This window comes from Aristolochia californica, unplaced genomic scaffold (genome assembly GCF_029961685.1).
Source record: "Aristolochia californica isolate CCGP_79_NKW_82.1479 unplaced genomic scaffold, dmAriCali1.0.hap1 SCAF_2, whole genome shotgun sequence".
NCBI lineage: Eukaryota > Viridiplantae > Streptophyta > Magnoliopsida > Piperales > Aristolochiaceae > Aristolochia > Aristolochia californica.
The window spans coordinates 1,077,529-1,202,164 of record NW_027181881.1 but is presented as its reverse complement, the minus strand read 5'-3'; the positions used below and the strand labels follow the sequence as shown (position 1 = coordinate 1,202,164).

At 38.5% G+C, this 124,636-nt stretch overlaps 14 protein-coding genes and 1 pseudogene across 19 annotated transcripts; 7 read left to right on the top strand and 8 right to left on the bottom strand.

The window, feature by feature from the left end:
* Nucleotides 1-24,751: 24,751 nt before the first annotated feature.
* LOC137957219 (homeobox-leucine zipper protein HOX11-like) lies at nucleotides 24,752-27,198 on the top strand. The gene is made up of 4 exons (XM_068804965.1): nucleotides 24,752-25,395; nucleotides 25,866-26,188; nucleotides 26,305-26,384; nucleotides 26,607-27,198. Exons 1-4 carry the CDS (start codon nucleotides 25,107-25,109, stop codon nucleotides 26,911-26,913), a joined length of 999 nt encoding a protein of 332 aa, XP_068661066.1. The 5' UTR covers nucleotides 24,752-25,106; the 3' UTR covers nucleotides 26,914-27,198.
* Nucleotides 27,199-29,853: 2,655 nt separating this feature from the next.
* Nucleotides 29,854-30,435, top strand: LOC137956480 (uncharacterized). Its single transcript, XM_068804001.1, has one exon. It carries the CDS (start codon nucleotides 29,854-29,856, stop codon nucleotides 30,433-30,435), a length of 582 nt encoding a protein of 193 aa, XP_068660102.1.
* Nucleotides 30,436-34,375: 3,940 nt separating this feature from the next.
* Nucleotides 34,376-38,300, bottom strand: LOC137957218 (protein trichome birefringence-like). Of its 2 annotated transcripts, XR_011113321.1 has the most exons (6): nucleotides 37,123-38,300; nucleotides 36,797-36,989; nucleotides 36,452-36,645; nucleotides 36,137-36,295; nucleotides 34,913-35,486; nucleotides 34,376-34,804 (listed from the first exon to the last, which is right to left on the bottom strand). XR_011113321.1 is itself a non-coding variant. In XM_068804964.1 (5 exons), exons 1-5 carry the CDS (start codon nucleotides 38,142-38,144, stop codon nucleotides 35,159-35,161), a joined length of 1,896 nt encoding a protein of 631 aa, XP_068661065.1. In that variant the 5' UTR covers nucleotides 38,145-38,300; the 3' UTR covers nucleotides 34,376-35,158. The 2 variants fall into 2 exon arrangements, 1 of the variants encoding a protein (XP_068661065.1); XM_068804964.1 differs by having other exon boundaries at nucleotides 34,376-35,486.
* A 3,209-nt stretch (nucleotides 38,301-41,509) lies between these two features.
* LOC137957220 (uncharacterized) lies at nucleotides 41,510-47,829 on the bottom strand. 2 transcript variants are annotated; one of them, XR_011113322.1, is made up of 8 exons: nucleotides 47,193-47,829; nucleotides 47,060-47,106; nucleotides 46,923-46,968; nucleotides 45,941-46,024; nucleotides 45,197-45,313; nucleotides 44,138-44,217; nucleotides 41,777-42,073; nucleotides 41,510-41,696 (listed from the first exon to the last, which is right to left on the bottom strand). XR_011113322.1 is itself a non-coding variant. In XM_068804966.1 (7 exons), the coding sequence occupies exons 1-7, from the start codon at nucleotides 47,652-47,654 to the stop codon at nucleotides 41,917-41,919; spliced, it is 993 nt and encodes a 330-aa protein (XP_068661067.1). In that variant the 5' UTR covers nucleotides 47,655-47,829; the 3' UTR covers nucleotides 41,510-41,916. The 2 variants fall into 2 exon arrangements, 1 of the variants encoding a protein (XP_068661067.1); XM_068804966.1 differs by having other exon boundaries at nucleotides 41,510-42,073.
* A 986-nt stretch (nucleotides 47,830-48,815) lies between these two features.
* Nucleotides 48,816-53,203, bottom strand: LOC137955873 (formate--tetrahydrofolate ligase). The gene is made up of 5 exons (XM_068803058.1): nucleotides 52,847-53,203; nucleotides 52,318-52,467; nucleotides 50,199-51,374; nucleotides 49,952-50,098; nucleotides 48,816-49,148 (listed from the first exon to the last, which is right to left on the bottom strand). Exons 1-5 carry the CDS (start codon nucleotides 53,006-53,008, stop codon nucleotides 48,873-48,875), a joined length of 1,911 nt encoding a protein of 636 aa, XP_068659159.1. The 5' UTR covers nucleotides 53,009-53,203; the 3' UTR covers nucleotides 48,816-48,872.
* Nucleotides 53,204-53,422: 219 nt separating this feature from the next.
* Nucleotides 53,423-54,953, top strand: LOC137956919 (thioredoxin-like 3-1, chloroplastic). The gene is made up of 5 exons (XM_068804587.1): nucleotides 53,423-53,945; nucleotides 54,166-54,240; nucleotides 54,446-54,512; nucleotides 54,630-54,647; nucleotides 54,750-54,953. Exons 1-5 carry the CDS (start codon nucleotides 53,653-53,655, stop codon nucleotides 54,846-54,848), a joined length of 552 nt encoding a protein of 183 aa, XP_068660688.1. The 5' UTR covers nucleotides 53,423-53,652; the 3' UTR covers nucleotides 54,849-54,953.
* A 2,652-nt stretch (nucleotides 54,954-57,605) lies between these two features.
* Nucleotides 57,606-62,393, bottom strand: LOC137956282 (E3 ubiquitin-protein ligase RING1-like). The gene is made up of 2 exons (XM_068803706.1): nucleotides 61,210-62,393; nucleotides 57,606-57,903 (listed from the first exon to the last, which is right to left on the bottom strand). The coding sequence occupies exon 1, from the start codon at nucleotides 62,248-62,250 to the stop codon at nucleotides 61,264-61,266; it is 987 nt and encodes a 328-aa protein (XP_068659807.1). The 5' UTR covers nucleotides 62,251-62,393; the 3' UTR covers nucleotides 57,606-57,903; nucleotides 61,210-61,263.
* An 853-nt stretch (nucleotides 62,394-63,246) lies between these two features.
* On the bottom strand, nucleotides 63,247-66,651 carry LOC137956501 (uncharacterized). The gene is made up of 3 exons (XM_068804025.1): nucleotides 65,603-66,651; nucleotides 64,579-64,658; nucleotides 63,247-63,757 (listed from the first exon to the last, which is right to left on the bottom strand). The coding sequence occupies exons 1-3, from the start codon at nucleotides 66,467-66,469 to the stop codon at nucleotides 63,664-63,666; spliced, it is 1,041 nt and encodes a 346-aa protein (XP_068660126.1). The 5' UTR covers nucleotides 66,470-66,651; the 3' UTR covers nucleotides 63,247-63,663.
* A 1,099-nt stretch (nucleotides 66,652-67,750) lies between these two features.
* On the bottom strand, nucleotides 67,751-70,657 carry LOC137956755 (mediator of RNA polymerase II transcription subunit 10b-like). Of its 2 annotated transcripts, XR_011113265.1 has the most exons (6): nucleotides 70,433-70,657; nucleotides 70,225-70,305; nucleotides 70,040-70,142; nucleotides 69,735-69,824; nucleotides 68,349-68,641; nucleotides 67,755-68,216 (listed from the first exon to the last, which is right to left on the bottom strand). XR_011113265.1 is itself a non-coding variant. In XM_068804362.1 (5 exons), exons 1-5 carry the CDS (start codon nucleotides 70,630-70,632, stop codon nucleotides 68,570-68,572), a joined length of 546 nt encoding a protein of 181 aa, XP_068660463.1. In that variant the 5' UTR covers nucleotides 70,633-70,657; the 3' UTR covers nucleotides 67,751-68,569. The 2 variants fall into 2 exon arrangements, 1 of the variants encoding a protein (XP_068660463.1); XM_068804362.1 differs by having other exon boundaries at nucleotides 67,751-68,641.
* Nucleotides 70,658-70,959: 302 nt separating this feature from the next.
* On the top strand, nucleotides 70,960-75,845 carry LOC137956448 (DNA-3-methyladenine glycosylase-like; annotated as a pseudogene).
* A 3,136-nt stretch (nucleotides 75,846-78,981) lies between these two features.
* On the top strand, nucleotides 78,982-83,503 carry LOC137955961 (E3 ubiquitin-protein ligase SINAT2-like). The gene is made up of 4 exons (XM_068803203.1): nucleotides 78,982-79,239; nucleotides 80,558-80,875; nucleotides 81,577-81,963; nucleotides 82,784-83,503. The coding sequence occupies exons 2-4, from the start codon at nucleotides 80,657-80,659 to the stop codon at nucleotides 83,102-83,104; spliced, it is 927 nt and encodes a 308-aa protein (XP_068659304.1). The 5' UTR covers nucleotides 78,982-79,239; nucleotides 80,558-80,656; the 3' UTR covers nucleotides 83,105-83,503.
* A 1,655-nt stretch (nucleotides 83,504-85,158) lies between these two features.
* Nucleotides 85,159-86,824, top strand: LOC137956437 (xanthotoxin 5-hydroxylase CYP82C4-like). The gene is made up of 2 exons (XM_068803935.1): nucleotides 85,159-86,124; nucleotides 86,201-86,824. Exons 1-2 carry the CDS (start codon nucleotides 85,159-85,161, stop codon nucleotides 86,822-86,824), a joined length of 1,590 nt encoding a protein of 529 aa, XP_068660036.1.
* Nucleotides 86,825-89,253: 2,429 nt separating this feature from the next.
* LOC137956109 (metal tolerance protein 4) lies at nucleotides 89,254-97,499 on the top strand. The gene is made up of 7 exons (XM_068803450.1): nucleotides 89,254-89,450; nucleotides 94,620-94,792; nucleotides 94,884-95,082; nucleotides 95,932-96,110; nucleotides 96,192-96,342; nucleotides 96,767-96,900; nucleotides 97,124-97,499. Exons 1-7 carry the CDS (start codon nucleotides 89,273-89,275, stop codon nucleotides 97,301-97,303), a joined length of 1,194 nt encoding a protein of 397 aa, XP_068659551.1. The 5' UTR covers nucleotides 89,254-89,272; the 3' UTR covers nucleotides 97,304-97,499.
* A 1,890-nt stretch (nucleotides 97,500-99,389) lies between these two features.
* LOC137955754 (protein PHOTOSYSTEM I ASSEMBLY 2, chloroplastic-like) lies at nucleotides 99,390-106,655 on the bottom strand. 2 transcript variants are annotated; one of them, XM_068802866.1, is made up of 6 exons: nucleotides 106,439-106,655; nucleotides 105,826-105,905; nucleotides 104,152-104,323; nucleotides 103,926-104,018; nucleotides 102,830-102,965; nucleotides 99,390-99,690 (listed from the first exon to the last, which is right to left on the bottom strand). In XM_068802866.1, the coding sequence occupies exons 1-5, from the start codon at nucleotides 106,509-106,511 to the stop codon at nucleotides 102,835-102,837; spliced, it is 549 nt and encodes a 182-aa protein (XP_068658967.1). In that variant the 5' UTR covers nucleotides 106,512-106,655; the 3' UTR covers nucleotides 99,390-99,690; nucleotides 102,830-102,834. The 2 variants fall into 2 exon arrangements, with proteins under 2 accessions (XP_068658967.1, XP_068658965.1); XM_068802864.1 differs by lacking the exons at nucleotides 102,830-102,965; nucleotides 103,926-104,018; nucleotides 104,152-104,323; nucleotides 105,826-105,905; nucleotides 106,439-106,655 and adding an exon at nucleotides 100,769-101,478.
* Nucleotides 106,656-107,124: 469 nt separating this feature from the next.
* Nucleotides 107,125-120,407, bottom strand: LOC137955457 (casein kinase 1-like protein HD16). 2 transcript variants are annotated; one of them, XM_068802404.1, is made up of 17 exons: nucleotides 120,219-120,407; nucleotides 119,542-120,099; nucleotides 116,944-117,072; nucleotides 116,771-116,844; nucleotides 116,600-116,669; nucleotides 116,362-116,417; nucleotides 114,113-114,184; nucleotides 113,829-113,923; nucleotides 113,621-113,687; nucleotides 113,392-113,521; nucleotides 112,488-112,706; nucleotides 112,276-112,418; nucleotides 110,210-110,384; nucleotides 110,025-110,115; nucleotides 108,601-108,758; nucleotides 107,897-108,085; nucleotides 107,125-107,495 (listed from the first exon to the last, which is right to left on the bottom strand). In XM_068802404.1, the coding sequence occupies exons 2-17, from the start codon at nucleotides 119,977-119,979 to the stop codon at nucleotides 107,436-107,438; spliced, it is 2,166 nt and encodes a 721-aa protein (XP_068658505.1). In that variant the 5' UTR covers nucleotides 119,980-120,099; nucleotides 120,219-120,407; the 3' UTR covers nucleotides 107,125-107,435. The 2 variants fall into 2 exon arrangements, with proteins under 2 accessions (XP_068658505.1, XP_068658504.1); XM_068802403.1 differs by having other exon boundaries at nucleotides 120,235-120,407.
* Nucleotides 120,408-124,636: the final 4,229 nt, after the last annotated feature.

Here is a 124,636-nt window from a genome sequence, read left to right as displayed (position 1 = left end):
TAAAATTCAATAATAAAAATAAGTTATTTTATAAACATAATTATCTACAATAGTAATATTTTTATAATTAGATTTTATTTTTTAAAATTACATAATATCCAACATAAAAAATTATTTGTTTTTAGCAAACTTATATTGAACTCATAATATTTATGAATTTTCAATAAATTTAAATTTCACCAAGAAGAGGTTTATAATATTTTTTGAACTTTCTAAATCTTTGGTAGGCAAATTTTAATGTTCATGGCTAGCAAGGTTCAAAATTTGCCAACTATAACTGCCTATAGTTTGTGAAATAAATACCACTGACCAACTTGCATTAGTTTTTTCGCCCGGCCATGTAATTTTCACTCATTCCCTTTGTTTCCTCATACCCCTTCCTTCTCTCTTTTCTTTTCCTCCTTCTGTCCATTGCCACCGTCTGAAATCCACTCGAGGATTTTCAGTAGCTCACTAGACACACCAACCTAGACTTGGAGGGTTTTACAAAACAATTTACCTACACAAGATCTTATGGCTCACTCAGTCCCAAAGACAATTTTCCAACTTCTACTTATCAGGCCAATAGCTTTTCTCAAACAACTTAAGGTGAAGAAAGTACCTATTTATGATTTGACCAATTACAAAGGTTACTTGCTTACAATATAAACCGATATAAATTACCTTTTAAGAGATACATTTTAACAATCAAAGCACAAATCAATAGGTACACCAATCCTAAGTACCTAACCCATGTATCCAACAACTTAAAATAGTCATTGATGACTTGATTTAGAAATCTAATAAACTCAAAATAATATTCAATGGCTTAATTTGAAAAAGTAGGCTTAATGTAAACCTGGAAATTGTCTTCAAATTGTGGAATGTACAAACAACAACTCAATGTAATGATTGATTTCAAAGTATAGCCCATGTTTCTCCCCTGTGTTGGCTAAAATTGAACTTCGAGGTAGTCCTATTGGGAACTCTGGCCTAACCGGTATTTGAGGCATTCTTCAAGGTAATAGATCTGGACCAAATATAGTTGAAATAACTCAAAGTAAAAGAATGTAAACATTCAAATCTGAAACTTTATCCCAAAAGTTCAATACTTAAGAAAAACCATTTCAAATGCCCCAATAAAACAACATACTAGCAAGCATGCATTGATATGATTTGAAAATAGAAGATGTTACAACACTAATTTCAAATGGTTGTCAATCACACAATCACTCACAATGCCATGATTGATCCTAATATGACCTTAAAGTTACTTTCCATACATTCAAAAATTTGAAATCTAATTTTTCAATGAAGATTTAAATGAACAAGCACAAAAAACTTTCCTTAATGAAGAGAAATGTTAAATTTAGTTTCTTTCAAGCTTTGGAGGAAGCAATAAATTCTCACATTGTGTATGAGGGTTTAGGAGGCTTGGTTTTTACTATGGGGATGGAGAGTTCGTTTGGGACGGGTTTGAGTCAAATAAGATGATTCCCAATGTTAACAAACTAGCCATTATGAATGGATAATTCTATTTTTTGTATTTAGCAAAATTAGGAGAAAACTAAATCCAAAAATTATAAACAATAAATAAACCTATTTGTGCTTTAATTGGAGACCTACAACTTCTTCATCTTAGTCTAACATTCTAAAATTTTGAAGGTCTGCAACATAGGTTTGCTTTAGGTTAAAACTCCTCATGCTTCTGCACCCTAAAGGGGTCAACTCCTTTTTTCTATTCAAAAGCTTTATGTTATGTGGATTCTAAGCCTTCTATTTTTTTTATTTTTATGTTTCTTACATTGGGAGGATTCAGCCCATTTTGCTCAAATAGGTTAGAATCCTCCGTTGGTTCCAACTCCTCTTGTTCAAATGAATTCAAATCCTACCATGGGTACGAATCCTCCCAATTGGGTTCTACACCACCTGTTGGGTTCTATTCTTCTTCTTTTGAAACTTCATGTGTCTCTGTATGTGACTCCTTTACTCTCTTTGTCATGATAAAGGCTCACATCCTTCTATAGGAGTCAACTCCTTTTGCTCATTTTTCACTATATGCTTAACTCTTTTAGTCTTTTCATTTTAGGGTTTCATCTTTTTTACTAATGTACTTGACTTCTATGCATGTGCTTGACACCTTTGACCTTTGACGCTTCAATTCTTCAATTCTTAAGCTAAAGTGGCTTACTTCTTCCTATGTAGTTATCTTATTCTTCTAGTTTTACTCTTCTTATCTTTTCTGAGTTGGTTGTTTGATAAAAAAGTTCTTTCTTTCTCTAGTTTGATCAAACATTACTGCTGGATTGATTGGATGGTGGTCTTTTGGCATGGGCTACTTGTTTCCCTTTTGTATCGATTCTGGTCAGCCGAACAAATATGATGCCAAAAAAATTTCTTTAAGAACTTTTTGTCAGCACAACACATTATTAGTAACTCGAATGTTTGTTATTATTATAACTATCTTAATGGAATTCTTGAGACCAACATCTCCTAGATCTATCAATAAACTTTCAAAATTCAATATTTCTCTTTCCAAGATCTCCTCTTTTTTATTTGTAGGCACTTTTATTTTATCTCCCTTTTTCTTCTTACTTGCTTCCTCTTTTTTCTTGTGTTGATCCTTTATCTTTCTCTTCTTTTTCTTGCAAGTTTTCTTTTTCAGTCTCTTCTTACTTAGTCTCCTTATTTTTACGCTCACCTTCCTGAGGTGCTGAGTGATCCTCAATGTCAAGGAGAGAAGTGCCTCCTCTGGCTGCTAGGCCACTACTTTGCCCACTTCATCAAATATAGGCTGTCATCATCACCACTACCTTTGGAATTATCACTTTCAATGAGCTTCAATCTTCTCAAAGTCTTCCTCTTCCTTCTCACTTGCTTCCACTTCTCCTTGTTAATCGTGTGGTTGTGGGAGTAGTGACTCAGTTTCCACATTTTCTTTTCTAAGATATAACACCAATCAAAGGTGCAAAATTGTCCTATTTCCATAGCTTGTAATTAGGAGACAAACCCATACTTCTTCACCTATGACCGTTGATCACTATGGTCCCAATTACAAGCTTGGTCTCTTTCTCAATTTCATTTGTCTACGTTGAATCTGTTCTTTAGTAGGAAACGAGTGATAATAATCCATGAGAAAGCTTCAAGACTTTCTCTTATCGGTTGTGAAGAATGGCGTCCATTAGAAACATCCCAACATCAAACTTAATATTTTTCTTGAGCATGTAGAGTAGTACTTTGCAACTTCCTAGTACATGCTTGGAAGTTTTACAACCAATTGAGTATTGGGTGATTGATAACAATAACCAATCAAATTCATTTAACTTGGTTACTCCAAAATTACTTCTTCTCACCATAGAGCTCCATGTTTAGATATTCCTAATCCATAGAAAGGGAACTGTATGTTCACCACAAGCTTGAGCTTTTGGTTGACCGGTTAACACATTGATCCTTACACCAACTTAATATAAGAACTCAACTTTGTTACTTGATAGAATTTTCTTTCGTCTCCATTTGAGAGCCCTAAAACACATATGATCTAACTTACATGCTTCACTAGCAAACTTTGAAAGCATCGTCATTGTTGTACCGATTTCTCCCATTTAGTCAGATGTGGGAAATGTAATAGTAAAAACGTTACAAATAGAAATGTAGTAGGAAACAACTTATGTAGAGCCACCTCCATTAGCAAAAGCAATATCACCTTATATAATGTGGATTTTTGACACTCATGATCAATATGTGAACAAGTTGATCTATATACTTCCATTCAACCTATAAGTGAACTAGTCACTTTGTTATATGATAATATTGTACAATCTAATCTAATTCACCTCCCTATAATAACAATGAGACTTTTTCAAAGTCAGGTCTAGAAATCAATGCATGAACGTTACATTTTAACAAAAGTACATACCGTAATGTCCAAATAAGACAAATGATGCACGAGTATCCTTATACAAGTGTCTTGAAACAAAAATTGATTCAGACTTTAAGACATGTGTATTAAAAACTTCGTAAATATCACCACTCTTGACGGATTCTTCGATCCTGCTAGTATAAAGTATATGAGGGGTTAAGATTTTCTAAAAGATATTTAGAGCTATATGACTAGAAAATGAGAGCCCTGTTTCCAAATACCAAATGCTACATATGACTAGAAAATTAAGCTCAAAATTGTTTCCATTTTCCACCTTTTAACATAAATCTCTATTATATAGCTAAAGAGGAATACTTGAGATTAACCTCGAGTCCGAGGGGCAGCTTTCATTTGGTTAAACCCGCAACGGTTTCAGCTTCCTGCCCCTCCCATGGGAGTTTCTTTCTCTCTCTTGCTTTTCTGTCTTTCCGAACACTGACATGCACCAGATTACTCCTACTCACACGCGTCCTCCTCTCTTCCCCTACAAAAACCTGAGAGGGGAGGCTTATCTCGTCACTGCGCTTCCACTCTCAGGACCTCTCTGCTGGGTGGGCTGTAGAAGAAGTAGGGTTTCAGAAACCTCGTTTTCGTCACTGCTGTTTGGGTCATCTGCTACCGTCATGGGAAGCCGCAGAGACCAAGGCAGGAGCAACGTCCAGACTAATCTCACTTCAACTCTTCGTGCTGTACAAGAGAGCGGCGGGCTCCTGCCCCATACAAGCAGGACAGCTCTGCTTCAGACCCATAACCCCATTCCCTCTCCTGCAGGACATCCCCCGGCCGGACAGACGGAAGAAAGCAACGACCATGAGAATGGCGGAAGAGGAAATGGATTCTTCGACTGCAACATCTGCTTCGAGGTTGCGGTTGATCCAGTTCTCACCCCTTGCGGCCACTTGTTCTGCTGGCCGTGCATTTACCAGTGGATGAACGGAGGAGCGTTTCATCAACGCAATTGCCCGGTCTGCATGGGCAACATAGAGTCCGACAACGTGACTCCGATCTATGGCCGGGGGCCCGAGAACCGCAGGGCTCCTGAGAGAGAACCCCCTCGCATGATGATTCCCCCGCGTCCCCCGGCCCAGCGAGTCAATACCACAGAGGTCAGACGGCCACCTCTAACCCCCCGTGCCTCATTACGACAACGTCCATTCACTCGGCCAACTAGAGGAGCGGGAGCAAGAACGGGAATGGGAACGGGAGCAGGGGCTTCTTTTGGCCCGCCAATGGTAGACTTCTTAGGCGTCACCGCCATTCCTTTCTCTTCCAACCAAGGGATAATACCCCTGGAAGAACCGTCTTACTTTCACCAGCCACTTTACACAGGGATCTACTACGCCCCGATCATCCCATCCCTGCCTCAGAGTCACCATTCCTTCACCCGTGGTGGACGAATCTCCAACGCCGCCCTGAATCGCCGCCCTCCGGCTGCGCGGATAATGCAGCGCGCTCTGCACAACGTAAATCAGTTTGTGGAATCGGTGCAGAGAGAGTCATCCCGGTTATTGCTGGGAGTGCATGACGGCTTACAGGAGGGTCTGGCTGAGATGATGAATAACATGGAAGATAACGAACCTCCGCGGAGTGTCAACACAGGAACCGAGGAAGGGGGATCCGGTCAGACGAGCATTCCAGATATTGTGCAGCCTGAACCGAGCCCTCTTCCCTCATCATCCACGCCTGGAACTCATCGTGGAAGCACCAGTCCGGTGCGTTCAGTTGGGGAGCCGAGTCTTCCACCCGAGAAGAGGAGTCGGTACTGACAGAGTTGCAGCGCCATTAAGCTTAGCAGTGGTCGTGTCCTTTTTATGCGTCGTTGCAGGAATAAGCGATTAGGATCTACATCTTTATTTTGAGGAAGAAGACGATGATATCCAGCCTAGCTATTTTAAGGAATTAATACTGGAATGGTTCCTTCAATTTGTGACAAGAACATACATGTTTAGCCTCAAACAATTTTGAATCAGGACTTGCTGAACTAGTGACCGAACTTGAAGCTTGTTGGAAAGAATTTGATTGGAATAGAAGAGTCGAGTCACTCTCTATAGCTCAGCTCACCTAGTCCAAAATCATTGATTCCAGGGTCGAGTCAGCTTGATGAGTTAGAAAATAATGGTCTCTAAAACCAATTGAGTGAGCTGACATGGCTATTCATATGAGTCACACTAGCTCATCTTCTTCACTTTGACATGCAATGAGTCAAAGCCACAAATTGAGAAGTCATTTTCTAGTGGTCTCCATGAGGCAATAGGCAAATAGGACATTATTTTACTCTCCAATAATAGCTTCAATTTTGAGAAAAAAATAATATTTAAAAATTGAAGGTCTCAAAATATTTTAGTACAAGCGTAAAATCTTAAAATTTAAAACCATTTCTCAATGGATTTTGATGAAATTAAAGACAAAATGTTTGAAATTAATTGATTTATCTCATTAAAAAGAGAAAATTTTGATCGATAAATGCTGAATAGAACAAGCTAAATATAACAAAAAAATGGTGAAAATATGATTCAACTAAATATCAGAGCTTTTGCTTTGATACCATGTAAAAATTATGATTCAAATCTTATTAATGTTTCCAACCATGAAATGTTCAACATATTTATGTTCATTGACACTAATATCTATATATATTTTTATAAATATTCATAAATTTGTCCATATCATATAGTAAACTCCAATTTCACTCTCCTCCCTATAATAACAACGAGACTCATTCAACGTTAGCTCTATGAATCAATGCACGATGTTATCTTTTAACAAAACCATATAGCATAAAGTCCAAATAAGACAAATAACGCATGCCTATTCTCATACATGTGTCTTGAAACAAAAATTGAGTCAGAGTTTAAGACACGTCTATAACACACTTTTTTGTGAATATCACCCTCTTGGCGTATTCTTTGACGCATTCCTTTTGTGTGGAGTATATGAGGGTCTAAGATTTCCTAAAAGAAAAAAATGTGCCTATGTGTCCAAACCCCTTTGTTTGGTCATTTGGCTGGGTCCATTTATCTTCGATGCATGTATCCTTTTCAAGGAACCAATCACATGGGTTCGGTTTAGAGTCTTATTCTTTTTCCATTTGAATAAATTTGTTCCCAAGTACAGGAGGTCGATGAACACTATTATGAAGCCAAAAGGAAAAAGAAAAACTTTCATTGGACATATCTCCCTCCAAAAAAGTCATCATATGTAACATTTTCTTTTAGTACAACAGTGGAAACCCCATAATTATCCTGTAAATTTATTAGTTGGTGAGTACCCAAGGACTCTCGTCAATTATAGCTCTAATCCAATTTTTTTGAATAGCAAACGTTGAACATGATTGGAAACAAAAGATCCAAAGATGCACAAAAATAGAAATAATTATCTAGCAAAGAATCTTGTAAAAGTGTAAAGAAAAATCTATATTTAGAGGCGTATAGCTATATCTTATTTCCACTTATCATCTTTAATCAAATCACTATATTGTGCTAAGTATTACTACTATTTAGTTTGATTCAATCTTCCACAGGGGAAACTAATCTCTTGATAATCTTCACTATAAGCATAGAATCAAACTCTAGATTGTAGTCTTATAGAGTTTGTTTTATCCAAAGAATTTAACCGCAACATAGAGCAACCGACCTATATTCAATCTCAACATTTGAGAGTGCTACACAATTTTGCTTCTTTGAAAACTGAGACACTAGGCACCTCTGCAAGAAATGACGTGTGTCAGAGGTGCTCTTTCTATCATCAAGATTACCTGGAAAATCAGAATTTGAATAGTGAGAAAAATCATCAATTTTGGGATTAAAAATGTCATAAAATATCTAAAGATCCTCTTGACAAGTACTACATGAGACTCCTCTTTACAACAAACACTCCCAACCTAAAATTTTATAGCCATATCTTAGTTTCTAGGTTTATCTAAATCTCCAACTTACTAAAAGAGTAATTATTGATTGCCTTAAGTGGTGTGCAGGCTTCTACTTCTTTCATAATTTGTTTGGTGCACAAGGCTGACACATGGAACAACATACCAATCTAACTTACACTCCTACATAATAACATGTACTATTTTGGTTCCTATCTAGTTTCAATACCACTTCTATCTCATGAATGCCAAGTTTCATATGTCCATGGATAACAAAATTTTCTTTGATACCAATAAAGCTACTAGTAACTTTGCTTTACAAAATTCCATTATCCAACCTCACTAAATACCTTTGATACTTGATAGTCTAGGTATTGAGGCTCAAGATTCCATCAAGGACCCAAATTTTTAGGATAACAAACCTAGATACTTAACCTTGGTCTATGAGTAAAATCTTTGAAGAATAAAAAAATATTTGAGCTATTTTTATATAAAGAGGTTGACTCCATAACGGAGGAGTCGAGCACACCAATATATGAGCATAAAGAAAGAAAGGACCCAAATCTCACTCACAATAAGTTTTGAATTTAAATAAGGAGTCAACCTCTTTACTAACGATACAAAAGGACTCAAACACACCGACAAGTACAAAGAAAGAAAGGAGTTGAATCCCACTTACAGTAAGGCTTTGAATTTAAATAAAGCACCAACCCCTTTATTGAAGCTATAGGTGTCAACCTCGTAACAAATGAATCAGCCCTATCATATGAAAACATGAAGTCAAACCCTACTAACAGAAAAAGGAGTCGAGTACATAATGAAGGAGTAAACCCATTAGACAAGAATAAAAGAAAGAAAAGGCAAATCTGGCAAATAATAAGTTTTAGATTAAAATGAGGAGTCAATCCCTTTAGTACAGAGCACAAAGTAAAAGTTGACTCCATTTGAAGAGAAAACAATAAAATGAAATCAAATTTAACTAACAATAATTTTTGGGTGAAGATGAAGAGTAGATCCCTTTAGGGAGCAAAAGCAAGTGGAGTTGAGTCCAAAGAAGGATTAGGCTACATAAAAAGTTGTTGGGAGTAAAAAAGATTCGACCCTAGGCAAAAGAGTTGACCCAAAGCAGTAGAAATTCAACTTTTTAGAATACCAGAGGTAGATCCAAAGGCTATAGATCTTCAAATTCTGTAAGTGACCTACCAACATGTTCAATAATAAAAAATAAGATTTTTTTTTTAAATTTGGAGCTTATTTTTACCTATTATTACAAATTGTCAAACTATCTTATCCATTCATAACAATGAGTTTTAAAATGTTTGGAAGAGTACTAAATATATTGAACTCGTCCCAATCTCCTACTATCCTTGCCTATTGTAATTTCAAAGCTCTCAAGTCCTCACAAAGTGATTTGCAAGTGCTAGTGCAATTAAGAGCTCAAAATGAAGTACTTTTGACAATTTTTGTCATTCAAAGCTAAGTATTTTTGTGCATTGATTTTAATATTATTTTAGAATACTTGGTTTGGCTAGTAAATAAGGAGAAATTTTATAGAGATAACATAGATTTGTAATTATGCAAGCTAGTGTATGTCCTCTTATGTCATTTTCCTTTTGAAGCATGTAGCCCTAAGGACATTGTAGAAGCACCTTCCTACAACTATAAATACAACCTCAAGGCATGGAGTAGAGCATTCAAGGCTCTTCCTCTTGGCTCAAATTCGTCCATACAATTCTCTTTCTTCTCTTCTTCCTTCTCTCCATTGGTTTCTCCTCTCCTCTCTCTCAAGAGTAGAATTCCACTCTTCTCTCCTTCCCTTAAGATCTCTTGTGTTTATATCTTCTCCCTAGAAATCAACACTCTTAATTAGGTCTAGGTGTCTATACTAAGAAGATGTTGACCATAAGTTCCAAAGTGTTTGAGTAGGAGTTGTAATTGAACCTCTTGAGTCTCTTTGATGTAGATGTAATTTGGCTCATAATAATGAAGATTTTAATTCCAAGGCAAAGGTTCCCTTGGAGTGGAGTAGCAATCTAAATTATTGATTATAAACCACTATAAGGTTGAATGCTTGTTTGTTCTATTTTTGTTCCTTCGAGTGTAATCAAAATTAAAATAGTCATAAAATTTTGGTAAACTCATCGAAATTTGATAAACCTACTCAATCATTCCCCCTTCCCCCAGTCTCCTCTAACTTTATCCTTATAGGACCTTTCAGATAACATTATCTTTTATTTTCATTAGAGAGTCAAACAATACATATGGTCTTACTTAAATGCAACTCTAACAAACTCGAAAAACATTATATTTATGTACAAATTTCTCCCGTTTATCAAATACAAAAAATGTGGTATCAAAATCATTATATAGAGAAAAATTAAAATAAAAAATTAATGTAGAGCACCTCCACTAGCAAAAGCAATATCACATTGTATAACGTAGATTCCCAACATTCATGATCAACATATGAATAAGTTCATCTATATACTTTTACTCAAACTATTAGTGAACTTTCTCTTCAAATAATTTTGCTTTAAATATGATTAATGCCTCCAACCATGAAATTTTCTAGTTATGCTCATAGGAACTAACATTTTTTTATTTAATAAAATGCTCATAAGTTTATGCTTGCAATATTCTACAATCCAATCTCATTCACCTTCTTATAGTGACAATGATACTCATTCAAAAGTTGGCTCTACAAATCAATGCATGAATATTACCTTTTAACAATGTACATACCATAAAGTCTAGATAAGATTGATGACCCATGACTATTTCAACATACATGTGTCTTGAAACAAAAATTGATTCAAACTTTCGGACACGTCTCCAACGGACTTTGAAAATATCACCCCTCTTGGCGGATTCTTTGATGCATTTGGGTAGTATTAAGTATATGAGGAGTTACGATTTTCTAAACCACCAAAAGAAGACATACTTTGGTATCCAAGCACTTTGGTTGGTCCTTTGACCACGACCATATATCTCTTATGCATGTATCCTATTCAAGGGACCAATCACAAGGTTTCGACTTAGTGGCACAGTCTATTTTCTTTTTGAGTAAATTTGTTCTTAAATACAGGAGATAGACACTCGTATGCTAAAGCCCCATTGACAAATTTTTATTGGACGCGTCTCCCTCCATAAAAACCGTCGTATGTAACGCTCTCTTTTGGTACAAAAGTGGAAACCACTTAATTATCCTACACACTTATTAGCTAGTGAGTACCCTGGGTACTTATTGTGTTAATCAAATTTTCGATTATTGAACTATATGGCATGTAAATAAAGCTCTAATAAACCACAAAAAATTAGAAATAAGTAAGTATCTACTAAAGAACAATCCTCTACTTAGAGGAGTAGAGCTACATCTGCCTCCATTTCCATGTGTTTAACTACATCTCCACACTACTAAACGGAGTACTAATTGACCTTGGGTTCGAGGGGTGGCTTACGTTTGGTAACAACTGCAACGGTTTCAGCTTCGTGTCCCTCTCCTGTGGGTTTCTCTCTGTTGCTTTTCTGTCTTTCCAGATACGGCCAAGCACCAGAATACGAATTATTACACGCGTCCCCCTCTCTTCCCCTATAAAAGCCGCACAGGGAAGGCTAAGCTCTTCACTATGCTTCCTTCTGCCCTTCACAGGACTCTCTTGCTCCTGGGTCTGCTGAGGAACTAGGGTTTTACGAACCTCATTTCGTCAGTGCTCTTTGGGTCTTCTTCTTCCGCCATGGGAAGCCGCAGAGACCAGCGCAAAAGCAATGCCCAGCCTAACCTCGCTTCAACACTTCGCGCAGCGCAAGAGACCGGCAGGCTCCGACCCCATAATCGAAGCAGGACAGCCCTCCTCCAGACCCATGACCCTATTTCATTTCCTGATGGAAATCCCCCAGCAGGAAATGCCCCGGCGGGACCGACGGAAGAGCAGAGGGAAAATGAAAATGGTGGAATTGGATCTGGCTTCTTCGACTGCAACATCTGCTTTGAGGTACCGGCTGATCCCGTTCTCACCCCTTGCGGCCACTTGTTTTGCTGGCCCTGCATTTACCAGTGGCTGAGCGGAGGAGGGTTTCATCCACGAAAGTGCCCGGTCTGCATGGGCAATGTGGTGTCCGACAACGTGACTCCTATCTATGGCCGGGGCTCTGAGAACCCCAGGGCTCCTGAGAGAAACCCCACCCGCATGATGATCCCGCCGCGTCCCTCGGCCCAGAGAGTCACCATCGAAAGACGGCCAACTCGAAGGATGCCCATCCCTGGTGCCTCGGTAAGACAACGTCCATTCCCTCAGTCAAGTAGCGGAGCCGGAGCAGAAACTTCTCTTGGCCCTCCAGTGGTCGACTTCGTCGGCGTCACCGCCGGTCCCTTCCCTTTAAACGCAGGGATGCCCCTGCAAGGTCCGATTTACTTGCACCAGCCACTTGACGCAGCCATCTACTTCACCCCGATCACCCCATTCTGGCCGCAGCATTACGTTTCCCTCACCCCTGGTGGAGGAATCTTCAACACCGCCCGGAATCCTCTCCCTCCGACTGCATGGATACTGCAGCACGCCCAGGGAGACGGAACTCAGTTTGTGGAATCGGGGCTGGGAGTGCATGACGGTTTACAAGAGGGTCTGGCTGAGATGACGACGAACATGCAAGACAACCAATCTCCGCCCGCTGTCAACGCGGGAACAGAGGAAGGGGGTTCCGGTCCGATGAGCATTCAACTTACTGTGCAGCCAGAACTGGGCTCTCTTGCCTCATCATCTATGCCTGGAACTCATCGTGGAAACACCACTCCACCGCGTTCAGTTGGGGAACCGAGTCTCCTCCCACCCGAGAAGAGGAGACGATTCTGAGATGGTTGCTATGCCTTTTATGTGTCTTTACAGGAATAAGCGCAATGGATCTGTAGATCTTGAGGAAGAAGTCGATGATATCCACCCAAGCTATGTGTAGTCACCATGATTTTGTCTGAAGCTAAAACATGAGAAATACAGGGTCGAGGAAGAATCAGAAGGTGACCAAAGGAGTTTTGTCTGAATGGTACGAATATAATACTTGGAGTGCTTATAGGAGTCTTTAGGTCATATATAGCATTTGGATGTACAGTTTTCATACATGCCAAATTTTATAAATCATGAGTTTGCTTGATCAATGTCTTCAATTAGCCAGTGTTAACAGATAAAAATCATTTTGGAACCTTAACCAAGTATTTTTATAGGGGAAAAAACACAGGAAGGGTTCTTTAGGCCAATCTGTGACAGGAAGATACAAGTTTAGCCTCTTTCCTCAAGTGGGTTTTCCTCGAATGTTTATGTTGACAAAGAGATATGGAAACTGAACTATCTTAAACTGCTATAAAATGGCATGTACAATTTTGGTTCCCTTCTAATTTCAATCTCACCAATATTAGATTCATACCTTCTTGAACACCTCTTCCATCTTACTAATGGCAAACTTCTTACATCCCTGTATAACAAAAAAATTCATAACACCGATAAAGCTACCCATTACCTTAAATTTATGACATTTTAAAATCACAATCTCATTAAATGCCTTTGATACTTGATAGCATTGTTTCTCATCTCCTTTGGAGAGTCTGGAAACACATATATGATCGAACTTAAATGCATCTCTTGCAAACTCTGAAAACATCATGACTACCCACCAGTTTCTCCCATTAAGTCAAATATCGAAAATATGATAGCAAAACCTTTATGAAGAGAAATGTTATAAACAGAGACCTATGTAGAGCCACCTTCAATGGCAAAAGCGATATCACCTCTTGCAGAATGTGGATTCTCAACATTGTCATCAATGTATGAATGAGTTGCTTTAAAAAAATTCACTCAGCCTACTAGTGAATCATTATTATACATATCATTGATGCTTCCAACTGTTAAAGAATAGTCTCACATGGGTTAATGAGTACAAAGATCTTACGTTTATTATTTGGGAAAAAGACTTCTTAACATGGTTAATAATTTTAAGATAGGTCTTGGACCCAACTTCACATGGTATCAGAGCAGGTACTCATACGAGGGCCTCCACCCAAACTGTCCATGTGTAGGAACTACAAAAAAGGGCCTCCAAATTCGGGGAGTATTAAACAACAGTCACAATTGGATTAATGAGTACAGAGATCTTGGGTTTATTACCTGGGAATGAGATTTCCTAACTTGGCTTGTCATTTTCGAATGGGCCTAAGACCTAACTTCAAACTGACCATGAAATTTTTTAGATACTTATGTTCATAGGCAATAATATTTTTATTTAATCAAAATTTTATAAACTTGTTCATATGATATTTTATAATCCAATCTCATTCATTTGCCTATAATAACAATGAGAGTCATTCAAGGCTTGCTCTAAACATATTAGCATGAATGTTATCTTAACTAACATACATACCATAAAGCCCATTGAAGACAAGTGATGCATTACTATCCTCATACAAATGTTTTGAAAGAAAAATGTGTTGGTTTCAAGATCCCTTATTGAAATAGTTTTAATGATAATAAACACTAAAGTTATTAATGATATGTATTGTAGATTTTGTGACTCATGTTAGAAAACATATACATCATTCGAACAACCTAGAAGCACCGTCTAACTGAACAAGAGAGAGAAGAGGCTCTGCTAAAGACTACTCGCACAAAATTCAAAATGGCCAAAATGAGGGTAAATGAGTAAAAATAATAAATGAAGTCTACTACATGGCAAGAAGTCGACCATATTAGCTGGAGAAATAAAGAATTGAGGCATAAAGTAAACAGGATTGACCACAAATCAAATGCGTTGACTACTTGAGGAAATAGCAAGTAAAAGAAGTCAACCACAAAGTAAAGGAATTGACCACAAACTTATTCCTCCCCGCCCAATCCCACCTAGGATTGTTGTTCATTGGACCTTACAAAATTGATTAAGACTTTAAGACACATCTTTAACAAACTATGTAAATATAATCCCTCCTAACAGATTCTTCGATGCATCCCTCTAGTATAAAGTATATGAGGGGTTAGGATTTTCTAAAATAGAAAAAAAGGCATACCTCTTATCCAAGCCCTTTAATTGATCCTTTGACCATTTATCTCTAATGCATGTATCCTATTCAAGGGACCAATCACATCAGCTTAGTTCAAAGAAATATTTTTTTCCATTTGAGAGAATTTGTTCTCAAATATGAGAGATGGATGCTCAGATGCAAAAGCCCCATAGACAAGTTTTTTATTGGACACATCTCCCTCCATAAAAACCATCCTACTTTAGGGTTCAGGGTTTAGGAAACCACTTAATTATCCAAGAAACTTCTTAGCAGGTGAATAACAGGGGATTGTTGTTGGTTATAGCATTAATCCCATTGTTGCATATCTAAAGCTATGACTAGAAAATAAAGCTCCAATAGAGCTAGCAAATAAAAATCTAATAGAAATAAATAAGTATCTATGAAAAAAAACCTATTAAAGTACAGTCCTATACTTAGTGTGTGTTTGGAACACAGAAAGAGAAAAGAAAAGAAAGAGAAAGAGAAAGGAAATGAAAAGAAATGAGATTTATTTTCTCTTGTTTGAATGCCCATGGAAAATGAAATAGAAATATAGTTTCTCTTGTTTGGATACACGTGAAAAATGAAAATGAAAAGAAAATTAGTAATATTTTAAAAATTTTGATAATTAAAATTTTCTCTACCCCTTTCTATTTCTTTTTTTTTTTCTTGGAATTTTATTATTTTATGATAAAAAATATTATAACTAAGAGAGAAACTAATTTTCTTTTATCTCCATGATTCTTGGCTGCCAAACAGCAGCAAAAAATCACTTTCTTTCTCCTTTTTTTAGGAGACCCTAATGGTGTACAGCAACATCCTGTGTTCTATTTTCTGTGTTTAACTACGTCTCTATACTGCTAAAAGGATTAGTCCTGGTAAACCTCGAGTTCGAGGGGGTGACTCTCGTTTTGATAAAAGCCACAACAGTTTCAGCTTCGTGTCCCTCTCATGCGAGCTTCTCTCTCTTGCTTTTCTGTCTTTCAAATACGGCCATGCACCAGATTACCGGTTATCAAACGCGTCCCCGTCTCCTTGATGACAAAACCAGAGAGGAAAGCCTAATCTCTTCACTGCGCTTCCACTCTCTAGAGGACGCCTCTGCTGCTTGGTCTGCAGAAGAACTAGGGTTTCACAAACCCTCGTTCTCTATGCTCCTCTTTAGGTCATCTTCTTCCGCCATCACCAGCGCAGAAGCAACGTCTAGCCTGACCTCAATTCAACTCTTCGCGCTGCGCAAGAGACAGCGCATGGACAGCCCTGCTTCAAACACATGATCCCATTCCCCGGTGGGAAATACCCCGGGGAGACAGACGGAAGACAAGAACGACAATGAGAATGGCGGAACTGGATCTGGCTTCTTCGTCTGCAACATCAGCTTCGAAGTGGCGGCTGGTGCCGTGCGGCCACTTGTTCTGCTGGTCGTGCATTTTACCAGTGGCTGAACGGAGGGTTTCATCCACGTACTGCCCGGTCTGTATGCACAACGTAGAGTCCGACAATGTGACTCCAATCTATGGTCGGGGCCCCGAGAAACCCAGGGCTCCTGAGAGAGAACCCCCTCGCGTGATGATTCGCCGCGTCCATAGGCCGAGCGAGTCCCAACCACCGAGATCAAACGGCCACCTCGAAGGATGTGCACCTCCGGTGCCTCTAATACAGTGGCCATTCTTTCAGACATATAGCGGAACGGGAGCCGGAGCCTCACTTGACCCACCAGTGGTGGATTTCATCGGCGCCAACGAAGGGATACCCCTGGAGGACTCACAAACGCCGCCCGGAACCCCCGCCCTGCGGCTGCATGGATAGTGCAGCGCGCTCAGAGAGACGCAACTTGGTGGAATCGGTGCAGAGAGGCGTCCCTATTGGTGCAACGAGTGCAAACAGGCTTACAGGAGGGACTCGCTGAGATGATGACCAACATGGAAGATAACCAACGTCCAAGCAGTGTCAACGCAGGAACAGAGGAGGGGGATTCGGGTCCGGTGAGCATTCAACTTATTCCTTCCACCCCGCGAGAAGAGGAGACGTTTCTGAGACAGTTGCTCAGTCAGTGTCGATGTCGGTTATGAGATTGTGAGTGTTAGCTGGTTCTCTGCTCGTGGTCTTCATCAGTGTCTTGAACTTGTCAGCCTTAATATATTTTAGAATTCATGACACGAATCTTGGAATCCTCCATTATTTACGAGACTCTTCTAAATGGTGAAGGGTGAGGGGCACTTACATTAGAGAAACTGATAAGCTCGATGGAAGTTTGGTTTATAAATAAAAGTTCGGTTTCCAATCTCGTTCACTTGTTAAACCTTTAGTTTACACCATCACAGAGAGTGATCAGAGAGCGGAAGAGCTAGACGCAGAGAACTCCGCTGAAGTTTACGAAATTTGATCAAATGGATAGAGGTAAGATTTTTGGACTTCCGTTTAATTCTTATTGAATGAATTTCATACTGTTGTTTAAAAATTCATGATAGACTAACACTTACAACACACGATCTAGCAAAGTATTGTATCAACTTATGCGATTCTCAGTAACCAATAAGAGGGTGTCATTTCTCTTCTTTTTTTCAAAAAAAAAAAAAAAAAAAAACTCTTTGAATTAAAACTTAGGTTTTGCTCTAAAGATTTTAAATTTCAAAAAACAATTTATCACATTCTTCCATGTTAGCTCCTTACTCTTGCATGTACACCGCCTTCCATCTCTAGCCAGGTGTATTAAAACAAAGAATTAGTTGGATTCTAAGACGCGTATTGTACATATTGACTTTGCAAATACGTATAGTTAGAACGTTTTGTACTAGTTAATATATTAATAGAACTATTGAAGCGAAATTTCTATATCCATTCTCACCAATTGTCTCCCAAGTAGTTACATGACTCTATGCATGAATTCTTTTTTTTTCCAAATTAACTTTTAGTACATGTATGTTACGAACTTTGTAAAAATATCGTCATAAATTTTTATACAAGTAAATATATTTATATAGTTGATGGAGTGAAATTTCAAAATCCCTTCTCTCGTATTACCTTTCAAGTGTGCCACGTTATCTTGTTTATGAACAATGTGTCTCTTAATCCTAGTCAGTATCTTCAAACAAAAGACATAATTATCTAACAAATCCAAAATCTATTTATTCATTAATCTATGTGGGACTATTCTTGAGCATTCACGACTATTGCCTTTTGTCTCTAGTCAAGTGTCTCAAAACAAAAGGTGTAGTTGAATTTTTAATTGCTTCTCACTCCAACTTTGTACATTATTATAAAGGTTTAATATTAATTAGTATATTCATAAACTTATTCATAGAAAATCATGCATTTTAAATAGTCAAGGGGTTCAAACATGATTAAGTGATTTCATTAATATCACTTATATTCTCTCTTCTTCATGGTATCAGAACCTTAATATTTTAAAATTGCTCATATTATTAATTTTGTGTGCCAATTTATGCATAAGTCTACTACCATTGCTCATTTTTTACTTTCTAAACACATCTGTCCATAGCAAATATGAGCAATACATTTGGACCTTTGTTATTTTTCTCGGTGTTTCCTTTAATTGGTTGTGAACTTACTCATAGAAGTAATATGAGATTTTTATTTATTTTTAGTAAATTTTGTTGGTTAAAAGACTAAGAAATAGCAAACCGCCTCTCTCTATACTACTCTTTACGTTGGCTATAAACATTGCAACAATTATCTGTGACTTATGGTCTAGGTTTAAGGGTTTAGGTCTTAATTCACAATTTGAATTCGCAAAATAGGAAAACTGGACTATGTCCATCTTGGTTCCAAAACTTTTTTCAAAAGCTCCCATCATCCAATTTGTTGATGATACTATTTTCTTTGCATAGGTGAATTTTATTATCGATTAATGAACTTGTATCTAGTCAAAATCCTCTCTTTATGGCATTAATTTGGTTCATGAAGAGGTCATAACCATAGCAAATGTCCTGGGTTGCAATCTAGGTACATGCTTCATTGGTAGACGAGGTGAAGCTCTAGGCATGGAAGACTAAGTTCTCTCACTAGCTAGAAGGTGACACTCATCAAATTAACACTTGTCCAGCTCCCAAAATCACTATATGCAATTAATTCCTTGTTGGGTATTTGCATCAAAACACACATTGAGGGTATTGAGAGAAGAGAAGAAAAAAAATCAAGACGAGATAAAAAGAAATTTTTATTTTTAATCTAGATTTTTATCATTATTTTGTTCATGTCGATTACCTCGTATAAGAAAAATATTTATGGAAAACATATATCGACGAGGAGAAGCACATAGAAACCTCGTCTCAACCGGCTTCGAAAATAATCCTTTATCGATACTATTCGAGTTTTCTACAAGTTATTCAAATAATTATAAATTATATAAAAAAAAGTACAACCCATAATAAAACATAAGTTTTCTCACACTAACATGAATTTGATTTTACTTCTCGGAGAGAAAAGATTTATCTTCAAACTTGTGAAAGCATTAACAAGACCAACCCATACCCTAGGGCAAAAGCAAGTTAGATAGGGGAGATTAAAGGGGCCATTCAAAGGGCCTATACCCTAAGGCAAGTCTTTCTCACAATGTGAAAGCGTTTCAGATAGGGGAGCTCTGTTGGATCATTGAAGGGTTAGCAGTGCCTTTCAATGGGACGGGTCCTATAACATTCAGTTTGTAGGACCCATTTCTTGTTTTCTTTGTTTTTAAAGAAGAAAAAAGAAATGACTCTCGATTGAGTTGGGTTTTTCATTTTCCCACTTTGCACAAGCCTTTGACTGTCGATTGAGTTGAGTGTTGTTGGATACCCAGAAATCAATGCGCCTTCATTACATGGGAAGGTCGCACAGAAGAAGGAGAAAAAAAAAGGCTAAAAAGAGCCAAAGAAAGAGACTCCATGGCCGGGTACATAGAACATGGCATCAGGACCTAGGATTCCTCTGCCCCCTCCACGACAAAGAAGAAACAAGAAAGACTGACTTTGAGCAAACCCAGAAGGAATGATAGTTATCAAAGCGGCATGATGCCTCCATTGATTAATCCCAGAAAAAAAGCAGAAAAACAGGGCGTAGCAGGTAAGCTGGTTGACCTTCGCCTCCATGGCTTTTCACCCCCAATTGCCTTCGCTTTTGCTTGTCTTTTCTTCTCTCTCTCTCTCTCTCTCTCTGTTTGATAGAGACGGAGGCATGAGGCTTTCGATTTCCTATATCGAGTGTTTCTTTCCCATGAAGCATTGCCCTTGTCAAGGCCATATCCGAAAACATGTCTGGTCCTTTTCCTCAACGAGACTCATCATGTCAAAGCTTTCCTTTAGATTGGCTGCTTTTTCACCCCCTTCTTCGTCTTTTCTTTCGAGACCAACTCCAAGTGCTCTTGGATTAGTCCACTCTCACCACCAATCAAAATCTACACAAAAAGTAAACTTGATAGTGCTAGTTTATGGCAACCATGGTTCAATGAATCGGACTTGGACCCTGACTCAAATATGTCACATGAAGTTGTGGTCAATTCACTTTTAAGTGGGGTTAGATTCACCCTAAATCGAAACGAATAAGGAAGGACAACATCTTGAACAAACCCATTTTATTCGTGAATCTAATCGAGTCACAAGTTGACCTAACGAACTCGAAGACCAAATTATGTTAAAAATAGTCTCACATGGATATAGAAAGATAATGTGTTTATTACTTAGAAGAGACACCCTAAATTGGACTAATTACTTCAAGATGAATCTAAACTCAATTATAACCAGCCCGAATTAGGGGTCTGACCAATTGTTACATGATGGGGTAATATGATTTCTTTATGGTGAGTAACTTTTACCATTTTAAATAAAAAAAACTAGGTTGAATCAATTTTTTTGTGATAAATAGGTATTTCATTTTGTACCATATTTGGTTCTATTTTTTATTTGTGCTTTATTGTTCTATGATTTTATCATAATTTTTAATTTTTAATTAGAAGTGACTAGACCACATGAGTGACCAAACCACTTCAAACCGAAAATGAGCAAACCAGCGGTCCAATGGTTGGCCCTCTTCTTGCCGTGTGAGGCAATAAATTCATTAGTCACATATATGCAAAAGATATTAATGTATTGCTTGTGTGACAAAATCATGAAGCGAAGTAGTTGGTCAACGTGGTCTCTACCCTGTCTGGTTTTAGTGACATCATTGTTTGGCCTTTTTTTACTGGAAAATAATAATAATAATAATAATAAACCCTTTTTAATCACCACATCTTAGGAACTAAACCCTTCCTTAATCACTAAAGCTTAGGAAAAAAACCCACAAATCACTCACCGATACCATGTTCCATCATTACAATTATCATTAACAAATAGAGACAATATCATCCCTCATCATCCTTCCCCTCGAGACCCTGTCCTTCAAAAGAACCGCACCGTCGTCGTCCCAAGCATCTCATCATCCATCCACATCGCCGTAGGTCTCTCTCCCCATTCGAAAAATAAACACAAACAGAAAAAAAAACGAAGACGGATTGATTGCCAGGGAGCAGAGCTCAGCGGAGGCAGGCAATAGGTATCCCCCCTTTTACGTTTTTTCCAGACGTGATTCCATTATTCTTCTTTTATCCCCTTCGATACGATCATGACTGTCTCGATCTCCCAGCGAGGCCGACGGTCAGGTGCTGTCGAGCTTTTCCGCTCTCCCCTGCACGCATAGGAACAAATGCTGCTTTGCGCAATGCGGATGCCCACCACTTCGTACTGCTGCAGTGCTGCTCCCTCGCCCTCCCTCCCTACGCGCCTACCCTCGCACTGTTACTATACGAGTCTACAGATGTGAGATCAGAGGCCTGCTGATCGATGATGGTTATATCTGACAAAGGCAGCTCGCGAGTCTTTCTGTCTCAGTTTACGCCAGGCTTTTGAATCCCACTCGCGTTGTTTTGGGCCTTTTTCTTTTCTTTTCTGTCCTCTGCGGCCATGCTTGCTATCCTTGGACATGATTGCTCGAGGAAAGGATTATGATTGACCACACGAGACACAGCGTATTTGTGAAGCGAAGTCCTGATTCTCTCTTCCGTGTTTTTTTTTTTTCATAATAAAATTTCCATTTTTATTAAAACTAATTCCTGTTAAATTATTTCTATTAATAATTCAAATAATTGATATAAAATTAAATTAAAAATTGTCTCATTTCCATCCGGTCAACACCCAATAGCTTCCACAATTTTTTATATTTTTTATATTATATTTAAAAGAAATTAGCTCTCATTTCACTGGCGTCTTATTTAGTATCCGTCAGACCGTTCTCTGTCCCTGCGATTCGAACCAGAAGCTAAGAGGCCACAGGGGAAGAAGAATCACGGGTACGGGGCTCTATGTGACTATGCATTTGATGCGTATCTCCTCCAAGATCCGGCGAGACCGCCTGAAAGTGAGAAGACAACCCGCGAGTTCTCCCTAGGCCCCCCACCTGCGTTTCGAAGTTGAAAACCCACCGTTGGATGATCAGTCGTTTTCGCTGACGTAGATGAGGAGCAAAACGGTAAAACGAGGGAACAAGAGTCGACTCGTGATGATTACCAGATTCATTCCTCCTTGGATATCCTCATCATTATCATCGTCTCTCATCTATAGAAAAATAATTCACGAGAAAACAAGTATAATCATCGACCTGAATGTAGTGTCTTCGTCAACTCATCCCTCTTTTCGTTTATTAATCAAATCAAATCATGGAAGGATATTTATGTAAGCTGGGAGGGAGAGAGATGGATATTATAATAATTGGTGGGGAAGGAGAGCGGTTACAGCAGAGACATTTTGATTAGAGAAATGGATTGTTTTTTAAGGTGTGTTGTGGGTATATGATGAGGCATGACACCCAGTCCAATCATATTGTCTGCCTTTATCCCCTCCCTTCGCTGCATGCGGAGGGTGGAGACTCCCGAGATGATCCTTATCCGCCTGCCTCCCTTCCTTTCTCCTGATTCCGCTTTAATTTAATACTTACCAGCTTAATCAACTCGTTCATCTGACTAGTTTAAAAATTTTCCCTTCGAACCAGTTGCTCTGCAGTTGACTTACTGTGTCTCTGCTCTGCAACGTCTCCGTGATTTTATGCTGAGGGAAGACGGCAACAGTGAAGGAGAACTGAGTAGGTTAGGGGTGGTAGGTTAGGGGGGGGGGGATGGAACAGTGGGGACGACGAGCGAGGATGACGCGAGGAAACGTCATCACGATTGACAGTAGTGCACGGGTTCACCTCTATGGCTATCTATAGTTGTCTACTATCTAGTCTCCTCTAAAGCTCGTCCTACCAGGATTGATTACGACCGTACATAGATCCTCTGATACCCAAAATCTCCCTCTGAACGACTCTGCGCTCAGCCGTCGATTTCGTCCTCTCTCTCCAGAATCGCAGGGAATTTCATATTCTTTTCTCCCTTTTTCTCAGGCGACCAAAAAAGGTGTAATCTTTGTATTTCTGCGGTACAAAGAACGCGGCTTGATCTGAATGAAATAATAAATAAAGGCGTAGAGAAGTAGATGAGATAACTTGTAGGGAGACTGCGAGAGAAAGAGAACCTTTGGATGGGCTGGGTTCCCTGTACGGCTGTTTCTGAGTTGAAAAAGGAGCAGATGACGATGAGAGAGATGGCGATGGAAAGAGAGAGAAAGAGAGAGAAAGAGAGAGAAAATGATGAGAGAAGGAGATGAAAGGAGAAGCGCCTAGGCGAGGGGAGAGAAGAACGGAAGCAAAGAGACCGTTCAATCAACCCATCATAATTGCGGGTAGGGCCCGTCGCGCCATCCCTTCGTTCAACTCCGCTTGCCGTACTAATGATTGCTTCTGCAGAGTTGTCTCCTTTCTGCAGGGCACTACTCCCCCTACCGCCGTAACCGTCATCATTGCCCTGCCTCCTCTCTTCTCTCTCCTTTCCGATCACAGTCTCCCCCGTCACGTGATGCCCCACTCACCACGCCTGCCTCTTCTCCCCGGGTCCCACCACCTCCTTCTTCACCCAATTCCCACGTCGCCTTCCCCGCTTCCTGCCTCAACACGGCTTATATTGGAGGTGCCCACGTGTCACATCCTGCGTACTTTCTCTATTAATCTTCTTTCTAAAATAAAATACCTAAACTACCCTAATGAATATTTTGTTTATTGGATATTTATTATTTTCATCTTTTTTTTAAAAAATAAAGATAATAATAAAATTATTATTAAGGATATAGTAATTTTTATATGAAAAAAAAAGTTCGCTTTTCTCCAACTTTTAAGGGTAAAGTGGGAATATAAATTTAAGTTTGAATCTTGAAAGCGTTTGAAAGAGAAAACCGAAACACCATGGAAAAGGAGGAAAAACAGAGATTAAAAAAAAAAAAGGTGGCTACGTGAAGAGGCTTGAGAGAGGAAGGGGAGAGGTAGTTGGGTTAGGGGGTGGGGGGACCCACCGGCAGGGGGCATCCCAGAATTCATGCTTCTCTCATGTCTCCTCCAAAACTTCCACCTATCATTAAACTCTGCATGACTTCAATTATTGCAATGATCCCAAAAGCATGACATTTGTGACCTAACCGCTAAGCGGCCCCATCGCGCATGCCGCACCGAGTCTGGGACCCGACAACTCGGGCAACCGACTCGGGGCCATTAAAACCAGTCAACCTAGGGCTTGACGTAGGAACACGGCGGCTCGGACTCGGAGTCAGACTTAAAGATTACCCCGAATCTGAAGAATCGGGAACGGGCGTGACGTGTCTTGTGTTGGGTGAGGTTGCAATAATTAACAGGCTCTCCCTATAGTAAATGTTTTGATTGAAAGTCTTATCTGATAATGCCGCTGTTCGGTCAGCTCAATCCTGGGTGCTTTCTGGCTTTTCGCGATCGCCCCTTGCGATTACGAATCCTGGTTGGGTTTCTCTGACGAATTTTAAAAATAGGTTTTTGGTTACCATCTTGGTGAAAGATTTCGCAGATGTTGTAGGTTTTTTAAAGGAGTCGAGGCCGTGTCTGGATTTCCTCGGCATGTATTTGCCCTTTTCCTTCTTTTGCTGCCATCATTTAACGCAGAGAGGACCATGCCGCGAGGGGGGACGAGGAGGCAATAAAACCCAGCCAATGCTTTTTTCCAGTTTTCTTTTCTTTTCGTTTTTTCCTTTCACTTCTTTATTTCACGTGTGTTTGTCAACCTGATATTGTCGGTCAAAGGGGGGAGGAGAGAGATGAAGAAGGGGCGTTTTGATCCGATGGGTCTATAAAAAGGCCGCTGCTTTTAGTATTTCTAATCCTCACTGTCATCGGTGTGGTCTCGGACTTTATTTTTTATTTTTGGTACTTTGGATGCGATGGAGCTGGGTTTGAGTCTGGGTGAGGCTCCGAAGGCGTTTGCTTTCATGGACAGGAGCGGGACTGGGAGCAAGGGATTAGGGTTTTGTATGGGTTTGGGGGTTGGGTTGGGGAGGAGGGAGGAGGATGCTGAGAGAGGATTTGGCGAGGAGAGGGACTGCGGAGATGATGGAAATAGAGAGGGGAGGGGTTCGGTGGAAAGGCCTGTGCAGTTGGAGCTTCTCCCTCTTGCTCCTGTCCCTCGTCAGCCTCCTCCGCAAATGGGGCTTGCATGGCATGGCGATAATGGTAAGATGCTGGGTTTTTTTTTTTTTTTTTTTTTACTTTTTTCCCCTTTATCAAAGCTTGAGCAAGGCTGGGTTTTGGGTTTTTTTCTTTTTAACAAAAAATAAAAACCTTTAAAGTTTATTAGATCTATTTATTCTGCATATCCCACCTCTGTTGATTCATTTTGATGATTTAATTGTTTCTGAAATTTATTTCATCTTCCTCAGAGTCTTCAAAGGACATTAGGTTTCTTTTTTAGTTATTTTTACGATTTATTTTGTTTCCCTTTTCTTTTTCCTGAGAAGATTTCGTACTTGTTCTACTCGAGAACTTTTAAGAGTTTCGCTTTGATCTTTTGGTTCCAATACTTACAGATCTCTGACTCCTTCCGTTTGTCTCCTTACATGCTAGAGCTTTGTAAGAACGGTATGTTCGTTCTGTTCCGCGTGACATATTTCTTGATGGATTGTATTTCTGATCAAAATTTTCAGGAAATTCAGAAGCTTCAACCACCAGAGGTTTCGATGTGAATCAACTGCCTCTAGGCGAAGAAATCGATGATGGGGCGGCGATATCGTCTCCCAATAGCACGGTTTCCTCGTTCCAAATGGATTTCTCCTTCTACAAAAGAGGAGGCGCTACGAATCGGAAAGATTCGGACCCGAGTGCGGCAAACGAAGCTGAGATGGAGAGAGCTTCGTCGAGAGCAAGCGACGAGGAAGAAAATGGTCTTACCAGAAAAAAACTTAGGCTTTCCAAAGAACAGTCGGCTTTTCTCGAAGAAAGCTTCAAAGAACATAACACCCTCAACCCGGTAAGGCTCAAAAAAAAAAATTATATAAACTCTCTCCCTACAGTCGATAAAAAAGAAAGACAAAAATAGCGGTTGAGTTCCTATCTCTAATACTGTTTCTTCCCTTCAAATTTCAGAAACAGAAGCTTGCGCTGGCCAAACAGCTGAATCTTCGGCCAAGACAAGTGGAAGTCTGGTTCCAAAACCGAAGAGCAAGGTTGGTTTCTTCATCTTCTTTATCTACTACTGTCCGTTTTCTTACTGGAATAATAAATACCGGGGAACATTTTCGAGGATTTCAAGTATTATTTCAACATAATAAATCGTAACAAGCATCATAAACTCGGCTTCTTTAATGTAAAAAACGTCTTCTTGTTGAAGTTCTGTTATTTGATCGGACTCGTACGGTTTCACTGATGTCAAACGAAAACCTCCACAGAACTAAGTTGAAGCAGACGGAGGTGGACTGCGAGTACCTCAAAAGATGCTGCGAGACGTTAACAGAGGAAAACCGAAGACTGCAAAAGGAGTTGCAGGAGCTACGCGCTTTGAAAACAGCCCACCCATTCTACATGCAGCTGCCGGCGACAACTCTCACCATGTGCCCTTCCTGCGAGCGAGTCGCCACCACAACCGCCACCGGTGCGGCCGACTCCGCCACCAAAACCGCCGGCTTCGCCCCGACCGGTTTACCGAAAAACCGGTTTTACCCGTTCCCCCAGCCGCACCAGTCCACCGCCTCCTGAGCAGGATCATCCATTGGCTGCCGTTGTAAATATGTCGATTTTGGAGGGCTTAGCCTTCATTTTAGGCGTTTCTTCTACAGAAGAGATATATGGTGCTTCGTTTTTTGGATTTTGGTTTTGGACGACAAAGGGCAGGGCAGGGTTATCGGGTTTCGGATCCTTGATTCTCGGACCCTTTATTTTTTTTGGTTTTTGAATTTATTTATTTAGTGAAAAATTATAGATTGGAAAATACAAGGTAAAAAACTACCAAAATCGCCCCAACTCGTATTTGTATTTGTATCAACTCAGAAGGAAATAGAGATATTTATTTCTCTCTTCAAGTCTTGCGTCGCCTTGTGCCGACACGATCTAACGAGTTAAGACGCTGGACCCACATAAATGAAAATCAACGGCAGGACAAAGGCTTCGTGAAGTCGAAAGTGAACGTGTCCTTCTAGAAAACAGGTAGATTGCGGAAGAGGGTTGGTGCAGGTGATGATTGATTAGATAGTGCCACGGTGGACTAAAGGATCTACGTTAATTAAAAAATATTTAACAAGAAAAGGGCACGAGTTTGGAATTTTATTTTAAAGCAAGGGTAATGTTTGGATAGTGACATGCGGAGAATGAAATGAAGGCGGCCAGCCACCAATGGAACAATTAAAGAAGCCTACCTGCTTTCCAATTATCTTAACCCACGTGCCCAATCATTCTCTTTTTTACCCTCGGATTGGAATAAGTTATTTTATTTATAAGATAATAGTATACATAATATTTCAGGTAAGGTATTAATTTGAAATTACTGTAGGACGCTCAACCCTACAAATGAAGGGCGAGTTGTTGCCAACTGGTAAAAGTCAAACGATTTGGAGAGTGAGGTAAGAGATGATTGTTTGATACTTGGAAGAGAGAGTGGCGTTGATGCGCACATAATTGTGACAAATGTGACAAAAGGGGTAGCTACCTACTTTTATGTTAGGACCCAGAAAGAATGTCAATAAAGCCTCTCCGGATTCCTATCATTCTCCGGTTGGGCCCCAGTGACCTCCTTCTCCAAACCAACGGCGGCGATCTCATCTCCTGACGTGGCGGTGTTGTCAGGATCCACTCACCGGATTCCAGTCTCCACACGCAACGTCGAATCATTGGCTGTGTGGATGGAAAGGGGGGGCTTTTTGACTTTGAGATTAGGTTTAATTCGATTGAATTAGATTTGTTTGGCTTGACATCACTTACCCTATCCCTTCTCACCTTCATTGCCTAACATCCCCACTAATTATCTTTTTAATTATTGTCCACATTATTTTAATCAGAGGTGTTGCCATTTATTAAAATTGAGCTGGATTTTCTCTTAAAAAAAATTGATATGTATTGGTTGATACATGACATGCCACCTCGTAATTCTCTCTCGCTCTCTCTCTCTTTCCCTTGGCTTTGAAAATCTTAGGGGTTTATTGGGTTTGGGTCGGGTTTGAGCATTTGAGGTTAGGTGATGTACCCTAGGTAGTGGCTGCAACAACTAATGGTCGGGTTTTGAATTGGGACGGATCACCAAAAAGTGTTAATATTGATTAGTCTAATTCGATACTTTAAAACAGTGATTAATTAATTTTGGGTTAATTTAGAGCTTATGATTAATACCTATTCTTATTTTGACTTAACCAAAACGGACCATGTTTGTTGTTGGTCACCTACTAATAGTTTATGTTGTTTGTGGTTTAAGCCTTGTGGGTTAAGAATTTGGACTAATGGTTTTTGTTTAGTGTGTGTTGATATATATATTTGTCGATTCTTTTGTGTTTGGTAACCGCCCATTTATTTTAATCTAATATATTAATTAATATTTAAAGGGTTTTTGTTATTAAGCAAAGTTTAATTTCCAAACAAATAAAACGGGGAGAAATGTAGCCAGAGGAGCTGGGTCCCCAATTGTTGCATAACCCAAACCAACTAGCTGGCCCATAACGGCGTCCCAGCCCAGCGTGTGGCCCATGGTCTGTGGGCAATAGAAAAGTTCTCAATCGAGAATCACAGAGATAAAAATTAAACAGGCCTTTCATATTTTTCGTACGTGCTTGAACAGAAGGGGATTTTCACTGCTGATAATGAAAGCAAAGCGGAAAATTGGGCCCGGAGGCCCATGTTGGAGGACTATTTAGACGCCACATGACTGCAATCGACAGGCTTTCTGCCGTCGACCTTAAACAATGACGACAGATTGATTTGCCATCCCTTTCAACAATTGTGCTGCTGCTCGTGCAAAACATTAGAATCGCAGCAACAACGCGTGACATTTATCGCTCCTAGGCTGTGGCCTTCAATTCCTTCCCACCGCAATCGTAAGAAAATCACGAGAATCACGATTATAGATCAGAGCAGGCGCTCTGCCCTGTCTCTGCGGTTCTTGCTCCCTCGTCCGGCCAGGAGGTTGAGCGAATCTAGCTTTTTCTTCTCTCAGAAATTTTGCAAAGTTATTCGTCACCATTTTGCCGAACTTCGCTACTGTTCGCTGCTCACTATTTTCCACTGCCGTGCCGCCATTCATCACCCCACTATTTGTCGTCGCTTGCTGTTGCCAAGCTTCTTCAACCGTTTTTTTTCTCTTTCGCTCTGCTCGGAAGCGAGGCAAGAAGGAGATTTACAGCACCAACCATAGCTGCTGCTGCTTTGAATTAAATTAGTGCCTTTTTCCGGACTGAGCTGAGCCGAGACGAGACGAACTGAGTCGAGCCGAGCCGAGACCAATTGATTCGAGCTACACTAGTTTTTCTGTCGACTCAACTCGGACCCTAGTTTTCTATGTAAATTATTCTTTGCCCTCCCTTTATCACTGTTTCCCATCATCATGGTGAATGATCAAACTTTAAATGGAGGCAAGCTTGATGCTATCAATCCATATTTTATTCACCATTTAGATCATCCAGGAATGGGGATAAGTATTCGACATGGTGTAGAGCCATGACGATTTCTTTGAATGCGAAATCTAAGTTAGGGTTCATAGATGGAACCACCATAATGTCGTCTGCCACAAACAAACCAGATGACAATGCTTCATGGAGAAAATGTAATGATATGATCCTCTCTGGGATTCTCAATTCACCAACACCTGATATTGCAAAAAATGTTAATTTTTTGATTACCACCCAGGAGGTATGGGAAGACTTCAAAGATCATTTTTCTCAAAGCAATGCCCCTCGTATTTTTCAGATTGAGAGGGACATTGCATGTCTTGCTCAAGATCAGATGACTGTCACGGCTTATTACACAAAGTATAAAAGATTATGGGATGAACTAGGATCCTATAATGACACTGTTTACTCTTGTGGGACAGACCATAAGAGACACAGACTGATGCAACTTCTCATAGGTCTCAATGAATCCTACAATGCAGTCCGAGGGAAAATTCTATTGATGAGTCCACTTTTTGACGTTGTCAAAGCTTACTCTTCCATTGTACAAGAAGAGAAGCAGCAAAATCTTGGGCCTGTACGTGAGATGACGGAGAACTCAGTCATGGTCGTTCAACGAACAAATCAGTAGCTTTGGTTGTTCGACGTAGACAAGGTTCATCTTCTAATCCTAATCGAAAACCTTTGCATTGCTCTTATTGTGACTGTGACCATCATGTCCGAGAAACATGTTGGAAGCTAAATGGGTACCCACTACACCACCATAAACATGCTTCAAAAATGCCTATTCAAGGAAGTACTCCATAGTACTCCATTCAAACGTAACAATAATCATCAGTTTTCTGTCAACAATGTTAAGGAGGGTTCAATATTGCAAGAAGTACCATTAGTGATGAATAATTTCTCTGATTTTAAAATTCAGCAAATCTTATCTATTATACAAAGAAAAGGGAACACAATCCGCCAATCCTAAAGCTAATATTGCAACCGCTTCCTCAGGTTTGTTACAAACATTATTGCGATTCCATTGATTGATTATCGACAGTGGTACAATATACCACATTTTGTTATCTCCAACTTTGCTCGTCAACAGCAAGAAGAACACTCTTTTGACACCAGTTGTTATGCCAAGTGTAGAACAGGCTCCGATTACTTCCATTGAGAATTTACCTTTGACTTCTGCTGTTACTTTTAAAAATGTATTTGGTGTGCCATCCTTTAAGGTGGATTTAATGTTGGTGAGTCGAGTTACCAAAGATTTCAATTGTTCAGTAAACTTTTTTCCTCATTGGTGTATTTTGCAAGATTTAATGACGAGAACAATGATTGGTTTGGGTGAAAAACGAGACGGACTTTATCATTTGGTTGTGATAGCATCAGAGAAGCCAAAACTTCTACCTCCAGCTGTAGCAACCACTTCCTGTCGTTCACCAGGTCATCGGGTCACCTCCTTGTCACATCGCTGATTGTGGCATTTATCTTCCTCTATATTAGATTTTATGGCAAAATATTTATTAGATTTATCTTTCTAGTCTAACAATGCTTGTGATGTTTGTGCTTTTGCAAAACAAAGTAGACTTATTTTTTTTTGTTAGTTCAATTTTGTCTGTAAGACCTTTTGAATTAATTCATTGTGACATTTGGGGCCCCTATAAAACTACCTCTCTTTCTGGTACGAAATATTTGTTGACTATTGTGGACGATTATTGTAGATTCACATGGGTATTTTTTATGCATCTCAAAACTGAAATGCAACATTTTCTTATCAATTTTTTCTCTTTTGTCAAAACACAACTTCATGTTTCTATAGCCAACATTGGGGTTGATAATTGTGGAGAATCCTTTTTCATTTGAAAATTTTCTAAAAAAAAATGGACCACTTATCTACATTTTCGTGTCTATACTCCCCAACAAAATGGGGTTATAGAGCGCAAACACCGTCATATTCTTGAGTACTTTCAAACTTTTTGTTTTCAAGTTCACATTCCTTTACATTTTTGGGGAGAATATGTTTCAACAAATTTTCATATAATTAATCGTTTGCCCACACTACTTTTTTTTTACGGCTTTATGGCAAGCTTACTTCTTGTTCCCATCTTCGACTTTTTGGGTGTCTTGCATATGCTATTGATGTGCACGTCCCCCATAAATTCAAGTATTTTTCTTGGTCATCCAATTGGTTAGAAAACTTATATGATTTTACCACTCATCAAATATTTACTAGCCATGATATTGCTTTTTATAAAACTATTTTTCCTTATTAGTCTATTCCATCCACTCCATCAAATTTAGCTCTAATGATTCCTCTTTTTGTACCTGATCCTTACCAACAACCATTACCACTGACTCCAATTCCTCCTCCACTATCATCTGTTACTCCTTCTTCCAAACCTATTTTGTGTCGTTCCCAACGTCCTCATAAGCCTCCCTTGGCTTTACGTGACTATGTCTACAACCAAGTGACGTCTCTCGACTATTTGTCGCCTTTGTCATCAAGTCCACAAAAAGGTACGCGTTATCCTCTAAGCAATTTTGTCTCTTATCATCGTTACTCACCACAACATTACTCTAATACTACTATTGTTAGTCAAGATATTGAACCTACATCTTATACGGGAGTAGTTTCTCATTCTTATTGGCAAGAAGCAATACAATTTGAATTGGCTACTTTAGAAGCCAACCACACTTGGTCCATCACTTCTCTTCCTCCTCGTAAGAAATCCATTAGTTGTCGTTAGGTTTATAAAATCAAACGGCATTCGGATGGTACTATTGAGCGTTTCAAAGCTCGTTTGGTTGTGAAAAGTTACACACAACTGGAAGGTATAAATTACCATGACACTTTTTTCTCCCATTGCTAAAATGGTTACTATTTGTTGTTTATTGGCTTTAATAGTCGCCCAGAATTGCTTTCTTCACCAACTTGATATCAACAATGTTTTTCTTCATGGTGATCTCCATGAAGAAATTTATGTCTCCACCTCTTGGTCTTCAACAACGAAGGGAGAATCTTGTGTGTTGCCTTCACAAGTCGTTATATGGCTTAAAACAAGCTTCCCGACAATGGTTTGTCAATTCTCTGCAGCTATTAAAGTTGTTGGATTTGTTCAATCCAAAACAGATTACTCGTTATTCACATATCGAAAAGGAATTTTTTTTACAACTCTTTTGATATATGTTGATGACATTCTTATTACGAATAATGATGTCAATGACATATTAGCTCTCAAGAAATTTCTACATAGCCATTTTCGGATTAATGATTTGGGTGATTTGAAGTATTTTCTGGGCATCGAAGTTTCTCTGACAAAGAAAAGTATTTCCATCTCGGAACAAAAATATACTTCAAAATTTTTAAAATATGGTGGATTCTTGGGTATTAAACCTATGAACTTTTCAATGGAGCAAAACATAAAGCTTTCAGATTTAGGAGAATTGTTTAACGATCCATCTTAGTATAGGCGACTTGTTGGATGCCTAATTTATTTGACTATCACCCAATCGGATGTTACCTATTCAGTTCATGTGTTAAGCAGATTCATGCATGCACCACGCAAACCACACATGGAAGTTGTGGAAGTTGTCTTATGAGTGTTGCGTTATTTAAAAAACAATCCAGGACAAGATTTGTTTTTCCTTTTTCAAAACGATTTATCCTTGTGATCATTTTCTGATTCGGATTAGGCTGATTGTCCAATATCTTGTAGATCCACTATGGGTTATTGTGTTTTTTTAGGATCTTCTCTTATTTCCTAGCAGACAAAGAGGTAGAAAACCGTATTTCTCTCCTCAGCAAAAACCAAATATAGATCCATGAAAGGTACATGTTGCAAATCATCCGAGGGCTACAGTCATTGTTGACAGAGTTGCGGATGTGTTTTGCCAAGCCATTGGAAAGGTAAGTCTTCTCAACTATGATACACAAGTCGGGAGTAGTTGATATTCATTCTCAAACTTGAGGGAGAGTGTTGAAAAAATCACAGTTAAAATCAACGATAAGCTCAACCGTTGTAAATAGATTATATAAAATTGCGAGAATAGTGATTGTAGATTGTAAAACCCTTTATAAATTACGTCTTCATGAAATAGAAATTAAAACACGAAAAAATACGCTTCCTTGTTTTATAGACGATGGGTACCTTCTTGTTTGTTCCTCGTCACGTCACAAGCGGCCGGAGAGTAATTGATGCCGTTCCAAATCTGTGTCGCCTCTGTAAGCCATTTTTTTAGAATCGGTGCCATGGGTTTGTCAGAGATGAGACGGAGACAAGAAGGTGACCACTAGCAGCTAGTAGAAAGAATCAATTTCTATTTCTTTTTGCTCTTGATTTCGCAACAGTATGTAGATGAACTGATCACTCGAGAGAAAAACTTTTCTGCTACGAACAAAGAGATGAAGAATAACAACGGAACAGGCTGGTAGAATCGAGTTTTGACTTTCAAGAAACATCTGGGTGAAGACCCTGACCCCTATCGACCAAAGGACGATCTCCTGGGACTTTTGATTCTTCCTAAGCTACCAACTAAAGTGCAGATCATAACCAGCGAAGCAGAGAAACATCTCGCCCCACTTTGAGAATCAAACGCAGCTTTAACATGAAATGACCATCATGGGATTCAACATAAGCTACTGGATTCCAAAATTATCTTATAAAGAACCAACTCACCAACATCATCCTCTTTTCCTTCTGTGGATTCCACGAAAATCGCTCAATTGCAACCAGAAGGGCCGAATCTGGTTACAGACTTGGGGAGACCCATCCCTAATCATCACGAATCCAAGAAATTTGATAAAACACTTAGAACAGAAAGACACGATGCATCTGCTATTGCTATTTCATTTCCCTGATCACCATTGATGCCCACTTTATTTCCTGCAACCATACTGGGATTATCAATAAACAAGTTGACTGCTCATAGTTTCAACAAGCTTCAAAACAGCCACTTCTTGCACTGCAAAAGGCCCCATCACGGATTTTCCACAAGTTCATAATCAGTCACTGGACAGTGGAGGAGAAAGTCACAGATCAGAAGTGAGAAAGAGAATAGAAGAAGAACGTATCTCTTATTTAAAATGAACAAATACAAAAAAATTAAGAGAACTTTACAGGCTTCAAGCCTTCGGCCCCAAAAGAATCTGCAGGTCTTCTTCATCAGTGGAGGACCAACACCATCTTCCCCTCTCCCACTTCCTCTTTTTCTAGTATTTTGACATCTCGGTACATGTACGTGTTCTTTAGAGTTCTTTTTACCTCTCCAATAACCAAAAAGAACATATAATACAAATGGCCATTTGATCAAACATAACAACTTGATTTTCCAGCTTTTTTTTTTTCAATTACTTCCGTCTCACGCTAATGTAATTTGGTAAGAAGCAGTGCATAAAGAAGTTCATTCCATGAATCAGGCACACCAGGTAAACACCAATGGCTACAGTCTTGGAACCTCAATGGTGACCTTCTTTCTTCATCTGTAAGATATCGCTTTCGGTATATAGATGGGTGTGCATCCTTCCTATAATCTGTCATTTTTGTAATATTCAAGTATGATATGTCCGTCTTCATTTCACTAATTACTGTCTCTAAGATCCTCATCTTCTTAGGATACTTTGCCAGGTATGTCTCATTATATATTGGCTCTGTTTCTGCATCACATGCCCCTCCAGAGTTCCATCTTCCACCACTACAAACAGAAAATTTGAAGTCAAATCTAGCATTCTATTTAGTGAAACGACAAAGGAAAAGATGAGTCTGTGACTTTGCCACACTCATCCTTCCATAGGATGAACCAATTGAAGTCTACAAACAGAAAATTTGAAGTCAAACTTAGCATTCTATTTAGTGAAACGACAAAGGAAAAGATGAGTCTGTGACTTTTCCACACTCATCCTTCAATAGGATGAACCAACTGAAGTTCTCCTTTTTATTTTTTGCAAACAATGAACCAACTGAAGTTAATCCTGCATAATTCATGTTTCTCTACTAGCTTACTGCAGTTCCAGAAACTATTTATAATGTTGATCAACTTCTTTACTTTGGAGGGAAGAGAGAGAGGAAGAGAGAGAGAGAGAGCTCATTGAGTTGATAAAATAAACATAAAAAGTTTTCAGGAATCTAATTCTGTACGAGTGGAGAAGACTTTTAAGCATTTTACTTCCTGCAGCTTCCAAGTCGATGACTAATAAAGAAGAGAATAAAAAGGACAGCTACACTGTCCTTCTTCGTTGGGTTCTCACATTGATTTAGAAGTTTGAGGAACAAGGAGGTCGATTTTATTTATTTTTTACTTCGTGGACAAAACAAACTTAATTTTTGGTTATTACTCTAAATTACCTGAAATGAGAAGCCGAGTAACCTCTGAAGAAAACAAGAGTCCTCTTAGGATCCACATTAGTGTCAACCCACTTTGCCCAGGTAACCAAAGCTTTGTGAAATGCTTCAACAACATTTAACTGACCATAGACATGGTTACCTTCTTGATAGTAGTCCTTCCTGCAAGGAATCACATTCATATTAATATTCCAAACCAAAAAATGAGAGAAGGGAATTCTTTCTGGAAGAAATTGGACTCTTATTAACATCTGAATTCAAAACATAACAAGATGAAATGCAAGAAAAATACAGGTAGTAAATTAGATGAGAAATTACCCTAGGGAAGTTTTCTCGTGCGTCCACCAATGGCCAGTGTTGAAGACAATGACATCTGCCTTTTTATACCTATCTGACTTCCTCTCGATTAGGTCGAGCCTCAGAGTCTCCTTCTTTGTTCCGTTTGATTCTGGCATTTCCCATTCTTGAACAAGAAATGGTGATCGAAAGAACTCCACCGAACAATTGTAATCCTATTTACAAGATATCAAATCGAGAAATTAAAAACGAAACGTTCACAAGGCATGATTTCATTATTTCAATTACGGAACTTCCAATTTTCAATCCTAGTAAATTCTGAAAATTACAATGGAGAATAGCAAGAAAAGTTAACAGCTTAATTACTTGAAATAGGAAGGAGTAAGACCCTTCTGTGCGAAATTCGCGTCTTCCAGACGCCTCAAAAACGTTCCTTTTATCTTTCACGGAGTTCCTGAGAATACAGATCAGCGATTCCCACATGTTCCTGTTAAGGGAATCGCCAACAAAAACCAGGCGTCGACCCCTCAATCTCTCTAGCATATCCGTGGCGTTCAATCTATAAAAAGAAAGAAGAAAACTATCAAAAATGAAAAGAAAAAGAGTAATTTCATCAAATGGAGAAAATAATACGATGAAAATTTGCAAAAATACAATAATACAAAAATTCTTTGTAGTTCGTATATACATACCGAGGAATTTTGCAGCCATTTGGCTGCCACCGAAGCTTCTGGTAATCTTTATCCGGTCTCCCATTGGAAAAACAGTCGAAAGGTTCGTCGATGTGAGGACAAGAACCCTCCTTGTAGAGTGGATAAGAGTCATCTTTCACCCACTTACCATTAAATATATCACATTTTCTCAAAGAATCCAAAGAGATTTCCTCTTTTGAACTTGAAGCAACGGGGGAGGCCCCAGCACCAGGCTTTTTCTTCTCTGCTGGAGGCTCGCTCTCTTGCTTAGTTTCGTTCTTCCTACTGCTAGGGTCTTTCTTTATTTGATCATCTGAAACGGGCTTAGTCGCATTTGAGGGAGTATCAGAACCTGTCTTAGTCTCGTTCCCTTCACTGCGTGGAACTTTCTTAATCTGAACATTCGAAATCGGTTTAGTACCGTTTAACCGATTCCCAGTAACCAGTATAGTCCCGTTGTTCTGAATCCCCGGACGTTTCTCGACCTGATTACCAGAAACCTGCGAACTCGTACTGTTTTTCGGTTTCTCCGAAACCCCGGAGGTCGTATTCCGGCTAGCCGACGACGCAGTGAAATTCGAAACCCTCGCCTCATTTACACCACCTCTCGTCGGCGGCTCCGTCTGATTCTTCCCCACCGGAACTTCACCACCAGCGGGCGACGTCAGAGATTTCCCACCCACCGATCCAGATCCATTAATCTTCACATCAACGATCAAAGATTCAGAAGGGGAAGGAGACGGAGAAACAACTGGCGAATCCTGGAAAATGTAAGAGAATATAGAGGGGAATTGAGATCTATAACCAGATGCAGTCGCAGTAGAGGAAGTGAAGAACCTATCGAACCAGGGCGACGACGTCGCAGACGGATTGAAGGCCAAGAAAGCCGTACAAGCGACGAAGGCGAACAGAAAACAGTACGCAAAGATCTTGGTCCGTCTGGGTCGGAGAGGGTTGAACAGACTGTGCACATCCGCAAAGAAACTCCCTCCCTTGGACGGCTGCTTAGCCGCATCCGTCATCGCGGAGGTCTGCTCGCCGGCCTCCGAGACGCCCCGCCGAGAGAACCAGATCAGCAGATGATCGGAGCCGCAAGAGATGCCGCTGGGAGAGATGAGATTACAGCTTCCAAGTGGCACAGTTCAGAAGAGCCGAGTGCGATTTATTAGTTGCCTCCAGTGAGAGAGGAGACAAAAAAGCGACGTGTCCAGTGAGACGGACGGAGTCTCCACTTATTCAATTTTTTTCATATTCGGGTCTTTATTAATATTATTATTATTTAACTATTTAATAAATACGGTCCTTTAATAAATATTTAAAAACTAAATAGCGCGGATTAATTTTAATAAAATAATTATTTTCTTTTCTTTTAATTAAATAAATTTTTTAATATTATATGTACAGGTTTAGGAAAGCGTGTGGGACCGGTTTTACTTTTTACCGTACGATACGCCTTGATAACGGTGTGGCTTTTCCGATACGGTTCTTTTTGTCTCCTATTAATGTCGTTTCGGATCTGATTTTATTAAGATTAAAATATCGAAACGCGGCGAGTGCAATCGTTATTGTTTCCTAGGTTGGATCGTTTGCTCCGTCGCCACCAGAGCAAAAGGGTAGGTCGCCACGTTTCGATCCCGGCGGTGGCTGCTCGTTTACAGCAAAAACCGCTTTTTCCCAAATTCTCTTTAGTGGGCGCAATTAGTGAGATTTTAATTTTAATTTTACATTAACACGGCAATTACGATCCGTTGGTTAGAAGCGAGGCTGGATCTCCGTCATTCCTGCGAGCAACGCTCGCTCGTCTTCCCCCCCCTGCCGTTCGTGATAAATTTATTAACGTACTGCACGAATTACAAACTACGACACTACGACACTATTATGTGGGGGGAAATGTTTTTATTTTGCATCGAGGAAATGGGGGTTCCCAGTTTCCCATGCGGCGAAGATCTGTACCCCTTTATGTGACGCGATCAGTTTTAGACTCTTGCGAAGAAAAAATCGATTTTTAGGTTTTATTAATCGAATAATAGGAGTTACTAGATTGACGAAGACGCGTTAGATGTAGACTGTATAGTCGCCATCGGTGGACAATTGCGGAGGATTCCAGCTTCTCCTGCAATTTAAAATGCGGATATTCTTCTTAGCTCTCATTTCCATTTTTCCATCTTTTTAAAGTATTTTACCCTTAATAGGAAGCTCCGGTGGTCCGTAAATCCGACCGGGGGGATCAAAGCGCCATTAAATAGCCATTAAACTATTAGAGAGAATTAGAAGAAGTTAATGAGTGTAATTTGATGGAATCATTAAAGCGAGTAAAGCAACAGTGAAGTAATTGCGGGAGAGAAGAAATAAAAGCGAACTCTGTTTTCATTTAATTGATTCACCAACCAGACTCCGTCACACCTACTTAAAAACAATGGAGAAATAATTATCCCGGACTTAAAAAACTCCGTCCTGTATCCTGCAACTGCTGCTTTGGTTTCTCAATCTTAGAAATCGGCCACATCGCATTTCACGTATTTAATGCATATAATTTTGTAGCTGATCCAGAAGTGTTTCTCAATCGAGGATTCAGCTGGGTTGTTTACCCAATGAAAACCGACAAAGACAGGACCAGACTCTTTCTCTAATTTCATCGCCCTCGACTGCCGACATTCGGGCTGAAGCCAAATCTGTCCTGATATTTCAAGCTTTGAATACGGAATTTCTGTCTTACTCTTCCGTTTCTTACGAATAACACTTACCATCAGTACAAACTCTCATGAGGAAGACATCTTTCCACTGGAAGAATTTCTATTCAAAGTCTCCAAAGCGACTTTGAATATGATCCCGTCGGTGTTCCAGTTTCTCATGTCTGAACAACCCAAAGCTCACTTGGGATCTATGCTTTCAAGGCCGGGCACATAAAGTCTGTTAGAGGGAAAAGTGGATACCTCAGTCTGAAAGTGTGTTGGAGTGAAACGGCCATGGGGTGGCCCGGTGAGAGTTATGAATCTGTTGGGCATGCGAGAAAAGCCAAATCAATTGCATGTGAGCAGCATAATAAACCATGGGTCTCTTGATGGGGATTTGGTGAGAAATCTGATTCAGGGGACCTAGTGAATAAGGCCAAATTAGATCAAGTTCTTTGCCCTTTCCTCCGTTGAGAGAAACAATCAAACAGTTGATAGGCAGCAGCACAGCGCGGGGCTCCATTGTCAAACACTTGCCGACATTCAACAGGAAATGGGATTTTGAATAGGCGAAGAGACAACACACTTTCGCTGCTTTTTTTTAATGAACAGACCCATCTCCACATGGTCTCCACACCACAAATGGAGAAGCCAGAAGCCCTACATTTCTCTCCATTTTTTACCAATTTTCAGAAGGTCGACCGACGTAAGTCAATCCGAAGCTGCATGTGATGATTTTTCTGATTACCTTGACTGTGAAGGAAAGAACTGACAACGCAAAGCCATAGAAACAGGAAAGATGCAATTTTTCCAAAAGGTGAGAGACAATGGAGACCGTTCTTCGGTCCAAAGCAGGATTTTGTCCAGAGAAAGAAGCTTGGGTTTGGGTCCCAGCATTTTTACACACTCACTTGTATGCTCCTCTGACATTACTTACCTCTCAAGCGATTATATTGCCCCCATGTTACTTGCCCAGACGACTGCCGCTGCTCCTCTTCAGCTCTGCCGCTTGCTAAAGCAAGAAAAAGAGAAACGCAGGCGTAAAAAGAAACCCCACAAGAGAACCATTTTTTACTGTCTTGTGGGTTAGATGGGTAGCATGAACAATTAACCAAAATCATGGCGGAAAAGGAGAGATGGGTCACATGGGTTTGAGCATCCGTCTCTGATACTCTGAACATCAACAGTTCTAAATAGACATTATCAGATAATCCCACCGACACATCCGGTTAGATCAGTCTAAAAGAAGAATTGCAGATAAGAGAATCAATGGCATTAATGATGGGTGATGGATCTATAGACCTCATGCTGACTTGCTTTAAACTGTGTGCCTCAGCTATCTTAATCCATATCAAAATCCCAACTGATAACATGAAAATGATTGAATTGAACCAAACCATCCTTTCAGCTACCCTTGCATTTTTTAGACATCCGGTTCAGAAAACATTGTATTATATGAAATAATGATACGTAAGATTTCATGTATTTAGGTTATATTACGGTATTACCACATCATAATACTTGTGAAATATGAACAAGTTGATGAAAGTCCCACCTTAGTAAATAGAAATTCCTGTGAAATCTGCGGACGAATGTAACTTGCGTATACCATGTTTATGCATAACAATATAAGTGAAGAAACGTGGATCATTTGATAATGGGAATGAACTTGAATCAGTGAGCAGTTTCAGGTCTCCAGAAATCAATATTGATGACGAGAAATCCTGAAAACATGTCATGCCAGCAATTGTGGCATCTCAGATATTTTTATTCTTTATCATGTCAAATATTAACTTAGGACGGTAAAAACTAACATCTTTAAATATCAGTTATAATGCTTCCAGCATTTCCAAGTGATGCTCACCTTGGATTATTTAATCAGCTACTTGTGATGCTAGCAGGCTGCAAAGTATCAACATATGTGCATGCTCATCAGAAATTGCTAGAAATGCTTCGGATATCTTTGTGGTAAACCTTCTTACTTGCATAAAATCCAGTTTTTGAATCTTTGTTCATTCCACTTCGAAGCCACCAATTCCACTTCGATGTAGAAAGTTCACTTGTGTAAAATATCTGACCATGAATTTCTCTCGTTATGCATTCACCTCTTGTCAAGGGCTGTTCACTGCCTTGTTTGAGGTTTAAGAGAGTGCCCGAAAACACCAAGCATCTCAGAAGAAGGCATTGGAGGATCCACATCAGCTCGCCGGATCCTTTCAATTACTGAATAAACTCTTTCCCTGTATGGTTGTATTCTTTGCATGCGTTCTCCTCTCAATCTGTTGCACCGAACAGCCAGATCAATACCAAAATATGAACCAATTAGCAGTTAGCTTAGGTCAGAATTATGTCCTGGCAGCAGGAGAACTAGCTTGTCAAAATGTCAAGTTTTGGGTTACTTAAAAACAGAGAAAACTGGCCTACGTATTCTGTGCTTCATGAATCTATCTGACAAATATTTCTGAGTAAAAATAATCTTCCTAGTCTGAAAGTGAGAGTTTCTGTATGTGGAAGAACAATGTTTCATTGGTTTGGATTTGGTAAAAAACCCTATGCATAGTAATGGAAAGATGCCTCTTTACTTCGGTTAGTCAATTTGGGAGAAACTGGCGAACCTTAACAATAAAGGTTTTGCCAAAATAAATGTCACCATATTAACTGAATCCCAATTTTTACAGTGATCCCAACTGCTCCTGTAACTTCAATTAGCCAGATGATTGTGCCCTAATCACTCATACTGAACAAAGGTCATTTTGTAATTTCTTATCTATAAAATTCATTCACCACCACGAGTTGAATACCATAAATTATGAAGATCCTTTATCTATAACTGAATTTTAAATCGTATTAGCATCAATTTACAATCTGAACACAGTAATTCCAAAGCCAATGCTTTCATTAGTGTAACTCCAAGAACGAAGTTTTACTATGTCATAGATTAGCACATCTTTTATATTTTGTTTCCAAAATAAAATCATTGAGTGCCTTTTTGGACAAGTGCGTGAAGATAGAGTGATGGAGATCAAACAAAAGGGCTAATGACACACATAACCCTACTGATCTATTTTCCAACTCGAGAGGTTCTACATAAGAGTAGCAGATCCAATTTAAGAAAGGGTGGGTGGGCCATAAAATTTGCATAAATCCCTCCTAATAGTCCTTATATTCAAATTGCAAGACAGCCAAAAAGGTCCTACATTAAAATAAATCTTTTAAAAAAATTGCTCAAGCACCCCCCTCCCCCTTTTCTCTTCTCCCTGAAAGATAGTCCACACTAGTGAGACTTTGGCCCTAGAGTTAAACTGAACAAATCCACCCAAATCCATGGGGATCAAATTGGGATTTTGTACAAGAAGACATGCCAATGCCACCACAAGGGATCCGAAGAACACCATCTAGAGTGGTCTTAGGAAGAAAGAAATTCAAAAGCAAAGATGAATCAAGGTTTTAGACTTGCACTCATTTCCTCTTAATGGAACCGTAACAATCCTCAAATATGTACAGTCCACTACTTCAAACTAGTTGAGAGTCTATAACCAAATCCTACACTTATTGAGCTGGCAAAACTATAGTTAGAATCCAAGTTGTGTCAGTCATGCTAGAGTCAGAAACAAACATATAGATGAATCCAAAGAAGCAGCTAGCTCAACATTCCCTGCAAACCACTACCTAAAATCTCATAACCAGACTTTCATTTATAGACCCAAGTTCTCCTCAATTGGCCCCAATAAATCCTAAAATGATTAGCTTCCTTTGGTAGCCTATAACCCAACTTATAAACCAAACATATGACTTAACACTCTCCCTCGCATTCAGTCCAAATAAAAAAAACAGACGAACAAGCTTGAGACATGTTAAATATAACAGACTAGAGATTATGTCTAGACCTAGTTCTGATGCATGGTAAATTGGGACCAATTTATCCAGAAATGACTAGCATCCCAAGAAGCCATACTAACCCACTTATTAACCCAACAAATCCCAAATCATACCAGTCGAAGGACTTTTACCCATATTAACATTCTATAAGAAACCCAAAATGATTGGAATAAACAAATTAAATAGGATATGAATGAAAATCCTTTACATCTAGCAATTTTGAAAAATCTATTAAAAAAGAATCAATTACCTAGTCAATAGCCAATCAGCCAATATTTTTTTATAAAAAAAGTATATAGTAAACATACTTGAACTGACTACTGCTGCTGAATACCTGATTCCCGCAACTAATGACAAAAGGTCCTCTGATTGAGATTCTAGAAGCTGACAATTTTTGTAAGAATTGCAAGTACATGAAAAGCATGCATACTAGGTTGAAGAATCACTAAGACTAAAAAACATACCGCGCTCGAATTTTTTTAGCACGCTTTATGTGCTCTTTCAACAAATCTGGAGCTGATATATCCTCGACAGAACCTGAATGCTGAAAATAAATTGCCATCTCAGTTCACCTCCAAGAACCATAACTGAGAGGTATAATATTTGCTTTACAGCTTAGAGGGTGAAAATAAATTGAACTGATGGTTGAGTACATACAAAATATTTGCTTTGTATAGGAAAGGATGTATATATTACAACTGTGCAGTAACCAATAATGGAACCAAGTGAACTTTCATTTCATGTAATGCAAACATGATGGGGGAAAGCACAAGGATTAAATTTCAACAACATAAATGTACTATGAGTTTGATATTGGTATCTTGCTGGGTGTTTGATGGAGATCTAATTCATGATACCTCATTGATTAGGCCAATTTAGATTTGCATGCCAATAACTGAAGCTTTTTTACATCTTTTGATGCATCATTCCCTTTGTTAAACCAAATGCTCAAATAGTTCAAAGGCACAATTACACAGGGCGGAGCTCCTTCATCAAATACTTAATGACATTCAACAGCAGATGGGATTTTGGATAGGTGATGAGACGACACATTCCCCCCTCCCACCGAAAATAAGGGACAACACACTTTTGTCACTTATTTTTAATAAACGTCTATCCACATGGTATCCACACCACAACTGAAATAGCAAGAAGTTCCCATATTCTCCTCTCCACCTTATAACATTTTAAGAAGGTTGACCAATCACAAATGTAAGCCAATCCAAAGCTGCATGTGATGATTGCTCTGATTTCCTTGGGTGTGAGGGAAAGGACTGACAAAGCAAAGCCATACATACAGCTTAAAAGGCGAAAATAAATTAAACTGGTGATTAGATACATGCGAAGTATTTGCTTTGTGAAAAGGATCTCTACAGTATAAATGTGCAGTAACCAATAAAGGGCCAAAAGAATGGAAAGCTCTTTACTTATCCACATTGCAAACAGCAAAGCAGTAATACAGTAAAATAAATAAAATATTATAAAACACACCCTAACTGCATTACTGCAAGTCAAGAACATACCTCTTCTTTGGCAGACTCTACATCATCTTGATCAACACCCTCATTTTCATCCGGCATGGGGCTGTCCTTGCTGCTGGCAGGAAAGGGTCTTGGAAGAACTCTCCCCCCTTCATTTATCTGTGGTTGCAAGACACAAAGTAATACTCAGATGAAAAAGATCACCCTCAAATTTTAAGATGTCTGAAGTAGAAGAAAAAAAAAAAGAAAAAAAAAAGCATCTTAATTTTCCTGACTCCCACAGAAGGAAATTAAATATATAAAACTAATAAAAAAGTGATAAAATAAATAAAACTAATAAAAAAATGCTTAGTTCTTTTAACAAGACAATTTCTGAATGATTAAACTCATAGGGAAGAGAGAGAAAGATTTATGAGCCATAGTAGAAATGGATTCAACAAAAATAAAAGTAAATTTTTAAAGATGACCCTGAAATTCCTATTACGTAAAGCACTCAAGAGATTCTCATTCTGATTATTTTGAGGGCCTTCCACTGTAATTGAGGGAACCATCTCGTTACATGCATACTTAATACTTAATAGGCTAGCATAACAACTTCATTTTTCAGTCACTGAGATGATGACTGAGTTTATTGCTATTTCATAAAGGAAGATACCATGTATTGAAGTTACTACTCCCTAAACAAGACCAAAAAGAAAAGGATTAAGAATTTTATGAATTAATTAATTAATACACATTTGTGAAATAGGAAAAAAATAAGTGACCAAGATATGGAAATAAAAGAACCTGACATTCTTGAGGCCAAGCGTTTCGAACCCATGATCGGCAAAGTGCATAAAGGGACCCTGAGCCACCATCTGATAATCTAACCTACAAATACAAGAGCAGAGATTTGTTAACATCAACTGGAAGGAGATAAAGCTTAGGTTCATCGGTCACCCAAAAGATAAAATAAAAGACAGAGGAAAAACCAAGCCACTATATCAAGAAACAGCTTCCAACTTAATCTTGTATGAGCTAACATAGTTTTAGCACTTATAATCATCTAGTAGCAGCTAAGGTATCCCCTTGCAAAACAAAAACAAGCCAGAGAAAGTTGATAGGAGGAATAGGCCAATATCCGTCCTGTCAGACCAATGTTAACTTCTTTTCCATGAGACATTAAATACTATAGTAAGATCAACAATATTTACTGTCATATTTGGAATTGAGATGAAATATACGTGTTCATAACTTCTTAAGATAGTACTCTTTAACTATCAGCTTTCAGGTAAAAGGAATAATGCCATTGCAACAAGGAAAACGCATTATTATTAAAGTATTAACAAAGTGGACAGTAATTTTAGGATACAAGGAAAGTCTAGGACATAAAAATGAGATCTTCCCTTCCACCAGTCTCTCTCTTTGTTTCTTTCCCTTCCCTTTCTACACGCATATTTTGTTGACAGACCAGATGATGACATCATTTTTTATTAAATAGATGTATAGGAACACCCAAACACTTCAATTACACTCCATAATGATAAGCAAGCGCCATGAAATGTTCACACTTCAGCCTTCAAAATAATTCCTAGTTTTGTGCTGAAAAAAACCGAGAGAATCAACACAGAGTAAACAATGTAAACCTATGCTTACCGAATAAAATAAAAAGTAGAAAAACAATAATGGATTTCCATAATTCCGAACAGTAGTTCCTGAAATGCAAACTTCTTCAAACGTTTTTGACTTGCATCGACATAAAGAAGAAAAGTCAAAAGAAACTCCTGACCTTCCGACCCTGAGTACTCACAACAGAATCATCTCTACTTTTATCCCTGCAAACAATACGAAAACAACATGAGTAAAGTATCAGAAGTTACAAAACAAAAACGCAGTAATAAAAAACAACATCATAAGAAAAATTACCTCATCTTATATTCGGTGATTGAAGTTATAGTCGGAACCAGATTTGGCTAGAGCAAGTAAAGATGCATGAAGTCAGATATAATGTATTCAAAGATGGAGGAATCAGTCAAACAGATGTAGCATAATGACAAACCTTTGAGTTTTGGGCCGGAGGAATTGTCCTCGGAGGGCCGGAATTTGGCATGCTCACCGGCTGCCTCGGTATAGTTTGATGTGTTGGTGGCCGCATCGAGTGGTCGGCGGAATGGTTGAACGAGCGAGCAGGTGCTGGATAAGCCAGGACGGGAGGACTTCTACCCAGATTTGCTACTACGTTGACCAATTGATCGGACGATTGAGGCCGTACGGCCTGCGGAGGAAAGGCGCGATTGGCAGCGGTGGCGGGGATGGAGTAGACAAGACCCTGAGGAGGCGCCGCATGAATTTGAGGAATATGGGTTTCTTGGGCCTTGCCCATCTGAGAAAGGTTGGAATTGGCATTTGGATTTGAAACTTTAGCCTGGACTGCGACGCGCGCTTGAGCGGTTAACAAGGGTGAGGGAGAAGGGGAAGGAGACGAAGAAGTCGCGGACGAAGACGAAGACGCCTTAGCCATCTCTCAAGGAGCTAGATATCTGCCTTGACCTTCACCAGTATAATCTTCTCCTCAAAACCTGAGTGTTCGAAAAAGGAACTACGTAGCTTCTGGTAATCTGCTTTACTCTCTTTCGACTTCGAATGGATCTCACATCCTCCAAAAAGTTCCGTAAGTTCAAATCCCAAACATTCAATTTACTCGCCGGTTGGCGCCCAAATCACTCCAGAAAACGCTTCTTTTTCCGTTTCGTTTTTATTTTCTATTTTTACCTAAGCATGTTCGAGCTATATGCAAGATGCAGCGCCGCCACCAAGGACCAGCCGGTCAGGCCCATGAACCGTGGTTCATAGTCCATACAAGTACCGGTTTGGCTCCGCGTCAAATGTCACGATTCACGAAACGAACAGATTGATCGTCAAACGTGAGCTGCTAATGGTCATCAAACCCAAACCCAAACCCACTGCTCACCAAAAAAGAAAAATCAAATCCGAACCCGATTGGGTTTTCATCATGGTCTTTTTACTCAGAGAGTTAGATGCGAGTCAGGTCGGGTAAAAATCGTCCCTTTGGTTTTTTAGGCGATTCGTGGCCCTAATCCTACTAGGGACTTGGTGTAGCCAACTCAGAATTATGGGTGATTGAGTCCCTAGTCCGAGTTAAGATATATCATTTCTTTTATATTTCAAAAAATAGCTTTTTATTTTATTTTTATTTTATTTTTTATATGATTTTTTATTCTAGTGTATCTCCTTGAAATTTTTGTTTCTTATTTGTTAATTTTATTTTTAAATATAAATTTCAGTATTAAATTTTGATGAGGCAGAGGCACCCAACTGCCGCTTTCTCTCCCCCTCCCTCACTCTCTCTGGCATACATGATATAACCCGTCCTGTTGTTTCCAATAAGACAGCTGCGATGCCATTGTTTCAGGAAACGAGAACGAAGGAATTTTGCTTGTCACCCACCCGAGTTATCATCTGCACACATGAGGCTACAAATTTCTCTTCTGCTAGTCTCTCAGCCTGTTTAAGCTTCATGACTTTTATTTAGCATATCCACCACACATTCTTGAATGAGAGTACAAGAACCAGAAGCAACCAAGCTAATTTATCCTTCTTCCTTTTTATTCCATGAAAGATAAAACAATGCAGGCTACAGTTGCTGAGCTTCAAAGAGGCATAAAAATGATCAAAAAGCTCATTCATATAAGTCTAAAATTTGAAAACATGAGTAAATTTAAGAAAGACCAAGTACTTTTCCGGTGGCAAGGTCGACATCAATGTCGAAGAAACAAGGCCGAGTGGGAAGACCAGGCATTGTACTCATGGTGCCAACAAGTGGGTATATGAACCCAGCTCCTATACTGGCCCTGACATCCCTGATGGGCAAGATGAAACCACTTGGGGCACCCTTTTGGGAAGGAATGTGTGAAAATGAATACTGGGTTTTAGCCATACAGATGGGTAGGTTACCGAAGCCTTGCCTGCTGTACATCTCAATCTTTTTCTCAGCCTTCATGAAAGTAAGATTCGTGTCAGTATCTAACATTGTGGTTGCTATGTGACACAACAATACAGAAAGCAAATAAGAAATAGTTCCAGCATCTGCTTAATGGAGGAAACTATGGTTGTAAATTGTACATTGTCACCAAGCTAACTTCCTCCAATCTAATTTTTGGCCCTAGCTGAAATGACACTGGCATCTGTTTTTTAATTTCACCTACGCAGAAGAATAACTATGCAACTTAACTTGAGATGGACTTGTTGACACTAATTAAGTCCGCTTAAAAATTTCAGTAAGCACCAAACTCGTCAAACCGAGAAACTTCTCTTGGTCCAAGCTTCTGATTTACTCTGCGTAATCATCTCTTAAAGTTTACAGCCATGCGTTAAACCTCTAATCCACCATTTGAGAAACCAAGAAGATACAGAGATACAATGGGAACACAATATTTTCAAATCCATTTATCAGTGCTGCAGAAGAGGCTTGACAGAATAACGCAAAATTACTTCAAACCTAGAAAATGTAAAACAGTTTTTTGTATTATGTAGAAATTTAAATATAGAGTTTTCCTTGTTTAAAATATCTTCTGGACACAGAAAGTTGAACCAGACTGTGCTCCCGGATCAATGGTCTGATTGACTGTGAAAAACATTGGGTTCAAGAAAAGCTACATTATCTTTGCATTATCAACTTATCATGTGCATTGAACAGACCCAATTTGGTGCTCTTTTGATTACCTCTTAAGCTTCTTCAACGCTTATATAAGAACAATAGATTAAAACAACAAAGTTATAAGAGAAGGTGTCATTCACCTGTTCTGAATACTCCACACCACTTGCACCATAGGATTTTGCTATTGCCTCAATCTTATCCTTGATACTGATGTCTACAGGATATAAGAATTTCAGCGACTCTGTCTGACTCTCACATGCTTTTAGGACAGCAATCCCAAGATCAACCTGGAAAACAGTGAATGGGATTTATCAATTTGATTGGCTCCTACAACCAATATACAGAGAAAGGGGTAAAGAAAGAGTAAATAAGGCAAATTTCACTGACCGCTCCCTTTCCGCCATGAGCATGATGAGTGCATACAACAGCATCAAAAGCCCCTGCAGCTAATGCTGCATTTCTAACTGCATTAAGTTCAGCATCAGAATCTGTTGCAAACTTATTCACTGCTACCACCACGTTAACTCTATACTGCTTAGTATTAGCAATATGTCGTGCAAGGTTCACACAACCAGCTTCCACAAGTGCCACATTTTCTGTTAAGTATGCATGGTCAAGAGGCTTCCCAGCAACTACATCAGGTCCACCCCCATGCATCTTCAAAGCTCTTATTGTTGCTACAATAATAGCACATTGAGGCATTAACCCACTATACCTGCATTTTATATTCATAAACTTCTCTGTGCCAATATCTGCACCAAATCCAGCCTCAGTGACCACAAACCCTCCTGATCCTACAAGCTTCAAGGCAATTTTATCAGCCACAACTGAAGAATTTCCATGGGCAATGTTTGCAAATGGGCCCGCATGAACAAGAACTGGGGTCCCTTCCAGAGTTTGCATTAAAGTTGGATTAATGGCATCTTTCATCAAAACAGTTAATGCACCTCCCAAACCAAGATCATCAGCTGTAATTGGCTCACCGGACTTGCTATTTCCTATCACCATTCTTCCAAGTCTCTCCCTCATGTCAGCAAGAGAAGTTGTCAGCGCCAAGACAGCCATGATCTCACTTGCAACCGATATGTCAAAGCCAGTTTCTCTCAACATGCCCTTTTCTTCGGGTCCTTGTCCAACTGTGATCTTTCGTAGAAAACGGTCATTGACATCCATAACTCTTCTCCAAGTGATAGAATCGGGATCTATATCAAGCCTAGCAAACTTCTTAACCTCCTCGGGTGTTAGATCATCAGGGTTTGTTTTTTCAATGCCAATCTTTTTTAGGCGCCTGAGCATAACATCAGCAAAAGTTCGCTTGCCCTCCTTGTTAGGAGGGCACAAACGGTTAAATAGGGCTTTGTCAGATTGCGAGGCTTCATGGAAAATACGCGTATCTATTGCAGCAGCAAGAAGATTATTAGCAGCTGTTATGGCATGGATGTCACCAGTTAGATGAAGATTAAATTCATCCATTGGAATCACTTGGCTGTAGCCTCCGCCTGCAGCACCTCCTTTAATCCCAAAAGTGGGGCCTTGAGATGGTTGACGGACGCAGGTCACAACCTAATCATACAAAATGAAAGCAATGATCAAATTGATTGATAATATCTTTTCCTATAAAAACCAAGTGGTCTTTTACATAATATCATTCATGTCAGAACGGACAATCTCATATAGCAACGTAGAATTTCAATATCTAACAAAAGATGTTTCACCGTTTTTTCCCTTCATAAAACCAAAGCTAGTGATTGTCAGATTGATATTTTAAGCATATGAATCCCATGATGGTAACACATTTCTTTTGCTAAAGATGCAACATCCATTGGGAATGAAAAGCTTCCAGTATTATCCCTTCCGAAACTGCATCATAACTCCAGTCAAAATAAACTCAACCTCCCAAGTTGAAAAACCCCACAAGGAATAGTAAATTAGAGTTTTCAAAAATTCTATTGTGTAAATAAACTTAGCTATATAATTGACAATAGGCTGGATTAAATCTTTGCTCACGCAGTCAGGGTTCCAAGTTAAAATCACTGATCTTAAAATACTTTCATGTTGAATCAGGATTTATCAATGAATTAGTGTTAACAATCTTCTGTACTCACTGTGACATTTCCCAAAGGAAAGGTGCTGAGTAACATCAGCACATTATCTGCCATTTGTAGTGAGTTTCTTTTAATTGGATCAAAGCTTATTATCAAATGCCAAGAACCATACAAACACATCGGGATGAATGATGAAATAATTTTCACAACTAAACCAGGATCGGAACAAAAGTGAAACTCGCTGTTATGCTCTAACGTACTTAAATAACAACTGAGTAAGTAAGAAAGGAATGCTTATGTACTACTTGCTTTGGAACCTTCAAAAACAAATAAGATCAGCTGATCAAATAGAGAGAAGATCTTTCAGTAGTCATCCAACAAAGAGGAAACCCGACATAAAGTCTCTAAAGAAAAACTAGGCCAGCTTAATTAGTACCCAGAAACAAGCCAGAAAAGTTCACCTTTTTTTCAAGAAAAGATCCAAGTGCCTGACAAAGCCCGACGGTGGTAGTAGACTTCCCTTCTCCAAGAGGCGTTGGAGTGATGCCTCCAACCACCACGTAGTAACCATCTGCAGAACCTTCGAGTTCATCCAACACTGACAACAAGACCTACAACCACAAAACTCAAGTCATCAAACCCGCACATCCAAGTGGGTTGGAATAAAAGATCCACACTTTCCTCGATCAAATCGCCTTGTATATCATAAACAGAATCTTAATTCAGTATGCAAACCGCAAAAGACAGAAAAAAAAACAAATCATCGGCCGACCCAAAATCTCAGTTCACAGAAAAGGAAAAATAACCAAATCCCACAAAATCAAACAACCAGAACATTGATCTTTTGCGGGGACTGGTGGATAGAACGAACCGACTCGCACAACATCAAGCAATCATGATATTCAACAGTAATAAAACAATGAAACACAGCAAAAAAAAAAAGTATAAAGCAGGACTGTAGAAGACTCTAAACTCCCGTAGTCGGATTACCTTGGCCTTGTACTTTCCATACAGGTCATATTGTTCTGGCTTGAGGCTGAGCTCCTCCGCGATCTCAGAGATGTGGAAAGGCCGAACTGAATTTGCAATGTCAATATCAGCAGGCACAGGCGAGACAACCTCAAGCTTCCTCAGTGTCTTCGACGAACCCATTCCCGATTATCTATTCTCAGCTCCCACTCGGTTGTACTTCAATCCCCAGATATTGAATTATTTGATCGCTGCGGTCTTTGCTGCGCTTATCCTCGCCTCGTGGTTTTTTGAAGGAAAATGACGAGGACCATGTAAGACCTCCACTGGATGAACGTAGTAAAAATATACCAAGCTGGAGATGGCGATTGAAGTAATATTTACACTCTAAAGCAGGAGAATCCACCAGAGCACGTCAAGCCGCTCTGTTCAACGGGCTGGCACACAAAAATCAATTATTGTTTTTAAATATAAAAGTAACATGTAAAATCTAACCGGGTGGAGATTTAATAATTGAATATATAATTTTTAAATTATTATTATTATAATTCATGATATTAATATTCAAGAGGGCACCTTCATGGCTTTTTCCTCTGCTCTCGTGCCCTTGTGGATAAGCTAGCTTTTGTCGCTTCTTCCTCTCTGATCTTTTGAAGAAGCAGGGAACAAGAGTGAAATCACCCAGTTCTCAGATTCTTCTCTCGCTGGTCGCCACATCGTCACTGTCAATTCTACCAAATATCTCAGAAAAATGCTTATCTCCCAATTTCGCTACACCCCCTCGTCATAATCTTCATTCACTCCCTTTTCTCCTGCGAGACAAAGTTATGTCAGTTTTAACCACAAATTCTCGTATTCTCTGCAGAGAATTCCAGCGCAGGGACCAAAATTCAGCCAACGCTTGCTGTTCCGTGCCGGTTTTCAGCTCTGGATATTCTAATGGTTTAGGAAGAGATTGTAGAAAGAGAGAGGGACACGTGTGGAGGAGGTCGCTGAAAGCAGAGGCGTTTTGGATATCGAGACCGACGTCTGTAGAAATGGAGCCGATAACTGGGCCGGATCACTTGGACGGGATTCTCCGGCACGCTCAAGAGCTTTCGCAGCCGATTCTCATAGACTGGTCAGTCTCTTTTGCTCAACTTTATCTTCAATGTTTTTCATTTTTTTCTCTCTGAGCTCGAGGATTGATGGCCGAAACGCCATTCGCGTAGCCTCTCTTGGAAGATGAAAAAGCTTTTATTTTTGCCAGTCTTTTTGAAAATTTATGTGATGGATTAGTTCTTCCGAAGAAGAATCGTTAATTCCTGTAAATTTAATTCTGGTTAGATTTGATATTTCAGGATGGCTTCGTGGTGCAGAAAATGCATTTACTTGAAACCTAAATTGGAGAAACTGGCAGCGGAGTACTCTGGCAAGTAAGAAATTTGACCATCACAAAGACTATTAATTATATTTAGTCCTTCCTGAATATCGACAATTCCATTCATCCTTCTTATCTGATCAAACCCTCAACTGGTTGAAATTTGAAAATGATGAAAATATCCTTAAAATAAAGGTTTGTTGGTTAATATTTTTAATTAAATACGGTCTACCTCTAATTGCTTTTATTTGTTTTTTCAGAATGAATTTCTATTGCGTGGACGTGAACAGCGTTCCTCAGGCTCTGGTGAAGAGAGGAAACATCTCCGTATGTCGAGTTGCTTTTTAGTTCTTATCATTAGTTTGGATTCTTGTCTTTTCCATCGATTCTCTAATGATTTTTCCGTATTTCTGTGAATATTGGGTTTGCTGATGACACGTTCAGAAAATGCCGACTATCCAAGTAAGTAAAATTTGAGGTTTAATCTTCTGAAAGTCGTCTCTGTTTCTTGTTTGTTGGCAATGGTTACTGATGAATTTTCGATCCAAAAAACCATGGTTACAGATCTGGAAAGACGGAGAAATGGTAGAAGAGGTAATTGGGGGACACAAAGCGTGGATGGTGATTGATGAAGTTAAAGAGATGATTCAAAAATATGTATAATGTAAATATTGCTCACAGTATATTCTTTACAGAACAGAAAATAACGAATTCTGCTTTCATCATCTTGTCAATGGAGAAAAAAAAGAAAAACTTTCTGATGGTTGTCAGCAGCACACATAAAGCATCCTCATCTTGTATACATCATTTGTTTATGAAGAAACTGTTTTTTTTCTGAAGTAATATAATCGCAGACTGGATGAATGTTGGATCAATTTACAAGGTCTACCTTCTGAGATTCAACAAGAGACAGATTCGATCTCTACAGAGAAGAAACTAAGCTTAAAATCTCTAACGTGGTGACTCGTCCCCAGATGGGAAATCCGAGATACCTGCAAGAATCCGGCGAAAGCTGACTGATCGAACGGTACTTGGGAATGCAGCTGATCTTGGGTTGGTGGAGAAGACGTTGGAAGAGCTGGAGAGAATGACATATACTAACACTTGAACGACAAGGAAGACGAAGACCTTGATTAGAACATCGTAACTGTCTGTAGAAAAGAAGACAGACCTCATCTCCGACATGATCGCAGACTCGAGGGAGAACGAAAACCAGAGACTCTGAACCGTGACCACGGAGTATGCACCTGGGATGGTTCTGTCCCACTTATATACTACTACGAGTGATATCTTCTGGAAGAAGTTTGAAGGGAGGAGGCGGCGCGGCGGGTGGACCTTGACGGCGTGACGTTGGAGTGACTCTGACTGTTAACATCAACAGCCTTTGCTCGCCGCCGCCTTGACTGCGATTAGTTCTACACGTTGCAGGCATGGCAAGAAGGACGCCGCGAAGATTGGACTTTGTTTTAGTGTCGATAACCCTTCTTAATTCTGATTTGTTGTTACAGGCTGCTTTAGATTCATTTTCTAGTGCTAACGTAGCTCTCTGGAAGAATTTTCTGCTTGGGTAAATGAGGGAGAATTCAGGATTCAAACCGGGGAACTCACCTGATTTCTTCCGGAGAAAGAATGAGAAACGAGAAGCTTCTTGGAGAACCCACCTGTCATCTCGGTCTTCACAAGCTCCAGCATATGCAAGAAATTGAGATCACGTGACATCAACGATGAGATAAAGAAATTGATCAGGGAAAAGGGCCGCCAAAAAAAAATTCCTGGTGTCCGTGAGTTGTTTGAGAAGCCGCCTGAGTTGAAGATACGGCGGTCCCGGTACGACATATTTAAACGAATAGACGCGAGCTATTACGGGTATAGAGATCATGAAGATGGAATACTTGAGAAATTTGAGGGTCCTGCAGAATTGGAGATGGGGGAGCTGTCGTTGAAGGAGTGGGAGAGATTAGAAGACATAAAGAGAGAGGCATTTTAAAGTTCCTTCCTTATCACTTTTATCCATTCTGTTATTTCTCAATCTCTTGTTAGGTCATCGGCTTGCCTCCCAGAGTTGCTTCTCACAGGTGAGCCACTTCCATGAAACATGGTAAAATGTTCTCAGAAATTCTTTTTTTTTTACATTGTCCTTCATTGATGGTTATTTCGATCATCACTATCTGACTTCCAAGCTTCCTGCATAATTATTTAGCTGCTGATACCAAAGCCCATATCTTTATTGGAGTATAATACTCTGAACTGAGTCTAGCTAACATGAATTTCTTACAATTGTTGGCAGTTTAACTTTGCAGAAGAAACTGGCATTGAAGGTGTTTTGTCTGTCTTAGAGAATTCATTTCTGTTGGATGCTGCAAAATGATCCATGAGCTTAACCCTGTTTGCACTCTTTGATTCTTCATGTTTCTACTTATTTGCAATCAATTAAGCCCCAAAAGTTGCAGCTATGTTTCTTCATGACTCCTGCTGAAAGCTTAGGAGTCACAGAAGAAGACAATACAAGCTTGGTTTTTCTTCTCTCGACTGATGTAATATAACTGCTTACATACTCTTAACATCTATTCATTTTAAACAATGAAATTCGCCAAATCAACGAAAGAATAAAGAAAGAATCTGTCGAACACCTCTTACAGTCCAGGAACTAGTTATTGAGATTCGCTTCAGCCGTGTAGTCCATATTCGTTTCCATTGAAAGTGAATAATCGGCCGAGGGAGGCGATACCTCTCCGCCAGCAGGCACATCAGAAAGAGCAGCGAGAAACCGGCGCATTCTGACGGATCTGAAGCTGACGGACCTCATCTTGTTGGAGAAGATGTTGGAGGAGTTAGCGAGGATGACGTAAACCAGAGCCTGAACGAACGTGAACAAGGCCACCTTCATCAGACCTTCGCTCAACTCCATGACTGAGGGAGAAACGTGTAGAAGCAGAAATGAGATCTTCGTTACGTCTGAGAGAGCTTCATGGCTTTTAATACAGAGAGAAAGAAGAAACAGTTGGACTCTTTAAGCTTTTGGATCATGTAGCAATTTTAATTCCCAAAATGCCCTAAAATCTCAGATGATGTGCCATCTCAGTCCGTCAGTGATGGGTATACCCCGATTCGTATCGAGACATTATGGAATATCTACAAAAGAGAAGGTCATTATGGGCAATGAATAATTTCCTTAGGAAGGTTCGACCCGGAAGGATTGTGGTCCAAGGGTGGACGCCACGTTTCTAGAAGAGTATAAAACTCAAAAAGGATGACATGGAAAGATAGGAAAGATTAAGCAGTGATTTAATCACCCAAAGCGTTCTCACTAAAAACTCAGGAGAGCATCGAGTAGCAGCCGAGATATGAGGTAGAGATCAAAATGGGGATTCTTTTCTCTGAAACTGCACTCCAAGACAAATTACAAGCAACCGCCTGCTGATATGAACTTTTTGTATAATGGCAGATAGATTTATTGCTTTACCCAAAAAAATATACTTTTTGTTATTCAGAGAGAAAGCAGAGATTTTAATGTACAGAGAGAGAAAACTGAAGGCAAATGAAAAGATCTGTCCTCCGGGAAGGGTAAAAAATTAATAAAGGAAGGAACAGAGATATAAATTATCAAACTGGGGGTTTTCCTCTGCACATCTGCACTCAACGAATTATAGTAGGCAAAGCTCCTTGGAATAACTGGCTCACTTGCAACAGCTACTATACAGATTCTGAATGGCACAAACTATAAAAACCAAAATCAAAGAAATTATAGTCAGATAAATGACAGATTAACCAATTTTAAACCAAACGAAAAAAGATTCTTCCATACTCATCTTTCTTCCCTTCTTACCGATACAAAATTATGGGTTCTCAACCATACTCACCATTCTTCCCTTCTTATGAAAAATAGATTAAAAGCTTGGAAAACAAGTCCCACACTGATCAAAACCTTTTAGCAGAATAGATTGATAAATTTCTTTGAATGTGAGGAAAACCAAAGTCATTCGTTTGCTTCCTTACTTTCTACTACTAGTTGCACGGCCACTATACATAACAAACCAAGTCCTACAGATTATGAGGTTAGTTGTTAAAGGGAAATAAGGCACCCATTCAACTGGGGAAAACTTTTCGCCATTCCTTAATCGACTAAGCATCAGCAAATGCCACAACTTGTTCAACACCTCTTGAGCTCCTCAAAGGAAATTTCAAAAAGAACATAGGAGTCAACTAATTATCAGAGCAGGTTATGGAAATCAAGTCTTGAGTCTGATCTAATTCTTTCTCTCTCACTCTCACTCTTTTCTTCTTTCTTTCTACATTTCTTTCGATGGAGCTTTTGAGTGGAATGCCCAATCCACAAAAAATTATAAATATTAAACCTTCCATAAGTGAAAATGGTGAGAGGTAGACAAGATGAAGGGGCATCTATATCGTGTAAAAAAGGAACACTGTAGAAATGGAGGAGGTTCAATTAAAAAAATTTAACAGACATCTCACTGTGAAGATGATTAAACGTTCAACAGGTATAAACATAGTTGCAAATTGCCCAATCCAGCCAATATAAAACAATAAATATCAAGAAAAGATAACAAAATGTTGGTAACGTAGCTGTAAATCACAAGAAATCCAAATAATTTGAACTCTAAAAATCCATATAGTTGAGAAAATAGATATGTGCCTCTGTGTGCAGTCCTCTTTGTGCTGAGCTCAAATAAGTTTAGAACAGAGTAATACATGAAAAACCAAGTTCTCAGTTCATTATGAGGCATGTGAAACATTTTTCTTAAGAGGATTTTCACTTCCTTCTGTGTAAATGATTCTAATATTATTCTCAAATAATAATGGCCTTGTTCACACTCTTAAGAATGAATTGCAATAAGAGTATAACCATACGATGGCAAGATCATTTCCATCAAGAATCTACACAGTTGGCAAGATATCTCAGATTTCAAGATTTTGAAATGATGTAAAGAATCATTCACAAGGGATCCCTTATATGTTACAAGTACACATCTCAGCGATATAACCAGCATCGTAGGTGAGATACTCTCAGGTCATCCACAAGGCTCCAGATTTTCTGAAACGTGCAGCTTAGAAAAAATTCTAAGCCACAAATGAGACAGCAAGAAATCCAAATAATTTGAACTCTAAAAATCCATATAGTTGAGAAAATAGATATGTGCCTCTGTGTGCAGTCCTCTTTGTGCTGAGCTCAAATAAGTTTAGAACAGAGTAATACATGAAAAACCAAGTTCTCAGTTCATTATGAGGCATGTGAAACATTTTTCTTAAGAGGATTTTCACTTCCTTCTGTGTAAATGATTCTAATATTATTCTCAAATAATAATGGCCTTGTTCACACTCTTAAGAATGAATTGCAATAAGAGTATAACCATACGATGGCAAGATCATTTCCATCAAGAATCTACACAGTTGGCAAGATATCTCAGATTTCAAGATTTTGAAATGATGTAAAGAATCATTCACAAGGGATCCCTTATATGTTACAAGTACACATCTCAGCGATATAACCAGCATCGTAGGTGAGATACTCTCAGGTCATCCACAAGGCTCCAGATTTTCTGAAACGTGCAGCTTAGAAAAAATTCTAAGCCACAAATGAGACAGTGACGCGAAGGAGGGAGGGAGGGAGGGAGGGAGGGAGGGAGGAGTCACTTGTCATGATTTTTATTCCCTTTTCTTATTCTCATCCTTCCTAGCTGGCAGCTAGGAGATTATGATTAGCCTAAAATCATGACAACTGTCATACTTTCTAGAAAGTCTGTTTGTCTTCTTTTTGAATGAAATCTTTTGGACTTGTTGTTGACAAGTTTTTCTTTGTTCTAAGTCTCTAATTTGCTGCCATTCTGAAACAAAAACTTCTCCCCCGTTGAGCAACCAATAAAACAATTCCATAGAAGTCAACATGCATGTTGTTCTATATTTACCTTTGCCAAGGAAGCTCCTTTACCTATCCTATCAAAAAAAGAAGTTTGTCAATTTAGGGGAGTATGTTTGCATGCATAGGGAAAGGAGAAACAATCTCCATAGGAGTAGAGCTCGCTTGCAGCCAGCTGATAACTACAACAAGGTCTCCTTCAATTATTAACAGGTATAGTCTTGTATCATGCAATAGACCTTCAGTTTCTACTTTAGTGAGCTATCACAATAGCAGGTCCCTCAGAAAGGCACCAATAAGTTCATATTTTGAACAAAGGGCAAAGAAATATTCAATTTCGCTGAAAGGATCTGATCAAAACATGTATACACACACACACACACAGAGACATAGAGGAACAAAAAAGAGAGGTCAAAGTTTGATTATAGCAACAGATGTGAAAAAAATCTGCAGTATCAAAACCACACTTTCACAGGAATCTAGGAAACTTCTACAGCCTCTTCTTCCGCACATAACTAGAGCTATAGAGCCTCTTTCACAATTCACTTCATCCAAAGAACTATACTACATGATGCCATCTCCAGGTTTTGTGTTTTTTTCAGTACGAACAAAGTTAAGTCAATGAAATCAGTCACCTTAAAGAATCTTACCTATGCAGCAAGCAGGTGAATCAGGGCAGAGCAACTATTGATGACTACCACCAAATTATTTACCAGTACCTTAACACAAAATATACATGGTAAAGTTGTCCTCCTACTTCATATGAACCGAACTAGGAATTGAACATCCCAACCCCCAAGGCATTGCATGAGAAGTCTCCTATTTTGACAATTACAGGATAACCATAGATATTTTTGTTACAGTTTCCAACTTGACAACAAGAAAAATTAAGATTCACAAAGCGTTCAAGGACCCAGCGTCACCTTACACAAAGGTCAACGAAACCAGAAAACGTTCACCAATTCTAATCCCGATCCAGATAATAAGTTGGACACTAGAGACGAAAACCAAAATGACAACTTACTAAGGCATTAGAGCTGAATCGAAAAATCCTAGACATTCATGCAAAAGAAACAGAATTTAAAACAGCTTCGTGGTGGAAATTTTGTTGCAAAATATATTAGAACTTCAGATGGAGATAAATCTAACCTCAATTCTGAAGCAAAGGTGAACGCTTGGTGGGGAGACCGCTGAATTCTCATATCAATTAAACAAACCTCTTCTTACTTCGGACATGACAGCATCCCCTTCATCATCCAAGATCATGCTTCGGGCTGTCCCGGACCCACCTCCTCCCACACTACTGGTCCCTTCCACCGGCAAGCTTGAAACTGTCTCCCCACTGTTGGCAGGTCCTGCAGAACTCGTCTCGGCCTGAGCCATCTGGGAGGAATCCACAGCCGCAGTCGCCGGCACCGGGAAAACAAACTGATGTCTTCTAGCTCTATGCCTAAAGGTATTTCCAGCCCCAAACCAATCATCTTCATCCATGAGACTTCTGAATCTAAGTGACACCCTGCTTCCAGAAGCAGCCCGCCTCCCAGATCGACGGTTACTTTCATCAGCCGGGAGGCGGAAACGACACACCGGGCATGAATTATGCTGCGAAAGCCACGGGAGTATACAGTCGCAATGATAAATGTGCTTGCAAGGTAGCTCCTTGGTCTCGACGTCGAGGACGAATTCGTCCTTGCAGACAGCGCAAAGGAGGGAATCATGGGAATTGAGGAACTCAGTGGTGATTTTAACAGTGGGTATTTTTTGAATGGAGGCAGCGGAGGTGGGACAGGGCCCAGAGCGACGGTACCGGTCTTCATCGCCGTGGGCGTCGTCGACAGGCTCGGCGAGGTGGTGGATCAGGCGGTCGATGAAGAAGTCATCGGGAGCATCGAAGGTGTGGAAGGGGGCATCGGAGTCGGACTCAGAGTCGGTGAGGGTAAGGGTTTGCGGGGACAGGAAGGGATCGAGGATGGAGGAGAGAGGGGGAGGGAGAGAGGAGAAATTAGGGCTGGAATCGGTATTGGGGCTGGGGAGGTCCATCTGTTCGAGAAATTCGCCGGTGCATTGAGGACAGAGGAGAGGGTGAGAGGAAGAGAAGAGGGTGACGCTCATGTCGCACTCGTGACACCAGTACGTCGTTCGACAGATGCCGTTCGGAGATTCATCGGCGGCGGCGGTCGACGATGCCATCTTACTTCTTCTTTTTCCTCTTCCTCTTCCAGGATACCTTGTCGTGTTCTCTCTCTCTCTCTCTCTCTCTCTCTTCGGCCTTGGCTTCGTCTTGTTTTGCTTCGCAGAGACGGAGCCAGCTTTGCTTCGGACTAGTGTTTAGGGCCTCGCCCCAACGAGGTGGGCGGGATAAGAAATAACAGAATCAGATAAAGATAAAAAAGAGAACAACAACCAGAGGGCAAAATGATATAATCGATTCACTATTTCCGCTTTGCCTTTATTGGTAAGGCCTGTGCCTAGAGTTCGAATCTCTATGGCGACGATTAAACATGACAATTTTTTAAAAAATATTAAGTAAAAGAGTGTGAATGCTAATCATAAAGTGCTCTATTTTTCCGATAATTTTTTTTAGTTTAGTATAATTGACTAAGACAAGCAAAATCAGGTAGACACGAGTTGAAAGTAAATCCACTAGAAAAGGAAAGGAATTTCACTAAGAAAGTGATTCCATTGAGTAATACACTTTTTCACCCTAACATTTTTCTGTACATGAATGAATTTTTGTCACTTTTACTAGTGAGAATACTTTCACTAAGAGGGCCACCTTAATTTTATGGTAAGGTCACTGCATAAGTAGGAAAAAAAAAAAAAAAGAAGTGAAGGCCATTCAAGGACCATGAATGCATATAATGGACTAGTCATATGTATCCCATTGTCCATTGTTTGTCTTTTACAGGAAAGAGCCACTCTAAGTTCAGATAAAGCTAACTCACTGATGCCCAGAGACATTCCCTTCTCTCTTTTCTGCTAAGAATTAAACATGTCCAGGTTCTCACCTTCTTCTTTTGTTCTCTGTGGCTTTTAGAAACTCTTTGGGCCGATCCCATTCTTATCACTCGTTTCATTTCTGCTTTTGCTAAAAAAAAGTTGTGGGAATGCATTGAACCCGCAAAAAGCTCGGGATTTTCTTTCCTTTCTTTTTCCCCTTTTCTTCTGATTCTGTGTACTACAAAATGGGACAGTGGAAAAGAGCCCAATCATATTTAAAAGGTTTGGAAGTAACACCGGCTGTTTTTCACTGACGAAGGGAATTATACAATACCTGTTTCCAAAAAGTCTGACGGAAAACCATGGCTGCTGAAAGAGAGCAAGACGGAAGCCATATACAGTGGCTCCAGTTCATCAGGCTAAAACATAAATTTCTAATGGAAAGTCCAAAGAGGGATGATCATGCACAACCATGTTCCTTTTCCGGTAGCTGAGCATTGAAAACGTCATATAATGTTATCGTACTAAGAACTCACACAGGTGAAACACTACAGACTCATCAATCATTTAAACAATGACAGGAACCAATCTTCAATTTGCATTATGAACCTATACCAAGAGACAAGCTGTTCAAAGTTTTTCCACATGTGAATGAATGTCCTTCTATATGCCGAAGCCAAAAATAGCTCGTATTTTGTGAAATATCAGATCCCTCCATCCTCTCTCAGTATTCTCCACCACCGTCGTATTCCCATATCTGAAACAAGAAGAACAGACACTTTTTACATGTTGAAGTCTCAACTTTCTTTCTTTATTCAAAATGGTTCAGCTTTAGTTTGATTCTAAAACTACTAATGGAAGTACAGATAATGCAATCAAGAAGAATATATACGCTCAAACTTCCAAATGCAAGAGTTTCCTGTGTACAAATGTCTTAAAAAGACATGTCTATGACAAAATAATTATCCCCATTACCATTACAGAATGGACAAGAGTTGACAGAAGACCAAACATGTAACTGACCCAAAAAAGGGGTTAGCAGATAACACATATATTTTTGCGATTGCCGACAACAGATTGGAACAAGAAAAAAAGAATAATATACCAGCTCCAACATCAGTACTAGTGACAACAGGTTTCATATGACAATACCAGGGATATTTTTTTTTAACGCTCTAGAGCAAGTCTAAACTTGAGACAAAGAGAAGCATATCTACAACTCGAATCTAGACTTCTTGCAAGGATATTTGTATGCAAATAAATAATACTCTGCCCTAATGCTATTTGAAAATTTAGCAACATTTAAACTGCTAATTCCATGTTGGCTAGAATTAATAATATAGTTTCCTCTTGATGGCTTTACAGAACAATGATGGCAGGTGAAGCTAAAATTATAACCATATATAGATAATCTTTGGCTATCTCAAATGACATAAATGTCCTTGACAATTAGCTACCTACCTGTGGACTAACATTTCCAGTTACAACTTTTTACTTTTTAGTGAAAACACTGTTGAGTAGCCCTTGCACACCATAGAAAAGGAAAAATGAAACAACAAACCAAATTCTGAAACTAACCTGTCCTCTTCCGGAACATCTGTCTGAGTTAGTTTAACAATAGTCACACCTGGTTCGGGCTCATCAAATGTCAGGCGAACCTGTAAAGTAACCAACAAGAACCAATTAGCCCAAACTTAATCAAGTAAATGGACTGAAGAACAAATGCTAATCTAGATGTAAACAGGAAGCTACCAATTGTTACCATCTCACCCCCAACAGATGACATCTCGCAACTGTAGATTTTTCACATTAAATTGTAACTGTTCTCTAAACAAACACATGGTCACCACCTCTCCTCATCAAGAGAGAAGCTCAACTAGCATAGCCATGGGTCCCAAGAGAGTAGGCAGAGAGTTCAATAGTCTTGTCTCATGCTAAGGATTACAATGTGGTGAGGCACAGACGTCATAAAAGCAGATGGACTGCTCATTGATTAGTTGGAGTAAATGTCTTACTGCTAGAACCAGAATCTAGTGGTATATGATAGTTGTTGCAATTAACTGACTTGTTCTACTCAGATTTGTTAAGGAGGAAAACACTTTCTGAAGATCCACTTACTTTTTTCACATTGTAGTTTACAGCGAATGATTTTCTCACTGTCTTCTACCTACAACCTACTAAAAATTTTCTCGTTTATCATAAAGAAGCGCCTCATCTATCAAAAGTGCTTAAATCTTTGGTAAATTATCTAGAAATCCAAGTCCAAAAATTTAAACAAGCATTTCGTGAAAAAAACTGCAAATCCTATCCAAAGCAATATCACTTCTCTGATGTTAAATAGACTCACCACAGCAATCTACATGAACATAAACCAAGTAAAACTTCTCCCACTAAACAAAAGAATATAGAAGATCAGAACTAGAGAGCCAGTTGAATTAAAACATAAAAGAATGCCACTGGATATACTGAACAAAAAAGCCAAAGCAAATCGCTCAATGAAATAAATCGAACAAAAAGAGTTAAGTTAATCAACAACAGCAGCTTATCAGAACTTGCAAGTGAAGCACAAAAAGCAGATCCGCTTAGAGAAGAAAGGCCTTACCGTTGAATGGATGCCATCAGCCCAGCTCCCGAACCTCCACTTCTGCACAATCAGCTTTGAATCCTGAAGTTCCACATTGACGCCGGTAACGGAACCATCAAAAAGACTGAACTGCCCACCAACATCCCTACTTATCTTCGCATTGCTCTGCGTAAAACCCTTCCACCTATTCTCATCCATCAATATCTCGTACATATCTCGGGGTCGACAGTGAAACTTTTCAGTCAAAGATATCATCTTGAAGCCTTGCTTCGTCTTGGGTTCCTCTTTCTTAACCTCCTTTTTGGGAGGGGCGAGCACGGCAGGCTGGGCGGCAGGGGCACCGTCCTTTTTAGGTTTCTTGACCTCCAGGTCGTCTTTGGCAGGTCCTCCCTTAGCCATCGTCTCAACATACTGCCTAATCTTCTCAAAGACAATCGGCCTTCCTTTTGCAAAAAACGCATCCTTCAAGCGCTTCCCAAGAGGACCCTCATCCTTAACGGTGATTCTAACTTCGGGGTCTTCGTCGGCGTTCTCGTCAGCAATGTAAGGAACTTCGACAGTGCCGTCCACCTTAAGTAGAGACTTGCCATCTGCGTCCATGGCCTCGCCCTGCCAAGCAAGCGAAAGGCTGATCTCGTATCCGGGAATGATCTTTCCCTTGCGGATATTAACATAAGCCTCGCCGTCGACTTTCTGGACTTTGGTTGTCTTGATGTAGAGGTTGTGCTCGCCGTCCAAGATGGTGAGATCTTCAAGGAGCTTGGAGAGGAAATTCCGGGACCATTCGAGACAGTTGGTCTCGGACCAGTGCCAGTTATGGACGTTGGTGCCGTCGGGGCGCTCCTCCACGATCCAGCGTTTGTCGCCTTCACCGTACTTTGCCATGAATGAGTGATGGCGCGAGGTTGGGGAAAGGAACGAAGAGTTTTCGAGGAGGACGGGAACCGCAAGTAATCGAGAGCGAAAGGCAGATAAACGCGGAAGCAGAGAAATAGGGTGCGAGAGGAAGACGGAGGACAGGGTTCTGGATGGTTCTTCTCCAACCTTCGCGGTGGGTGGAAGGGTCTAGAAATTTTCGTACCGATGCGTTCAATTTCACGCACGTGACTCTCCCTAGCAAGAAAAGTTCCTGCTTTGCAACGAGTTCCAGCGAGTCACTAGCAAGAAAAGTTCCTGATTTGCAACGAGTTCCAGCTTTAGGATCAAACGTCAATTCTCAACCTCCTCCGCTTGATACATACAAACTACTTACAGCCCAATAACTCCAGCAAAACAACACTAGAAAAATATTATATATAAAATATAAATTAATTAAATTAAGTTAGGGTTGAAGTGAGGCCGGGTTCAAATTGGGCTTGGTTCAAGCTATCTCTATCCCCAATGGTTTCAAATCAAATCCCAAATTATCGTCAAATTATAATTAAGCACAAATTATTGCCACTAGTAAAAACCAAAAACCAAGCCTAATTCAACCGATCAGATTTATGGTTAGACTGGACCAACCAGCCGGATCATCGGGTTTTAAAATGCATCTGTTTTTTGTCCAAATAAAAACCTAAAAAAAGAGTCTAGTTCCGGTAAAACCCAGTTGAACCCACCGGTTCAATCAGGTTTTAACAACAATAGGTGAGAATACTCGAAACTGCCAATTGGACATATATTTCTCGACATATAAAAGAATATGGAATTGTGAATTAGGTGGTAGGGGAAAAAAAAAACTATCAAAGCACATTCAAAATCGTTTACCTCTGGCAGACCCCGGGTCAAGGAGCTCGATAACCCTAACAAAGTCTTTTCCAAAATCAAAGCCATTTAGTAAATGCAACAATTTGTTATACACAAACGAAGACAAAAAAACCAATTTGTGTGGGCTTGACAAATTCAACAACCACACCACCAAAAAACTTAATATGAGCTTGTGAAAAATGAAAGAAAAAAAAAACATGGATGGTTTTGTAAGTATCAAATTTGAGGAAATTGTAATGCATTTAAGGATTACTACTAGATAGATAACAGAGCCTGGGAAACCGTATACAGAAATCAGTTAATTAGGTATTAAAACCTGTCCTTTTAAAAGACTCAAAACTAAAAAATTCCATCAAAACTTTTCCTTATCCAATAATATTCCAATTAGAGCTTTAAGTGTTATAAAGTAACCAAACGCAAGCAAAATCAACCACTCCCAATGAGATATTGTAGAATTGCCTAGATGCTGAGCAAGGTGAAAGACAGCTTACAAAAAGGGGAAATCATCTTTCACAGGTATTCGAAAGGCCAACCTGCAAAGGCAAACTCCTTCCAAACATAGAAAGCAGCCATAAAGATCCTTAACAAAGATTATGAAAGTCACAAAGACTAACAAGACAACCATTGAGGGTACACAGCAGTAATAAAAATAAAGGGAAAATAACACACATTTAAAAACAAAATTTTGATAATAGAGGCAGTTGCATGATTGCATCCGAACCACCGAACTCAAGGCCAAGATCATTCAGTATCTTTCGTTGAAGAGACACAGCTGTTACACTATTACATTTCTTAATCTACATTGTGTTCCTTTTATGGAATTAAGGAAAATTCCACAAACAGGAGCTACTTGATTCTCAAGCTGTTGAACAATATTGATTCATACCTGAAAACAAGGGCCACATAGCATTTTAGATGTCTTCGTTAACTGTCCAAAATCTGAAACACACACATCACATAACGAACGTCACACTAGCTGTAACACCCAATTAAGCTTGAGAGTGAAATATAACGTTACCCCCAAATCCGAAACCTGTCAGACAATACACGTTATGTAATAACGATAAGCCCACCACTGCTCAAGACACGTTGAACTAGTCTATAAAAGGGAATGAACTTCCAGCTTCCAAAGAAAAATGGCAACATGAGCATTAATAATCCATGACAGCGGTAAAGGAAAACAATTGTCCCTATACAAAACGAGAGGTAAGAGAATTGACAGTCTCAGTAACTTGATCTCTAATGCTCACTCTTGACTTTGACATCTCCATTAGGTACAATACTCTGAGCTTGAGCTAGGCGCTTTGATTCCTGCAGGGAAAATCACGTGAGTAACTTAAAGAGTATAATTGACTAGAAAAGGAACATTACATACACATATATGTTTATATATTGATGCTGACAACCGTGCCATAATACTGATATGGTCAAGATAATGATTTAAAACATGTTCAGCCAGAACGTATTCCACCTAGGGATGGCAAACACAAATGGATGAAACAGACAAGGAGTACACTAGGGCCTGTTCCATCATATGAAGCCTATTCCGTTGATTCAGAACAGGTAAAGGGTTTTTCATCAAGTAATTGGGTAAATAAAGAAGTAAAACTTCTGAATATAATACATAAAAGTGACAAAATTATAAAAAAAAAACCTGTAAAATAATATAAGGACACTACAAGAGATGTAGAAATATCAATTAAACACAAAATTTAGTTATCTTTAGCAAATAAAAAATAAAAAATCATCCTCTATATTAGGAGTGACTTTTTCCTCTACTTGCATATGGAGGGGCAAAATACTACAAAGTTATCTCTATCTTTATTCAGGTAATTACATAATCACGAGATAATTTTCAACTATTTTTGTCCCATTTAATAAATGGTATGTGGGTAAATGGATAATCTTAGTTAAATCGCTACCCATTTCCACCTCAACTAAAGTTAATTTTCATTTCGGAATTTTTTTGTCTTCCACCTGATTTTATGATCATATTCGGTTTCTAAAAGGAATCTGTGACCGTCAAATGACTAGCATCTACTTTTTCTAAAACTAAGGAGAAATTTTGACACAATATGATCCTTGATTCAAGTGCTAGAAATGTTAAGCTCTACTGCCACCGGCTGAATGGAGCACGGCATTTTCATTCCAGTGATAGCTAAAGTTGAAAATTGAAATGCTAAGCTAGGTCATTCTTATTGAGAGGTGCATTTGTAGATGTTTAAGAGAGATGTATCAAAAGACGTATTATGGGAAGTGAATGAAGTCTTTTCCTCTTTACATAGCCTATTCACTAACAATTATCTGATCCTGTACAAGTATGCATTTCCATTTATAAAAGACAAATGCTCCTCCCTAAAATTACAAAAAAATAACAATAAAAAGAGTTACAGTAGCTTCTTACAGCTGCAGAAGATGCACGAATCTCCCTATAGGCTTCTACTTCATCTGGAAATGCTTGTTCAAGTTCCTCCAAAAGGTGCTTCCTTAAACTCTACATTCACAAAAAGAGCAATTAAGATGTAAAAAATTACTCTAGCAGGAATCCCGAAAACCAGATAATGTTACTAAGAAGCCATATTGTGTCACACAGATGTGACAAACAGACGCGTCAAGATTCAACTAACGAGGCAAACAGATAGTATTCAGCCTCCTTTGTAGATAACATAGTTAGATGGACATGTCCTGGCCATAAGAAAGGAAAAATACCTTAAAAGCATCAGTTTTGCCTTTGGTGGACTGATTTCTGGCAATGCAGCTATTAATAACATCTCGCGTGAGCTCGTCCGGGTTCTTCCCATCGTCAATCAAACTAAACACAATTTATCAAAGAGACATTCAATAATCCGAAGACTTCCAAATCAGAAATTGAAGGTTGAAACGCCGAGACTCACTTGACGACTTCCATTGGAACTTGAATACTGCAATTTTCGGCCAACCTCTGCATCGAGTCAAGCTCCCCAACTAGGGCATTCCTGCCAAAAAAAAAAATCCTATTTAGACCACTAAGCCCTAGATTCTACATAAAGAAAGACACGGACGGAATTTAGAGCATCAACCCCGAAATGATTAAAAAGATACACATCGAACACGAACAATTACACGCGTTGGAGAAGCGGGAGTTGCGAGGAAACTTTGAAGGAGGACACGGTGAGGTAGAGATGATGAAGAAGTCCTAGGGTTTTCTGGACGGAGTTGATGACGTTGTTGAGGTTCTGCTTGGGGTCGTCTGCTTCCGCAATCGGGCCGACGCTGCCGTTGCCGGTCGGCGTGTTGACGGAGGAGGTCTGAGTCGAATCCATGGGCACTCTCAGATGTCCGAAGGCAGTCCCATATTGCTTTTTTTATTTTGTAGTTGATGACGAACCGAGCGCATCATCGAAAGATACACAGTATATACGGGCCCAATCAATCAACGGTTTTAATCAAATAAGATTAAGCGGCGCACGGTTTTCAATGCTATCGCAAGCTACTTAACTTTCATTGAAACTCAGAATGGAATAAAAAGCGATCAATCAACGGTTTTAATCAAATAAGATTAAGCGACGCACGGTTTTCCATGCTATCGCGGGCTACTTAACTTCTCATAGAAGCTCAGAATGGAAAAAAAGCGCGCGAAAAAGTAACGAAACTCTGGTGAAGCGGCAACAGTGCATCGCCCACGAGTCTCCATCTCCGAGCATGGCCAATGCCGTGATCTCCATGGCCCTAAAAGATGTAAAAAATTCAACAGAATTATTGTAAAGGAGAGAGGACGGGACGAGGAAACCACCATAACTTCCTCGATAACCGTCGCTATTCGATCTCCAAAACCCCAATCTCCGTCGGCTCCAAGACTTTTGAACCCAATCTCTGTCCTGCCACCAATCCTGGCTGCTGACTTCTTTCCAGTTGATGCTCTAGATCTCGCGCCCCGTCTTCTCGGCAACCTTCTTCGTAAGGACGACGTCGTTCTACAAATAACTGAGGTAGCGGTCAGAACACCTTTTGCTCTTTTATATTGATGCGACTTTGTTAATCGAAACCGAAATTCTCCTATCTCTCTTTCATTACAAGAATTTTACTTTCTGAGCTCAAATTAAACAGTAAATAAAGAAACAGATTAATCATTAGTGAGCCTGAAATCTGGTTGATGTGGCTTACTTCTTAGTCTCACTGTTAACAAGCATGCCCTTCCCGTTCTTCAGTGACAAAATCTAACTACGATAAGACTGGGAAAAACAGGCCTCTTTATTGACCTGGATGCATGACAAAGTTGGATTTTATCTGCTCCACTATTTTGCGTATTGCCGTCAAGTAACTTTCCATCGTATGCCTGCCTACTTACTGCTGCATTTTACTCGTCTGACAGTATTTCCAAGTGATTACCAGTGTCAGTATCTGGAGCCTGTGCTGTGTGAATGGGACTTATACTGGTCAACCTAATTTTTTATAATTAGTTTAATATTTTTGGCAGGTAGGAAATCGCTGTCTGAGAACCATAGATTGGTTGTTCATGTCAGGTATGCTATGCAAAAACATCTCCGATTTGTGCCCCTTCAATGTCATATGCTTACAGACAATAGAGACATCTAATGTGTTGTGTAGGTAGAAGCATATATACCAAAACATGCAGCCTGTCATGGTCGATTTGGCATTACAGCTCAAACTGTTCCAGTTGTAAGTATTTCTTTTAACTTAGTGATTGCATCTTATATGTTTTTTCTGTACATATTAACATTAGTAGTTGACATTATTTCTTCTTTAGATGAGTAAATAAGTAATCATCCAGACGAACAGAAGCAATATATTTATTTATTTCTTTATTTATTTTTGAACTTAGTGCAACAATTTTCTTGCCATAGTTTCATGCATCTTGGTTGCTTGTGGACAGTCACTTAGCCATAGTTCTTAGCTAGCCACCTAACAGACTTATCATGTGTTGCATGAAGGCTCCATCTTTTCACCAAATGGTGCCACGTATGAGATGGCTAGCTTTTGCCGCTGTTTTAATTTAGGTTATTAGTGAAGGCTCTATTTGGACAATGGACGGTTATAGCTGGGAACTGATAACTGAATGGTTCACTGTGATCCAATAATTTTTGCCTCCCTTGGCTGATATAAAGAGGCAGTGTTACATTTCTTTCTCCTTTTGCTTAATTAAGTGTCGGATGATGTGTTATTTAGTTTGGACCAGGAGGCCATGCCTATGTGTATCTGTGCTATGGTCTCCATACAATGCTCAATGTTGTCGCAGATAAGGAAGGAGTTGGTGCTGCAGTATTGATAAGATCTTGTGCTCCTGTTAGTGGTACATATCTATATACCTTTTGCCTTTTGGAGGGTTAAAAAAATCCTTGAGCAACTTTATGCTGTTTTACTAAATATAACCGGTGGGAAACCTTAAACTCACAGGCTTGGTTTGACATGCCTATGAGGGGGAAAATCAAGCAAAAGTTAAAATTAACTGATTATAGAATAACACGAGAGTTTTGCTTTTGAAAGTGAAAATTTGGCAAAGCAGTTTTCCTTGGAATTACTGTATAGATAATCTTTCCTGCCTCATACGTGGAAAAAACTATGTCTCAATGCTGTTTAGCTTTTTTAAGTACAGACTGAAGGTAACTTTGGTGTTTACATAAATAACCATGTATTTGATCAATTCTACATAAAGAAGATTACAGCTAAGGTCATTTCTTGTGTAATGTATTCTCTACCATACACTGCCATACATGAAAGGATCCTGCCCTCAAGTTCTGTTTTGAAAAACCATAGGGTTGGAAATCATTCAACAAGGTTGTGGACAGAAGACTGAGAAGCCAGTCCTTCTTGCAGGAGCAGGGAAGGTCAGTCTCTCAAAGTTGATCTGTAGTTGTGTGCTTCTGGCTGCCTGTGTTAGCAAGCATATTTATGTTGATGGTTTCCATAAAAAAAAACTCGTTCTTAGTTCTAATCAAGTGTAAAAATCACCTCTATTTAAGTTATATTTTCTTTCTTAATGAAATCAATGGAGTATAGAATTAGGTTGACTGTTGAATTTATAATATATATATATATATATATATATCTAACTGTTTAATCGCGTAGAGGCGCTAAAAATCATAGTTGAAACTCATAAGCTCCAAAAAAAATGAAAAAACTATTCCATTTATGAAAGGTAGATACTTATTGGAAGGTTATTTATGCTATAAATTTAACTTGAATTTATGCTATATTTGACTGGAAAAATACGAGCTTAATTATTTTTAAATTACTTGTTAGATAGGCCTTTCTTCCCTCTCCTAAGCATTTTGTTCTAGTATTATTGTTGCTCTATGATCTAAATAACTGTAGCAGTTCCCATTGAAGAAAAGAAGTTCTCTTATGTAGCACTTGTTGAAATCTGTGCCTGCAGATTAATTTTGTAATTTCAGTCTAGGGGTAGTTTACGTGTTTTGATTCCTCCCTCCTTAGGATACTGTTTTATGTCATTATTTGTAGTTATTCATGTTAGAGTGCTGGTGTATGTATAACAAAGGAGCGGAGGACATTAATGTAGTCTTTTCCATATTAAGTTATCACTATGTAGATAGATTTAAGGGTCAATCTTGACCCCTAAAGAGACTCCCTCTTTTCTTGAGACAGCAACCTTGTTTCTTCTCTCTTCTTCTCATCTTCTCCTTAAATCTTTCTCCTCTAATCTCTAGATTCTACTTTTCCATGTCACTCATTTTGGATTTAGGACTTTTTTTCACATTATGCTTTGAATAGACAAATTTTCTACACTGAAAAGAAAAACATAATCTTTTGTGATTCTTTGAAGGAAAACGGAGTTTGTTGTTTGTTAGGCTACATTTAGTTTTTATTCTGATTAAAGCAAATCAATTTGATGTGGAGAACACTGATGGTTGGCTACATTGGCAGAGCCCAGACCACCGGATGGTTGGTTATGCAGACTGAAGGATGGGTTACTGAAGCCCTTATAAGTATGCCCAGGTCTGCATACCATATAAATGCCATCCCTTCAGTTGCCTGGTTTAATAGTTTGAATTTGACAAATTGGTTGATACTGTAATATTATATCTGTATAGCATAAGTGCAGGGAAAAAAAGGGTAAAAGGGTATTTCTACCTTTATCAATTGTAATTAACTAGTTGTTAAAAAAAATTATTATTGATTAATATGGCCCCTTCTTTCGATATTGAGAAAATGGATTGATCAATGAGAAAGAGAATGTGGTTATCTGCTATATGTATTACTTGGAGAAAGAAAAATGAAACTAAAAGAAAAATTTTTGCTTGATAGGATGGAGAAGATGGTAGAAGGTTAACATTTTCACTTGATAGGATAGAGAAGATTTGTAAAAGGTTAAACTAGGAAGATCACTTCAATTAAGCATTGAACTATTTTGGGGAAAACTACTTGAATTCACTTGAATGATACAAACTTTTCACTGGAAAAAAAAATTGCTTCTTTGCAAGAAAATATGAAAATTTCTTAATAATCACTAAAATGATTTTTTTAAAATTAATAAATCAAATATTTGTGAGCAACTATTTCTCAAGTACATCATTCCATCAGGCCAACTATCATGAACTTGAGTTGGGAAAACAGTCTGTCATATTGATGCTGATTTACTTTAGCCAATTTAGAAGCTTCAACAACCAGAGTGAGTGAATGATCAGAGAATGTGTACTGCCACAAAAGCATCTGTTGTCACATCATATGTTTGCAGTGACAAATTGTCTAGGGTTATCCTTGTTATTGATTATGTGAGAACTGTTATAAGTGAAGGTGAAAGTGAAACCCATTTCAGATCCCTTTATAATGGAGATGATTGTGGACATGTTATTTTGAACCTATGAGAATTAGAATATTTTGAACTGTTATTTTGAACTGTTACCTTTTGCTTTCTAAAATCCTTTCTTCCACCTCTCAGGAACTGATTATCATGACTAGTCTGGAAACATATGGTGTGAGGAAGTTCTATTCTCATCACCAAGTCACACCCCTCAGTACTTTTGTTTTTTTTTTTTTTTTCTTATAAAAAGATGGATAGCTGAAGATATATCATATGTTGATTTGTTATGATATGATTGTAGGTCGGTCAAGCATTGGGAATTTCTACCGCATGGTCAAACCATTCTCTTTACACTCCTGGTGCATTCATTTTCTGCAATTGGTGAAACCTTCCTCTTTACACACCTGGTGGTTTGTAGCCATTAGTCACATATGATTATATGGTGCCTTCTCAGATGGCTTAGAAATCCTCGATGGGCCAGAGCTGGAGGGAATATTAGTAGGGCCTCGTGTTGGCATCGAGTATGCTTCACCTGAGTACGTTAAGGCATGTGGAGGTTTGCTGTTGCTGATAGCTCCTGGATAAGTGCCCCCAAGCACACACTCAGACCATCCCCATGATGAGGGCAGGTCTTTCCCAAATTCTGTATCCACACTGAGAATCAATTCAATGTGTTACTTATGAAATTTGATTTTTTAAACTTTGATACATTAATTTTCCGTGTTCAATTTGGCTTCTTGTAGGTTATTACCGGGATTTCACTCTCAATAAATTATATTATAAAAGAGGCATGTATAATTGTTGTCAAAGTTTTTTGTCTTCTAATATCATGATTAATTAGTTGATTAAATTTAAATCTAAGTTTCAGGGAAATATAAGTTTTCACTTTTTATAATATAATATTCATTTAAAACTCGAGATTTTACAGGTATTTGAGTTGGTCTGGCATTATTGGTACCCAACTGCATCCCCTCTGATTATAGGCATGAGACAAAATTTGTCTTCCATATATGTGGGAAGGCCCCTTATGCCCACAAATTGCAGAATGGGTTCAGATTTTGTAGTGAGAATAAAGATTCCAAGTTTCTATCTATGGGGACTGTAGGCGATCTTTAGTAATCTTTAAAGATGATGATAAGAGGAAAGAGGACGAAAGTTTAATCCACTTCAATTTGCTTCCATTCAATTTTTAATCTGTACGTTTTAAAAACTGTTCCTTTGCGAGTCTTAGAGTTCGGGGAAGAAAGAAGAGTGTGGAGGCAAAGAAGAAAGATCAGCACCACCGCCACCCAATTTGCTACAATGAATTCCGTGGAGAGCAACTGCAGGGGAAGAAAGGGAATTGTAGAGACAAACAGGGGATGATCAGCACCACCAACACCCAATTTGCTGTGGAGAGAAATAACGTCTTATGAGCCAACTGAACCAAGGAGGAGTAGAAGGTGTTGACAGAGGCTTCAACTTGCTAATATAGACGTCCATCCTGTGTGTTTTCCGGAGTGTGAGAGAGTGGAGTGGACCATGATATGGCTGCCAGGTAGGAGAGAAAAAACGAGGGCCGGAAGAAGATGGCTTTGTGCCAAATGAGAACGACGACATTAGCTTAGAAGATCTATTTTGTTTTCTATTGTTTTGAAAGTTTTTTTTTTTGTTAGTTTTCACTACTTAAAATCTCAGATATGGATCTAAATCCGAATTGGCTTTCAGAATCTTGTTGGTTTTTTAGTTTCTTCCTCAACTTTCTTTCCTCTGTCTTTCCATTTAAAGCCATTAGATTTTTTTATTCAGAAGTATTTTCAAAAGATGACTGTTAATCTTTTCTGGTTTCTAGTTTCTAGTTTCTAGTTTCTGCAACTGCTTCTCATTTTCCTTCACTCGTTTTTCAAACTTTCCAAAGGTTTTGCCCGGCTTCGAGCTGCGACTTTGAATCAGACGTGGAAGATCGCCCCGTCCGCTTTATGGAGGCTCAGATGAGCTTTCGAAAGTTTCCAGGTACGTTTTGAAATCTCTCTTTCGCCCTCGTCACTGTTAAAACTAAAGGTGGAGAGAACAGAAAAAAGGAACAGGTGAGAGAAAAAAACTTCAGAGAAATGGAAAAAGGAATCACCCGGTTGTCTTCCATATATAAATCGTCTTGCTTGTCAGCAATTTTGACGTGCTCAGTACGATCTACTGTTCGCATTTAACAGAAAAGAATCGTTCTTTTCGGAGTTCCTGCTTGGCGGATTCTGAATGACAGTCGACTCGCTTTTCACTGTTTTCAGTTTTCAGTTTCTGTTTCCAGTCCAGTTTCTTTCATTTCAAGATGCCGGAAACAGTAAGGCGGACAAAGTCTGTTATTTTCGCCTCTTCGGTCTCCACATATATCTATCGATGTCAAAGACAGGAAATACAGACAAACTCCTCCACTCTTTCCTTATTTGCATTATTCATTCATTCATTCATTTCGTGGAATGATTCAAAGTTTTGGAATTCAGATCTCGGAAGGATCGTCAGATCATCAATTTTCAAGGTTTCTACGCGTTTGACGTATCCTTTACGCCAACGCCAACTTTGTGGTCCGGCCGCCCTCGCGCTACCATTGTCGACGAGGTGAGGCAGAGAGGCCACACTAGAAGGGATGTGAGAGAGCCCACCTACCCCCTTTTTATCTGTTTCTGATGTTTCTACAACTTGTATAGGACGTCGAGGAAGGAGAATGGAGAAGAACCTCTCCTGCCCTCGCTTGGTGTTTCTATGTGGAAATTCCGGGCGAGGGCGAGTGACAGGCGTCCCACGTCGACAGTGGTAGTCCTCCCTGCCTCTCTTGCTCTCTTCACCTTCCCTGTGGATTTTTCTTTTTTTTTTTTATTATTGTCATTACTATATTTTTAAATAGATATATTTATATATAATAAATAACTTCAAGAAGAAATTTAATTACGAATGTGAATTTATAGTAATAAAATTAAAATTCTTGTTATTTAATTAAATTTTATATTATCACTTTAATTTAATTCAATTAAATGTTTGTCTAATTTATTATTTCTAATTAAATTATTTAACTATATTATATAAGCGTGAATTGAATTCTAAATTATCTTTAAGAGTCAAATTTATGTTATCAAATTAAAAAAATATTTTAAAACCAAAGTAATCAATACCAAATTTATGTCAACTGCTACATATGGTAATTTATTATGACTTATAATTATCTTTAAGCCATTATCATGGTATCAGAGCCGTGTTAGACCGGTCTTTTGGATTGTATTGGTTAGGTATTTGACAATCATAATGTTACACTAACATAAAAAATACATTTTCCAAGGAAAGCATAACACCATGGAATTCAATTCTATTTTATCTTTATGTGCCCCTTAGTTTCTTAGAAGATAGTTCATATTAACTTTTTGTGAATGATACGTTGATTTTTGTAATTTTGTTCAATTTTTTAAAATAAGGCCAAATTATTATATTACTTCAATAAAAATAGAATTATCAAAAAAATTATTTAGTTGATTAAAATGAGATAATAATCAAAAATTATTTTTTATTAATTATTTTTTAGAATAATAATAATCAAATTCTTATTTTTTTTATTTTCCGGGATGTTTAACTCATATAGATAAATGGATTTTAAAATTGGAGAATGGAAGGACACCGTGCCCATACTCGTACCAAAATAATACTCACCTACGTCCCATAATAGTCCGCGTACAGCCCCACCGCTGGTGTTAGAGTAAAACACACGGGGATGCACGCGCAATGGGGCCTCAGAGTACTTCGTTGTCAGTTCAGTCTCAAAAGTAAATGTCAACATAAATTCAACTTTCAAATACGTCGTGTGGGAAAAGTCGCGCTCTTCTCTCGAGCGCTTCTCTAATGCAAACACCACAACAAACAACGTTTTAAATCGAAGGGTGACAACAGTAATTGCTGCCCGGCGTATCAGAGCCTGGCTCACTCCCGACAATGAGACAACCTCCGACTTTTCGGCGATTCCTCCTCCCCAGAAACAGCTCATCCGAATTCCAACTCCCACGCATCATTCTCCTAGCTTCCGAAGATTTTTGTTTTTTTAACGACAGCAAAAGCGTGTGTTTTTGGTCGGAGTTTCGCTTGGAATGACAAGTTCTCTGCTTTTGGTTGATCTTTGTGTCGCTCCATTCAGGTTTGTTTGCGACCTTATCTTGTTATCATGTATGATGTCTGTTGACTGTTGATGCTTCTTTAACTAAAACGGCTTTTTTTTTATTTGCAGTGCGGTTCTGTGATTGATATTTTTCTGATGATTGCTTCTTCTTTTTTTTGGCTTACATGCATATAATTTGTCCATTCGAAGAGGACTGACCTGATTTGTGATGTATTCGCTTTAGTAAATCTCTGCAGATTAATTCTGCAATGGAACTTTTTTATGTGAAAAGGTGGTTTAAGGTCTGTTCAGAAATGTTTTGGACATCCATGATTTGCTGTGTTATGTTTTATTTGAAAGCAAGACATGATTCTAGTTCATCACATTAAAATTTCGGTTCAGCTGACTGTAGTTATTACTCCGAGGTAACTAAGGAGCTTTTTTTGCCTGTTTGTTATAGAGGAGGCGACGAAATTTCCCCTTGTGCAGAATGTTACGGGTAAAAATTAAAAAGTCGATCTATTTTGAGCAAAAACCTCTTGTAGAATTTATATATATATTTTCTTCACTTAATGTCTCGATCCATAGGAAATTTCTCATGAAGCGAAAGGGAGTTTTAATCAAAAGAAGAGAAGAATTTGATGTTGAGGAAAAATTCTTGACGTGCAGACACTGCTGTAGTAGGATATATCTTCAAACAGCGAAGGAAAGATCAAACTCTGCAGGTCCCTGTAGTTCCATTATTTGCTCTCTCTGATGACCTAAAATATATGTCTACGGTTTGCTGCCATTTTATTCTTCCAGTTTCTTTTGAAAGTGGAAGCTCTTCGAACTGAGAACAAAGAAGGAACCAAATTCATCTAAATCTATCCTGGCAATTTTTCTTGCTACATTATCATGATATTCCTTCCGGACCTTAATTTTTTCCCAGATGCAGCAGCCATTTTCAGTAAAACCGCAGGAGTTTAGTTCCTACGAGTTCTGGTCTATCATTTTGCCAACTATCACCCCAGCTTGATTCTCCGAATCCATCATTCCTAAAACATGCTAAATGGAAAAGACACTCCAATTACTTGCACCTTTTGGTGGGGCTGTTGAGGGAAGGATAGAGGGTAATTAGATTTTGACAGATAAAGGCATCTAATAATCCATCGGTTTATTATGTCTTGATACTTATGTAAATAAACATTTTAGTATATTAGGTCCATATATTTTGTATTTCTTAGCTTTAAATTGATATATCTTTGTTAGATATTGTAAATACGTCTGCCATAATTATGAGGAAATGTTAAATATTGTAAATACACCTACCATCATTATGAGGAAATGTTAACTTTGACGTGAAATTTTTTTGTAGGTTAAGGATACTTTGCCCTCTGAAGTTGTGATCAAGCAAGTGGGATTCTGTATTCTTACTTGCCGAGTTGGCTAGATATTGACGTTACAATAATAAAATATGGCTCCTGTAGCTTCTGCTTGCAAAGACGCCTCCGATCTTCCATCCCGTTTCTCCAGTTGTGATATTTTTCCTCCACATGTGGAACTTGAAAAAGTTCGTTTAACAAAATATCCATCTACATTAGGAGGAAAACATGGAATTGCTTCAACTAATGCTGTGCACGAGCTGCTTCAGTGTCCTGTCTGCACTGCATCCATGTACCCTCCAATTCATCAGGTTCACTCTCTTTGCATTTCGAGTTTACTTTATTTTGAAATTTTCATTTTTCCCTTAATTCTTTTTTATGGGTCTATAAACCAGGATACTGATAGTTGCAAGATGGTCATGATGGTCCATTTTCAATTTTTAATTCATCATTGTCATCATTTGCCTTATCCCTGCTTTGTTATGTCTTATCATTTGCAATCTCCCTTGTATGATCTCCCTCCTTTAAGTTCTTTCTTCAGTTTCAACTGTTAAAATAACATTATCTTGTCTCATGTGATGATTTGTTCTTAACTCTCATAACCGAACTCTCCTTCCTCTTCCATGACTACAACATGTGTATTATATCTTCCAGTTTGTTGAAGAGGAGACAGGGATCTTTTTATGGAGACTTTTAGTAATTTAGCATTTAATCTAATCTAATTCCCGGAATGTATGGATACGTGCTTTCTCCTGTATGTTGCAAATGTTGTGTCATCACTAAAAGAAACCTGTCCATTCACTGAACTTCTGAGGCCCCGTTCAATGAGCCACATGGGGAACAGGATCCAGTTAAGCATATTCTCTAGAGCCTAGGAAACTCTGCATCTTCCTTCTAGTGATATTCAACTATATTATAAATCTGAATTGAAGAAAAAGTAGGTTGATTCCATATGAACTCAGAAACCCTCCCTTTGATGCTCTGTCACACTTACCATCGTTCTTACATGCAGTGTCCCAATGGCCATACTCTGTGTTCTTCCTGCAAGCTTAGAGCGCACACTCGTTGCCCTATTTGTCAAAATGAACTTGGTAACATAAGGTGCTTGGCTCTAGAGAAAGTAGCAGAATCATTCGAAATTCCTTGCAGATATCAGAGCTTGGGTTGCCATGGTATCTTCCCATATTATAGCAAACTCAAGCATGAGCTACAGTGCCAGTTCCGACCATATAATTGCCCGTATGCTGGTTCTCACTGTGATCACACAGGGGACATCCCAACACTCGTGGCACACCTCAAGGATGACCATAAAGTTGATATGCATGATGGCTGCACCTTCAATCATCGATATGTCAAGTCTAACCCTCATGAGGTGGAAAATGCCACTTGGATGCTTACTGTAAGTTCTTGAACTCCCTCTTGTTTCTTCTTCTTCTTCTCTTGTATAATTGTTGTTATGTAGTTTAGTGGCTGCCTCCCAAGTAGGTCTTTATTTGACAAAGTGGTCAGTGGCTGCAAAAGTCGTTGTACTGAAACATGGACTAAACGTTTGTATTTCTAATATTCTTGTAAAAAATGAAAAAGCATAGATGCAGAAAACAAAAGGATGCTCCTATTTTTCTTTTAAATTTCCCCACCTAATTGGTGATTGTCTTCCAGATGATTAATAAAAAAAAGCATATTTTAGGCTGCTGCTTCTCGTGATGGATTTTATGATCAAATAATGTCATTTGGAGATTGCAGAATGAAGATATGAAACGCCTGGATTCTATGTAAAAGGTGTAACCTTAGGTAGAGTCCACAATATATGTACGGCAGTCCAAATATCTCAAGAACATGGATGTATCATTCTTTTAAAATCTCTCTCTCTCTCTCTCTCTCTCTCGTAAATAAGCATGTATACAAATTTTATTGATAGGAGCAGAGTCTGAATGCATAAATAAGTTGGTAAGCCTCTATTTATGTTGATGTACCCATGTTCTATGTATTATAGATACTAATAAAACTCCCCATCACTTCGGAACATGGAACTGTTCATGAATACTGTTTGGAGAGAGTAAATGAGGAAAACCCATTCTCTCTCTCTCTCTCTCTCTCTCTCTCTCTCTCTCTCTCTCTCTCTCTCTCTCTCTATATATATATATATATATATATATATATATATATATATCCAAATCATATTTTGCTTCTTATGTTTCCCACTGTATTCATTGTTGCAGGTCTTCAACTGTTTTGGGAAGCAGTTTTGTTTGCACTTTGAAGCTTTCCAGCTGGGAATGTCGCCTGTCTACATGGCCTTCCTACGATTCTTGGGTGAAGACCACGAAGCAAAGAGCTTTAGCTACAGTTTAGAAGTGGGAGGAAATGGTAGGAAGCTAATATGGCAAGGAGTACCAAGAAGTATTCGCGATAGCCACATGAAAGTTCGTGATAGTCAAGATGGATTAATTATTCAAAGAAACTTGGCCCTCTTCTTTTCAGGTGGCGAACATACTGATCTTAAATTAAGAGTAACTGGCCGTATCTGGAGGGAACACTGAGCAAAACCCCTTGGAGTATATTGGACAACGTGAACCGTCTCGAATTGGAGGAGACTTGAGTTTTATGCCAATGCTACTCCTAGCTTGGTAAAATGAGCCCATTTAGTTTTCTTCAGATTCTGGATTGGACTACAACATACAGTATATAGAATACCATTTAGTCCCCAGATATGCTTAATGGAAACTGAAGCTGGTTACATGGTGAAGGTCCCTTCTTGTATATGTGGAAAGATGTGTAACAGACCTAATTTTTGAAGTTGATAGTTGCTGACTCACACGTAAATTTCAGAACCAGATTGCCATTGTTTACCCTTAGAAAGTACTATCAGTTTGCTATCTTTGACCATAATGCATAAAAAGGCTTGTTTATGTCCACAGATGTATCCAAAATGCTGTCAATTAGACTATGACTCCACCAGTTCAGATGATTGCATGTCCATTTTCTTTGTTCCCTTTTTTTCCCCCTAAAATCTCTCTTGCAGGTCGATCCTTAAAAGATTAAATCCTGTGCAACTACAACAGGATAAATAAACTTGGTTGAATGGAAGAAAATTGAAAGAAATGGTTTTTCTTTGAAACGAGTACTCTAATTGAATAAGCTTACTTGATTATAATTCCGAATAATTAAAATTTCAGTTGTTCTAAATTGTTTCACGTAATGTTATAAAATCTGGATAAGACCCATCCTAAACTTTTTCTATTTTTTTTTTAAAAATATCCGCTTCATGTATGGGTGGACTTGTCAACAAATGTATATTACACCAGCTTGAATTTTGGAAGTGATGATATAATATAATATTCTCCTAATCTTTTTAGGCTATTCTTCTAATTCTTACATTTCCGAGTTCATCCACTTCTTTTGACTATCATGGGGTGGATTGAATTCTTTTACTTCTTATAATTAGTCAATTATTTGGTCAGATTATTGAGAGAGATTATGAGTTCAGATTAATTGGTAGTGTACTGGCATGAGGTTACTCCCCTCTAACCATATGAATAAGTTATATCCAGCCTATTTAAAATTGAAAAATAGGTCTCTTTCACTTTCACATTATTGTAAGAGATTACGAGTTTAGATTTTTGTCATGGAATAGACCCACATGGATCAGTGAGTACAAAGATCTTGAGTTTATTAATTGGAAAAGAGGTCTCCTAAGTTGTCTAGTTATTTTGGGATAGTGCCTTGGACCCAATTTAACATGGTATCAAAGCAAGTACTCATATGTGAGCATAGAGCCACAAAAGATGGCCTACACCTAAAACTATACCCGTATAGAGCCACAAAAGATGGTTTACATGTGAGGGGGAGTGTTAAAAAATAATCTCACATGGATTAGTGAGTACAAAGATCCTGACTAGTACTAGCATGAGGTTAGTCTCCTCTAATCATATGAATATGATATATCCGGCCTATTTAAAATTGAAAAATATGCCTCTTTATTTTCTCCACCCCCTTGAACAAGATTAGGTGAAACCGACTGGTTATGTGTGAATCAAAGCTTAGACAAATCAACAAGGCTCAGCCCAAAATACTAAGAAGAGAGGAGCTATGGAATTAATTCAAGATACCCACCTTTCCGGAGCAGGTAAGAGTCAAGAGTTTGATTTTAGAAGCTTAATCCATTGATCATTTCAAACGCTTGACTGAAGAAAGATCTTCCTCTCCGTATTTGAATTTTCAAGATGACTTTCTAACTCGAGTAAACAATCAGAAACTATATTACCAGTCAAATCATCCATGTAGTTTCGTATGTTTGCGGATGAATCCAACGACAATTTCTATTGACTCGATGGATCAATCTCCGCGGTTTACCAATTGGACTTCTCTCCTTCCTGGGACTAAAAGTTTCCAACACAGCCTGCACAGTCCTTGTTTAATGAATTGGAAGAAAATGGCTCCTGAGTGCAGGCGTCGCGATTTTTTAACAGGAGGAGTATTCGCTCTCCTTTCGTTTCGTTTTCAACTCTCCTTTATATTAAACTCTTCCGCGGTTATAAATAGCCGCATATGAAAGCCTGAAGAAATAATCAGAAAGAACCTGGTGCAAGTAGCCATGGAGTTCAGTTTCCTCATGCAAATCGTTGCAGCGGTCATAGCAGCTTTGCTTCTTAAACTATGGCTCGCGAGGAAGCAAAGCGGACAGGGAAAGAGGAAAACCGGCAAGGCTGCACCGGAGCCCCCCGGGGCGTGGCCTATAATCGGCCACCTGCCTCTTCTGGCCTCTGTTTCCCATCCTCATCGAGCCTTCGCCGCTCTAGCGGATAAATACGGCCCTGCTTTCATCATCCGCATGGGACTAAGCCGTATGTTGATCGTCAGCACCAAGGAAGTAGCCAAAGAGTGCTTCACCACTAACGATCGTGTGTTCGCCACCAGGCCCCATACGATTGCCGGCAAGCTCATGGCCTACGACCACGCTATCATGGGCTTCTCCCCTCTGGGTCCCGTCTGGAAGGAGAGCCGCAAGATCGCAACAATGGAGCTGTTCTCTGCGCGCAGAATCGAGATGCTTAAGCACGTCAGATCTTCGGAGATTAATGCATGGGTGAAGGAGTTGTTCGTTAAGTGGAGAGAGAACGAGGAGAAACCCCTGGAGTTGGAGATGAAGTCACAGCTGGACGATCTCACGTTCAATGTGCTCATGCAGATGGTGGCTGGAAAGCGGTACTTCGGCGACAACGTCGATAAAGCGGATGAGGAGATGGCTTCGAGCTTCAGCCAGGCGATGAAGCAGTTCAACCATTATCTGGGTACGTCTGGGATCTACGACGCTTTACCTTTCTTGGAGTGGTTTGATTTTAAGGGCGACGCGAAGGCGATGAAACGAGCACATAGAGAGATGGACTCTATCGTCCAGAACTGGGTGGATGAGCACCGGGAACGGAGAGGACGTCGAGGAGGTAGTAGTTCCAGCGACCAGGGACACGATTTCATCGACGTACTACTCTCCATGGAAGAAGCCGGCCAGTTCACCGTTACACTCCCAGGCAAAGACACTGCCATTAAAGCCCTTGCACTGGTAAGCTTGCCCTTGCACGCTTGCACCGTTGAGTGAATAATTTTTAAACTTGACCTGAAGATAACCTTTATTACAGACACAGCTTGTCGCGGGAGTAGACAGCATGGCGAACACGTTGGTTTGGGCCCTCTCTCTGCTCCTAACCAACCGCCACGTGTTAGAAAAAGTACTTGATGAGTTGGACAGCCACGTTGGCAGGGTCAGGTTCGTCGAGGAGTCGGACCTGCCCAAGTTGAAGTACCTCCAAGCCGTCGTAAAAGAAAGCATGAGGCTATTTCCCGTGGGCCCGCTCTTGGTCCCACACGAAGCAATGGAAGATTGTCAAGTAGCCGGACACTTCGTTCCTCGAGGAACTGGTCTATTTATCAACGCATGGGCCATACAAAGGGACCCTCGGGTATGGTCCGACCCGGACAAATTCCTCCCGGACCGGTTTATGACTATCCACGCGGACATGGAGCTCAAGGGACAACACTTCGATCTACTGCCGTTTGGGTCCGGGCGGCGGTCTTGCCCGGGCGCAGCCCTAGCCCTTCAGGTGGTCTACGTGACACTGGCACGCATTCTCCAAGTGTTTGATATAATGCCTCAATCAAATGTGCCCCTCGATCTAGAGGAAGGCTTCGGGTTGTTGCTCTACAAGTTGAATCCTCTCAAAGTGCAAATCAAGCCCAGGCTGCCTCATCACTTCTACGAATAGAATGTTGAAGATCTTAATTTTTTTATATTTTTTTCCTCATATTCTTTTGTTTAATATTCACTACTTGTTTTAGGTTATATTTTTTTAGAGAAAGCTAATATAAAAATATATTTTTAGTTAAAAATGACAAATCCCGTATTGATAAATCTTAAGAGGAGTGAATGAGCTATCATGTTGAACAATAAGTCTCCTAGATGGCTAGTCATTTTCAAATGAAACTATACTCAATGCAACAATAGTATTGTGCATGGGTTGATACCCGTTAGTTGTATATTGTGACCTCCATGATGTGGGAATCTCTGTATTGTGGGATCGATGAGGTAAAAGTTTGTGTCTGTATCTTAGGTCCGCTATATACAAGCTTAGACATAACAGGAGGAGTATTGAGTAGGAAAAAATCCTACATTAGAAGTGTTAAGAAGAGAGATTAGGTTATAAGTGGTTACTTATCTTGGAATGAGTCTTGGATCTCGCTTCTAATATATTGATAGAGCAGGTTGAGTGCATGGGCTAAGAACCAGTGTCTCATCCCCAAGTGGTTTCTATGAGGTGAGAGCTTGGACATAATATGGAGTTTAAAGTGGGAAAAAGTCTCACATTAGAAATCTTAAGATAAATAAATAGGTCATAGGGTTGAACAATAAGCTTCCAAATTGGCTAGTCATAATTTAAGATGAAAACAGACTCAACAATAGTATTGGATCAACTTTTTTCTCCCAAAAAAAAAGCTTCATGTTCACAAGAGTATGTCTACTTTATTATATTTACAATAATGTCATTATTTTTTTCTATCATTAAAAATATGAAAAATATGAAAAAAAATTAAACATAAATGCATGAGATAAGAAAAAATGTAGAATAAAAAAAACTAGGTTTTGAGTCATTTAATTTAAACTAGGTTTTTGAGTCATTTTATTTTATTTTTATTATATGGAATTAATAAGCAATCTCTTTTTGAACACTAGGCATTGAGTCAATCGACAATTTAGTTTGAAAACTGCTTTATATATTGAATCAGTAATAGTGAGTCTTTTTGTATATAATCCCCCCAGAAGAGGAAACCTTATTTGGTTACAATTATTATTAAATATAAGAAAATAATTTTAAAAACATTGCTAGAATTATCAAATTACATATTTTTAAACAATAAAATTTACTGACCCTCTCAGTTTAGCTGCAATTAGACTATTCAAGATCCAAATCCAAGAAAGATTTGCTGTTGTTTTTTTTAATCTAGAGAGTCAATATGAGTTCATGAAGAGTGGCAATGGTCTATTAAGTGATCATACCGTGTAGACATTTGTTTATATTTTATAACTATTGGGTTGCTTTCAATTGTCTTTTAAGTGATCAATTAGAGATGAAGAATTGAATTACTTTCTATGTGTCGGTTTGGGATTTAGGGTTTAGGGATTGTTATAGAAATAAAATAATTAAAATTTATCTTATCTTTTTTGATGAATTTTTGTAAGTAAACTTTCATTATTAGTAACTAAAATATTCTGTCAGACGGTTTTCTTCTATTTGTATTTTTCGGTTTATTTGACCCTGAAACAACAAAAAAATATTTTTCTCTCTCTTCTACTTTTTTGTTAGGCAAAAAAAATTTAAGTGAAAATTTTATACTCCTTTAAATCGGAGTAAACATGAATTTTTTTTATTTATGAACAATAACTTCCCACCTCCAAGACAAAAACACGCAAACTACATACATATATATATATTTAAACACTCGTGTTTGATGGTTATTTCGTCTATCACATGCACATTTTAATCCAAATTTGTTGCAGTAGAGTAGTGTCGGACTTGTTGTAGAAGATGGTTCCTAAAATACTAGAGTTGTTTAAGAACCGGAGGGTTTAGGTCTTGTAATGTAACCAAGAGGGTAGGGCATACTCTCCATCTCGTGGAGGACAACCATGTGGTCTTCATTGTTGATGTGTATGGGTTAGGGTTGGGTTTCCCACTAAGGATATTTTTTGTAACTTCTAATTTTAGGGTAGCCCCCCCTCCCTCATATGTTGTATAGGTGATCAATAATATAAAATAAATAAATAAATTGAGTTATTTTAAATTCATATCAGGGTTATAAGGTGGCAGGAAGTCATAATTGTTTTTCCTTTAAATATCATGTTAATCCTCTTTAAGGAAAAATATATTATATATTATATTATTTATATAAAATAATATCTTCGCCGGAATTATTAGTTCGGTGAACAAACGCGAAGCATGGTGTGACATGTCTTAAAAAAATGTCACATGGTCGGACAAAATTACCCTCCAATTACCTGAAAGTGATGCCGGATAGAGCCTTTGCCCACCACGTGCAGAGCCTTTAAATCTCTCCTCATGATTAACTACGGCGAAAAAGGTGCTTCATCTCTTCTTTACCTCTTTCTCATCTGATCCTCTACGGCTTAGAAGCAGAAGAAGTTTGAGATTGCTGCCATGGAAGCACCTCGAGTGTGTGAAGATCCCTTGCTTATTCGAAACGGCGGAGAAGAGGAGGGAGGAATGGACTCCTTGTACACGGCAAGATTGAATTTCTTCAATCGATTGCAAGGCGCTTGGAAAAGCGACTACAAAATGCTGGAAGCACACAACTGGAGATTAGCTAAAACGAAAGGTATGCTCTTCGACCGACACCTAACGAGAATATTGCCTCTGTTTTCTGTTTCTTGGCCATACATCTCTCTCAGTTTCGTAAATCGGAAGTAGGAGCTTCTCTTTTCTCTTTTTCTTTGGCGGTAAATCTATCTCAGCTTCGTAAATTGGAAAATACGAACTTCAAAATCCTGTCCCAAAAAATAAATAAAAAATCAAACATCTCACCTCGATGTTTAACTATTCCACTGCTTCGCGACTAGCACTCTTCAGTTACACTTCCTTACAATTGCGAATAGTCAAATGTATCTGTAACTTGTGACTGAAATAAGGCAACGAAAACTCGGAGAGACGTCAGAATTGAAGCCATGGAGATTCAATACGGCACCTGCAATTAGCTAAGAGACGCACGCCCCGAGAAGATGTGTTGTCAAATATAACTATTATATCACATTGAATGCTAAATTTAACACTAAACAACTTCAGCTGCTCACTTCTTTTATGAAGCTAATAAACGATGTCTCCTTCCGCTGGATTTCCTCCTCTGTACAGTGAAAGATACGTGAATTAGATCTGAGCTAGATTACAAACAAAAAAATGGATCAGGAGTTGAGACTTTTTTTTATCCATCTGTTGACTAAATTACTTGTTAAAATATCATTAGAAGAATAGCAATCGTAACTTTTTAGTCTAAAGCTCTAGAAAGCCGGATCTCTGTCTGGTGAGTCCGGGAACACGTAGCTGAAATTCGGTTCCAGGAACGTGGCTAAGGAGAAGAAGACAAATGATGTTCTTGGCATTTCCTTGTACGGATGCAGTCTCCATATGCCATTTTGCTAGTCGGCCAACCGAAACTAGTCAAACTTGTCAGGTTATCCCTAGAGTGGCATTGAATTCAGTCTGATTTAAATATTTTAAATTCGGATCCAATTCAGTTCAATAATGTTTAATCAAGTCTAACTCTGACCTATATTTAAAATTTTGTATAAAATATAAGTCAAATAAATTGTATATAAAATTATATAATTTTTAATCAAATTCAAACTCTAACCTATATTTAAAATTTTGTAAAAAATATAAGTTAAATAAATTATATATAAAATTATATAATTTTTAATCGAGTTCAATATATATATTTTACATAAAAATGGGCATAACCTTTACTTAAAATTGGACATAACCTCTGTATATTAATCCTGCATAAAATTATTTACACACCATGTATAAAATTATTCATAAAAGCTGCATAGTTATACATAAATTTTATTCAATAATTAAACACAAAAATATTTTTTTGAAAAACAATGCTAATTTGTCCGTTTGTACTTAATCAGATCGTTCTGATTCAAGGACCGGAAAACAAGATCATCGAGACAGAGAAAAAGTTTAAGAAAAATGGTTTTGGATGGGTTAATCCTATGCTCATTTTTCGTTTTTTCTTCAGAGTATGGATTCATACAACAACAATTTTGAAATGTTACCAATCTATTCTTTTGAAAAACTTAAGTGGATTTAACATTAAGAGCGTACCTTAAACAATTTGAGTCTCTTCAAGAGCAATGAGAAAGAAACAGTCGGAGTTCAAGAAACAGTTTTTTTTCACGTGTTTGTGATTTCGCACGATGTCTTTGTGCGCGTAGGGGGGAAAAATTATTTCTCCCCTAACTTAGGTTTCTGGTTTTCCGCCGAGATAACGCAGGGCGCAGGGGGGTCTAGCGGCGTCAGCGAGGAGTTATCGTTAGGGCTGACAGCTACGATTGAAGTGACGCTGACGGAAGCAGTGGGCAAGGTAGCAGCTACCGAGACAATGTGGGGGTAAGGGAGTCTACGACGAAGGCGGGCCAACGAGCAGCTGTCAATAGCGACGGAGGCAGCCACAACAGCGAATGGGAGGAGCTCGGCGGTGATAAGGATCGGCAACGGCAAACGAGGCGAGGAAGAAATTGAAGTCGAACTCGAAGAGTCAAAGACGACTCCCGCTCCTAGACCCTCATTAAGTTAACGAGTCAGTTTGCGAGCTTTTGAATTGAACCATGATTCGGTTGAGTTCATATCGTTAACTCAAACGAGCTTTACATGGATCTCGAACTCGATGCAAGATCCAGATAGATCGAATTGAATCGAACAGGAACCGAGGCGAGCTCGAGCTACTCACAAACTGACTCAGTTCAATGCCACCCATTGTCAACTATCAAATAGTGCAATTTCTACTCAATGTTAAGAAAATTGGGCAATTTCAATTTCTATCTCATAAAGAAAAGGTTGTGATAATTTCTTTTCTGCAAAATTAGAAAAAATAGTACGTTGAAAAGTAGTCCTATTAGGAATTGTCATAGTTGTGCTTTTTGTTCACGATAAATATCTAGTGTTAGTTAATCACTACTTGTAAATCGAATATCATAAAACTTACTGATATAGTAAAAATACTAAAATATCATATTAAATGTGTTTAAATTTCATGCGAAATAGCCAATAGAAAAACCTAGATCATGGCTCAACAATCTTTTGAGGGGGTTTCTTATTCTGAAGTTTCAAGTTAAGAGTTTCCCTATACTCAATCCAGAATAGGAATCATAAAATAAAATACCCACTAAACCAATCACAGGAATACCAGTTACAGTACCTATCAATCAAAGAGGAATCCTTCCAGTAGTATCAGCCATTTACCACCCCACTTTCTCCCGCATTTCATCAAGTGGGTATTTTCTCATATAAAATGCATAACTCATGTAAGAATGTCCGTCCACCATTTTAATTAATAAGTGGTAAAATATATCAGTCAATTTTATTTTCATATGCGTAGGGGTTGATTACACTGAATTTGAAGTAAATACAGCTATCTTGGAAAAGTCTTATTAACTGTATTTTCATCAAAAAAATTATTTATAAAAAGGTTAAAAAACTATATCTGGGTTAATCAATTATATCCTTTAAATATGACATAGTATGTAAGTACTCTTAGGGTTCAAATTAATATTTGCATGTGATTGTTACCACAAAACATTACCCACATGTGTTTTCATTATACTTACTTATTCAAGTTCACTTTGAAGGCAAGTCCACATGGTAAAAAAAATTATGATGTCTCTGTTTAGTGAGAACTCAGAAAAATAGTTTTGCAACTTATTCACATTTTGGGAGGTATATCTGTACATGGGTATTAACTTAAAATGTGAAAATTTATATTTGATTTGGAGAAGTTCACCTAGACCCCTCTCATGTGATAACTATGGGAGAATGTATAGGCCGGTATGGGAAAACCAGAACGCCACCCCTGTTTTGGGCTGCATCGATCGAACTAGGATTTTAAATTGCTCCTTTCGATTTTTTAGTATTAACAAGTAAGACTTCGAGATTTCGATTACGTAATGAATCGTGGCTGTACCTCTGTGACTCTGTCCTTGTCCGCAGCGTGGAGGAATCGACGTCTTAAACTTGACATTGCACTGGCTTCTGTCGCTCTCCAATGCTTGTTTACTTCCTATTTCATCGTTACCAGACACTCTTTCGTATCAATAGAATCCGAACTCCGAAGACTTCAAATAAATAAGTTTATGAAGAGACGGAGACGAAGAAGTTTCTAGGCGTGGACGTGAAGGACTTTCTTCCTCAGCCGAGAAAATCAACGATTACTTTCTGACAAATAAATGAATAAATAAAAACAAACAAAGAGTCTACATCTCTGTGAACTTTCATCGCTGCGACCGCGAACGTTTCAATTGATGACACATTCAGAGACGACCTTTCTTGTATTCTGGAAACTTCTTGGCAGTTGAGGTCTAAGCGACTTGTCCCTTGAAGGCATTCGTAACGTATTGCTGGAAGCAGTGTCGCTTTCCTGCACATACTTCCCCATAACCGCTTGCGGCCTGTCTGCAACACGACACGATCCCGGCACACAAAAAAACGCATCGCCTTCTATTTTACTTCAAGGATGAAATTTAAGTATTTCACAGAGAATCTGTATTCATCTTAGTGTTTTAGAAGAACTGTTGACAAAAGAGGTATCACGGAATCTCGGCTGCAATCAGCACAACTATATTCAGGGAGAGAAACCCATTTCTATGTTTCAGAAGATTTAGAGGATGGAAAGTAAGTCGGAGATAAGTAAGCCTCTGATCGGCCGGCCTGTTAGGCGTGAGAAGAACCGCGAGAAGAGGACTAAGCGCTGGAATTCAGTAGGTTCCTTGAGGGCAGAGTTCATATCGAAATTGCCCCAAAGAGTGACTAGTGGTATTGATCAGGAAAGGCCTTTCCATATTGATGTTTCCAGAATCAAGGGATTAACTGAAGGTAACATCTGTGTCATTAGTTACTTAATTATCAAATTCTATACGTGGGCTTGCACGAGATAGTATTTTCCTTCGCCATTATTGAAGAACTTAAAAGAGTAGTCTTCTATGTGTGTATCTAATCTGTGTACAAGCTTTTTTATACGACCTACTTTATAGTTTATATTAGTAATCGTGTATTGTGAGGGCTACGCTTCTGGTAGGATTCGAGGTCCTGTTTGTTTCTCTTTAGTGTGTACTCTGTTTTCTGCTATCTGCTTCCTACTAGTTCACGACCTGTGAACACTATCTTTATATGCTCGATAAATCTCGCTTAAAATTTCGGTGTTTCTCTTATTTTAACTGTGAATTCTATTGCTGCTGCATTTGTAGCCGATGTTGCTTGACCATGGTTGCCGTTTATCCTTTTGGTTTTCACTAGAAGTTAATGCAGTTGATGTAAGTCTGCACAAACGAACCTAATCTTTTGCTATAGTTGTTGTTCATATATTCTTTATACCCTTTATAAGTTAGATCTTGATCTGGTTTTGATCTTACTGATTAGATTGTGTAGAGATTGAACTTTTCTCATTTCACTTTTTCTGTTTTCTCAACTCTCTCAACTCCTCCATCGTCATATTAAAGGAACTCAGTTGGTGACCAGAATCGCATGGTAGCTCTTGTTCTTCTTCCTAGTCAATCATCTGTTCTGATAAGGTCCTGGATTGTACGTATCACACAGCAAATACAACGTAGAATAGGCTTGCATGAAAAATGCATACTCTGCAATGCATGAAAAACACCGTACTCTATGTTCTTGGTAGACTCCTTCATGCAAGAACTATTTGTTTGAAGTTTTAGTTTGTATGTAAGAATATCTATGTCAAATAGTACTCCAAGTTTTCTACGGCTTGATTCAGGGGAAAAAGAATACTATGAAAAACAATTTGCCACGCTAAGGTCTTTTGAGGAGGTTGATTCTATACAAATTTCCAATACCATTGATGAAGATCAGGAAAACACAGAGCGAGCGCAGCATGAGTTTGCGATGAAGGTGTCTAACATTGCAAATATTTTGTTGCTATTGTTCAAGGTAACTTTTTGTTTGGAAGGGAACACCACTAGATATTTTGTTTCCACATGATTTCACCTACTGAATTAATTCTCAAAAACTTCTTATGCAGATATATGCCACAATAAAAAGTGGATCTTTAGCTATTGCTGCTTCAACACTAGATTCATTATTAGATCTCATGGCTGGTGGCATCCTTTGGTTCACACATTTATCAATGAAGAATATAAACATCTACAAGTATCCCATTGGGAAGTTAAGGGTACAACCAGTTGGCATAGTTATTTTTGCAGCTGTCATGGCTACACTTGGTATGTGTTTTCTGTCTTCTATCTACCATTAGTTTTTAAAAATCCATGCTGCTGTTGTTGGACTGGATAACTGGAATTGAGATTGTGGTTAGTCGTCCTGTTGTCATAGATGTTGAAGTACCTAGCCAATACATCCCAAAAGACCGGCTTGTTAGGAGCGGAAGACATAGGTACTTAACCCCGGACCGAGGATCCGGGCCGAGCGTGAAACTTAACTCGCCCCCTCACGCGAGGCACGAGCGGCCAGTTTCCAACGCTCCCCCACGTCGTGTGAGTCGACATCCCCCTCCGGGGATTCAAAACCATGACCTACCAGCTTTGATACCAAATGTTGAACTACCTAGCCAATACATCCCAAAAGACCGGCTTGTTAGGAGCGGAAGACATAGGTACTTAACCCCGGACCGAGGATCCGGACCGAGCGTGAAACTTAACAATAGAGCTGGCAGACACCCACTTCTTGTTGCATCAAATGCCATTAGTAGCTGAAAAAACATTGTTCTTAGTGTTCCACTTTATTGTATTGATTCCAGGCCAAAATGCCGGATCACTCTGACCCCTCAAAGCAGCAACATAGATTAGCTACACCTCTTATCTCTTTCTAAGAAAATATGTTGCTTGATGGAGACAGGAATCCTTTGTCTCTGGAATTTGCTGAAATAGAGAAAAAAGTAAAATGTGCATTATGAGAATGAAGGGATGCTAAATCTTGAACTTACTCCTATGAACAGGTTTTGATATCCTCAAACTATGTTAATGTAAATGAGGATATAGAGAACTAAGCACTATATAAATAACTTATGATGTATTCTAAACCTTTTTGTCCCATTATTGTCATCTTATTTGCAGGTTTTCAGGTTTTGATTCAAGCAATAGAACAACTTATCAAAGATGAACCATCTCCCAAGATGACGACAATGCAACTAGTGTGGTTATATTCAATCATGTTGGGTGCAACAGCTGTGAAACTTGTTTTATGGTTATATTGCAGAACCTCAAGAAATAAGATTGTTCGTGCTTATGCACAGGTTTTATGACATTAACCAAGTCACTTTTTTGAAAACTATTATAGTAGGAAACACTAACTTGGTTCCACTGGTGTTGTACAGGACCACTACTTTGATGTTGTGACGAATGTTGTTGGTTTAGCTGCAGCTGTGCTAGGTGACAAATTCTACTGGTGGATAGATCCTGTTGGGGCCATTATCCTTGCTGTGTATACAATTGCAAATTGGTCTGGAACTGTTATTGAAAATGCAGGTGCATAAGTTTTTTTTTTTTTTTTTTTGCTATTTCGATTGTTGTCTATTTATAAAAAAAAAAAAAGAGAAAAAAATGGCCATGGAGATCCTTGTTAATTTGGTTGTTTTATGAACATATCAGTTTCATTATGGATCTTTTAGAGCAATCCTTGAATTTTATTATAGCTTCAAGCTTTATTTACCTCCCTTCATATTAGTTTGCCAATTTAAAATTGACCTGATTCTCTTTGCATGATTGTATGTTTTGGAAGAGTTAGGCTTATTTAATTTTTTTTCAAAAATCTAAATTTAGATCTTAATCATGTCATTCCCACAGTTGCGGTAGACAATAGATGCTAGTTGCATAGCTTCTGGGCATATCATTGTATTATTGACAATTGTTTGATGCTCTAAGCGTGGAAATTCTTTTTTATTTGATGCAGCTTCATTGATTGGACAGTCTGCCCCTCCAGAAATGTTGCAAAAATTGACTTATCTTGTCATAAGACACGATCAACAAATTAAGCGTGTTGATACGGTACGAGCATACACATTTGGGGTTCTTTATTTTGTAGAGGTCAGTTGATCCTTTTCCTCACTAGTGAATTCATATTTTATGTATGGTGAAAAAGTGAGTGACTACCAAGCTTTATACTCTCCAACCACTATTAACAATACTGAATTTCACACTCACTATTATCAATTGATAGTATCTCTTCCTTAAGGACGGGAATCACATTTAAATGAACTCTTATCTGATTGTGTCTTGTTTCTTTTGTGGTTTAATTACAATGGTACAGGTAGACATTGAACTTCCAGAAGAGTTGCCCCTAAAAGAAGCACATGCAATCGGAGAGTCTTTGCAGATAAAGATTGAAGAACTTCCTGAGGTTGAGAGGGCATTTGTTCATCTTGATTTTGAGTGCGACCATAAGCCAGAGCATAACATTCTCATTCGGTTACCAGATACCGAGCCTTGAGAACCAAAGTTCTTTGTCCATGAAATCCGGTTCTTTTTTGTATGTGTCTCAATTTTGTGAGTTCCTTTCTCAGGATAAGAGCTTCACTGGAAGAAGAAAAAAAGACTTCAAATGGAAAAGGCACGCTCTGCAAGTTTTGGACATTTCAGTGTAATCCTAACTTTTAACCTCCACTCCTCCGCTTAACTTTTGAATTCAAATGATCTATCTAGCTGGTTATTTAAAAAGACCATGAATTTCTTTCTCCTTGTTTGCTCCATGCTCTTACCATTAGTAGTATGCCAACTGTGAATTTATAAGATAGGAGATTTGATAGGTTGGTTCCTAACATAAATTGTTGCAGACACACTCAGGGCCGAAGGGAGCTGAAATTTTGCTCCCCTTCAGTGTATTGGAAAAACAGTTTGATGCTTGCACTCCTAATATCGAGGAGATCAGAACTGAAAACTTAAAAAGACCTACATCTGAGTCGGGCGATCTGATTGAGGCTGTGAGCTCTGAACGGGGCTACTGAACGATTTTTCCCGTCCCTCACCTCTTTCAATAAATAAAAGCCTAATGTTTATGGATGGGCCTGAAAGTGGCGGTTCATAACCCATAGTGGGCCTTCCTCGTTAACGACAACCAAATTCAATCACAGGGCTACTTTGGTAACTTCCACATCCTTTCTCCTCGTAGAAAATTAGGGTTTTTTCTCCTCTCCTCAGCACGAAAGACGTCGTGTTTGTTTCTTTAAGAGAAAAAATTGTGTGTTGATCTTCTTCTCCCCGTTGCCATTTTAAAGTTTTCTTTAATTTCTGTTTGTTACAGTTTCGGTCAACCGCGCTCTCTCATTGATGTCTCTTGTTCCTATCTTTGTGAGGCCGTGATCTTTCTTCCTTCTCCGTCGAGAAATTCTTCTGTTATGTGACGAAGGCAATAAATTAGAGTCTCTGATGCGCTTCTCAATAGCGTTGTCAGCGCTGTACGTTGCCGAGATCAAAATCATGCTGAGATTTCTGGCAAATTATGCTGTTTAATGCAACTTTTGCATTCAGATGCTTGGAAATCTTATTTATTTCGTCCAACTCTTTTTGCTGAAACTTTGAGAGTTTTTTTCCTGTTTCTGAAGTGACCGGTTTTTCCACTTTGGAGAGCAGAATTTCATAATCAAATTGCCATATATCACCTTGTGTAGCTTTCTTAAATACCACATGGCATTAATGCGTGAGTGGAGTTTTTCTATATTATTGATATGTCACCTCATTTGTTTAAGGAGCATTTGTCAGACGTCGTGATCGTACCTTCTTCTCTTCGTATCTTCTTTTTCGTTTCAAAAATGTTTTCGTTTTCTACTCCTTTCTGCCTTCTCCATCGAGAAATTTTTCTGTCATGTGACGAAGGCAATAAATTAGAGTCTCTGATGCGCTTCTCAATAGCGTTGTCGGCGCTGTACGTTGCCGAGATCAAAATCATGCTGAGATTTCTGGCAATTCCTGCTCTTTTATGCAGCTTTTGCATTCAGATGCATGGAAATCTTGTTTATTTCGTCCAATTCTTTTTGCTGAGACTTGAGGGTATTTTTCGTGTTTCTGAAGTTACCAATTTTTCCACCTTTGGATAGCAGAATTTCATAAACAATTTTCCACATTCATTACGAGCAACATTCCAACTTCTTTTTGTTTTTTTTTTGTTTTTTTAGGACTTCACAATTTTCTCCCCTCCTTTGAATAATTTCACAAATACGGGGGAAATAACGCTTTGGCAAAAATAATTTCTTTTTTCACGAGTGAATGATACTTGGTGGAGCTTTCCAGCTCAATGCAATCAACTTTATTTTAACCATTGATTAGACTTTTGATTATAACAATGATAAACTGTTTGACAAAACTTCCATTTTTTAACTTTGATCGTTGATTAAATGGAGAATTTCCTATTCTAAACCCAACCCACCTCCCTTTGTTTTCTCCATCCATCTTAACCTCCCTATCCCCCTCACATTGATGAGAGGGAGAAGCAATCATGGGCAGAGGGGAGACTTCCCCCTTGTTCCAGAAAAGATGGGCAGCAGTTTTTCTTATATAATTATCAGATGGATGGATGAAGATCTATTGTCTTTATTTGAAAAATTAACAATAAGATCATATTTGACAATTCACATACAAATGCAAGATAGAAGTGTAAACTGGCGGCTGGAGTTATGGCCCACCTGGGAAGCAGACAACAATGACTTCCGCCAGCACTGCTCAATTTTAAAAAGTAATATAGTAACATATCAAAAAATAAAGAGTTCAATATTGAACATGAGGGACATTTTAAAAAAGGACAAACAGTTCATTTCTGACTAGGTCATTGAGTCCGTTGCTTGCTGCGGAAGCACAAAGTAGAGGAAGTCCAACAAGGATACCCTAAAAACGACATTTAACCAGTCAATCGAACCAGTAAACTTATCAATGTATATGATGATACAGCTCCAACAAAGATGATGATGATGACAAGAAGAAAAATAACACTAGCTATCCTATATAAATAACACTGGCAAAATGAGTTTCTCATTAACTCATGGCAAAGGTAGAAAGCATCTCAAGAATATCCTTACAAAAAACAGAATTTATCAGGACAAGTTTCCAATACTCAGCATCAAAATGTATCACAATATCAAATTCTCAATAGCCACACACTTTGAAAACTGTCTTTAGAACTGTTATTTGGCCCAAAAAACAGAGCCTTTCACCCAAAGCTGTGGAACAACAGATAATGTTACAAGTTGATTCCATGGTTTTAAGGGATCTAAGATGAACCCCCTAATTTAGAAGCTTTTTTCCACATCAGAAATTAACCATCCAAAAGCTTTTGTATTAGGAAACAGCGCATATATAACAACCAGGTTTACAAGGTTTAGATATTGAAACAAGGATTATCATGGGAACCACAGCATCCAACAAGGCAAATGTCTTCCATAATACCAGTGCTTCCTAGTTTGATATTAGTCCAGCTACTGACAACTGAATTCAATTCAATTCCATGGCTATCCTATCTTCCCCAAAGACATCATTTCTAATGTTATGCAAACAATCAATAACATATAAGAACTAGTGCAATGCAGTCCACATAAAACACCAGCATAAGCAAAATTAAGATTGTTACTAGAAAATAGGACTGAGAGATGTAGTCTGATTCTTCCTATCATCTATTGAATCTAAGAGATTCGTCCAGCAAAAATACATCAAACAGAGGTGATGTTTTATTATGCCACATAAAATTAGTGCTAAAACACAGGTAGCTTTATTTTTCTTGCCGATTGTTCTAACTTGCTCACAAGAGAAGCCCTAACATCATCGATTATCGGGTCCCCTTAAGAAATTCATCGAATATGTAACGCTTACATTAACCGTGAAAATAAAAACTGAAACTTCTAGCAACATTATAAATTAAAAAAACAAAAACTCAACTTTAAGCCAAGTTTTGAAGACCAAAATGACAGACCGGTTTGCTATTGCCTCCTTCTTCACCAAAAACATCAATTCGTCTTTGTATCGGGCATGGGAAAAAGCCCAGCGCCCGCAGCTCCCCTCGGCGGTGCAAACCCTAGGAATTTCTGCAAATTCGTCCTGATACTAATGGAGCACAAGAAATACAAAAAGGCCATGGAGCAATCGGTCGCATCGTTACCGGGGATGCCTCGATGACTCATCTTCTGCACAAAGCCGGCGGGAACGAAGGGCAACTTGGCCACAGCCTTCCCCTCAAAAAGCGAATTCAAGAAACCAAAAACGACAAATAGCACGACGGCGACAACAGCACCAGACTTGAATTTGGAGAGAGAAAGATCCCGGGAAGACTCCTTCAAGCTGCTTTCGACGCGATCGATCTTCTTTGTCTTGGAGGACTTTTTAGGGAGTTGTGATGAGGGGGTTTTCATGGTTTCTAGCTTTTTGGCGGCTTTGTCGATCGAGGAGCGGAGGGATTTGTAGGAGGAGGTTCGATAGATGAGAAGCCAGGAGATGGCCTCACAGAGCACAGCGGTACCGAAGGAAATACCGACGATGACGAAACTGTCGGAGTACCTAAAGGAAGAGAGGGTCGACATTGCCTGCGTCCGAACTCTCTCCTCCGCCTTTTGATCTGCTCTGTGTTTCGGTCGCTTCCTGCTTCCCCTCGAGGTGAGTGAATCGACTGCTCGTCCGTCTTTTACTATGCCCTCGATGGTGCGCCGTCCGCCTCGACGTAAGACGTCTTTTACTTCTTGCTTATTTAATGTATATTTTATTTTTTTTAAATAAACTTCTTTTAAATTTTCTGAATACCAAATAACATATAATATCTAATATACACGTAAAAATTTACTATCATCATGTTACACCGGGAAATATAATTAAGTGACAACCAACAGTTTCAGACTCACCAAGTTGACTCATGACTCGTGATTCCAAACATGTTAAACCACTCACAGTGAGTGAATTGTCAAATGACAATGTTAGGTTTAATCTTGGATATCAAGAGAAAAAGAGGGTAACTCCCATTGATCCCAAACTAGTCAATCTATAGTTTTAATCACTTGGAAGCTTGACATCAACTTTTCCTTTTAAACTAGGACTTCTTATAACTCTTTCTATGATGTAGCTTAAATTGACAACTGCACATCAACGACCACCAATAATCCACCAGAACCGACTTTTGATACAGCAGCTTAATCCACAGGTTGACAATAACTCCAGCTCTAACCTCAGCTCAAACTCATTATCCATCAAAGTAGATATATAAAGGATAACCTATCTCGCAAACCCCATAAATCTATCAATATAGAGACCAGTCCAGTAGTCACATTGCCTTCTGAAGCCAATCTTGTAAAAATTGAATAGCAGTTGGGAAAGGTCAAACTTTTTTTTCATCTTGCAACTCCGTTGTGACTATAGTCAAAACATTGGGACAAGCAAAATATGAAAAACTTTATTGATAATAGTCATTAAAAAATAAAGAGATAAGGTTTCCTCTAACCTGTAGACAATTTCCTAGAGGAGGTGCTCTTTTGACATTTCTAACATTTTGATTTGGGCCATTTAGCTCTTAAAGATGATGAAAAAAAGTGATGCACGTCTAAGCATGTGATTTATCATCTATTCTATTTAGTAATTCATGAAGGGTTTAAACCAACCCTATATAAATGGCACATACTATGAAAAAAAGTTGATAACAGTCGCTCCAAAAATGAATGACATATAAACAAGTTGCAGGGGCTTAACTAATGTCATGTAACCATGAAATATGCAATTCTAAAGTTTTGACTGCATACCTAGGTATAAGGCATCAAAAAACATATAAAATATACGAGCAAGCCAAGAACAGGTCGAACAGATATACCCTAGCTTGCAATGTTTAGTGCACAAGATAATTACCCCTTAACTAGGGATTAATACTTTCATGCTACATCAATGTCAAAACTGAATATATTTCTTTCTTTCCTTGTCCATTTACAGAACTATGCAATTGAATGTCATGAGAAGGAAATTTGACTTTGGTACATGAAGAATGAAACAAAAGCAAAACCTTGGTCAAGAGTTTGGTAAGAGGCGACCATTGTACATCTTATCAAGTAACTTCCGAGCATCAGGCCGTCGAAGAAGACCCTTGTTATTGGCTGCACCAGTACCTAGACATACTGGACAGACCAACTTCCCCCTACCTGCCACCATGCACGACTATAAATAATTACACATATAGGTATTAAAACTCCAAAATACTCCAAAGTGAGTTAAAAAGATATGTGAGAGAAGCATATATGATTTATTCCAGGTTCAGGTCGCCAAGTTAGGAAACCAAAGAGCTTAAAATGCAACCACTAAATTACAACCGACTAATTTTCATTGCAGCTGCAACAGAGTCCAACTCTTCTTGAATTGTAAAATCCCGAGGTAGAACCACCAGCAAACAGTAAAGCATGCAGACGTGTTTCCAACAGTCATGCTAAAGAGAAGCGAGAAGATGGCAAATAAATCGTAAAATAAATTAGAATGGAACAGATCTTGTAGAAAAGTTCAGCAACAACTTCAACATTCGAACAAATAAATACCAAAATATAACTTACTTTCATATTACATCCTGTTTCCAGAATAATTTGATCTTTCCCAAATATTAGACCTTGAACTGGAAACTAATAAAAATGAGAGATTAACAACAAAGACATGCAACAATATGAGACAATGTGCTGACATACTCTAAAAAACGAAGAGAACAAAGTGGGATATCAATTCTCAGTCTCCTTAGGACAGGATGACGACGGGCTCTATTTCCAAAGAAAGGAAAATTAGTAAGTGCATACAAGTTGACAACTCTTCTTCACTAAATGTAAGAGAAAATGCACTTTGTATTTGATTTAGTCAGATCCATCTGAAAAGTATATATGAATCTCTTATTTAATTTTATTAGCAGAAAATAAAATCAACTTTTAGGCAGGGAGTGGAAAGGGTTCTAGCATTTGATATACCTAAGGACAACCTGTAGTATGCACATTAACTAGAAAAGAAGAGTTGGTAAAGGGATATGCAGTTCCTGTTTTTTATCCTACTATCAATTATATATCTGAACATGACTACATTTCAACCACATTTCTTTGAAGTAAAAAGAGAATTGGAATAAGGCATACCATAACAATTAGGACACTCAGTGAACTCGTAAACATCATTTGCACGCTTTCTATTGAGAGCTTTCCATTTTCCAGTACCACCACACATATCACCTGATTCAAAAGCAAATAAAAATCACATGACCAGATAGTGAGAACCTATCAAGGAAAAGTGTAATAAAATTGTAAAAAATTTGAAATAAGATGCATACCATTGAACTGGGATTAAAGTAAAACTAACACTTACAGATTATGGCACCACTACCCCCACAGTTCCGACACACAGGTCTTTCTTTTCCAAGGGAACTATCCATGGGTTCTGTAGGATTCCCTTTGGCTACAGAGACTGAAGTACTGGAAATATTTATTAGAGCAAAGGTCGTACACAGACACCACCTTCGTGAAGTTAAATGACCACTCTGCAAGGGAAAACAAAATCTTAAAGGAAATTAAGTTCTATAACTTCTCCAACAAGCATTATAGTAGACGAAAGTAGCACTCATTGTGAGGAGAACAAATGGTGTTCCATCTGACAAAGAGAAGAGGAAGAAGCGAATGTTTTAGACAGCTTAATGAAAGAGAAGAATGTCTAATGATCATCAAGCAACCAAAGGAGCATATCTCTGAAATTTCAATATCAAAGAGACAGAACGAGTGTTGTTTAAAAAATGTAGGAAAATTGCTGACCAGATACAACAATATTTCACATCATATTGTAGTAAACGCCAACTATAAGCAGATAAACAGTTAGCTGAAACAAGCATCTCAGTAAATGGTCTGTAGTTACTACATTAAAAGTCTAAGTTGTAACTCCTTGCAAAGACAGTTCGTAAAAGTCAATTACAAAGTCCCTGGTGATACAATTGCTTCAGTATAAAAACAAGGGTTTTGTTGTAACAGCTCATCCTTTGCATCTGGTCCTTTTCACAAGGAGCTGCATAAATCATGGAAGAGTTTTATATGCATTGCATAAATAAAGGCGGACATTTCTTCGACATTTCATCTACAAGGAGCTCTCTATATGTTATCAAATTTACCTTCTTTTTCAAACATGGTTTAATTTGTGATTTTCCTGACTTCAATTATTCTCTACACTTTCCACATAGACCCCCACTAGACCTTTTAATCCCCCCATCAAAAGAAAGGGTCCATAAGTTGTCAATTTGATGGAATGCATTCAGCAGCCTGAAATTTTCTTCACGACAACTCACAACTGTTTCTATATTGTGGCTATATGTGTGATGAATGACAAGTCCACTGCAACTACAAGAGAAAATTGCAAGAGTAGCACTTATCAACCATATCACAAAGTTAACTTTCTTACTCACAAAGTTGTCTTACCATATCAGCAACCACTAATCCACTCTTTGAGATGTATATAAATTTCCATTGGTCTAGCTTTTTTTTTTTTTAAAACCCAATGAATGGCTAAAAGCTTTCACTCCATAAACTGCACACACCAAAAACATACACCAATTCAGAGCTTTCTACTTCTCTTCAAACCTAACTAACCCAAGCATCTAACATAATTTCTCCTTGTTTTGAAACAATTTCACATCCAGCCTTTAATAGGTATCTTCTAGATTCTTATCAGATTTATTTTGTCTGTCTTCTGAATCACCTAGCAGCTCTTTGTCAGTAAGATTCAAAATCTCCAATTATACAAATTCTTCAAACAAAAAATATATTCCCTTTCTTTCAAATAAATCTTGCTGAAGGTTGTAAGGAAATATTCTTGAAAAACAAAAACTCTCCCCTTCCAACGCACACAAATTAGTTTATTTTCCACAACAATAATAACAAAACAAGGAGTTTGGATGCACATCCAAGAAATGCATTCCTACTTTAACAATGAAAAGCATTATGTGGGAATGTGTGGTCAGGCTCAGGCATGGTAGAACAGAGGAGAGCCGATTCGTACCTTTGATGTTTCTGATGAATGATCGATATTCTCATCTTCCAGATTGCACTTGATTTGGAGTCCAGGTGACTTAGAGATGACTTCCATTCAAAGTTAGAACGAAAAAATTTAGTCCACTACAAAAAAATAAAAAAAACTAAACTAAAAGCACTACATGGAAATAAAAGTCGATCTTCCCAAGGAGATAGGAGACGAAGACAACAACCTTGACATTCCGATCACCGACAGTTAAAAGAGTAGGAAAATGTAAAAATAATTGCAGAATAACAAGCACAATCCAGGTTAACATTGTACAAAGCGCCACGCTTTACTCCACCATCAATGCAACATTCATGAAAAACTCAACTAGTCTTGCACTTGTTAGATAATCACCTCCACAGTAAAGCCAAAGTTCACTTCAATTCGGAACCTTAAGTTAAAATTACTGCAATCCGAATTTGGAAAAAACTACCAAGGATGCACATTAGCATTAGAGTTGGAAAGATAAAGTACAACATTTCATTTGGCAAGAACAACAAGAATAGATTCGGATAAGAAACAGAGTGACTTATCTTCATGTCTCGAAAAGCATCGAAATACAAACTAGGAGAGGGAAAGCGCAAAAAAAACTCACGCCGATTTGACGAGTTGCTTCTGGCAGTGAAGCTTGAAGAGAGCGAAGGGACTAGAAGAGAGACTGTCCCCATCTCTTCTCTCCTTCGTTTCTCACTCTGACAATATACTGTTAGCCGAAGAAATGGTTGGTTGGAGGGGGACGTTAAGCTCCTCCCGGGAAAAGGATCGTCTCGAAGTACGTTTTGAGAATGCTGGAGCGGTGAGACCCTGCTTGTGGCTTGAGGTGGTTTAAGCCCATCCATCCAAAATGTCGCACGCCTTCCATTTTTTCTTTTTTAGTTTTTTTAATTATAAAAATATTTAAAAAAAAAAATCACGCAGGATGTATGAATCAACCAGAAGTGATCGGGGACGATTCAATTCGGTTTATCCGGGTTTGAACCCGGTGACATCACAATGTATCCACATGGGATTCTAATTTATGTTTTTTACACACGATTTAAGTAACCCACAGAAAATAAAATTATTTTTTATTATTTGGCAGCAGAATAATCATTGAATGAAAAAAAAATAAGAATAAAAAAACATTTTCTCTTTTAATTACCAATTTTTTTTTTCTATTTTGCAACTATATTTCTTCACAGCCTCAGAGTAGGACTTGTCCCTTAACTCGAGCAATCCAACCCAGATTTCACAGTGGCTCCCAATAGTTCGAGTCCGATTCTTCAAAATCGAGACTGATGATATAACATTTGTCTTTCCAAAGTTGTGTATATTTTTTCTTCAGAGAAATTGTACATTTCATCAACAGGGTTGAGTCCGGCGGATCACCCCTTTTTTTCTGTATCAACCTGACTGAAAAGTTTTATGTAGAGATGTAATAGAAAATTTCAGTATCAGGTTAAATAGATATTAACAAGGGGAGAACACTTCGTTCTCCTGCCACTGGAGTTGAATTACTAGCACAGAACTTTTCAGCAAAAATATACAATGTAAAAGAGAGGAAAAGAATGCAAAAGCCAGCCAACACCTCCCACAATGCTTCCCGTGCAGCATCAAGAGACTGTGCGTCCATAGCACACTGAAGCCAGATACAGATTCTTTGCCCATTTATCCTGCATACCGCCAAAACAAGTCAACTGGATTAGAAACTGCAAAAGAAATCAAACTGATTTTCATAACAAAGCTCTCTCCCACGATGAAATAACTAAATGGCATGTAAAATCAAACGAGATTGGTAATATCGCTTCCAAATTACTGCCCCAGGTTTTGGAGTCACTACATGCATGCAGCAAAATAATGCAAAACCACCAGTGCGATCACTGGTACACTGGTACAAGTAGTGCTCCCAACAAAGGCCAAGAAGTTTCAAGCAGCTCTGCTTCTGGTGGCGCCAATAACCAGTCTTCAGAATCATCAAGTACACCCATGTCGGTATGTAGCTATGTTTTCAGCAAATTGAATTAAGAAACATGAAGCCTCCCATATGATTCATTTTTCTCAGCTCTTTACTCACCTTAACATGACTACTAGGAAAAGCAGATGTCCGCAGGGTCTCCTGAGTTTCATCACCAGGCTTACGTTTGGGTACACTCAAGATAAGAGCAGTCTGGTCCCATGTAGCAGCTGTTGAAGTTATTCGATAACCAGTGTCCCAGCGTTTATGGATACCCTCACTCGGATAAAGAAAATCAAGTTCAACCACCTGGAGCAACACCATATGAACCAGAAATAACCAAATTCAATTGTCTATCCACCTCAAATCAAAATGATAAGAACCACCAAAAAGACCAGATCCAAACAAATGGAAGTGAAAGAATAAATGCTACTAGTAAAGATACAAGACAACTGAAACTGATATAGACAAACTTGCATGTGCATCCACGAAAAAGGTCCCACACAAATGACCTATAACCAGAAGCCAAAAATGATACTAATTACATGTAGCAATCCTTGAGGAATCTAGTCTACTCAAGTCAAATCAATGCCCACAAAGACCTCCAATAATGAGCTACCCATGAAATACCTCCATGAATATGCTGCAAAAGCAAGAGATACAATGGTACCATGAAACTTCCACAAAAAAACAATAGGTAGTAAAATTTTAACAAGTGACCAGGGATTCTCTGAAAGCACTTCCATTACAGCATTAAGAGGAATGTGAAGTAAGAAGTGATTTTAAAATTTTATTACAATGAGATAAAAAAGACAGAAATCCACCTGATCACTAAATCCAGCATTGTGAGACATAACAACACCCCACCGGCTTCCTGCAGTTGCCATGGAAGTCACATGAAACCCTTCTCGCCACTTCTTGTTAATCCATTTGAAAGGAAAAGAATCACTAACTTTGTAAGATTGCTGTGAATATTGGGTGCCTGAAAGAATTTTATAGATATGATGAATAAACCATGAAATCAACCGCCCACAGTGAAAACAAAGAAAACTGATAAAAAGGAAGACCTGATAGTAGTTATTTGTAGACCACTGCAAGTAGGTCTATGTTTAACAAACTAATTGACAGGTAGTTTAGTGTACAGGACTCCCAAAAAGCAGGATTAGCAAAACAATGAAAAAATGAACTTTTTTTCCAATTTCTGAACACAGCCCAACAACAACCTAGTTAGATCCACTGAAGAGCTCAGAACTTTATGCTCACAACCAAGTTCATTAAAAATGCTTTCAGGTATCAATTTTAGCATTGCCTAATCCAGTGAGCTTGATGAATGACTAAATTTCCATCTTTTTTGTTTCTGTGAACATGATATTTATCTTTTGTAAGAAATATGATTAGCTTACAAGTCAAGTCCATGATACCAACCACCTTTTACCTTTTAATAGCTAAAAGAGTTAATTGAGCTCATATACCCCAAGGTTCGGACAGCAAAAAGGTAAGGTTATAGACAATCCTAGATTCACACTAATCACAAAGCCACCTGAAAATTAAGCAACAATGGCTTCTTTGTACATAGTATAAACATAAAATACCATGCTGGAAAGACAATAACCTCAAACCCTTTATGCATGCCAAAGTAAGATCTTGGAAAGATCAACTTCTTTTGACTTCCCTTGAAACCAATTAATAAGAAAGAGGCAATTACAAACCAAGGCATAAACGGCCATCGATTAAGACAGTATATCACAGGTCATAAGGAACTGTTAATCTCATCACAGTTGAAACATACATGAACTCTATCCAATAATTACTAGGAATGTAAACTGAGCAATCTCTTCCAGTTTTTAAATCCCCTTACCATCTCCAAAGCCTCCATATATATATATATACTCCTTCCCATCAGCAGTGACCACTAATATGAATTCATCAACACTAGACTAATTTGGCTGTTGATTCCATCTCTAACCAGGTATACTCTAGTACTTATCACTGAGAATTATGCATAGAAGAAGCATGCGCGAAGCAAGGAGATAAAACTATTTTATGAAACCAAGAATAAATCATATGGACATATCAAATTTATTCATATTGACACAATTCTAAATATGAAATACAGAAAACTTTAATAACAGTAGCACAAAAATTCCTGATACATCAGATAGCAAGTCATAGAAGATGTGACATTAGTATGAACTCATCAGAGAGAAGAAAAAACCAATGAGATAGCATCCAATCAAGTGAAACTAACCTTTGGACATCACCACAAGGGAGCTTCCATTATTTGCACCAGCAATAGAGCTAATATAGTAATTCTTTTCCCACTGATCCATGATCCATTCCTACAGTACTTTCAAGGACAGGTGTTGTTATCAAAAAATAAAAAATAAAAAAATAATCAAGAGATCACAAGAAACTTAGCAAATGAATTCCAACCTTGTGCAAGAAGGAGGGCGATAGTTCATAAACTTGAGATGAGAAACCAGTCCCAGCATCCATAATAAGTGCCCATAGATTAGAGCATGAAGCTACACAGCTTATAAGTAGGCCGTCCTCATTTCCTCTCTCCACATGTTGTCCCAGACGAGTGTCAGCCACATTGTAATGATACCTACATGAGATGAGTATATCCATGGTTAAAATACCAAATGAAAGTTTGATAATACAGATATTTGACACTTCAAGAATTAACATAAAAGAAGTTATTGTTACGATTTTTTAGATAGACCAGAAGATACGGGAGTTAAATTTCCTATTACATTGTAACCTATTCTAACAAGTTTCCAATTATGTGAAAACACTTAGTGCCCTCTTTTGTTCTAAAAGTATGTGAGAGTAAAGAATGGGAACTAAAGAGACCATTAGCTTCTGAAATCTTAGTTCTCACTTTGAACTCTGTTTTTTTGTTTTGGGAAACTGATGAGCTTTATTAATGAAAAGCACAAAACAATGCAATTAGAGGAGCATTCCGGTGACAAAAAGATATTGCAAGGATGCTCCACTTTCAACACCTTTTATCTTCTCTCACTTCCTTTCCAACCAAACAGGGCCGAAGGGAAAACCTACTGAACAAACTATTTTACAAGTATGTTAAATCAAAACAGAGAAAAAAACAAGAATAGTTTTTCAAAAGTAGAAGTAAAATAAGCCAACAATAGACCCCAGAGATGAAGAAACACCAGTATATCAACTCAAACTAGAAGTTCAAGTACAGCAATTTGAACTTAATCTAGTGTTATTTATCCCCAGTAGAAGCCACAAACCATCTTGAAGCCCTAAGACCCCAATAACTTTTTCCTCTTCACCCTCCTCTCCAGACTTCATATAAAATTGGTCTACAATGTGAGAAAAAAAAAATTTAAATAAATTAAGATAAGATCAGAGAATGTGAAGGCGGACTGCTGCCCCACATTAAAATTTATCTCTTTACTTATTTATTTGGTGCAAGATTATCCTTTATATACTTGAGCAATTTTTTTCTAGGCAATATTACAAAAGGTCAGGTAAAGCAGCAATAGGTAATCGAACAAAACAGCCAACCCCGCTTTTCGAGTTGAAATTTGGTGAAGATGATGAGTCTTAATCGATTAATTGGATAACTAATACAATTAGAGTAGCAAGTACACAATTATTACCATTTACAGCCATATGGACAAAAAGTGCTAGTAAATTTATCTTTTAAAACACCAGCTCCTGTTGGAAAAATTTACTGGCTTAGGTTCGGGAGCTTCCAGCATTAGTGTGGAAGGGTAAAGATCCATTAGTATAAGATGCACTAGACTACAAAGAGATGTAAGCAAAAGTATAAAAACGATTCAAACTTGAAAAAACTTAGAAGAAGTGTAAAATTTCAAAATTTGCCCCTTCCATAGTCCAATAATGATTTTGATTATCTGATTGGTGGACCAACAACTTGATTTGAATCCCCTTGATTAGCTAGAGATTTGATCTCTTTCTAGCCGTTAAACGATGTCCAACAAGAGAACTTTAATCTTGAATCAGATCTCCACTGCCAATATTCAAATTAACTTTAAAAGATGTTGCAGTATGACAAAATAAAATAAAATTAAAAGAACAAAAATAAAGAGTAGTGGGATACAACTTCAGAATTTTCCCAATTAATTAAATCTCCACAAATGATTTTGTTTATCTGATTGCCGGATCAACAACTTGATTTAGACCTCCTTGATTTGCTCAAATTTGATGTCTTGCTCACCATTATATGATCCTGACTTCCCTTTTTTTTTTATTTGACAAATTCCAATATTCAAATTGACTTTAAAGAAGTTTATAGGTTAATTTTTCCTAACACACTCTTTAACATTTCAACAATCCATCTTCCCTAACAAAACAAAGAGATACATTGTAGACGATTACACCAACCATCAAAACCCATAACCTGCTTGCTTAATTTTACACAATTTAGCTCATACGAACATCAAAAGCCAAGAACGAAAAAAAAATCTTATATTTAGCAAAGTCAAACAACTATCTTTTTGTACCTTTGTTTCATTGCAAGTCTAGCATTGTATACTGAAATCCACTGGGTTGCAGGAACCCCCAATCGGACCTTCTTCCTGGGCTGCCCATCATCTACATCCTCGATAGTCAATCTCCCCCGTTTTTGACCAACTTGATAGATTATCTGAAAATCCATTTAATGACATGAAAAATCTGGATATGTCTAAAGTAACATGATAACCAACTATTTTACCTTCTGAGCACCGTCTGTATTAATTGGCCTAATAGCTGGATTGGGTCCTAATAGACCCTCAAACAACGATATTAGCTTTGAATAGTTTGGCTCCTCGTCAAATTTCATGTTCACTACAGTCTCAAGAAACTGCTTAAAAGGAGGAGGGCAAAAACAACACAACATTTCGGGAGAAGTAGACATCTTCTTCTTGCACACCTGAAAAGATTTGTTTTCTCCCTGAAAAAACAATTGGTTCACCAAGAAAAGGAAGTAAGTCATAACTCACGCTTCATAAAAGTGTCACTAATGTTTTCACAAGAAACTCATGAAATACACATGCATTCAATTCTGCAGCAAATGAAAAATAAACTAGGTTCTTCTACCAGTAAATAAAATTCAAAAAAAAAAAAAGAACTTGAGAAATCTTCAGAGACCATTTTGACTATTATAAGAAATAAAAGATTTTCAAAAACCTTTTACAGGAACCCTCAAGTAGCTCTTCTATTTACGAAGATATGAAAATTATGCGGTGCCTTAAGTAGACACCAAACTCTATTTTCAACCTTGAGTGGAAAAATACTAGATAGCACTTGTTTTTTCAAATTGATACCATTTTTTTTTTTTTTGAAATGATACCGTTTTAACTAGCATCCTTTGCAAATGTATGTTGGAGCACATGTCAAATGTGGCATCAAGAGCATTCTTGCAACTGGCTCTTGCAATACAATTAAGGACAACATTATAACTACATTATGAGTGCACTTGCTATTTTGAACTGGCAAAATTGTTTGGGTAAACGCAAGGACTCCAAATGCAAGTAGGGTTGTTCAATAGAATTGCAAGCTTGAGTGGCTATGTAGAAAGTCAATTGCGAATCTTTTTTATTTACATCCATAACATACTAGCAGAAAATTTGTTGCACCTGATACCCCTGCCATGGCAACCTTCCTCTATGAAGGAAAATGAGTGTGTATGCAAGAGATTCTAGATCATCTCTTCTACTTGCAGTTCTTCCCAGGTGCGCATGAACACTGGCATATCGAACAGTTCCTCTATAGCACAATTAAATGGGTCAACAGACCTGAGAAACAGATTAAACCAACAGAAAAGAGACGAATCAAACAACAACAACAATTGAAAGTTCATTTCACCTGAAAACATCAGGACGTTGATCGTATTCAACATGCTGCCCAGTGGCACCATCTTTCCATTTAGTTGCTGCAACAAAATTAACACAATAAAAAGCTAAAACAAAGCAAACAAACATAACTTAATCCAGATGAAGCAAACTGATAGAATAGAAGAAACAAAACATATTTATTGAAAGACAGTGATCCAATAGCAAGAAAAGTTCATCACCTAGTCCTAAATCAACGAGAAATAACTTCTTTTCCTGCAACGTGGAAGACTGGCCTAGTAAGAAGTTCTCAGGCTTCACATCTCCATGAACATAACTAGGATGAGAGAAAAAGGTATTATGAGATTTACAAAATGCTAACATCTTACAGGAAAATACACTTGTCTGATAACATGTAGGGACGGTTTCTATAAATTACTCTTAACTCAATTAGATAGGAAATGAGTTTTTGTTTGCTTCAGTTTATTTTGCAAAACTACTTCTGTAATTAACATAAGCTAGTTACCCTTTTAAGTGCATTTTCTCTAGGATTGAAATAGACTCAACAGCAATACAAGCTACCATTTCTGAGGACATCCTGCAAATTCAGATAAACAACCATGTCATAAAATGGATGTTGTTTTAGTGATAGTTTGACACTAAGACATTTGAAGCAATAAATCAAAATCCCCATTGTCAGAAAAAATACCAAAACATAATATACATTGAATTTTTAATGAACAACAATAATAGTAATGGATGTTGTCTTAGTGATAGTTTGACACTAAGGACAATGAATGATGCCCTTTTGATGAAATGGATTTGGAAATTCGGTATCCATCACAATGTTGTTTGAACACTTATCATTGTGGCTAAACTTAATATTCCAATTCTTAATGGCTTGATGGTATACATGCAAGGAGATTACCTAATTGGTAAAAAATCATCAAATTCCCCCCAAGTTTCAACAGTCACTCTCAGTTCCATGTGGGTGATGACACCTTTGTCCACGTACGGATGGACTATTTGATTGGAGATAGGCCTATCAGCTTAGAATACCTCGGTCTTTACTCTAATAATATGCCTAATTTGCTAGTTGTTGATGCTTGCCAAACTGAAGGTCATTCGGAACGTTGATTACACGCACACAACCTTCTTATCCCCTGGTGAGACTTAATCCAGACCTCTCACTAGAAACCCCCGTTTAACCATTGAGCCAAAGTCCCAAACACAAGTGAAGGTCATGTTGCTGGCCTACGGCTCAGTGGTCACATGGGAGGTTTCTCGTGTGAGGTTTTGGGTTCAAGTCTCACCAGGGGTAAAGAGGATGTCTGCATGTCTAATCAATATTCAGAAAAAAAAAAAAAAAAAAAAATCTCAATGACAGTGAGATGGACAATATTTGCAGTCTGCTTTCTTTGCTTAAGAATCATTACTTTCAGGTTAAAGACTAGAATAAGCTGATTTAAAGTCCCTCTCATTCTGGTTCATATGTTGGCAATGGCTGGATATGACATCAGCAACACACAGCTGTTAGTGCCTGAACCCTTGAAGGGACAGCAAAAAAAAATTATTATACATGGGGGTGCAGCTAGAGGGAGGATTTTAACATTACAACTGGACTCACGAGGATTCAACATTTCCAGCAGCCTATGCACCTTTTGTGGTGTCCATAATGAACAGTAGATCATATATTTATCCATTGCAGCTTCTCTCATCAAGTTTGGTCTAGCTTCCTATCAAGATTTGATATGTAATTCCGTTTGCCTCTATCCTTCAATGAGCTCACCTGCAACCTACCCAACTTGTAAGAATGATGTGGCAAGCTTGTCTCACTTATGTTCTGTAGATGCTTTGGTTAGAAATAAATGAGAGGCATTTTACCTGCAGAACCTTCTCCTTGAAAAGATTGTTTATGACATCTGCGGTTATAGTAACCCACGGGCTTGTAGTCTCAAGGAATTCAGCAATATTTCAGAGGGGATGATAAGAAGCGATTGGAAGTCGGTCGCAAAACCTCTTGCCTACAAGCAAACTGTTGTTCTACATGATCCCCTCCAATTCAGTGTGCTATCAAATTAAATTTTGATGCCCGCTCACATAGCAGGCTTGGCCAAGCCGGCTTTGGAAATGTTTGGTTTCTGAGGAGCTCTCAGCTATTCATCTTGGTTAGAGGATATATCACACTCATTTCAATAGTCTGCTTGAAAGTTGAAGGAGATTCTAAAGCCGTTATTAGTTGGTGCAGCAGCTCAAACTATCCTCCTTGGAGACATAGGAATGTTTTTCATGAAATTTGAGATTTGTCATGTAATGTTGTGATCAATTGGCCTAATGTTAGCGGGTCCACAAATAATTTAGCCGATCGTCTAGACAAAGTGAGGGTTGATCACCAATCTCTAGTTTTCATGACCACCCTCTCCTTGGGCCTTTTAATGAAATCAGTATTTTCATAAAAAGAAAATAATAACTAGACAACTGAAATCTACTGATTCAGATGTTAAGAGATTGAAATCAGCTCATTTGAAAGGTATTATGATGCAGACCAAGAGTACACAAGTAACTAATACAAACTTTCTCCCGCACCTAGTGCAGAACAGAAAGGAGTTTCTTCATTCTCTCTGTCAATCTATAATAATAACCATCACTTAATTTTAAAAAGAGAAACAATTGATAAACAAAGAAATGAGTTTCATCTCCCTAATCCCCGTCTTCAAAGCACCCTCTCAACTACACAACATTCAGCTGTTTTGTCCATCCAAGAAAAATACTTACGCTTGACCAGAAGAATTCCAAGTATCCCATAAGCTAGGACCTAACATATCCATGACCTGGAAAAAAAAAGGAATGAGTGTTAACTACATGAACCGAAACAAGAGATCAGCTGCCAGAACCAATATTGTTAAGGGCAGTTCAAGGTGGATAGCACAGGGTTAAATTCTATCATAACACATGAGCTAAAGCAACAGTTTGCTGCATTTGGAAAAAAATATAGATTGAGAGATCTCCATACCATTATGTAGTAGTCGCCCTGTCTCCCTTTATAGTGAACTTTAGGCACACCATGGCTGCCGCCTAGAGTACTGGTCACAAAGAAATTTGAACAGATTTTAAAATAACACTAGAAGAATGCAACAAATACTGGGGATCCATTATAAGAGATGGAAAACAACAGTTGACATACTTGTAAACTTGCCACTCATATGGAGGCCCATAATTACAGCCTTTGCTGCTTCTATGCTCAAATTTCAAAGCAACCTGAAGCAGATTATCATCAACCAATAGAATTGGTCACAAGATTAGATGGGACAACCACTGGAACAGAAAATCCATCATAAAACAAAACAATAAATCTACCTCCATAGCACCAGGGCCTGACGGCCGATCAGTCCCACCACTGACCCGGCAACCTACAAAAACCTGACCAAACCCTCCTTTACCAAGCTTTCGCTCAACCTTATAGACCGGAGAACCCCCTACCTGTACCTGAATGATGAAGGAGAGGAATGGAGACTAGCACAAATAAAGCACAAGAAAAAGTAACTCAAGCAGCAAAGAATATAAACAAGAAGGATAAGGATAATGATAATGCTTTATTTTTTTTCTAAAATGGTAGTGATTTGATAAAATTTTGATTTTTCGATTTGGAAGGAAAAAATTGGAGAAGAAAGGAGGTCATCTGATGGAGTTTGGACAACAGTAGGAGGGAGAGAAGTTGAGAGGAAGAGAAAAGGAAGAGAGAAGAGAGAGAGAGAGAGGGAAGAGGCACAAGTGAGGAATTAGGGGTTCAATGAATCCTTCCCCCTAATTGAATCCGCTGATATAGCAATTTATTACAAACGAGCTTAGCTTTTGACAAGCTGTGTTTTCTACATAGGTAAATTCCAACAAAGTTAACATTTAAGCAAATCAACTAAATTACTTCTAAGTACAACTTTCGTACTATGTCATAATTTCATTAAAAAGAAAAGTGAGGAAGCACAACAAACCCCATGGGAATGTGATGATATAGTTAAATAAGCTAACACTAAAAAATTAAATCAAATGAGCCAATGAAAATTAAATCATCTGCCTTCTGACCCATTCACTGAACCAAAGAAAACATCCAACGAAAATCAACAAATAACCAAGATTATAATGAAAAGCCCCACTCACTATATATCAAAAAAGTGAAACAATGTCATCAACAAAACCATCAACATCATGAGAACCTTGCCAGTTGCCGCAGCCATACAATAAGAACAATGTGACATCAAAAGAACTCAAGAAAATAAGAAATGATTGCATGACTGAACAGACTCAAACAAAAATTTACAAAAGTAAAGCTAGAAGGAAAAAAACAATGAGATTAGGAACTAAATTATCAAAATTGAGCACTCTACCAATGAATGTCATTTCAACCCAAAATTAGACACAAAACAAGGTTTTTGTTTTTTCAGATTAGTTACAATCAACAAAAGTTGATGAGTAAGATCCAAATCTAGTGGTTACATTAAGAGACATCTCATGAGACCATTTATCCAAAATCAATATAAAACCTGAAGGAAACGAGAAAATTAAGAACGAATAAAAAAACTCAAAAATTTTCATAGTAAAAAAAATGAGGAACATCATCAGACAATTTGATGACAGCTGCAATCCCCACTCAAACAAAACTATAGTACCCAACAAAATATACAAGCTGCAAGCAAGAAATGGTTTAACTACAATAAAGTAGTAGAAATGTTTTTGAACTAATACACAGTTTGCAGACTGAATTATACCAAATCAAGTGGAGGGGGCTGATCAAAATGAGAGATAGGAGCATTTTTTTAAGAGAAAATATGACGAACATCACCAGACAAATTGATGACAGCTGCAATCCCCACTCAAACACAACTATAGTACCCAATAAAATAGCCAAGCTGCAAGCAAGAAATGGTTTCACTACAATAATGTAGTAGAAATGAATACACAGCTCGCAAGCTGAATTATACCAAATCGAGTGGAGGGGGCTGATCAAAACGAGAGATAGGAGATTCTCCCCCCTCCTTAACAAGCTTGTCAGCAATCTGACCTAGTAAAAATAAGAAAATAACCGTCTCTTATGACTAACTCGAAGAAAGACAAATATAAAAGTAAAACATTATTAGGTTAGAAGGGGATGCAATAATAAAGGATCAAATCATATGTATCATCAAATACAAGTAATCAAATTATATAGAAATCTGAAGTAATACCTGAAATTTGGAAATAAACTAGACTGATAACACATGCCAGTACCTACTCAAGTATCTTCAATCAACAAACAAACAGCTAAAAGTAAGCAAATCAAATACGTACAGTTGGAAAAGAGAAGCAAAGGAGCTGGGACACTAAGTAGGACAAACAAATCGAATGCAAAATCCCACCAAAAGCTGTCAGACTAACCATGCCATACGGAGCTGGGTGTAGTACTTAACTCTAGAAGATGAGGCAGGCTCCTATGAGAAAGTTTCAGTGTAGCGAAACTAAAAATGACAAAATTAGAAACGATAGCAAGGGAGAGCAGCTACATCAGAATCAACAGACGGAAAAAATAAAAGAGAGCTGTTTGAGATAGATTAGAATAGAGTAAATACTATAGAGAGGTCGAATAGTCCACCATTTGGGAGGATTTCTGCTATTTTTTATTGATATTCAAGCCGAAAGAAAAAATATAAAAAGCAAAAAACGGCATGCAGGGCAGCATTGAGATGAACTTGAAGAATACCAACCTAGTATTCGAAGTAACAAATAAAATAGCAGAGTGGAGGATGATGAATCACATAATAGACCCTAATATGGTTGAGCAAAGACATAGACGCTGATGACGTAGATGATGGTGATGATGATGATAGTAGAAGTAGAAGCATACACCTCTATAGCAGAAAACAGATTGCCAAAAGAACGACGAGCTGCAAGATAGTAATAATTGTGGCAGACATATGGACATACCTTCTCGGGAAAGGGAGGTGTTTTCCCTTCCTCTTCCTGACCAACTGCCTTATTGGCGCTTAAACCACCGCTATCGTCTCCCATCATCACCTTCCCGCGAGTCTCAGGCACGGCCGCCGCTACAACCTTGTTAGCGTTCTGGACCACTACGTCCACCTTCTCTTTAGTCTCGAGACCCGCACTAGAATCCTTCAGGACCTTCACCCTTCGAGTCCGCCTTTTTTGGGTAGGCTTTGCCTTCTCGGTCTCTGCTACTGCCGCTACTGCCGCTGCAGCCGCGGCCGCAGCCTCTTTAGCTACCGTCGCTCGAGTTCTTATATAATTGGCAGCATGGGTAAAGGGTTTTTTGGTATCAGCGGGACCCACATGCTCCCTCGGCTTTCGCCGGAGATCTATAGAAGCTCGGCCGCGACGAACCCCGCTACGCAGTTCTGACATTGTTCATCCATACAAAGGGAAACACCCCTTAAGAATCCGACCATGATCTTGCTCACCGAATGCTCCAATTCGCCACCATGCCGAAACCAAACCCCCTATGACTTACAAAAAAAAGAAACCCTGCAACCGAGATGACGAATCGAATTGATGGAATTAAACATAGCGGACGACCAAAACCAAGATGTCAAAAGGGAAAAAAATAAACTCTAAACCAAAAAGTACAAACACAGAAAACCAACCGATGGCAATCTATACCGTAAATTCAGTGAACACCGAAGGATAGAGGGAGTCTTGAGTAGGAAGTCGGGATTGCGCGACCTCGTTCCTCTTTTTTCTGGTTTTTTAGGAATCAGAACAGACAGATTTTTCCTCCGGCTGCTGTAGGTAGCGCAGTGTGACAACTAATTCAAAGCCCTCGTATTAGCCGAAAAGCAGGACCAGGCGTTACAGGAAGGCGGTCCAAATTGCCATTAATGGCAAGACACAACTTCGCGGATGAAATTTTTTTATTTTCTTCTTACAATTTTCCCTGTTTACAGCTTCTTTCTGGAGATGACTTACACGGTGAAGGCTTCGAAATCGAAATTCGAGTGTACCGTGAACACACTACTCGAGTGTACGGGACGCACTTGACGCATGATGACTTGCTGAGCAGCGTGGCACGTAGGATAAGTGCGGACACTAACCGACCGATCCTTCACCCGTGAATTCGAGCCATCAAGAAGCAGTTTCCGCGTGTTATAGAGACCGGAGAGGATCGATTGAACCGGACCGGTTCCAACTACCCACTTCCACAATAAAGAACCCGATAGAGGCACAAACTTGTTTGTCAAAAACCATGGTTAACACTACTTAGGGGGGGTTAGTGCACATGACTCGGGACATAATTTTTATGCGCATTACACAGTTCATGTCCTGATGTCGTTAGGGAGCACCGAAATTCATGTCATGTACATGAACATACATGACTCAGGAGTTCATGTCCCAAGAGTAAACGGCGGAAAGTGTTTTCCGCCCGATTTTAATAATCATTTACATGACTCATGCGTGGGGCTCTCTCTGACTCAGACCTTCTCGCTCATTTCTCCTCATTTCGTTCCCGCAACCCCTCTGTCGTCTCCCTTAACCCCGAGCTCTCTGCTCCCTCTCTCGTCTCTGCCGACCCTCTCTGGTCTCCCTCTCTCTGGTCTCCCTCTCTCTGGTCTTCGTCTCTATTACATCCATCTCTCGCTGCAAACGTACTTCCGACCTCCTTCTCCTTCTCAGACTCGCTCTCCCTCTGAACCTCCCGCTCGTTTCTCCCTCTCTCTTATCTCTCTGTCTCTTCTCCCTTTCGGCATCTCACTCCCTTCTCCCTCGCGCTATTATTTTTTCCCCCCATAAGACATTCCAATTTCTTGCGATTTCCCCTGTTTTTAGTTTCGATTTTCTTCGATTTTGACATTTGGGCTTCAATTTCTTAATTTCTACTTCGATTCGGCATCGATTCCCCCATTCGGCTTTGATTTCAGCCATCGGCTTCAGTTTAACAGCCATCCTCCCTCTCCTCTCCCTCTCGACCTTTGTCGCAGAGCATGGGAGGTCAAACATCTGTTACAGAACTTCTCAGCCTCCCTCTCTTCTCCCTCTCTACGTACCGTCGGAGCGCCGCCTCTATCGGCGTTGCCCGTCGCCGTCGCCGTCGCCCACTAGCCCGTCGTCGTCACTGGTTCGCCCCTGAGGAAGACGATGATAGTTTTTTGCCCCTGAGGAAGATGACGATAGTTTAAAACAATTGTCATCAAAATCATTAATTTATAAAATTTATTTATTTAATACATTTATTTTATAATTACTATATTAAAATAGTAATTTAATATTCATAATTAAAATATTTCTAAAATAAATATTTGATAAATTATTTTGGCATAATTATCCGATTGCTATAGTTAATTTAAACCAATGGTTTTAAAATTTGTGATAATATATTATTAATTAATAATACATAAAATATATTATGTACAAATATATAGTGTGTTGAATTTATGATTAAATCAAAATTTTCTCTTAAATTATTCATTTTTAGGTTAAAGTATATCATATGTTATTAATAAATTAATAACTCAACGTATTACTTTCATTATTTTATTTATAAAGTTATTTATTTATTATTTGTAATTAATCATGTGCGTATTTCATTGGCTCATGTAATTACCATATTAATGCATAATAAAATATCTAATTCAATTAATAAATATATTAATATATTTAATTATACATTAAATAATTTATTCGTGTAGTAATAATAGTTGTTTTACCTGATTTGGGGTTTAAATATTATGTTGTAATTAAGTGTGCTATAAAGGTTTAGAGATTCTCTTGTTTTTTATATTTTTCTCATGTTGGGGCACTAACACTGAAAACTGTTTTCCAGTACACATGAAGTCGTCAATACTAACACCAAGTGCGAAAATGATCTTCATGTACATGACTGACATGATCTTCATGTTGGACATGAACTTGATCTTCATGTATCCATTTGGGGGACTAACCCCCCCTTGGCTTAGGTAATTAGGCCATCTTCATCCCCCACAAGAGAAGGGTGGAGCCCTTTTTTTTCTTTCTTAATAAAAATTAATTTATATTCCAAATTATGCCCTTATATTTGTTCAATCATTTATTTATCTTTATGGTATGTTTTTGTCGATAGAAAACATATAGATAAATTCCCTGTGTGATTGTTTTTTTAAATCATCAAAAATTTAAAGTTTTTTTTAAATTGTTTGTTTTTATTTTATATTTCAAAGGTTAAAACTGTATTTTTAATCATCTTAAGAAGAGTTACGTGGTCTAAGTAAATATAAACAAATTGGACATAACCACTTTGACACCCACCCCGCCCATTTTTTACTGCCTATCACGGGATTCGAACGAGGGACGTAATGTGCCCAACTCTGATACCATGACAGCGGCTAGCCAATATACCCAAAAGACTGATCTGTTAGGTGCGGAAAGCTACTGCCTACAAGAGTGGACAAAACCACTCTGACAATCTACACTGTGGGGGGGGGGGGGAAGTCCACAATGAACTTAAATTGAAGTAAAATGAATTGATTCAACTTCAACTCATATTTGGGTGTTAATGTAGACAAGTTCAAGTGGCTGGAAAACAAATTCCAGTGTTAGTGCCCCCAAATAAAAATTATGATATAAAGAAGAAAATTAGTAACCTTTTTATAATATACTAAATAGAACATATACCTAAACATATAATTAACCAAAATAAACGTGGTTACTACACTTATAAGTGATTTAACGTGTAGTCCATAATATATTAATATCCTAATTAATGAAAAATTATATTATATTACTTAATGATTATAGTTTATTATAAATTAAAACAATAATTACGTGTGACTAGAATAAAATATATAAATTTAATAAAAAATAAAAAATTAACATAAGAGAATATAATAAATAAACCTAATGGTTTAATTAATTATAGCAATTGGATAATTAAACCAATTAATGATTACAATTTATTATAAATTAATATACTAATTACGTGTGACTAGAATAAATTATTTAAAATAAATAAATAATTTTAAAATAACATAAACGAATATAATAAATAAATAAATTATTTTGTAATGACGTAAGATATTTTAACATTAAAACCCACTATTTTAATAAAAAAATACATAATAAATAAATAAATATATCAATTTATCAATAACATAATATATTTATTTACATATTATTAATTAATAATAAATTAACACAAAATGTAAATCTAGTGGTTTAAAGTTTATTATAATTAAACTAATTAATGATTAAAGTTTATTATAAATTAATATACTAATTACGTGTTATTAGAATAAAATTTTTAAAAGTGAAAAAATAAAAAATAACAAGTCATCGTCGTCGAAGAGCCCTGCCGCGAAAGTGACCTTCGATTTTGGATTTCCCAAGCGGCTGTGAGACCTTCGAAACTACCGTGAAATTCTGTTACGGCGTGAAGATCAACCTCATGACAACAAATGTTCCTCCGTTGCTTTGCACCGACGAGGTTCCTATCCCAATCCGTTTTTCGAAACATCATAGACTTGGTAAGAACCCTAAAATCCCGCGAATTACTGATGCCAATGGTAGAAACCCTAGACATTACACAACGAGAGAGACGGGACGAATGAAGTTAGGGCGAACGAAAAAAGCAGAGAGCGAAGATGAGAGAAAAAAATGAGGCGAAAAAAATCGTCAGGAGACGAAGGCCGAGGGAGAAGGAGAGGGAGAGGAGAATGGCGAGGATAATTTTTTCCTTTCGGGTGGGGAGAAGAAGCAACACGCATCGTGTGAAGAAAGTGAATGATTCGCAAAATAGGTGGTAATCAGCTTTCCCTCGTTTGTTCAAACGGAAATGGGTATAAAAATGGGTATAAAAAAGGGTTTTATTTGCCAACCCAGTTTAAATAGTTCAATAGTTCCAACGAAGCTCACAGTTTCTCATACATTTCTCCCTCAGCTGTTTTCTCTTTTGACCTGAATGCTCTTGGGTGGGGCAAGCCAAAGGAAGCCTCCAGATTGGATTTTTTCAATTCAACCGTGGTAACCAAGGGTCCCATGCAGGAGCAGCGGCTTTATACTTTAGAGCAAAATGCGCGCCAAAATTTTCTAATAA

Excerpts from the sequence above, each read along its gene's own strand:
- LOC137957219 (XM_068804965.1), top strand. The coding sequence starts at position 25,107 with ATGGAGCTGGGTTTGAGTCTGGGTGAGGCTCCGAAGGCGTTTGCTTTC. Across the intron at positions 25,396-25,865 it reads TGCATGGCATGGCGATAATG|GAAATTCAGAAGCTTCAACC; the intron begins GTAAGATGCTGG and ends CAAAATTTTCAG. Across the intron at positions 26,385-26,606 it reads TTCCAAAACCGAAGAGCAAG|AACTAAGTTGAAGCAGACGG; the intron begins GTTGGTTTCTTC and ends AAACCTCCACAG.
- LOC137956480 (XM_068804001.1), top strand. The coding sequence starts at position 29,854 with ATGACGATTTCTTTGAATGCGAAATCTAAGTTAGGGTTCATAGATGGA.
- LOC137957218 (XM_068804964.1), bottom strand. The coding sequence starts at position 38,144 with ATGACGGATGCGGCTAAGCAGCCGTCCAAGGGAGGGAGTTTCTTTGCG. Across the intron at positions 36,990-37,122 it reads AATGGCTGCAAAATTCCTCG|ATTGAACGCCACGGATATGC; the intron begins GTATGTATATAC and ends TTCTTTTTATAG. Across the intron at positions 36,296-36,451 it reads CACGAGAAAACTTCCCTAGG|GAAGGACTACTATCAAGAAG; the intron begins GTAATTTCTCAT and ends GATTCCTTGCAG.
- LOC137957220 (XM_068804966.1), bottom strand. The coding sequence starts at position 47,654 with ATGGCTAAGGCGTCTTCGTCTTCGTCCGCGACTTCTTCGTCTCCTTCC. Across the intron at positions 46,969-47,059 it reads ATCACCGAATATAAGATGAG|GGATAAAAGTAGAGATGATT; the intron begins GTAATTTTTCTT and ends TATTGTTTGCAG. Across the intron at positions 44,218-45,196 it reads TAGAGTCTGCCAAAGAAGAG|CATTCAGGTTCTGTCGAGGA; the intron begins GTATGTTCTTGA and ends ATTTATTTTCAG.
- LOC137955873 (XM_068803058.1), bottom strand. The coding sequence starts at position 53,008 with ATGGGTTCGTCGAAGACACTGAGGAAGCTTGAGGTTGTCTCGCCTGTG. Across the intron at positions 50,099-50,198 it reads CTCATGGCGGAAAGGGAGCG|GTTGATCTTGGGATTGCTGT; the intron begins GTCAGTGAAATT and ends ACTGTTTTCCAG. Across the intron at positions 49,149-49,951 it reads GTGTGGAGTATTCAGAACAG|GCTGAGAAAAAGATTGAGAT; the intron begins GTGAATGACACC and ends ACTTTCATGAAG.
- LOC137956919 (XM_068804587.1), top strand. The coding sequence starts at position 53,653 with ATGTCAGTTTTAACCACAAATTCTCGTATTCTCTGCAGAGAATTCCAG. Across the intron at positions 53,946-54,165 it reads CAGCCGATTCTCATAGACTG|GATGGCTTCGTGGTGCAGAA; the intron begins GTCAGTCTCTTT and ends TTGATATTTCAG. Across the intron at positions 54,241-54,445 it reads GCAGCGGAGTACTCTGGCAA|AATGAATTTCTATTGCGTGG; the intron begins GTAAGAAATTTG and ends TTGTTTTTTCAG.
- LOC137956282 (XM_068803706.1), bottom strand. The coding sequence starts at position 62,250 with ATGGCATCGTCGACCGCCGCCGCCGATGAATCTCCGAACGGCATCTGT.
- LOC137956501 (XM_068804025.1), bottom strand. The coding sequence starts at position 66,469 with ATGGCAAAGTACGGTGAAGGCGACAAACGCTGGATCGTGGAGGAGCGC. Across the intron at positions 64,659-65,602 it reads CTGATGGCATCCATTCAACG|GTTCGCCTGACATTTGATGA; the intron begins GTAAGGCCTTTC and ends GTTACTTTACAG. Across the intron at positions 63,758-64,578 it reads GATGTTCCGGAAGAGGACAG|ATATGGGAATACGACGGTGG; the intron begins GTTAGTTTCAGA and ends TTCTTGTTTCAG.
- LOC137956755 (XM_068804362.1), bottom strand. The coding sequence starts at position 70,632 with ATGGATTCGACTCAGACCTCCTCCGTCAACACGCCGACCGGCAACGGC. Across the intron at positions 70,306-70,432 it reads CTCCCGCTTCTCCAACGCGT|GAATGCCCTAGTTGGGGAGC; the intron begins GTAATTGTTCGT and ends TTTTTTTGGCAG. Across the intron at positions 69,825-70,039 it reads GCAAAACTGATGCTTTTAAG|AGTTTAAGGAAGCACCTTTT; the intron begins GTATTTTTCCTT and ends TTGTGAATGTAG.
- LOC137955961 (XM_068803203.1), top strand. The coding sequence starts at position 80,657 with ATGGCTCCTGTAGCTTCTGCTTGCAAAGACGCCTCCGATCTTCCATCC. Across the intron at positions 80,876-81,576 it reads TGTACCCTCCAATTCATCAG|TGTCCCAATGGCCATACTCT; the intron begins GTTCACTCTCTT and ends TCTTACATGCAG. Across the intron at positions 81,964-82,783 it reads ATGCCACTTGGATGCTTACT|GTCTTCAACTGTTTTGGGAA; the intron begins GTAAGTTCTTGA and ends TCATTGTTGCAG.
- LOC137956437 (XM_068803935.1), top strand. The coding sequence starts at position 85,159 with ATGGAGTTCAGTTTCCTCATGCAAATCGTTGCAGCGGTCATAGCAGCT. Across the intron at positions 86,125-86,200 it reads CCATTAAAGCCCTTGCACTG|ACACAGCTTGTCGCGGGAGT; the intron begins GTAAGCTTGCCC and ends CCTTTATTACAG.
- LOC137956109 (XM_068803450.1), top strand. The coding sequence starts at position 89,273 with ATGGAAGCACCTCGAGTGTGTGAAGATCCCTTGCTTATTCGAAACGGC. Across the intron at positions 96,111-96,191 it reads TTGTTCGTGCTTATGCACAG|GACCACTACTTTGATGTTGT; the intron begins GTTTTATGACAT and ends GGTGTTGTACAG. Across the intron at positions 96,901-97,123 it reads GGGTTCTTTATTTTGTAGAG|GTAGACATTGAACTTCCAGA; the intron begins GTCAGTTGATCC and ends ACAATGGTACAG.
- LOC137955754 (XM_068802864.1), bottom strand. The coding sequence starts at position 101,372 with ATGTCGACCCTCTCTTCCTTTAGGTACTCCGACAGTTTCGTCATCGTC.
- LOC137955457 (XM_068802404.1), bottom strand. The coding sequence starts at position 119,979 with ATGTCAGAACTGCGTAGCGGGGTTCGTCGCGGCCGAGCTTCTATAGAT. Across the intron at positions 113,688-113,828 it reads TCTCGTTGATTTAGGACTAG|CAACTAAATGGAAAGATGGT; the intron begins GTGATGAACTTT and ends ATTTTGTTGCAG. Across the intron at positions 110,385-112,275 it reads AGACTTGCAATGAAACAAAG|GTATCATTACAATGTGGCTG; the intron begins GTACAAAAAGAT and ends CATCTCATGTAG.